Source organism: Elaeis guineensis, chromosome 1 (genome assembly GCF_000442705.2).
Source record: "Elaeis guineensis isolate ETL-2024a chromosome 1, EG11, whole genome shotgun sequence".
In the NCBI taxonomy this organism is placed as follows: Eukaryota; Viridiplantae; Streptophyta; class Magnoliopsida; order Arecales; family Arecaceae; genus Elaeis; species Elaeis guineensis.
In genome coordinates, this window is record NC_025993.2 from 104,949,411 (window position 1) to 105,085,251 (window position 135,841).

At 37.9% G+C, this 135,841-nt stretch overlaps 7 protein-coding genes, 1 non-coding gene and 1 pseudogene across 20 annotated transcripts in view; 5 read left to right on the forward strand and 4 right to left on the reverse strand.

The window, feature by feature from the left end:
- LOC105038241 (ACT domain-containing protein ACR12) overlaps nt 1-10,502 on the reverse strand; it is a 13,726-nt gene extending 3,224 nt beyond the window's left edge. The window contains exons 1-6 of the mRNA XM_010913975.2: nt 10,252-10,502; nt 3,620-3,674; nt 2,796-2,918; nt 1,971-2,065; nt 1,148-1,226; nt 997-1,056 (exon numbers count right to left, since the gene is read on the reverse strand). Coding sequence (XP_010912277.1) covers nt 997-1,056; nt 1,148-1,226; nt 1,971-2,065; nt 2,796-2,918; nt 3,620-3,674; nt 10,252-10,442 — 603 coding nt within the window. The 5' untranslated portion in view covers nt 10,443-10,502. The remainder of the gene's footprint in view (nt 1-996; nt 1,057-1,147; nt 1,227-1,970; nt 2,066-2,795; nt 2,919-3,619; nt 3,675-10,251) is intronic.
- A 7,469-nt stretch (nt 10,503-17,971) lies between these two features.
- On the forward strand, nt 17,972-32,824 carry LOC105038242 (uncharacterized). 6 transcript variants are annotated; one of them, XM_010913977.4, is made up of 16 exons: nt 17,972-18,274; nt 18,842-19,528; nt 19,840-20,077; nt 20,371-20,627; nt 23,683-23,862; nt 24,326-25,102; nt 25,206-25,300; nt 25,437-25,499; nt 25,606-25,694; nt 25,790-25,855; nt 26,177-26,854; nt 28,602-28,676; nt 29,207-29,277; nt 29,365-29,422; nt 31,380-31,653; nt 31,840-32,824. In XM_010913977.4, the coding sequence occupies exons 2-16, from the start codon at nt 19,122-19,124 to the stop codon at nt 32,580-32,582; spliced, it is 4,071 nt and encodes a 1,356-aa protein (XP_010912279.1). In that variant the 5' UTR covers nt 17,972-18,274; nt 18,842-19,121; the 3' UTR covers nt 32,583-32,824. The 6 variants fall into 6 exon arrangements, with proteins under 6 accessions (XP_010912279.1, XP_010912278.1, XP_010912280.1 ...); XM_010913976.4 differs by having other exon boundaries at nt 17,972-19,528; XM_010913978.4 differs by having other exon boundaries at nt 17,972-19,528; nt 25,209-25,300.
- A 6,474-nt stretch (nt 32,825-39,298) lies between these two features.
- LOC140854942 (small nucleolar RNA R71) lies at nt 39,299-39,404 on the forward strand. Its single transcript, XR_012138036.1, has one exon. It is a non-coding gene; the product is annotated as a small nucleolar RNA R71 (small nucleolar RNA).
- A 2,563-nt stretch (nt 39,405-41,967) lies between these two features.
- On the forward strand, nt 41,968-57,521 carry LOC105038441 (uncharacterized; annotated as a pseudogene).
- An 8,517-nt stretch (nt 57,522-66,038) lies between these two features.
- LOC105038245 (transcription factor TGAL5) lies at nt 66,039-73,471 on the reverse strand. Of its 3 annotated transcripts, XM_010913984.3 has the most exons (13): nt 73,204-73,471; nt 72,883-73,099; nt 72,380-72,468; nt 71,943-72,016; nt 71,614-71,817; nt 70,814-70,867; nt 70,254-70,313; nt 70,071-70,148; nt 69,923-69,968; nt 69,470-69,741; nt 69,064-69,306; nt 67,198-67,340; nt 66,039-66,500 (listed from the first exon to the last, which is right to left on the reverse strand). In XM_010913984.3, exons 2-13 carry the CDS (start codon nt 72,987-72,989, stop codon nt 66,398-66,400), a joined length of 1,473 nt encoding a protein of 490 aa, XP_010912286.1. In that variant the 5' UTR covers nt 72,990-73,099; nt 73,204-73,471; the 3' UTR covers nt 66,039-66,397. The 3 variants fall into 3 exon arrangements, with proteins under 3 accessions (XP_010912286.1, XP_029118361.1, XP_073114405.1); XM_029262528.2 differs by lacking the exon at nt 73,204-73,471 and having other exon boundaries at nt 66,039-66,488; XM_073258304.1 differs by lacking the exons at nt 72,883-73,099; nt 73,204-73,471 and adding an exon at nt 72,552-72,691.
- A 2,288-nt stretch (nt 73,472-75,759) lies between these two features.
- Nucleotides 75,760-100,244, reverse strand: LOC140850758 (protein FAR1-RELATED SEQUENCE 9-like). Of its 5 annotated transcripts, none has more exons than XM_073258296.1 (4): nt 96,198-100,091; nt 96,032-96,107; nt 76,507-76,651; nt 75,760-76,035 (listed from the first exon to the last, which is right to left on the reverse strand). In XM_073258296.1, exon 1 carries the CDS (start codon nt 98,766-98,768, stop codon nt 96,204-96,206), a length of 2,565 nt encoding a protein of 854 aa, XP_073114397.1. In that variant the 5' UTR covers nt 98,769-100,091; the 3' UTR covers nt 75,760-76,035; nt 76,507-76,651; nt 96,032-96,107; nt 96,198-96,203. The 5 variants fall into 5 exon arrangements, with proteins under 5 accessions (XP_073114397.1, XP_073114395.1, XP_073114391.1 ...); XM_073258294.1 differs by having other exon boundaries at nt 75,760-76,070; XM_073258290.1 differs by lacking the exon at nt 75,760-76,035 and adding an exon at nt 100,098-100,244 and having other exon boundaries at nt 76,301-76,651; nt 96,198-98,772.
- Nucleotides 100,245-101,437: 1,193 nt separating this feature from the next.
- LOC105038248 (cell division protein FtsZ homolog 2-2, chloroplastic) lies at nt 101,438-107,888 on the forward strand. 2 transcript variants are annotated; one of them, XM_010913989.4, is made up of 8 exons: nt 101,438-101,658; nt 102,079-102,847; nt 103,908-104,207; nt 105,091-105,181; nt 105,990-106,114; nt 106,713-106,805; nt 107,347-107,412; nt 107,502-107,888. In XM_010913989.4, the coding sequence occupies exons 2-8, from the start codon at nt 102,194-102,196 to the stop codon at nt 107,631-107,633; spliced, it is 1,461 nt and encodes a 486-aa protein (XP_010912291.1). In that variant the 5' UTR covers nt 101,438-101,658; nt 102,079-102,193; the 3' UTR covers nt 107,634-107,888. The 2 variants fall into 2 exon arrangements, with proteins under 2 accessions (XP_010912291.1, XP_073114411.1); XM_073258310.1 differs by lacking the exon at nt 101,438-101,658 and adding an exon at nt 101,875-101,891.
- A 161-nt stretch (nt 107,889-108,049) lies between these two features.
- On the reverse strand, nt 108,050-110,534 carry LOC105038247 (putative pentatricopeptide repeat-containing protein At5g52630). The gene has a single exon (XM_010913988.3). It carries the CDS (start codon nt 110,279-110,281, stop codon nt 108,209-108,211), a length of 2,073 nt encoding a protein of 690 aa, XP_010912290.1. The 5' UTR covers nt 110,282-110,534; the 3' UTR covers nt 108,050-108,208.
- A 10,318-nt stretch (nt 110,535-120,852) lies between these two features.
- On the forward strand, nt 120,853-121,773 carry LOC105038249 (uncharacterized). The gene is made up of 2 exons (XM_010913993.3): nt 120,853-120,921; nt 121,022-121,773. Exons 1-2 carry the CDS (start codon nt 120,853-120,855, stop codon nt 121,562-121,564), a joined length of 612 nt encoding a protein of 203 aa, XP_010912295.2. The 3' UTR covers nt 121,565-121,773.
- Nucleotides 121,774-135,841: the final 14,068 nt, after the last annotated feature.

The window sequence follows — 135,841 nt, forward strand, 5'->3', positions numbered from 1 at the left end:
CAGGAGCAATAGCCCAATAGACTAAACAAGTTCCAAATTTAAAGCAAAAGTTTGAATAAATTGCAGTTTTCAGTTGGATAACAACTTCAAATATACTCCAACATATTCAATTAAAAACAACTAGCTTCAACAGTTCACAAAGTTTTCATGAGCAAAACTGGTTCATATGCTGTATTCTCTTTTTCTTTTATGTTTTATGTGTTGAAACGCAAGCAATCCCATTTGAACCAAGTCTAATAAATGGGTCCCGCCATGTTGTAGTACGGAGAACAGTGTTTATTATTGACAGCTGAAGATTAATTCCTCAGACACTTATATGTTGATAATTTGCAACAAAGAAATCTAAGGAATCTGATTGAGTTTCATGAAGAATTCTAATATTGCGTCAACCTTAAGGCATTTATTGGAGCATATAAAAAAGAATACAAGTAACCAAAAAATTGTGACAACAGCATCTAAACGACTCAACGAACCCCCCCACCCCCCAACCAAAAAAAAAAAAACTACTTCATTTAGAGTTAATTATGGATTAATGAATATTATGAAGGTTTCCTTAATGATGATAAGCATCTCAAGGAGCTGCACTATCACCTTTTGCTGCTTCTCTTTAATTAAGTAACAAATTCAATTCCCTTTCTCCAGGCAATATACGAAAGAAATAAAACTGAATTGAGTGAGAGGAATATTTTACTGCTCATATACGGTCAGACTTTCCAGGTCTGAACAATATCTCTATGTTTTTGTCCTGTCAGTGGCTGGTCTAGAACTTTAGACAGAACATTAACATATGTTGCCTTTGAATTGGTTAACCTAGAATTCAGCAGGAAAGCTAACATATTTAGCCATTGAAGGACAACTTAAAATATCTACAGTCTGACTAATACAAAATTCCAGATCGCTGAACCTAGAAATGACATGGAAAATAGTATCTTTTTTGCATCAACATAGCCTGGTCAACAAAATGAAGTACAAATTCAAGTACCAGAGCTACATTACCTTCTTCTCTGGAGGTTTTACTCCAAAAAACTCGCCCATTGCCAGCTTCTCACTAGATTCCTGCAGAAACAGAAAATAAATTATGCAGTTAAAGAACAAAAAATAGTAAAGTACATGTCAAATCCAGATAAGTATGAAACTAGGAACATACTGGGTGGTACATAAGAAGATTGTTGATAATTGTAAGCCGAATTTTTTCTAACATAGCAGGATCCTCAACCTTCCGTCCCCTGGCACATTCATGAGGCCAACTATTAGACTCCATTAACGGACATCGAATTCATGAAGATAACAATATTAATGGGAAGAAAAAGCTCCAACCATTCAACATCCATAAGATATGACAGGAAACAAACGTGCCCTCATTGGCAATCAGTTCCAGAGACGCATCCACGGATTATATTTGAACATGGAAATGTTGAACAACTCTTAGAAATGGGTCTTATTACAGCCAAAACAGACAAGCTACGGAACAGGCATGCTGTGTCTGGTATAGAAGCAAAGCAAATTATTTGGCACTTTGTGTATGCTAAGGCTACAAGATCTAGTTGCCTTGATTCATTTCAGTGTCCGAAATTTGTAAAATCAAGTTTGATATCTACTTTGTCAGAAAAAAAAAGAAAAAAAAAAAAAGGAAGAAGAAGACATGGACACTGGTAGAAGTTGAATACATCACATGGCCATTCAGATAGAAATACAGTGCATATTCCGGTTGCACTGACTAGGTGACCGAGATGATATGATAATGGTCCATAAATAACAACAAAAATGCCCTTCTTCAGCGGTTAAAACTGATGGTTACAGCTAAGAGGTTTGCAGATATGATAACGAAGTTTAACAACAAGGATACAGATTTATTCAATCAGAAAAATACAAATATGGAAAAGATCCAAGATTCCTTTAGAAAAATTATTACAAAACAGATTTACATGATAAATCACTACAGAATCTTTAATAACAAAAGTATCACTCACGATCGCATAATGAAAAATTTTGTCTGTATAACAGAAGCCTCAGTTGTTACAGTTCCCTTGGCCACATCCAGGCCCAGATCTCTGAGTGCCTTCATCTGTGATTAACAACAACCAATAAGGACTCTTCTACCCAGATTTACAAAGAAAATTGTAAATAATCAAATCATCCTGTAAGTCACAGTGATAAGTAATAAAAACATCAGAAGCACAGCAGTGCAAACCTAATCACTCTCTAAGGATATGCATAATGTTGCCACCAACTGCAACATAACCATAGCTTAACTTTCACCAATGTATTATTTGCTTCAAATGATTCATGTCTCACTCATGAAAACTAAAACCAAGATGAATGTTAATGAAAATAGACAATGGCTGAATGAGTATCTAACAACAGATATTGTCCAAGGTGCTATTACTTTGTAAATCAGTTGACTGACCTTAAAAAACAATGAAAATAATTTGGAAAAAATAATTTTTCACCATAATCTTATTATTGTTTTATGAGTAGAGTGCATCTCTACTGTACAGATCGCTTTTATGTTGTATTCCACAGGTAGCACATAGTTGATCATCTTACTTGTGATAGTGGATGCATCAACTGAAACAAAGGAAAAATTGGGAGGAAAAAATTACAAGATAAAATTTTTAAAGAATAGGCTACATCTGCATGACAGAGAGAATTCCAAAACACAAATTTAAAGATCACAATGTTCTTTACACTACAGAGTTAACAACTGTAACAGAGTCGAAAATTTATCCAGCATGGATATTCTAGGGTGAGGTGCAATTTTTCCTTTTACTGAGGAAAAAAATACTTGACATCACCGTGTCAAGAAGTGCTCCCAGACGGTCCCCAAAACTAAGCTGCACGATTGTCGCATCAGAGTCTGAATCTTGATCTATCAACACCATTGGCATTGGAACTACATCAGTATCTTGGTCAGACATCTGCCACAAAATAATTTTGTCATAGTAGACATCAAAACAATATCAACCAAAACTGTCGAAAGATTTCATAAAAGTTTCAAACAGAAACAAATTGAAAGTACACATACTGCAGATAACCAAGCAAGCTCACTTGCTTTGCCCAAATTTCATAAAATTAAACAGAAGAATATTGCATCTGCACTAGAAACGTAGCTTCGCTGACCAGATTTTCGTACTATACTAGTCTTAGGTTTCCAAATTACACAATTGTTTTTGTTTTAACAATTTTTCCACTATAATCTTTCACCAATTATTTGACTATAGTCTCTGATGGAACAATACATAGATTTTCAAAAGGCACTAGTGGAATGCTTACATTAGTTTTAATTAAACAAGTATATATTATACTAGAAGCTTTAAATTATTTATTATAGGCTCCCAGATCTTCTTTTGGCAATCATGAACCCACATGGTCCTTCAGGCTAACCCATCACACGTTTTGACAGATTCAAAATAAAGATTCTTGATTTCACAGCAATAAACTACATAATTATTTCAGAGCTCCCTGATAACATTAATGTGAAGAGAATCATTAAAAGAAGAGCTGTTCTTTTCCACCAAAGGCATAATTGTACACTAATACAACTGTTCAACTCTTCATAGAGAAGATTGTTGTCAGTAGACAGATAACTTGCATTACAATGAAGGATGTTATGACATACCGACGAGGAAGATCCCAATGCACCTGCTAAATCGATAGAAGATCGAGAACCATTCCTGCAGAGCAAAGATTTAAAATATACTTGATGACAATATCTAGAAAATGCATGGATACTATACATGTAAATCAGTGCAAATACAATTCTCTTCCCCACCAATGAAAATTAGAATTAAATATTATGAATATACAGCAACACCAATAAAGTTCTTCATTTTTTTTTTTTTTTTGCAATTTAAGATAGATGTATAAACAGGGGAACAATGAAGATGACAGCAATACAACATGTATCAGCATGTGGTGCAATGTCCTGTGCTCAACTTTTTGAGAATAAAACTACAATTAACAACACTAAAAGTATTAGAGATAGCAAGTTATGACCCAACCGGAACTGACCTGGTTTGAGCAATCTGGCATAAACAGATCCAGGTCATTAACAGGTTGTGGCCCGACATAACTTGCTTATTAAATGGGTGAGGTTTGGGTTGTCCTGACCCATTAAACCTGCTTTGACCCATTTAACGGTTGGGTTGGGTAATGTTCCTACCATTTTGTTCAACCAATTTAAAACATGTAACCCTTTTATGTTTCACAAATTAAAATCTATTTAACATGTTTAACCTGATTCGGACTATTTATTAAATGGGTTATGCAGGCTGGGTTGGGTAACCTGTTGTTGCGGCCAACTCCCCGTCGCCTGTCGCCGGTAACGAGCACCTGCAAAACAGCGTCCGCATAGACCGGATTTGTGTCCGGTGGAGACTCTCCGATGCTTAAGTCAGAGTGGGAATTGGTGAACAGTCAATTTGCATGTTTAGAACAGCAGAGTTTTGGCCAGAAGTGGCTTACCAGTGCTGCTCCCTTATCCCCTTTTTATAGATGAGATTGTTGTAACTGTCGGACGTGGTCCTATGTTTTACGACGCTAAATCATCAAGCCATAATCACGTAGTGGGTCATTAATTCTCACTGATTGCGCCGTGATATGCGGCTGGTAACCATTTGTGACGGTTATGGTATCGTGTTTATATATTTGGCAGTCGGCCGTTTGACAGTCGGCCATGATGACTCTGCTTTGGTCAGATGACTCTAGTTCAGCCATAATAACTCTGTTTCAGTCAGATGACTCTCGTGAAAGCTGAGCTCTGAAAGTTTTTTTCCTTCAGAGCTTCCCCTTTTGGGATCTCTTGGCTCTTCTTATATAGGTATGAAATAAAGGCCGACCTCGAATATGGGAGCTGACATAGAATTGGGGGGAGCAACTCTGATTATCCCAACAGTTTCCCCCCACTTCCAAGTCCAAGACAGCTTGATGCATTGGACGATGGGAGTCAGCATATCTTCTGCCATGACTTCGAATCCTGATTCTATGGTCATTTCAGTTGATAATGAAAGAAATTTTTCTTTTGTTATCGGACCATAATCTGATTTTGTAGCCTTCAGTTCATAATGAAAGAAATTTCTGTGTTATCTTTTTGAAAATGATCATCATTTGTCATAAATATTTATTGAATATTTTCTGATGGGTCCGAGTTGAGTTGGCATATTCTTCTGTCCGACTGTAGTCGAGTCAGCATACTGTTCCGTCCGACCATAGCCGAGTCGACATGTTGTTCCGACCGATCATAGTCGAGTCGACATATTATTCCACAGAGCTGTCGAAAAAGAAGTCGCACCGACTGCAGACAGCACCGATAGCACCAGAAGTTGTTCAAATCGCCGATGCTTCTTTTCTTTCCGATGAATGAAAGAAAATTTTATCTAAGTGTAGACTATATGTTTTCATTGTCATAGAATTGTAGTCGTATAACCGAATATCGATCGATGAACCGAACATTCGATAGTACTTGTAGAATCATCTGTTCGTCGTATACTCATTTGACGTACTTGTAAGAATTAGGATAAACGGAAATAAGCCGAATACCTCGTATCCGACTTTTAATTGAGTTAGTACGTCAGGTTATTTGATAATCGGTGGCAAGCCGAATATCCTTCGACCAATCGTAGTCGAGTCGGTATAATTTCAATCCGACTTTGGTCATATTGGCATAGCATCCCGCTTAGTTAAAACTAAGTCAGCATAATAGTCATTCAACTAGAGTCAGCTTTTATAGTGAAAAGCCTAATAGAGTCGATTCTCTGACTTTTACAGTGAAAGCTGAAATATATTCTGCACCGAGATGAAGTCGATTCTTTGGCTTTTACAGTGAAAGCCGAAATATATTCTGCACCGAGATGAAGTCGATTCTTTGGCTTTTACAATGAAAGCCAAAATATATTCTGCATCGAGATAGTCAATTTTTTGGTTTTTAAAATGAAAGCCAAAATATGTTCAGTGTCAAGATAGTCGATCTTCTGGCTTTTACAGTGAAAACCGAAATATAATCGGTGTCGAGATAGTCGATCTTCTGGCTTTTATAGTGAAAGTCGAAATATGATCTGTATGTTGATAGGAATTGATTGTCCATCGTTTAATAGTCGGCTGACCTTAATGGGCGATGCAATATATTGAATTCATCGAGTAGTTGCATTCGGGAGAAAGTCGAATAAAATAAAACATCCGTCGTGCTTTTATTAGCTAATTGTCGGAACAACAACAGCATCGTCGTGAGTTTGAATTCTCCGAACATCCTCTTCCGAGAAAATTATTACATTGAGTCGTTATCGTTTCGCCGACTCTTCTTCGGGAGTTATCCCTCAATTCAGTCGTCCGGAGATCATGTTGATCACCCCTGCAGTCGACTGATTATTTATAGCTTCCTCAATTTGCGGTTGAAGTTGTCGATCGGCAGGAGGTTGAGCTGACGAATCTCTCCGAAACTTTCCGAGGTATCCTCGTTGAATCAGGACCTCTATCTCGTCCCTGAGTTGAATGCACTATTCGGTATCATGATCATGATCACGATGGAATCAACAGTACTTCTTCCGATCGCAGCTCCTTGGTGGCGCTCTCATTGGTAGAGGGTGTCGTAGGTATTCTGTTCCTTCGATCTCCATGAAGATCTGCACACGAGGAACAGAGAGAGGAGTATAGGAGTCATACCTGTCGTAATTTGACCTTAGACTCTTTCGAGGCGAGGCTCACTTATTGGATGATAGCTGACTTGATTCGACCGGGGCTTCTTTCTTCTTCTTCTTCTGATCCTTACCTTCTGTTTGACGTCAGTCAAAAGCTCCTTCATCTGCGCGCATATACTTGTATGCACGCTCCAAAAGTTCAACATAAGTCCAGGAGAGAGTCTTGTCCAAAGAATATGTAAATCGAGATCCCTTCAGACCTCTCTTCATGGCCGATATAGCCATATCTTAATTGAGGTCTTTGACCTCAAGTGTGGCTATGTTAAAGCGGGCCACAAAATCTCTTAACGACTCAATCTCTCCCTGCTTGATCAAGAAGACACTGTCAGAAGTTTGTGGCGGCCTTTAACTGGTACTGAAGTGAACCATGAAAGAATGTTCGAGCTGTCCGAAGGAATAGATGCTTCCCGACTGAAGTCCGGAATATCAGGCTTGAGCAGCTTTCCGAAGAGTCGTCGGGAAGCCGATGCACAGGAGGACGTCGGTTGCCCCCTGAATCGTCATGAGAGCCTTGTAACTCTCAAGATGGTCGATTGGATCGGTGGAGCCGTCGTATGGCTCCACTTGTGGCATCTTAAACCGAAATGGAATCGGCTCGTCCAAGATGTGTTGGGAAAGAGGTTGTGCAGTGTAGAAGTCGTAGTCGTTGGAAGACTTCTGACCTTCCACCTGAAGCTGAGCAAGTCGGCGATTGATTTTCTAGAACTTACATTCGTAGCCATCGAATCGCCATTGTTGGGAAACCCCGAGAGTGGATCCTCCCGATGAACTTGAAGGTGAAGCAGAAGGCGTTCGCGGCCGCTTCTCCTTCCTAATACTGTTGTGATGAGAATGAGAGGGGGAACGTCGCAAGCGATGAGTGGCACGTCAAGAGTGCCGAGAATGCCGTTGCTCGTCTCAACGGGAGCCGAGACGATCGCTCCTAGGAGGGAGAAGGTGATCACCGCAGGTGGCAGCAGCTGTGCCTGGACGGCACCAACTGTGCCACCAACTGCTCCACCGGTGGTTGTTGCTGTTGCTGGGTTTGTTGCTGCTGGAGGCTCTTGACTGCCTCCATCAAGACGTTCATCTACTGTATAAGTGCAGCGATCTGTACGTCCGTGATGACCACAGGACGTGAGGAACTAGGCTCTGCTACTGAAGGAGGGGGAGGAACCTCTTCCCGACAAAAAAAATGCCTTGCCGATCCGATTGCAGTCGAATGCTAGACTCTGATTTTTGCCATTGTGTATGATCCTGCCCCCCTTCCTGGCGTGCCAATCTGTTGTGGCCAACTCTCCGTCGCCAGTAACGAGCACTTGCAAAACAGCGTCCACATAGATCAGATTTGTGTCCGACGGAAACCCTCCGATGCTTGAGTCAAAATGAGAATTGGTGAACAGTCAATTTGAATGTTTAGAGCAGCAGAGTTTTAGCTAGAAGTGGCTTACCAGTGCTGTTCCCTTATCTCCTTTTTATAGATGAGATTATTGTAATTGTCGGACATGATCCTGTATTTTATGATGCTAAATCATTGGACCATAATCACGTAGTGAGTCATTAATTTTCACTGATTGTGCCGTGATATGTAGCTGGTAACCGTTCGTGACGGTTATGGTATCGTGTTTATATATTTGGCAGTCGGTCGTTTGACAATCGATCATGAAGATGGTAAGTCGGCCATGGTGACGATAAGTCGACCATGGTGAGTCGGCCGTGAAGACGGTCGGTCGGCCATGAAGATGGTGAGTCGGCCATGATGACTATGCTTTGATCAGATGACTCTAGTTCAACCATAATAACTGCTTCAGTCAGATGACTCTCGTGAGAGCTGAGTTCTGAAAGTTTCTTTCCTTCAGAGCTTCCCCTTTTGGGATCTCTTGGCTCTTCTTATATAAATATGGAATAAAGGCCGACCTCGAATATGGGAGCTGACATAGAATCGGGGGGAGCAACTCTGATTATCCCAACACCTGTTTAATAAGGTAAGGTTTTGAATTGGATTTTTGGCCGATTTAATAAATTGGTCAGGTTTAGGTTGACAGATATTTAACTCGAGTCTTAGTTGATCCAACCTGCATTCAAACTGACACATATCCAACTTGATTGCCACCCTTAATTGCTATTACTTTTCCGCACTACTTTAATCATTATTATGGACCATCGGCCATTGCATTATTCCAAATCTCTTATGCAATGCACCTAATCAATCTTGAGAGTTATGCATCAAACAATTCGGACAATTATTGATTTTCTACGAGTATTATGAATTTAAACAAATTTTGCAAACAGCAATAAGCCTATTATTCAGATCCTTCCGTGGGACACAGAGGAACCAAATGACTGATATCATATTACATGAGGATAAATAATTCTAATCAAATCAAGAAAGAAAGAAAACAAAAAGGAATAATATCACAATGTAGTTACTGCAGATTCTTTATCAAGAACTCAAAGCTCAGTTGAATGGAGGTGCAAAAAATTGTGTGTGTTGTTTGGGGGGGGGGGATATCCCCCGAAGCATTTGACTCATGACTAGAATCGAAATTGAAATCAAAATCAGAATGAAGATTTGAATTCTTAGGAGAGAGTCGGGATTGGATTTTTGGGGTATTGGGCCATTCCCATTCTGAATATTTCCATTCTGCCCCAGAATCAGAATCGGAATGAGACTCTCCCCAACCAAATGGTTGGAATGGGAGCCACCCATTCCCATCCCAGACCCCAACTCCCTTCAACCAAAAACCCCCTAGTAGAGAACGTTCTATCATCATAACAAACTCCCTTCAACCAAAAACCCCTAGTAGAGAAGGCGTATCATCATAACAAACCATACCAGTTATATGCATATCTTCACATATAATCAACTGCTGGCTAAGAGCATCCTATCCTTAAGAATAAGTAGACAAAGAAAAGGTGGGAAACAGCTCTAGATAAGAGGAAATGACAATTTGATCACGGCTTGGATCATCAAGAATCCAAAGACCAACTAAATCAAACCAAACCAGTTGCAATGAATAAAATCCACAAACCAAAGGCCAAACCCTATTTTAGTCCCAAAATAAATAAATCGATAGAAAGAGAGAGACCATCGATTCTTTCAAGAACCTGAGGATCAATTGAACCAAAGCAGATGTAAGAAGGAAAATCAAACCTCGCTGTTAACATGGATCTTTTCACATCAAAACAACTGCTAGAAAAGGCATTTTATCCTTCAACCACAAAATTTAGTCCTACACAATTCTTCATCAAGAAACCAATATTACCCAAAACAAACCAGCAGCAGCAAAAAAAAACTCAAAAGCCACAGGTCCCAGTCTGCTCCCAACATAAATAAATAAAGAAAAGTCCACATAAAACCACAATAAACGAACTCATACCACATACAAACACTCGCAATTACAGAGAAAACCGCAAGAAACGGAAACAATCACAACCACAACCGATCACAAAATCACCGCATTCCAATCGCAAACCCTAATACAGAATCACAAAAAATCACAACAGAAACGAAGAAAAACGCCAAGAAATTACGATCTAAGGAGAGAGGAGAGGCTAAGAGCTGTGGATCCGAGCTCACCCACGGATCTTTCCAATAAGCTCGCTGCTGCTTGACGCGATCGATCCATGGAGGAAGGGGAAGGGCTTGGCGATCCCCACCCGGAGGGAGTGGGAGAGGGCCAGCCCTGGGCCGGAAAACTTGGAGAGGCGGAGAGCAAGAGACGAAGAGGAGAGAGAGTGAGAGTAGAGGAAAGCGGCAGCGATAGCCATCGCCCCGAAGTCAGCTGTTACAAGGAGCGGAAATGGTAGGAAACAACGGACGTGCGGAGGGTGCGTTTTATAGGCACTGCCGCGTTGGTCTTAAAAAAAAAAAAAAATACATACATATATATATATATATATATATATATATATATATATATATATATATATATATATATATATATATATATATGTATATATAGTCACTCGTCCTCCGGAGGAGCTGGGAGGGCCGTCCCTCAAAGAGTAATGTGTCGTGTTGTCCACCGTAGGATTTGGAATGGTCCATTGGACCTGGTCCAAGTAACAACTTGACCTGGGCCACGTCAGATGATATTGGTACACATAATGTAGAAGAAGAATATACCTGTAACATTTATTTTGGATATTCCTGCGGGAATCAAACAGGTTGACCCACTCAACCTACATCTTCTAACAACTTACAAAGCTTCGATCTAAGTCCCAACCTATGAATCTATTGCTCTAAAAAAAGAAAAAAATATTATGGTTGATATTATATGCATGTAGGAAGGTGAAAAAAGATCCACAACCCTTGTCATCGTTCTCTTGCATCAACATGTTGGGCGTGGTTGGTATCATGGCCTGTTTGATAAGATACGAGATGATGCTCTAGACAAGATAATTGCAATCTAATCTTTCTAACAATTATAATCTTATTTATGAGAAAATTATAATAAAATATACATATTAATATGTTAAAATCTATATAGGAATGTTTAGGGGTAAATGACGGATAGGATCACAAGGGCATTACATGAAGAAGATAGCTTCTTCTTTGCATGACCAAATTATCTAAGATTATGTAAGATTTGATATTTAAATCATTTGTGCATAGCCATTGTTCTTATGACATTTTAGTACATTGTTTCGTTGATTTTGGGATAAAATTTTATACCAAAAAACAAACTAACATGCCTCCCAAAAATATGCGTAGATACACAAGCATCGGAAAAATATATATCTATATTACATAAACCATATACAAATGCCATGCCCACAAAACATGTGACCCATGTATGAACATATGGGTGGAAATATGTTAACTAATTCACCTAAAAATGTATTCATTGATCTATCTCTCTTTAATTTTCTTGAATGACAAATATTTGCACCATTTTAGATATACAATATCCTATGAAAAATATTGCACTAGCTTTAGGATCTCTAAGAATATATTGAGCAAGAAAAGCAAAATCATTCCAAATCACCAACAATAAAATCAAAAAATTGATAAGAGATGAGAGAGAGAAAAAAGAACAGAGGAAAAGAGATGGGGGAGATAGGAAAGGAGGGAGAGAGTAGCAGTAAGCAGCAGCTGCCATAATAGAGCTAGAGAGGGAGGAGAGAGGATTTTTGAAGCCTTCTCTCCTTTGTACATTGGAACAGGAGTAGAGCCCCTATTTCAAAAAGAAAGATATTTATCAACTTTATTTAAAAATAATAAATGAAATTGGCATAATCTACTAACTTTGCTTAAAAAATCAAAAAAAAATATATAAAAAGGGGCTGATTCCCTATTTCCTTTGAAATAAGGGCTCCACCCCTATTTCCATGTATGGAGAAGAGAGGACTTTAAAAACCCTCTCTATCCCTCTCTCCCCCTCCCTCAATCCTATTTCAGTGGCTGCTGCTCACCATTAGCCTCTCCATTCCTCCTTGCCACTTTCTCTCTCTTTTTTTCTCTTTTCTTCTCCCTCTCTCCATCTCTTCACCATGCTCTCCCGCTCTCTCCCTCCCTTCTTCCCTCTCTCTTTTCCTATTTCTCTCTCTTTTCCTCTCTCTCTCTCCTTCTTCCTCTCCTTTCCTTCACTGGTTTTTCTATCAATTTATTCCAAAATAGCACAATATGAGAGCATACCATACCATATCACTTGCCTACCGACAGGTGTCGGTTACAGTACTATGGATCATGATATTGAGGTTAGTAAATATATTTGGTCGTATTATATATTATATAGCATAATCTAGCATGTATTTTTATGAGATTCATGTTGGATGAAAAGCTTGCTAGATTTGGTCTAGCGGATATGATTCTAATTATTTTTTGTGGATAAAATTTAATTAGTTATACACATAAAAGGTACATGCATGTGGACAATGTTCAAGCTCTATTTTCTATATTCACTGTATGATGTTATTCATGTGAAGACTATATTTGTCCTTCCTCCTATGTGAGTTTGACTTGGAAGCTTGCAGATAACCTATGAAAATGAAGTAAAAGAAAGATGGAGGATACTCATAAAGCTAATAGAGGAAGGGTTTAGAAAACTTGTAAGCTCCAACAATCATTTTTTCTTTATGTTTTCAAGCATCTGTATGATTTCTATGGGGCCTTCTTTATCAATATTATTGGTCTTGTTTCTTGCTACTTCATGAATAAATATAAAATTTATATTTGGCAGATATTTTCTTATGGTTTATTTGTTGATTTCATGGGATCTCTTATGATTTTTATTGAATAGGTTAATTATATAACTTTACAAAATCTCTCTTTTTTTTTGTTTGCTAGGAAAAATATATGCAATTATTCAATCTCAAATGAAGATATTTATCTATTACAATAGGAGAAAAGAAGTTTGTTTATCTTGTGCTTGCTCTTGAATATTGCAAATATATATATGATGGTCATGAAATTTTCCATTATAATCATCAATCTGGGTAAGGGTAATAAAGTAACATGGATCCATCAACTTTGATATTTGGTGGTTGATAATGCAAGAAGGGAGAGCATGGTAGTAGCAACAATAATGATGGCAATTTTTCAAGATGGTTAAGAAAGAAAGGGACACTGAGGCATTCTCAACTTAAAATGAGAGGAGGGACAAATAGCTGACAGCCATAGTAAAGAGTATATAGTTATGGTGATGATTATAATTAAAGAAAAAGTTGATCAAGCATGAAGAAAAAAGAGAGAGTAGAGAGAGAGACAAAGCAAACAATAAATATGAGGAGGATCATGATGATCATAGGGACAGTTGGAGTAGTGAACAAATGAAAGTGGTGATAGTAAAGAAGGGACATGGATCGACTATTTTTATGGATGAAGAATAGTAGAGAAAGATAAAAGCAACAATAATGTATCAAACTTTTGCCCCTTATCTTGGTTGCAATCATGAAAATGATAGTATTACATGTTAATATCAATAACTATTTTCAAGCTATTAAGGTGCATGGATTTGAATCATCTATTAATAAGAATGGGCACTTTCTTCGATGATGTGACAAGAATTTTTTCTTGTAATAGGATATCATTCAATGATATAAAATACAAAGTACATTCTATTTGCATCTTTTATCATTGCTATATGATAGATGATAGAAAATTCAAGAAAATTTAGTTAAAACTCTTTTTCCATTCAAAACCAACCACCTTGTTACATCAGATGTGAGCTTGAATTGCATAATTAATAGAAATTTATCACATATCCTAAAAACATGGGTTTTCTATAGCTAGGGTTTAAGAAGATTTACATTCTTTCAAGCTTTTTTTTTTGCTTATTTTATCAAATCTGGAAAAGAATGGAAGTTGGTAATCATATCCAAATAATGCAAGATTTAAAATTTTATTAAGCAAGTGAAAAAGGCAGTTTTGTATCCCCTTTTCACCTTCTTTTTCATTTGCATAAAATTATTACTTTTAATATCACATGGATCTCACAAGCTTACTTGGCTTCTTATTAGCTTTGATACCTATAATATTATTAAGAGCGAACATTGATTGAAAGCATAATAGTATCACTTTTTCACCCAAGAAGCATGTGAATCTACAAAAATGCTAATTATATTAAGGATGTATGTGACGCTAAAATAGCAAATGCTTTATCCTAGCATGGGACCCATTAAAGTTGTACGTTGGCATGGATTTTATTGTGAGTAATTAAAACTTAAATGATACTCCTTGTAATTATTTATGTTTTTATTATATTTCAAAATGATTCAATTAGACATCAATATATGCAAAGATATGTCAAACAACAAGGAAAGAGTGTTTGAGGAAGAGCTTCTTTAAGGAGTGTCTATTTTGGAACGTTATGATGAGGAGCCTATGAATACTAAATGATCATATGGTAGATAAGGACGTTCAAGTTGGAAGTGTGGTAAGAACAAGTGAAAGATTGATACATTCATATCAAGACAAAACTTTGGAACTTAATTTGTGAAACAATAAAAGGGCAAACCATGTATAATGATTTAAATATAATGCATATTGTTGCCACTCAAAATCTAATCTGATGAATGGATGAGTTGTCGAGCAAGACTACCTTACTTGGTTGGGTTGAAGAAATGTTGTATAGTGCTAAAATTGATTTATAATTATAGAAAATGTTGCGGTTGATTTTCATCTTGAGACCAGACTTACTAGAGTTAGACAGCATCGGACCTGCAAAATAAGTTCCTAACCGAAAATATCTCCAACGAAGACCTTCCAATGCTCAAATCAGAAATCTGACAATAGAAATAAAGAGCGTTTGAGTGTATATTTTTTTGTACCTTAAAGATCCCTTTTTCTTCACCTTTTATGGACGGTGCCCGTAATTGTCTGGGAGCGATAATCGAGGTCAATCCCGATCAGTTTGGGTGCATCATGATGAAATTTTGGATCATAATTATCAGGATGTGGCAGTTATTCTTTTCTTATCTGATTCTTGGCTAGCTGGATTGTATCTTACTCAAAAAAGTGCAAGATTTCAAAGATTGATTCGCTTCGAGAGCTTTTAACACATTCAGTCGAAGTTGGAAGAGGCGAGGGTGATCCGAATTGGAGCCGAAATCGAGTTCGGATGGAATGGAGGTCAAAAACTAAAGTCGAGGTTGGAAGCTGAGACTTGATCTTTGCGCCTGAAGTCAAGTTCGGATGCTCTCGCTTGGTATGAAGATCGAAGTAGGGTTTGATGAGCTTTTTTGTTCATGAGCCCGCCTAGGTGACCTCGATGGGACTTAAGGTTATGATGATATATTCCATGGTGAGAGGGGACCTTGAAAAAAATCCCTGAAGCCTTTACCTCCTCGCAATATATGCGGTCCTTAGCCGAACTTGTTCTCAATCTGTTGCAAGCGATGAGGTCGGATGATCTTTAGCTGAGGTCGTCACACGATCTGGGTCAACTTGTTGTTGAGGTTGCCACGTGCCCTTCAATTAATGATTACTATTTTTTTCCCCAACAAAAAATAATCAGGAGGTCATTGGAATATTTCTGCTTAAGGACCCTCCGATATTTAATTTAGATAGAGTTTAAAGAGAAAATAGAAGAGATAAAAGAGAGACTAAAGTATGAGAGTGTAGATTCATATTTTCTCTTACATGGGGGATCCTTGTGCTTAGATATATACAGGAGTAGGTGCAAATCCATGCAATTAAGATTGTGCAATTCACGGATAAACAATTAAGCTCTTTTCTTATGTGTTGATCAGGATGGTTAAGATATTCCTTCTTAGGCATGCCGAGATCAAGTACTTTTCTCATTTGTTGATTTGGTCAATTATGATGTTCCTTTGCATTGAATTATAATTGATTACACTATTTATTTGGAGATTTCATTGGCCATTGATTTGGTAGAACATGTGCCATCGTCTGCTTGGCAACCCAAGCTATCAGATGAGATTTTATGGATGGAGAATCTAAGTCGTATTACTTGTCTTCTACTTCTAAGCCTGAGTTGTGCTTGCTCAGCTCAGGCGAAGGAAATAGCCAATTACTCATCGGATGAGCCAGCCGAATTAAATTCGAGCTGTTAGATTAGCTTCGGACACTTATAGAAACTATATCCAGTGATTAGCACTTCCACAAAGTTGGTTCCATTTTCAAAGTGTCATATGTAAAGATGGAATTTTCATTGCTATAGTTATTCCTTCTTATGGTTCCAATAAATATTGATATATAGAAGCTACAAATTGCCAAATGCCGAGATTACATATGGTAGCCAATGGATGGGTGATCAGATAGCCGCTGAGATCACCCTTGTTCAGAGCTTTATATATAGGGCAAAAGTTTGAGTCGATTCTCCTATTTGATGAACGCTTTTTCGTCTTTTACGGTTCTCCATTTGGTGGAAACTTTTAATTCTCTTCTCCTTCCTTTCTCCAACATCCTTTCATCAGCCATTATTGTTCGCAAACATCCATAAATTAGCTTCTTCTCTTTTCTTTCTTCTCCGTCTCTATTCGCTATTATGGACATTTCATTCGAGAGTGAACTCTCTACTAATTAGTTGACTTGAGCAACTTTGTCCCAACCTTTTGATGGCTCTGATAGTGTTGAACTAGAAACTTTTGGTCTCAGTGTTAAAGAGTATGTTTTAGACCAGAATGACTTAAATCGATTTCAAATAGGCTAATACGTCGCGTAGACTTCTTCTTTAGACTACTTGGGGCAAAAGAGAGGACAAATGCCTGCTATTATGCGTGCATTGGTCTTTATAAGTAGATTCCTAATTCAGGGTTGAGGCTTCCTCTTTCTTCCTCTACAATTCTTCTTCTTGATGGTTTCTGATTAGTACCTACCTAGTTCGTTTCCAACATGTAGGGGGTTAGTACTGGCTTTTTATCTCTTTTGGCTCTGCACAATCTTTAGCCTAAAATCAGGCTATTTCGTGCATATTACATGCTTAAGAAGCATTCTACCGAGTGTTCAAAGAGGGTTGGTGGTATATCTCCTCGAAAAAGGTTCCAATTTATCCAAGACGGTCCTTCTTCGATGCATGTTTGGAAGGTTGCTTCTTTTTTGTGTTCTTTGAGCAGATCAAGGGTCTAATACCTTCCCCAATAAAATTTTGAAACGAGTCTCTATCCTCTCTGATGCGGAGTAGCAGATCTTGGATTTTTTGTGCGGCATCAAGGCCTTCTATTCGTAAGTTGGTTGAGCAGACATTGATCAATGGCGGGCCCAGCTCTGCTCGGCCTTAGGATAAGAATTTCTTGATTTTTCAAGTTTTTGAGTTGCTACTAATTTTTTCTAACTTCAATCTTGTCTCTGTAGACATGACAGACAAATCCATGATCAGAAAGGCAGCCATCGTCAAGCACGAGATGACAATGGAGAGCAGCTTGTCAGCATTCCTCGAGAGGCCATGCGATGCGTCCCTCCCGTGTTTGGGTGGGGGGGGGTAGCTGCAATTTGCCCAGGCTCCTCAGGCTGGTCGGGCTCTTTCTCGAGCGCCCCCAGCTGACTTCTTCGATCTATTCCTCTCGAGGCTTCGATGCCTCTCCAATTTCACTGCATTTTGTCTTCTACGTATGAGTCAACCCTAAGTCACTTCCATGAATCTCCTAAGCTTTGACTTATAATGGTCAAAAGACAGCTTTTGTTAGTCGTAGCTAAAGGGTGGTACATCTTTCGTACATTCCATCCATTATACTATTTCAGCGATGATTTGCCTACCGAAATGGGCTCTCATGATTCAAGATTCAAACGAACCCATTTGGTCCATGCTACGCTGCTTTGTCTGCTCGGAACCCTGCCAAAAGGAAATGGGAAATAAGGCGGCTCCAACCCCCGTCCCAATCCCAAGATTATTTCTTCTTTACCCCCAAAAAATAGCGACCCCCTTCTCTCTCTATCCCCCCGCGTGTGTTCTATTGGGTCTTTATTAAAGACATTCGCCGACCCCTGATATCGGAAGTTTCTCTCCGACGACGGCTCCGGGTACAAAATCCGTCCTCTCCGTCATCGAATCCGGCCCTTCTGTCCCCGAATTCCGATCCGACCCGGTCCGATCGCGGAATGCCTGCAGGTGATCCAATCGTCCGAGGAGCCCTAGAATTCAGGTTGAACTAGGGTTTGACCCCGCCCGCGGAATCGCCGGATTCGACACGCGATTAGGGTTCTCTCGCCCCTCTTTTTACTTCTCTCTCTTCTGTCGCTTGATTTTGGTTGCTTAAGCTTCAGATTTCGCTTCGTCGCGGTCGCCGGATGGTTTTCTTGTCTGTTCGGCCCGCGTTGGGGAGCTAAAGTTGCCGTATTCATGTAATTTGGTCGACGACTTGGGGTTCTGCTTCGGATTTCTTGCTCAAATCCCCTGAAATTCTTGTCCTCGTTAGGGTTTTGGTTCGATTGTTCCGGAATTTTCTAGTAACGTGCTGGAGGTTTGGACTTCAAGTTGTTTTTTTTTCCTTTTTTTTTTTTTGGTCTTTTTCCGGGGGGGCCCTCTTGCTGTTGCTGCTTGTAGTATTCTTTTCTGATCTCGTGGGACTCTGCCTTTGGTCGAATTCTTGAGCTTTCAGGTCGTTACGATAGCTCGAGCATTGTAACTACTGTTTTCGCTCTTGTTGTCGCTAGACTTTGTGGTCTCTTTGGCCCTTCAATGGAAGGTTGAAGTTTCTTAGTTCTGTTTCCACTAACATCCTCCCACTTCTTAAGTTCCTTTCTATTTTCTGCTTTGTTTTAGCAGGGTATTGGAGTCGCATCTCCTGTGGAAAACGGGAAAAAACAATCTTTAATCTGTGTGATGCAGATTAAGTATCGAATTTAGCTTCTGGGGTTGTAGAGAAAGTTCATAATCTTATTGTATGTCTGTCTTGTGTTTCCCATGCTTAATGCTGCCCTCTTATGCGTGGGTTATTTATATCGAGTTATGCCATATTTGATGCCAATAAGTGCAAAGGAAATGGTGATGTGCATGAGTGGGAGCAAAATGTGGATTTAATTTGTAATGAGTAGCTAAAAGTGAAATGGCGGGGAGCACAAGAACAGAGTTGGCTTCAAGTGGTCTGGATGCATCGACATTTGCGACCACATATCCAAGCGGGCAGCGGGGAACGTACTCTGCCTCCAATTTGGAAAGGTCTGGAAGCTTTCGTGAGAGCCTAGAGAACCGCATTATGGTTTCAGGGACGGGCACATCCAGAAACGCAGCTCCATCAATGGAAATCCCGCCAGTGTCCCAGTATCTAACGTTGGAGCCCATTTCCATGAGTGAGCAGAAGTATAGTCGCTCGGGAGAGTTAAGAAGGGTTCTTGGTCTTACTGTTGAGGAGCATTCATTTGGTTCTGTACAGTCTAAGCCCCTCCCTCCTATAGCATCCGAGGAACTAAAACGTTTCAAAGCAAGCGTGCTAGAGTCATCAACCAGGGCCAGGTACCCTATTTGTTTTCCTTCCTCCTCTATTCTCAGAATGGCCCATTATGCATACTGTATCCATGACGTGCCACCCAATAATTTACAGTGCATTATAATTGTAGATTGTTTTTGATATATCTCATTGTAGCACAAACCAGAATCCTTTCAACCTACTTGGTTGAAGGATTTACATGTCTCAGTTCTAGGGCACACAGAACAAGTGCTGAAATTCCTACAAACCAGAATATAAGTTACATATAATCTCATTAGAAAACCAGTACATATCCAATAGTGGTTGTTTGCTGAGGATATAGCATCACTTTGACCAGGGATAGAGCAAGGTTCTTGCATGACTCACTACTGAAATTGGAAAAGTATCGCAACATTCTCTCAAGGAAACGACAAAGAAGTGAACCATCAAGTGAGAAGTCAGGTGGTGCGAATTTGTTAAAGATGGGTGGTCAGGCTCATCAAAACCCTGCAGAAGTTGCAAGTTCGAGATTGGAGGACAGGACAAAGAATGTTGTTCCAAATAAGCGTGTTCGCTCATCGATGGCGGAAGTACGGGTTTGTATTTCTTATCAAGATGTTATTTGCTTAAGGCTTTTGAACTTTTGTGGATGGATTTTTAATTGTACTGATAGTGCTAGTTTTACAGTCAGGATATAAGCACTTTTGTTATCATTTTCATTCATTTTCCTCATGGGATATTTTTAATACCATGCATGTTTGGTCTCTTGTAAGAAGAAGCATATGAGCTATTTATTCTGATCAGTGGGCAGCTGTTTGATGAAAATAATTTCAAATATTGCTGATATGTTTTTAGTGTACGCTAAATAATTTTCCTCTTTCTGCTTCAGCTGGAAGGGCGTGGTGCTGTTCCTGTGAGGCAAGGTACAACAACAGACAAGGATAAAAATATTCTCAGGGCCTGCAATGGTGGACCAATGCCCTCTGAAGATAAGATTCGTGGGCTCCCTCCTGGAATGAAAAGAAAACGCTCTGTTGGCACAATGGTTAACAGAGTCATAGAAGGCGATCGAGACATCAAACAGGCAATTCAACAGAGGCCCACTAATGAACCCCGTCCACGGTCATGTGATAACCTTGGATTCCGGTAATCTTCAACATGATTTTTTTTTTTTTTAACAATCTTAAATTCATATGTTGGTGTAAATTGCTACTTGCCATAGAAAAGTGGCTTCTCATTATCTAGTTGTTTGCTTGCTTTATTGGTTGTCAAAATCTGATGCTTGTCAGTGAGTCTGCTTTTTACATTCTGGCAAAATTGGAAGACGATTTTGACTATTCTTTTATGATGGTGTCAGGAACATGTTGATTATTTGTCACTTTAAGATATGTTTTCTTCAAGAGTTTGGGGGAAACTTTTACAATGAGCAAAACTTCAAGTTAGAGAAGTAGGTTAGAAATTGGGTTAAATATGTAGAGACTGGTGTTAATAATTAACTAAGGGTGTCATCTCTCTTTATCTTGGACAGAGAACTGAAATTCTGTCTGTTGCATTTTAGTAATAAGAGGGAGTCAAGGGACACTAGGTAAGTATACTACATGTATGGGAAGCTAGTAGTAGCTGGATTTAAGAAGTTTCTTGGTATGAGAAGGCAAGTGTATCCATCATAGCTGTTGCATAATTATCAATTTCTGCAACTTGATTGGATATTGAGGTGTTTTGTTGTTTAATCTATTGTTTATTTAGGATGCACTAAAAGTGATTGTGAGAGGCTTCTTGTAAGGGGTGGTGAGGATCTGAAAAGATGGAAAATTGTATCCAGATAATGTTAAGAGATGTAGTTGCCATGATGCGCACATTGAGATGAAAAATTAGGGCAGTCTATAGCTATTAGGGCCAATGTTTAAGACAACTGTACTGAGCCTCTTACCATTTTTGTCCCAAGTTGGGATGGTAACAGAATGCTACCAGCCTGACTCCTGAGATGGTTTGTTAGCCACGTACCATAGGGGAAGATCAATTTTTCTTTTGTTTGTTCAATTTCTTTACCTTAGATGAATATTTGAGTGAATATTTGTTATGTTTGTGCAATTTTTAACTGATCCTCTCCCTTCTATTGTTCTCTGATTCTCTCCCTCCTCTTTCTCCGTCTCTGGCCGTACTTACCCCATGACTAAGCTAAAAAGAAAGGGAGCATGACCCTCCATTGCTGTCTTTCTCTTTTATCCAACTCAAATGACACGGTTGGGTCATGCCTGATAGCAGCCAAACCAGCTTGGTACTGACCCAGCTTCGCACCGACTGGCCTTGATTGGTTTCAGCTGGGATAGGCAGGACATCCCTAAATCCTTAGAGCAACTAAAGTACAGGTTGCTTTGGTGATGAAAAAAAGAATCTTCATACTTAATAGGTGCTGATTAGAATATGGAGATTTTTTTTTTTTTAATTGGGCTCGGTTGGTATTAAATCATTTCAGTGAGATTTTGAAGACCAGAAGACTGTTAGATGAACAGAATTATAACAAGTAATAAGAAGGAAGTGTAAGATGATTCCAAGGGATGGAGATGGAGTGGTTGAAATAATTTGGTCATTTCAAGAAGGCTATCTTAGTAATTACTCATTTGATTAATTGAAGAACTTAGTGTGAAGAGGAGGAAGCTATACATAGCTTTTACTGTTATTCAGTAATATATGTTGTAACATCATGTGAGGTTCCTAGTAGATCTTTTGGCTATTGGTTTAAATTGTGTATGAGGTATCAATTATCAGGTATGAACTACTTATAAAGTGACTTGTTCGATTATTAGTGGGTTGATAACGACAAGCCTCTTCAAGCCTTACCTTTGTATGTCTGGACACTTGAGTTTCAATATAGAAAAAGTAGTTCCTTTATATACGTTATTGTCTAGGATATAATGTGGACTTATGTAACTATAGAAGGGTGAACAGAGTAACAGAAAATGGAAGGATAGAAAAATAAATGGAAATGTCTCAGATGGGAGTTAATTGGCTGGGTGGATGGATAGGAGTTTTACGTGGAGAGTTATGTGATCATCCACCATGTGACTATGAGCTATCACTGAGACTTAAACAAAGATTTATACGGTTATTAAAAATGAAGAATGTAGCAATCTTATGTATTATAATGTTGGATGATGAACTGGGGGACTTAGCAATATTATTAGTAAGATAAACTGAGGGAGAATTTATTAAGATGATGTGGAAACTCGATTGTAGGCTGTAGTGCAGAACTGCAGATAACCCATTGCCTGTCGGATGATTGTCACTAGGAACAAGTAGTGAAATCATATGCAAGCACTTGCCCCAGATTGATGTTATATGACTTGTTGCATATCTCCATACTTATTTATATATTATAATCCTCAAACATTTTCTAAGAGGGATATGTCTATATCACATTATGTTTTTGATTCTGTATATATATGATACTCCATCTCCTTGGTTTTCTGATAGCTTTAAGCACTTCTGGGCTTGTTCAAATATTTTTGTAGATTTTGGTGGATGAAAATCAACTAGTTATATTAAACCAAATGTTTGACTCTGAGTACTTCAAACATTCTGTCTCTTAATTGTGGTGACCAACACAATGGAGTGACAGCTTTTATCAAGGAAATTTGTTATTTATGGAAGAGATGAAGAAGAGAAACTTAAACCTCATCTGGCCATTTAGAAGGAAAGCTTTGAGATAGTTTTCATGGACCAAGATTAAATGGGGTTTATTTGCTATTAACATTCCCTCTGGGATGAGCTTTGTACCTGTTTGTTTTTGGGTTTGTGTCTACTATTGTTAGTTTTTAGACACCACAGCTCTCTCTTCTTGTATTTTGCTTGTTCTGTTTATTTTTTATTCATGGATAAGCTGCCTCCTTTCTCTTGGATAGTTTGCTGTGGGAGTGCAACCTCTGCCCTCTTTTTATTTCAGAAAAGAAGGAAAAGTTCTATTCATGGTTTTGCTGTTGCTGCTTCCAAGATTATCCTTTTATCATTTCTTTAACCTCGTGTAAGAAAAAAGAAAGAAATTAATTTTTGACTTTTTTGCATTTTAGCCTTGCTATAAATGCTTTAGATACTTGACATGCATGCTGTTCAGTCACTATTGTGTTAATTATTTGGTTAGGTTTTTATGGTTATAGAATTTAGTGAATTTCTTCTATTTCTTCTTGAACTTCCCATCTTGCAGTCCTGGACCATCCAGTGGAATTGTAGGAAGCAACAAGATTGATGGCAGTTCCCAATTAAGTGGTGGTAGTACCCGTGTCATACCCAGGAATGACTTGGATAATTGCTCTCTTTCAAATGAGCGACGAGAGCGCTCTGCTGCACTAGATAAGGAGCGGATTATAGCTAAAGGAAGCAATAAGTATGTATACTTTTTGTGAGGTCTTCCAAATTTGACAGTTTCATTTATACTGCTTTGATAGCTCGGAGCTATTCTATTATATGACAGAAAATTCCGATTCATTGATTTTACAAATCCCTTATACTGACATTCTGTTTTTCTTTCCTAATGTTTTTCCTCAATACCTGCACAATTGACTCTTTTGGCTCCGTTCTCATACATGATCTTCACCCATTGATCTCCACTGCCTCCTAACTTGATTGCAACTGTTTAATGGCTATGCTGTGTATCATGCGCATTGCATGTCCAATGCTAGTTTATATAATCACAACCTTATTGAACAGCACAATGCTTGTTGCTTATGATTAGGTTTTTATGGTCTCACAGGGACCTTTTTGTTTCTTTATAGAATTTTCTCCATTATTTTCTGTCATGTATCATACTACCATTTATTAAAGTGATTTTAAGTCATCCTGATATCCAGGCTAAATGTCCGTGAGGATGGTCAACCAGGTAGTCAAAGTCCTTTGACCAAAGGAAAAGCATCTAGGGCACCGAGGACAGGTTCAGCTGCTGTCATGAATGCTTCTTCTAATTTTTCTCGCACAACTGGAGGTATGGATGGATGGGAGCAAGCCCCTTCCCTAGGCAAAGTCCAGCCTGTAACTGGGGTGACCAATCGTAAGCGTCCCATGCCTGCAGGATCATCATCACCTCCTGTAACTCAATGGGGGGGTCAGCGTCCCCAAAAAATCTCCCGGACAAGAAGGGCAAACGTGGTTTCTCCAGTCTCGAATTTTGATGAAGCCCAGATTTTGCCTGAAGGATTTGCAGCTTCTGATGTTGGGGCAAGATTAACAACTGTGGAGTCTGGTGGGCCTGTACCTTCCAGGGGCATATCTAATAACACTCTGCAGTCAAATTTGAAGCCTGATAATCAGCCATCTCCAGCTGGATTATCAGAAAGTGAGGAATCAGGAGCTATTGGAAACAAGCTTAAAGAAAAGGGAATTGATAATATTGAGTTAGAGGATGGGCCCCTGAATACAGTCCATAAAACAATGGCTTTTGTTTTGCCTTCGAAGAAGAATAAGGTTCCTTCAAAAGAAGAAATTGGAGATGGAGTTCGGAGGCAAGGAAGGAGTGGAAGAGGTTCAATGCAGTCAAAAGCATGCTTAACCTTAACGAAAGAAAAATCAGAACATATTGACACAGCAAAGCCGCTGAAAAGTGGGAGATCTGGTTCTGATAAGAGTGAAAGGTGCTGCATTTGATTTTTCAAGAGACCAAAAATCTGTTATTTTTTTACTTGCTGGTTACTAATTTGATTCATGCTTAATTTAATCAATGTTTCTTTGGTGCAGTAGGGTAGGTCGCCCTCCTTCCAAAAAGGTGTCTGATCGCAAGGCTTATTCTCGTCCTGCACAAATTATAAACAACGGTTCCTCAGACTTGACAGGTTGTATATTTAGTAGGTCTTTTTTCTTCAAAAAAGAAAATATAAATTATATTTTTAGATTTTGCAATAGATTTTTGGTATTCTCTTTTTACCTATATTTAAATATACAGGCATCTTATATATTTATAATTTGTAGGTGAATCAGATGATGACCATGAAGAGATGTTATCAGCTGCAAATGCCGCTCGCAATGCTAGCTGTGTGCATCCACCCTGCTAGCTATTTTGATTTTAAACAGCAAAGACATTCCTTTTTCGATTGTCATTTTTTTTTTAAAAAAAATTTCAGCTTTCTTTCTTTTGCAGATACGGCATGTTCTAGTCCTTTCTGGAAGAAAATGGAACCAAATTTTGCTTTTGCTACTTTGGAAGATATAACCTATGTGAAGAATCAGGCTAGTTTCTATGCTGCTGCAATTTGTATTTTAGTTGAATTTATATTTTTAATATTGTTTTTATTTTTTTTGTGTTGAATCAACCTTTGTATCAGATAAATTTTGTGGAGGAGCTTGATGAAAGTTTGTCTAAGATGATTGATGTTGATCATGACAGAAAGGTATCAACTTTTTCCAATTCTCTTCTTACAACATCTGCCTCTTTTTATTCTGAATAAAAACAAAGCCTCACTTTTTGCTCTAGCTCTTTGTTCCTTTTTTTTTCCTTATTGACCCTTTGAAAACATTGGGGCTTGCTCCATTGTTATCTCAATTTCTTTCAGTTCTTATTAATCTTTTCATTTCCATGGCCCACAGGCTGGTATTGCAATACCAGTTTATCTAAGACAACTTTGGACCAGTGCCATATCTTTTCTGTTTCAGTGGTCTTCTTTATGGATGTATATATATGGATGTACGTATGTATATATTTTTTCTTTCAGGGTGAGCTTGTGTGCCAAACAGTACTATCACCTCACTGTTCTTTTTCTATTGAACAAAGTCAAACAAATGTTGTTGGACAGAATAAATCTGTTGGGAATCTGTCTTCAGTTGATGAGCCAAAACATGCCGACACAGCATGTGGAAAAGTAGAAACAGAGAAGTGGCTTGAGAAAATGGTTCCACTATCACAGAGGCTTCTCTCAGCCTTCATTTCAGAAGAAGGAACTGAGCAGTTTGACTGCGACATTGAACAAGGAGATACAGTTTTGCAGTTTTCAAGTGATTATCTTCCTTATGGCACTTATAGCAATGTTCAAAATGAACATGAGACAGATTTAATGAAATCTGGGTTTGAAATGGACCTTGGTTTCAAGAATCAGAAAAACCGCTCAGGAGATAATATTCCTTGCAATGGATTTATGATGTCTGGCAACCTCAGGAGTTCAAATATTCAGAATTTCATGTCTGGTGACGAGGTATTGGCAGAAAACAGTATCATGAAACATGCAGATAATGGGTCTCTTTCGGAGTTTGGGCAAACTAATTTGAATCATCTACAGACCATGGGTACAAGTTTTTCTGGTACTTCCACATATGAGTGTCAATTTGAGCATATGTCTTTGGGTGATAGGGTTTTGATGGAGCTGCACAGTATAGGCCTGTATCCTGATTCAGTGGTATGCACTCTTTTCTACATTAGTATCTTTCATTTCATTTATTTCCTCGTTGTTGGGCAAGCACTGAATTACTTGTATTTCGCTACATCTGTCTTGTTATTGGCTGTTGAAGGTACATTTTATAAAAATATATAAAAACAGCAAGCACAATTAAGAATAACAGGAAATGAAGGAGAATCTCTAATAGAAAGCATCAAAGCAACTAAGTCATCTTGGTGGTTGGATTTCTAGACCTCCCATCTTCCTGTGGCTGTTTCTTGCGATGTCTGCTTCATTTGCACTTGTTTCTGTCTTTTTTTATATATGTATGTGTATTCTCTTTCTCTCTTTTCGATAAGGAATGGAGTGTGTGTACCAGGCCTAAGTTAATCGATCATGATAGTTTCCCATAAATAATATCTTTCTTGTAAGGATTATCATATCTAGAGGTTGAACTATGATGCCTTTCACCTTTTGTATATGCTTCAACTTAGACTACACTACCACTTCCATAATCTCCAATTGCTCAAGTACATCCAAACCTTGTAATGATGGAAATTTTAGTCCTTTTAATCATTGTATCTAAGAGAGTTAAATGTTCACCCTCTGACACATTTGGCATCTAGACTTTCTACTGAGCCCCCAGTAAAGTTGACCTTAACAATCTTTTAGTGGGGCCTCTGGTTTATAATTGATTTTCTCTCAACTATTCCCCCACAGGCACACCCAAGAGAGGGAAAATTCATGTGGTTATATCGTATCCATTTAGCTAATCACACAGTCACCCTTTGTCCGTCCGATCCTCATTGCTCAGTTCCCTTTCCTATTGATATCATTGAATTGCAGCACCTACCTATTTTGACACAATGTCTGGCTTACATTATTTTTCTGACATATAGAGGACCAGATTAGCTGATTCTTCTTATGGAGAAGGGCCTCATGCTTTTCTTGCATGGTCCAGTACCTTGCCCTTCTGGTTAATGACAACGTGGTAATTTATATGAAATGGGAAAGGGAAAAAGGAATACTCAAGCTCTATTTCACACAATCTCTCCTTCTACCTCTTTATCTTTGTGCTTTAGCACTCAGCCTGACAACTTGATTTCCCCTTTTTTAATCAAATACTGGAGCTTAGTTGAAAATAGTTGCAGGTGTGTTATCTTGTAAGCTAGAGATCAAACAGAGGACAATGCCCATGATATTATTTTTTTCCTCTCTAATGCAGCATCTCTAGTATACCTTTGGATTTTCTGATTTGCTTGCACCAACCCACCAGTTGGCTATGTATATGTCTTAAGCAACTTTTATTTTGATTCTTATGTAAGTGGTCTAATATGTTCCTTTGTGCTGTATCATCTATTGTTGGTCATTGTTTTTTCTTGTTATTATATACTTTCATAATGTAATATGCGCTTGATAATATAACTTCAGCAGAATTATTTCACTAAAATTATGCTTATGTATAACATTAGCTGAAAGTACTATCCATGTTTCACTTGCTTCAAGTAGCATAAGTGTTGCAAATTACAATTGCCTCAACCTAAATTTTTTAAACAATCTAAGGATATGTCCCAGCTTGCTTTCTGAGGAGAAAGGTACAGACCTACAGGCCTGTCATCTCTGTTTTGAGCCTTGTATCTATGTTCTTATTTCATATGCTTTATATTTTTAACAGCTTGTCACCTGCTGCAAACATTTGAACATGTTAATCTTCTCTTTATGCTGGACGATGAATTGTCCATTTTTTTACTGAATTTCTTTATTACAGCCTGATCTAGCTGAGGGTGAAGACTGTGAGATCGACAAAGCTATTTCAGAGCTTAAGATGGGGCTGTACCAGCAGGTTGTATTTTCAAAAGATATCCTTTTCTTATATGTCAATCTTTTCTGCTTATTTATAAGTTAATCTGCCTTATTCAATGGTTTCTGTTTTCCTATAAGTTAATCTGCCCTTTGCAATAATTAAATCGTTCTAAAACAACTCATTTTATTATTTAAGCTTGTGCAATGCCATCCTCTCATGTATTCTTTTAGCCCTCATGGAGCCAACAGTATTTTATCTTGCCCCAAACACTGGCTGTTATCTTTTGATTTTTTCGGATATGCAAGGAAATAAAAGAACAAGCATTCCATTTTTCCATGTACTTTTTGTCTTGAAATGTAGTACACAACTTACAGTTCGTAACTGCTATCGGAAAAGTGCATGCTATATGGTCAGAGGTTGCAAATAATGCTTGATACAGTTTTGCAACATCTCTCCCACCATAACCTGTTTTGTTGTTGCAATTATTTTATTGTAAAAGAAACATGAAAGCATCTTAGTTCTTTGGATCTTCTTCGGTTGCTAATATAATGCATTTACTGATTTAATAGGTGATGAAAAGGAAAAATCAGTTGCATAAATTGGAAAAAACTATTCAAGATGGGAAAGAACTTGAGGAGAGGTATGTATTTACATACTCTGGACTGCCTTGCAAGTTACTATCTCTACTCATCCGTGTGACCAAACATCTTCAATTGCTAACTTGCAGGAACCTGGAGCAGCTTGCTATGAACAAACTTGTTGAGATTGCATATAAAAGGCTAACGGTAATTGTTCTTAATTTCCCCTTCTGGAAGGTGAAGACATTATGTTGTAAATCTTCATCTATCAAACTTTCATGTGTGATGTAGTAAGAAACTTTGTCATGAATGGACTAAAGAGATGCATTATCCATTAAACTCATGCATCAAGCTGCCCGTTGGAACTGGTTGCATTTAACTAATCAAATTTGTCCCTTATATTACTAACCATACTCGTCATGTACCTTCTCTGGATGCAGAATGCTTGGGATGTGTTCATTTGTTAAGTCAAAATACTCTGTTAATTTTTGTCCTTCTCCCATAGCCATCTTTCTCTGTGGAGCTGTTTTTTTTCCTCAAGGTGTAGATCATTCATGTTGCAATTATTGTACAGGTTATATCATTACTGCTGTCCAGGCTAGAATTCTGCCTCATCTCTTGATGCCTCTGTTTTTAGTCTGGCAATAGAAGCCATATTTGTTATGGACAATAGGCATCAGAGAAGCCTGCCTTGTCTTAAAAGCAGCCCAAGCCTGTGCTTGTGCCTGCTATTACTAAGTAATTATCCTTGGTCATTCTGGGCTTTGACCTATTAACCTTTTTCTTCCTAGTATGGAACCTGTCTTGGCTTTTTCCCCACCAGTTATCAATCAAGCACATAAATGTTTTGCGGCTAACATATATCTGCAGCTTTTGGTTTCTTATATCTTATAACCAGGAAAAAAGAGAAGAAATACCTCCAACCATTTCATCTCCATTCAGATAGACCTTTTAGGTTGTAAGATTTGTTTACTCTCATCAATTTTGTAAATCTTGTATTTGCTTTTTTCTTCTTTTTTTTTTTTGGGTTTTGGGGGGGGGGGGGGTGGGGAAGGTATGGGGGGAGGGGTAGGGGGTCAACTAATTACAATTGCCATATTTAATCTTGTTCTTGGATGGTTATATCTTGTACCTGCAATTGTGCTCACTGTTCGGTATGTTTTTTGTATTTTTATTTTTTGTTGCCATTATGTATGTGTGATATTTGTTGGTATCTATTTATATATGTTTGTGTATGTCTGTCTACCAGAAACTAGCAAAAATGTATGATGAAGAAAATTGATTTGTTAGATGGTGATGTGTAACAAAAGAGCCCATTTTGAATGTGCTGATAGCTTTTGGTACTTTTTGCTTGATGGTCATTTTGGGGTTATAAAGGTTCGGAGTTCATATCATATCTTGTTTTGTTCTTCTTCTTCTTGTTCTTTTTTTATTTTCTATTTTGGATTCTTTCATTTTTTACTTTCACCTCCTTAATCCACAGCCTTTTTGAGTGTTGGCAAGCTTTGTAGTCATTAAAATCTAGATGGTTTTCCTTTGGTATCCAGTACAAAGGTAAATTATTGTTGTTTTCTTGCTTCTCTCTACATTATTTCATTCACATGTGGGCCACAGTCTTTGTTAACGTGGTTGATGTGGTATCTGCTATTTTGAGTAAACCAGCAGGCAAATTATTATTAGCTTTTATTTAAATAAGTAAACCAGTCTTTGTCCTAATATTTCCATTTTTTGTGATGGCCTGTCCTGGTAAATCTTTCCACAGTGTACAGCACCAGATTTCTTTTCTTTCAGTCTTATGCAAATTATCTATTCTAAAACCTTTGAATTTTTACATGCTCTTTCGATGCCAGAATTAGGTCATCTTTTGCATGTTTGTAAATAAACACTGGAAAGCTCCTCAAGTAAACTATTATATCATATCATTTGCATGTTTGTTTTCTTTGTTAAGATTCATGAATTAAGTGCCTCCTCCCTCAAGGGATACTTGTCAGACAGAGACTAGCCACTGATCCGTGTACTTACCTGACTGCAAGGTCAAACCAATTTGTAGAATATCCACTTGTATTAACCATTGTATTGGATAAGAATCTTTGATTTTGTGAGAAATGTGAAATGTTGCATGCAATTAATTGGGAAATGCCTATAAGACCTGCTATTTTGATAGGGTGGTCGTGGAGGTCATGGTTCAAGTCATAAGAGTGGTGTCAGCAAAATTTCAAAACAACTCGCCTTGGCCTTTGCCAAGCGAACTCTTGCCAGATGTCAAAAATTTGAGGAAACAGGTCGAAGCTGCTTTAGTGAACCTGCTTTTCGGGATATAATTCTCTCTGCACCTCTTCACAGCAGTGATGGAAAATATGCTGATGGTATTACATCTGGAACTGCTACAAATATTAATGGGGAATCACGTAGTTGTCAGCTTGGACCTCGAGTTTCAGGTATGATATTTAGATGGTCTAAATAATACATGTTTGCATATAATGTACGTATCTATGTGGTACTGCTTCATTAATTTGCTAAAAGCTTTTTCATGACAATTTCTGTGCTCCAGCTATATATTATGGGTTATGTCCTCTTTGTAACCAGTCTAACTATAATAAGGTATTTCCGGTGTGAATTTGCAGCTTCTGGTACTTTGGCTTCGGGTGTAACATCAAGTTTGATTGAGAGACATGGGCTTAGTCATAAGATTGATAGAGGTCCATTGGATTCATATCAAGGTCTTTCTCATATGTCCGACCAAGCTTTTGTTAGAAATGACCAGGCTTCGAACAGGGGGAAGAAGCGGGAGGTGCTACTTGATGATGTTGTCACAAGTGCTGCTTCAAGAGCCACATCAACTCCCAGCAACACTCTTCCAGGTGGTCCAAAATGGAAAAGGACTGATAGGGAGAGGGATCCGAACAAAGATGCATTGATGAGGAACCCTACTGCTAAAGCTGGCCGGCCATCATTAAGCAGCAGCAGGGGTGAGCGTAAAACAAAAACAAAGCCAAAACAAAAGATCGCACAGTTATCAACTTCAGGAAATGGTCTTGGCAGAGTTACAGAGACAACCAGCTTTATGGTGGCTCCGGGTGAAACCATGAGCGTTGCTGGCACTGAAGTTGACCAAGAAATTGAATTGCAGAGTTCAGGTAATGTGGCTCAGAATTCATCCAGGGAGGTGGATGATAATATTTTCCCGAACTTGCCGCTACATGGAATAGACTCTATTGATGAATTGGATGTAGCTGAAGGTCTGGGTGGACAAGGCCAGGATATTGGTTCGTGGTTGAATGTCGATGAAGATGCATTACAAGACCATGATTTGGTGGGCCTAGAAATTCCAATGGATGACCTCTCAGAGCTGAAATTAAACTTCTAAAGAGTGCCAATTGTACCTCCTGTGCATATTCAAGAGTCTAGATCAGAATGCTAGTGCTTCTGTTATGATACAACTAACTAATCAAAATGTCAGCCTCAAGCAGGTTAGAGTTTGTAACTAGGCCGGTCCATTCTTTTGTATACCTTTTTAAACTTCTTGGCAGATCCCTATTGTCCCGTCATCTGAGATCTGTCCCTGTAACAAATTACAATCTCAATCGAGCATTGATCCAATTTGTATTATTTCAAGCTAGTATTTCTTATAACTTTTCCAGCGGTCACATTCTCATCCATCTTCCTGGACCCACCAAACATCAAAACTGTACATTCACCATTTCCTGGATTCTTCAGCTCATATGGTCAAGCAAATAGTTGTTTCAAGCACGCCCTCTTAAGCCCCTCTCTCTGATGCATCTGATTAACAATTTGTTTATATTGTGACCACGTGAGGCTCCTACTGTTCTATCAAACCTGTTGTTGGGCAAACCACGGGATCTCAAGGTGACCTGTTGTTTGACAGCATGAATAATGAAATTGCTTTTGAGTTCTGATGGGCTAAACCAGTCCTTTCCTTCTGATGGTCTGGCCTCCATGCATGTTAAGGCGCAGGTTTTTATTTTATCTGATTGTTGAAACTTGTAGTGCAAGTTTTAATTTCGGAGTTATGTTTGTTTTTCTTTAGGAACTTGGTTTTATTGCACCCTAATGATGCTTTCAAGCTGGGTGATAGTCATTTTTTGCCGTCAACAGCTTTATCTTGTTAAAGGGTCTGTATATGACGGTTTTTGGGCCAGAGGAGGATTGGCAAAAAGGAAATGGACAAGCTAACTTTTTTATATCTTAATAATGCAAATTTCTTTGTGCAACATGGATGGTATAGAAAATCTAACATGAAATATACTGTCTCATTCGATTGATTTATACGGTCATCATTTTTTTAACGATATATTTTTTTATTTAAAAATTTTATATAATAAAAATATTTTATATTTTAAAAAAATTATAATATTTTATGTTCATATTACGATATTTTGCATATATAATGTACGTGATATAATAATTTTTTTAAAAAATAGAAGTATTTTCGTCATTCAAAATTTTTAAATGAAAAAATCGATTTGCAAGCATTAAATATACGTTGAAAAATGATTGGATAAAAATGTTCCTTTCATATTAAGATATCTGAGTCTGATAAAAATATTCTTTTCATCTTAAGATATCTGAGTTCGTATTATAATATTATAGATTATATTATTATAATTCTTTTAAAAAATAAAAATATTTTTATCATAAAAAAATTTTAAATAAAAAAATTAATTTATAAATATTAAATATGTACTGAAAAATGATCATTATGTAAAACAATCGAATTTGATGGTGCGTTCAGCTCACAAAGAATTTTTTTTTAATAATTTAAAAGCTGAGATGAGAGTTGAAAGGTATCATATCACTCGAAGAGTCGCTCAGATAATATTTCTGATCGAGATGGTCTCTTGTCACCATTTTGAAAGTTGTCACGTTAGAAATGAGATTTTATACATGGTCTTTGATGACGTGGCAGGCTCTATTCTTTAAGATTTCGCTTTTGGGATGTGGGAATGGTGTCTACTTTGAATACTTAAACCATTGTTTCAGGAACCTGATCCTAATATTTTAAACCTTAAGGCCTGATCTGCTCCCTAATGCCCGACTTCCAGTGGAATATACCAAATTTGTAAAGGGTTGGTGCAAAGTCTTACCGCATGCTATCTTCATCGACGGGATGTGGAGGGCGCTTCACAAGGAGAAAGTGCTCCAGGATTAATGTTCGAGTGTTCAACATGCCGCCTTCGAGGCCAGCGTACAGAATGTAGGGAGCAAGTCCAAGAAGAGAGGATAGATGGCTCGTCTGGGGTGTTTATGGGGTTTTGCGACATCAGGAGAACGCCGAGTTTGTGTAGAATATATAGATCTCTTATGTAGAATTCAGGTCAGGATTGTACTTATTTTGGCAGAGGGAAGGAAAAATATCCAGAGGAGTTGAGAATTTTTCCCCCTTTGTTCAGGGTAATTAGGTTAGCACGGAGTGGAGTACAGAGAGACGCAGAGAGTAAACGGGGAAGGAACAGGGGAAGAAGCAAAGAAGGATTCATCTGTTGATTATTCTCAAATGGCGATCGCCTGAAGCTAGAAGGTAAAATCTTTGCCGAACATTTTTTCCGATTGGATGATCTTTATATTCCACCGATTTAAATGCAGAGGCCAATTCGAATTTGTGACAGTTTGATTGTCTTTTATGTGTGACCGTTGTTTCGATCACAGTATTTACAAAACTGGAGAGTATTCATATGGGTTCAAAAGATTTTTAGGTACCAGGCATTCGAGGAATATTTTCTTCGGAAATCCTATTCCAGCCATCAGCTTATATATAATTGTTGAAAAACCAAATCTTGGACAAGAAAACATGGAATGCAGAATCTGGGAGGTGATGCGTAGTCGTTGATATCACCAAAAATAACTCTACTCATTACGTAAGTAGGATGAGTCGAGATCGTATCCTCAGAGACCTTGGACTAAGTTGAGATTGCAAAAGAAACAAGTATTATTTTTGATTTAGAAAATAAATTATCTTAAAATTGATGTAATTAAAAATAAAGAGCTCGGAAGTTTTGAATTAATTTTGCACTAGTAGAGTTATATTTCTTTTTTTTTTTATTAAATAGATGTGATTAATCTTAAGAAAAATACCTGTCTTTCCTCGGCACGCTCCGTACCCGTAGATCACGGCGCGTCTCCGGAAAGTACTAGGTAAACAACTCTTCTTTCCTCGGCACGCCCCGTATCCGTAGATCACGGCGCATCTCCGGAAAATAAAAGTTGTTCCTAATATTAATTTAACAAGAAAGCAAAAATAAAAGCATATGAAAGAGAGCAAATAAAGAACTCACGACAATTTAAATAAAAAGCATAATCTTTATTGCATATAAAGAAATACAAGAAAGTTTAGAACAATAAACCATCTCTGTGTCGTTACAAAATTTCTTCTCCACTCCCGAGACTGCTAGCCTAGCTACTCATGAAGTAGTCCCTTTCTATTCATCTATGCAAGGCTCTAGAAGAATTTCTGGGCTCTCCCTCCAATGGGAGTACAAAAGCCTTTTCATAGGTGTTAGGAGGTAGGAGTTTTATATGATTTTCCGATGTGGGACTAAAAAAATACTAAAGATTAAAAGATAGATGGATGAGATGGAAAGATCACAAAAGAAAATACAAATTTCCAAATATTCTTTTTTTTTTTCTTTTAATGAGCATCTGTTCGAACGCGTCTGCCAGCAAAAACTCCCCACGCCTGCCTGCTTGCCGTGCCGCGCTCGCCTCGCGCCCGTACTCACATCCGCCCGCACCCGCGCTCGCGTCCGCCCCGCGTCGCGCCCGCGTGCGCGCTCACGCACGCGTTAATGATTCAAAAAGAAATTTTTTATTCCAAAAAAAAACTTTTGTTTCTTTACAATTACATCTATATCCTTTTGGATTCCTTGCATAGTATCTTCATTTTCTATAATACCGTATGCATCCTTCTTTTATTTTAATTTTATTTTAAGTCCAATTTTCTTCAAATTTGAGTCTTTTTGATTTATGAATCGGACTCTTTGTATCGACGATCATCTTTCCTGTAAAACATAAAAAGAAGCATCAAATTCTTAATAAATATAATAAATTAAATATGATTTTTTATTTTAAATGACTTAAATTAAGTATTTATCACACCCCCAACTTGAATTTTGCTTGTCCTCGAGTAAAATAGATATATCAGCATTGTGTACCGACTCGGTCTTGAATCAAAAATTATGTTAGACATCCCAAAAAGTAGATGATATCTGATCAGACCATTAAAGAGATATTTCATTGGATTATCAATTTGACCCAACTAGTGGCTGAGTATTAACTAAAAAAATTTCAAGAGCTTTTCTTTCACCAACTCTCCACTTTACTCTTTAAATCCTCCAACTTAATGTGAGAAGGGTTTATTATCTTTTTGCAATTTAGTCCCCTTATTATCCATTTTTTTTTTTTTAACATTGCCCACCTTTTTACGTGAACCACAATGCTTACTTAGGCGAAAGGGCCCGGTTTCTCAGTAGGAAATCAATATATATTTTTTTTAAAGCATATTTTAAGGAGAATTTTTGCATACCTCGCCCTTTCCATCCAATCTCTCGTGAAGCAGATTCTTTATTGAGATCAGTAAGAAGAGGATTGTAGAATCACTCCTAAAATTTGGTATAGTCTAAACCCTACCATTCATTGGGTTTTCTTAATAATTCATTCTTCAGTATCTCTAAAATTATCTTGACCGTTAATCATTCATTTATTAGGATGCCTAATTGACTCTTAATCAAAATAAAATTCGGATACACAAAACTAATTATTTCTGACCATACTCGAGGATTTGATTAATTTTCATTTTCTTCCTCCCCCCAACTTAATCTACATTGTCCTCAATGGAGTAGGAAAGCAAAGAAAATAAAAGGAGAGAGTGCACCTGGGATAATTTTGCTTCGGAAGTTGAAGATAGCTTCATTGATTAATAGGCTATTGTTCTAAATTCCTGTAGCTGCAGTAAAGTAAAAAAAAAAAATGAAATCGTTGGGTTGCCTCCCAACAAGCGCTAAGTTTTACGTCTTCAGCCAGACGTTAAATTTATTGACAGACTCTTCCATACAGAGCGGTCCTTTATTAAAAAATGAAGATCAGTTAAAATAAAATAAAAAAAATTTAGGTTGCCTCTCAAAAAGCGCTAAGTTTAACGTCTTCAGCCAGACGTCATATGCAATAAAACCAACAAAAGGTGGGTAATGGCTCATACTTGATTGTCCATGGAGGAGTGGTTTTATCGTGTGGTGTATCCAATAAGGTGTTAACTTCTTTCATATATCCCTCAAAGTCATACGCTCCAAAGTGAGCCAAGCAAGTATCTAAGGGGTCTGGTGCTAGAATTGTGGGTGTTGCATCTTCTATAATGTCTTCTAGTGTATCTATTTCGAAGCAACTATCCATTGATGGTCCTTGGGAAGCACCAAACACATTCAGTCTCAGTTTCTTATTCCCAAATGATACGTCCATAACTCCTGTCCTACAATTAATGCATGCATTTGCTGTAGCTAGAAAGGGTCGTCCTAAGATAATGAGAATTTATCTTGGGTTGCCACTTAGTTCCATGTCAAGAATCAGAAAATCAACTAGAAAGTAAAACTCATCTACCTTGACCAAGACATCCTCAAGCATTCCACGTGGTTCCTTAATTGATCTGTCGGCTAACTGCAGTGTGACTGATGTGGGTTTCAGTTCTCCGAATCCAAAAAGTTCATACACCGAACTAGGTAAAAGATTCACACTTGCCCCTAAGTCTAGAAGAGCTTTTTCAATGTGATAATCTCCTATAATACAGAAAATGATGGGGGCTCCTGGGTCCTTAAGCTTTGGAGGAGTGGCATGCTGGACGATAGAACTAGCCTGTTCAGTGAGACGTACTTTCTTTGGGATTTGTGATCTAGATTTATGTTTTTGAGTGCAGAAATCTTTCAAAAATTTGGCATAAGCAGGGACCTGTTTGATTGCGTCTAGAAGGGGAAGATTAATTTGGACTTGCTTAAACAATTCCAACATCTCATCGAGTTTTCCTCCCTTCTTATCTGCAGGAATAGGAGCTTTCAGGGTATCCGAAAATGGGGCTTTAGGCAAGTAAGATGATTCCGGTGCAGTTGGTTCCTTCTCTATTTTCAGATCCTCCTTGTTCTTGGGTGATTTGGCTTCGGATAGAGGTTTAGGGTCGGTCTCATTGGTTTTATCAGTGTGTTCAATGACCTTCCCACTTCTCAGAGTCATGATTGATTTGGCATGTTCAGAAAAAACTTCTGGGGTATTAGAGCTCTCAATCACAAATTGCCCTCTTGAGTTGCTCTCGGGTTGGCTAGGTAATTTTCCTCCTTCCCTCCTACTGAATGCAGTCGCTAGTTGACCTATTTGGGTCTCTAGCTTAGCAATGGATTGTGTGTGGGAGTTAAGGATCTGAGTGTTGACTTCTAATCGTTCTCGTGTTTTCAGAATTTTTTCCTCAAAAGCTGAGCTGTGACCAGTAGTAGACGGTTGAGGAACATTTTGAAATTGATGGTATGGTCCATGCCTATATGTTGGGTCCTGATATTGAGGTCGAGGTGCGGCAGGGCCAACCACTGGTTGTGGTCTCCAGGAAAAATTTGGATGATTTCTCCAGCCGGAGTTATAAGTGTTCGAATAAGGATCGTTTCCTGATCTGCGAGCTTGTTGGACTTGAGCTTGCTGAACCTGCTCGTGCACAAACTCAAGAAATTGAGGTGCGGCTGGGCATTCACTAATAAAATGGTTCGGACTTGCACACAATGCACAAACTTCTTGGATTGGGTTAGGTGGAATTGGAGATTGTCCAGTATTTAGAAGACGATCTAATTTTTGGGACAGTTCATCTACCTTATGATGGATATCTATGGCATTTCCTACTTCATATATTCCACCTCTCTTTGGGTTTAACATGGGTTTATCTCTAATAAAGGCAGACATATGATGTAATAAATTTTCACTTAAAATTTCAAACAGTTGTCATGCCTCATCCTCACTTTTCAGCATGAATGTCCCACCGCATGATGCATCGACCATTTGTCGATGTCTTTCCGATAGCCCATCATAAAAACATTGGATTAACTGCCATTTGGGGACATTTTCTAATAAGGTCCTTTAATCTCTCCCATGTTTCATGAAACATTTCTCCATCTAATTGGGAAAAACTAGTTATGGCTTTCCTTATTTGATTAGTTTTTCCTATGGAAAAATATTTCTTGAGAAACTCTCCTTGCAGCTGGTCCCAGGTTGATATAGTCATGGAATCCAAAGTATGTAGCCAGTATTTGGCTTTGTCCTTAAGTGAGAAAGGGAATAATTTTAACCTAAGAGCATCATCGGAGAAGTTGTAAATTTTGACAGTTGAGCATATCTCAAGAAATTCTTCAAGATGTTTATAAGGGTCCTCATTACTAAGTCCATAAAATGAAGGTAACATTTGGATTATACTGGACTTAATTTCATATTGAGTGGCCTCTACAGGGGGCACTTGAATACAAGGAGAGTAGGTATATGTGGAAGGAGTAAAGTACTCCTTCAATTGCTTGGGTGGATCATTCTCTTGATTTCGGTCTATATTTTTACGTCTGTTGGCTCTAAAGGTTCTTTCTATTTCTGGATCAAAAGGTTGGATTTCTGGTCGTAACGATCTACGGTCAAGCATACACCTTACAATTATACTGTAGAGCAAACACAAAAATTTTTTCTTTTTATAATATATATATTTTTATAATAAAGTGAGAAAAGAATGAAGAAAATCTAAAGAGAAGAACCTAAGAATCTTAAATCTATGAAAAGAGAGAAATTAGTTAATGTTTAGATGTTAATTGCAATCAACTTAAACAAGCATAGACTCTCTATCCTAAGGTTAACTTAGATCTAGACAGCTCCTAACTTCCAAGACCGCCTTTGAGTACTCCAAGCTCAAGACTGACTAACTGACTCGGCCAGGTAAGCGTAAGATGTGGGAGGTTTCCTGCTCGTTGCTTTTCTTAGACACCAACTGAGTTGGCCAGGTCAGTCAACGGAACCAATTGAAAACCACTTTCTTTAACCACTTGCCTTAGACACCGAGCAATTAACCAATCCGCACTCGGTTCAACTCTAGAGCTTTCTTATCCTATTGAGCTCGAAATCCTTAGGGGTCAATGTCTCATTAATTTTAGATTAAGGTCTAGGTTATGCAAATGCAATGTAGTGATTTGTGGGCCAAGGAAGGGTGATCAAATCCCCACCTTATCTTAGTTAATGGGTTGCGCCCTTAAAGTTAATTATGGAGATGAGATGCAAAGAAACAAGGTGTCCAATCAAGTTAGAAATTTTTATATTCGAGGTTACGCTATTTTAGTTAAGTGTTATGAAATGTCAGTGGCTTTTTTTTTAATTCAACCGTGCCAAGATCCCCGGCAACGGCGTCAAAATTTGATGCGTAGTCGTTGATATCATCAAAAATAACTCTACTCACTACGTAGGTAGGATGAGTCGAGATCGTATCCTCAGGGACCTTGGGCTAAGTTGAGATTGCAAAAGAAAGAAACATTGTTTTTGATTTAGAAAATAAATTATCTTAAAATTGATGTAATTAGAAAATAAAGAGCTCAGGAGTTTTGAATTAATTTTGCACTAGTAGAGTTGTATTTCTTTTTTTTTTATTAAATAGATGTGATTAATCTTAGAAAAAATACCTGTCTTTCCTCGGCATGCTCCGTACCCGTAGATCACGGCGCGTCTCCAGAAAGTACTAGGTAAACAACTCTTCTTTCCTCGGCACGTCCCGTATTCGTAGATCACGGCGCGTCTCCGGAAAGTAAAAGTTGTTCCTAATATTAATCTAACAAGAAAGCATAAATAAAAGCATATGAAAGAGAGCAAATAAAGAACTCATGACAATTTAAATAAAAAGCATAATCTTTATTGCATATAAAGAAATACAAGAAAGTTTAGAACAATTAACCATCTCTGTGTCGTTACAAAATTTCTTCTCCACTCCCGAGACTGCTAGCCTAGCTGCTCATGAAGTAGTCCCTTTCTATTCCTCTATGCAAGGCTCTAGAAGAATTTCTGGGCTCTCCCTCCAATAGGAGTACAAAAGTCTTTTTATAGGTGTTAGGAGAGAGGAGTTTTACATGGTTTTCCGATGTGGGACTAAAAAAATACTAAAGATTAAAAGATAGATGGATGAGATGGAAAGATCACAAAAGAAAATACAAATTTCCAAATATTCTTTTTTTTCCTTTTAATGAGCATCTGTTCGAATGCGTCTGCCAGCAAAAACTCCCCGCGCCCACCTGCTTGCCGTGCTGCACTCGCCTCGCGCCCGCACTCGCATCTGCCCGCACCCGTGCTCTTGTCCGCCTGCACCGCGCTCGCGTCCGCCCCGCGTCGCGCCCGCGTGAGCCTTCTGCGCGCTCACGCACGCGTTAATGATTCAAAAAGAAATTTTTTATTCCAAAAAGAAACTTTTGTTTCTTTACAATTACATCTATATCCTTTTGGATTCCTTGCATAGTATCTTCATTTTCTATAATACTGTATGCATTCTTCTTTTATTTTAATTTTATTTGAAGTCTAATTTTCTTCAAACTTGAGTCTTTTTGATCTATGAATCGGACTCTTTGTATCGGCGATCATCTTTCCTGTAAAACATAAAAAGAAGTATCAAATTCTTAATAAATAAAATAAATTAAATATGATTTTCTGCTTTAAATGACTTAAATTAAGTGTTTATCAGGAGGCAACATCGAATCGAAAATAATAATCTCTGTCAATCATCGTCTGTCCTTTAGATTTCTTTTCTTTTCTTTGGGATTTTCTGAAGCACAACATTTGATTCTTGATATGGACCCTTGGAGACCATGCTTCCCTTCTTTTTTGGGACCGTTTAACCGTTTTTACCTTCCAATCTCTTGTATTCTGGTAAAATGTAGAGACAAATGTCATGGGAATATCTGAAGTGTTGTTCATGGCCACTTTTTGTGTAAAGAAATCTGACACGACAGTGATTATGATGCCTTTTCTAGTTGGCTCTTTTGCTTGCATATTTGGTCTATATGGTTTCTCATCCAGCTGTCAATTTTCCCGATCTTGGGGAAGGGCTTCAATAGAGGTGGCAATGCTTAACTGTTTAGCCTATTTAATTTGCTTCAACCTGGTGTAAGTCAGATTGGGTTATCTGTTTAATAAAATAGGGGAGTGGATTTTTGACATATTTAATTAATAGGTCGTATTGGAGTTGACAAGTTTTTGATCTATCATGTACCCAACTTGAGCTCAATTGCCACCCCTAGCTCAGGTGGGAGCTTTCCACTTTAGTTGAAACTTCCCATTTCTGATGTCCATGTGGGTATATATTCTCTTTAGAAAATTGAAGAGCATTGGACCAATGTTCAATGGGATATCGGATGGTTTATATGTTGGCAGCTGGCCGTCTTCCTCAAATCATTTGCCTTCCGGTGAACCTGCAATATTTGATTGCAAAAGTGGACTACCTAGGAGCTCGTTTGTTTCAAAGGATGCAATAATGCATATCTTAATGTTGCCACTTGGGATCCAAGGTCCCCTCTACCTAGGGGTGCAAATGCATCGAGTCGGATCGGGTCATGAGTGACCCCGATCTGATCCAGTTCTTTGATCGGGTCTTGATATTGAACCCAGATCCAGCCCAATAAAAGATCGGATCTGGTCGAGTCGGATCCTTGATCAAATTTTTGATCCAATGGGTCATTCAGGTTGGGTCAAGTCCATGTATAATCCGGCCCTAATCTATGAAATATGGGTCTGGTTTGAGTCCCGATCGGATCATGGGTCAAATTAACCAACAGGCAATAGCTATAGCTATTCAATCGATTCTCATTAGTCGAGTTGAAGTTGATCTCACAAGTTTATCATTCAATGACACTTGCGACGCATAATGATTTTTGGAGTGGTCATCAACATGTGACAATTACATCTAAGAAAAATTGTCAAGATGTACCTTATGTATATATGGAAGCCAAATGGATGTGAGCTTCCAAGGATAGTCGTGGGATACAACTGGAAGTAAAATGTCTATTTTTTTGCTAATCCTTTAATTTCTTGAGTTGGAAATATTGTGTAGATTTGATGTGAAGAATTTCTTATCGAGATGGAAAGGGAAGAAGATAATATTTGTTGGGGACTCCATGAGCTTGAATCAATGGGTGTTGCTCAATTATGGGGGTGGAAAGGGAAGAAGATAATGTTGTATAGGTGGACAGCCTACTGTAATTTGTGCCCAGTCCATACTAATATATAATGATTTTGGGTCATATAATGGGTTCGGATTGGATCAGGTCATTGAGCAAAAGATCCATATAAACCTAAAAATTTAAGTGGGTCGGGTCGGGTCGGGTCTAGAATGAGTCCAGTTTTAGAACTGGATCTGAATCCATGGGTTCTTTTAAATGGTTCGGGTCGGGTCTCCATGGGTCAGATAGGATCAGGTCACGGATCAACCCGACCCATTTGCAACCTTACCTCTACCTTTGCAAATTGAATCTGTGGTTGGTTGCCAGGTTGGGCATTGTAATAGCCCAGTTAATTTGGGCCTTTAGACCCGACCTAAAGGAAGTGAGCCCAAAGACTCACGATGGAAGGAGGGAGAAGACTCCTAACTGGAGTCTTCTTTCCTCCCGATTTCGTCGAGATCGGCTCGAAGAGAAGTCCCAAATAGTTTAGGAAAATTGCCCTATAAAAAGCCCTCCCCTCCGTTAGATCTTCATTAAAGATTTTGAGAGCTCACTAGAACCTCTCCAAGGATTTTTCGTGGGTTTTTACGAAAAAAGAGAGTTGCCAGAGCTCTTCCTTGGCTGCCGGAGCGAGGTAAGCTTTTTCCCCTTGTTCTCTTCTTTCTTTGATTGTCATCCTCCTCGTCAATATGCCACGGAGAGCCATCGAAAAAGACTTAATAAATAAATAAATAAATAACACGGAAGTCCCTATTGTTTCCCCGCTTGCTGCCGGCAATAGTCGCTATTAAGGGACTGTCGTCGGGGGTTATGGGTTTCGCCATCGTCGGGAACCACCATCGGTGGCCGGCGTCGGCCTTCCTTGGCTGCGTGAGGGGGGAAAGGAGAAGAAGGGGATCGGGTTTCCTGTTTTGGACGAGGAGAAGAGAAGAAGCTTCTTCTCTAATAATTAACAAATTAAATTAAATAATTAATTAATCAATTTATATTTTATATATTTTTTTAGATGGTTTAGGAAAATTTAGGAAGGAACAATGTTGGGGACAAGGGTGAGGACCCCGATAAATTCCAATAGAGGATTCTAAGAATTTAAGTTGATTTATTTAAAAATAATAATAATAAATAATTGGAATATGTAGGAGGGCAAACCATTGAGGAGGATATCGAGTAAGAGTGTGACATCCAGATCATAATCTAGTGAGTTCAATCTATTGTTGATCGAGGTAAGAACCACTATACATGATCACCATTATATATGCTATTTTTTTTATCATTAGATTTGTATCGTTGAATTTATACTGTTGGATTTGGAGGATGGATTTGTCATGTTTGAAATACAACTATTTTTTGTATAATTTTTAGCATGAGTATATTATGTGTTGATTAGATATATATGTACCAGTAATTGACAGTATGATTACATGGATTCGATATACTTATCTTAATCACATCTCAAACTGAAATTGATATGACAAAATCCACATGAAGTAAAAAGATATGGTTTGGACTAGCCTCGTCATGTGGATAACTGGCAGGAGTTTATGCCTAGGACAGTCCGTCAGGAGCTTATGTCTGGGACAGTCCGCTAGAAGCTTATGCCTGGGATAGCCCCCACGGGCTTACGTGTGAGATTTTAAGTCAGACCAAGAATTGAGGCACGATCTTGATTTGTCCAAAGCTGGAAAGAAAATGATTAATAAGTTTGTGAATATGATAAAAGAAACGACAACAAGACATGAAACTAATGAAGAGTAAAAGATTTATCTGTTGGCTTGTGATGACGCACCTCTTTTGATTTGACAAATACTTGATATATAATTATGTGGTTAATTGAGTTATTTTGGATATTTGGTATGAGATATTATGTTTTATTGTTTATTACTATTTTCAACTTGTATTATGATTTTGGTGTAGATGTACAGTGATTCTTACTGAGCTAAAAAAAGCTAATATCCCTATTTTATTTTTTTCAAAGACACAGGATGCTTAGTTCAGATGGGTTGGGCAAGAGGCTTGAGAAGTGAAACTTTTAGTATTTTAGCTAGTTCTGTTTCTGATACCATTGAACATTTGAATAATTATAATTGAATAAGTTTATTATTTTGATTTGGAGGAGTGACTCTATTGGACATGCTTGGTATTTATTCGATTATTTGAAAATATTTAAATTTATATTTTTTAGGCCTTACATGATCTTTAGGGCATCGCTCTAGGATTCGTGCGGCCGTGTTACGTGGCTGATCCAAGTATTGGATTTGGGAGTGTGACAGAGTGGTATCAGAGCCTAGATTTTAAAAATCCTAGGATTCACTTTAGAGAAGGGTGTATATAGGTAGACCTTTAGATTGGAGTAAACTGATATAAGGTACATTCTTGACATACGTATAAACAAATTTTGACTAAAGTGAATTGTGATACTAATAAGAACTTATGTAGGTTGATATGGCACAAGGGACTGACCATGGACGTAATCGGAGATCTACTCATTTTGTTGATGGTTCTAATGCTTAGGAGCCTTCTATGCAGCAAGAAGACGCCCCACCCTCATTGGTTAGTGATGCACCACAACAAGAGCATCCTAACGAGCCCGCTGAAGTTACTCCCGGGATAGAAACCCTAGGTGAACCTGAAATTCAATCCGGAGAATAAATTTCTGCATTCCAATTAATGGAAGTACTGGTTCAACAACGAGCTGCTGCAAGGAAGGATATGAGAAAGATATTGGAGGCGCAGCAAGGACAACAACAGTAGATCATGCAACAATTAATATAGGAGCGGCAACTTCAGCAACAATAAGGACAGGAGCGTCAAATCAACTTGATAGACTTCAAGAAGTATGCACCACCAGCATTCACAGGAACCTCAGACCCTATAGAAGCCGAAGGCTAGTTAAAAGCAATAGAGAAAGTATTCCATGCCTTGAGATGTCCTGCTGAGGAGAAAGTCACTTTCGCCACTTTCATGTTACAAGGAAAGGCAGCCAATTGGTGGGAGATGGAGATCGGAAAGTTAGGACTGGATGACGCACCTTTGACTTGGGAAGAATTCAAAAAGGTCTTTTATGAGAGAGATTTTCCTCAGAGTATTCGACTCCAAAAGTTTCGAGAGTTCAATCAGCTAGAACAGGACAGCATGATGGTTGCTTAATATGCGGTCAAATTTGAAGAACTGTCTAGATATGCTCCAGCATTGGTAGCTGAGGAGAGTGTTCGAGCAAAAAAATTTAAAAATGGGCTCAGAGGATGAATCCAGTAGTTGGTGATTGTGTTTGAATTACCTATTTATAAAGAAATTGTTAACAAATGTCTAATAATAGAAAAAGGACTTGATGATGCTCAAGCTGTGAAAGAGAAAAGTTTGAAGAAAAGAGGCCGATTGAATGATTTCCAAGGTCAAAGTAGTAGAACCTTCAAACCAAAGATTCCGAAACCAAACCAGGCTGCCACTGAAGGTAAAGCACAATCTCAAGGGAGCATTCAACGTTATAGGTGTGGAGAACCCCATCTTAAATGGGATTGCATATGGTCTGCAGGACAGTGTTACAAATATGGACGGGATGGCCATAAGCAAGATTTTTCATACCGTGCCGAACTGATCGGTACATCCCGTATCGTACCGGACCGGTGGAGAACCGGCACGATTCGGCCGGTAAATTCGGTACACGGACAGTACGGAAGAAAAAAAGAGAAAAAGTGAGAAAGAGAGAGAGAGGAGGAGAGGGAGGGAGGTGGGAGCTGTCGGAGGCCGACGGTGGCTGGCTGCGGTCGTCGGAGGGCTTTCGAGTCCTGTATCGCCCGATAGGACTTTCAAGAGAGCGAGAAAGAGAGAGAGAGCACTCGGAGGGGGGGCGAGGGACCTACCAGACGGACGGCGCCTCTGTCACGAGGGCTCCAATGGCCGGCGAGTCGACGCCGACGGCTTGAGGGCAGTCGAGCGGGCGGAGCCCCTCCGCGGCTCCGCCCCCTTCTTTTTCGAAACAGACAACTGTCTGTTTCGATTTTTTATTTTTTATTGGTTTTAAACTTATGAAATCGGCAACCTAGTTGCCGACTCAAAGAATAAAAAAAAAAATCATGAAGCCCGCAAATAGTTTGCCAGCTTCACTTAAAACTAGGTTTTTTAAAAAAATTTATAAAACAGGGGCGACGCCCCTGTTTCACGCCCGTGGCGCCGCGCGCATGGACTGCGCCCTCCGGCGACCACGACGGCCAGCCGGAGGCTGTCCGGTGGCCCCGCTAGCTCCTTCCCCTCTCTCTTTTTCTTTCTTCCTCTTTCTCTCTCTCTATTTCTCTCTCTTTCTCTCTTTTTTTCTTCCGGTTCGGGTCCACTTGCCTTTGTCGGTTCGGTACGGTACGAAATCGTACCAAACCATACCGCCGGTCGGCGGTACCGGTTCAGCATACCTTGGCCATAAGGCAATTGTATATTGCAGTGGAGGAGAATCTCAGAGGCAGCAGGTACCTCAGTATTTTGAGAATATCCCTACAAATCGAGCATCTCAAGATGGACAGCAGCAGGATGGGGGACAACAAAAGCCTAAAACATAAGGATGAGTCTACGCACTCATGCAACAGGATGCCAATGCTTCAAACTCAGTGGTGATAGGTATTGAATCGACCACTTATTTCTTTTCAGTATACATGCCATGAAATATTGTGAATTGTGTGCTTTCAATATAGACATATATAGCCAAGGATGATGAATGTGTCGCATGTAATCATATGATAGGTATAATTAAAATATCATCTAGTAATGTCATGCTCTGTATGATCCTGATGCTATCCACTCCTTTATATCAGCCAGTTTTATTAAAAGGAATAATGAGTTGTCTCTTGTACCCTTAGAAAATGACCTCTCTGTCTCCACGCCAAGTGGGGATGTGATCTTGGTTAATTCAGTTTGCAAAGATTGCATTCCGAGTATTGAGGATAGAGAGATGAAAGCAGACTTATTAGTCCTAGAGATGAAAGACTTTGATTTGATCTTGGAGATGGATTGGTTAGCGGTATATCATGCTACGGTTGATTGCTTTGAGAAGACTGTAAGGTTTCAAATTCTGGATCAGTCAGAGTTTAGTTTTGTGAGTAATAAACTCTTCTTCCATCATAAATTAATCTCAGCTATTCATGCCAAGCGACTCCTTAGAAAGGAATGTGAAGGATTTCTAGCCACTGTATTAGACACTCAGAATAAGGAGCTCAAGTTAGAGGATATTTCTATTATGAGAGAATTTTTTGATGTTTTTTTAGATGATCTGCTAGGATTACCTTCTGATCGAGAGATTAAGTTTTCTACTGATTTGATTCCTGGCATTAGTCCAATTTCTAAAGCTTCTTATCAGATGGCTCCAGCAGAATTGAAGAAATTGAAAAAGCAATTACAAGAGCTGTTGGATAAGGGATTTATTAGACCTAGTATATCACCATGGGGTGCTCCGATACTATTTGTGAAAAAGGATGGTAGTCTTCAGTTTTGTATAGATTATCGAGAATTAAATAAGATAACAGTACGAAATAGATATTCTTTATCGAGAATCGATGATTTATTTGATCAATTGCAAGGGGCACAGGTCTTCTCAAAGATTGATCTTCGTTCTGGCTACCACCAACTGAAAATAAAGTCTGAGAATGTGTCAAAAATAGCCTTTCGAACTAGATATGGGCATTATGAGTTCTTAGTTATGCCCTTTGGTTTGACTAATGCATCTGCAGCCTTCATGGATCTCATGAATCAAGTGTTCACACCGTACTTAAATTGATTTGTGGTTGTATTCATTGATGATATTTTGATCTACTCAAAGGGCCCACAAGAGCATGAAGAACATCTGAGGATAGTATTGCAAACTCTCAGAAAAAAGAAATTGTATGCAAAACTACAAAAGTGTGAGTTTTGATTGGATAGTGTTGCTTTTCTCGGACATGTCATCTCTAAGGATGGTGTATCAGTTGACCCAAAGAAAGTGGAGGCAGTAGTTGAGTGGAGCCGACCTTCTAATGTATCAGAGGTGCATAGCTTCTTGGAGATGGTTGGCTACTACCGAAGGTTTGTGAAAGATTTCTCTTGTACTGCTATGTCCCTATCTCGTTTAACCCAGAAACGACTAAAGTTTGAATAGACAGATGAGTGTGAGCAAAGTTTTCAAGAGTTAAAAAGATGGCTAGTGACAGCTCCGGTATTAACTATTCCATCTAGAACAGAAGATTTTACCATCTACAGTGATGCATCTTGTAAGGGTCTTGGTTGTATTCTAATGCAGGATGGAAATGTGATAGCTTATGCCTTTAGACAATTGAAGTCTTATGAGCTGAATTACCCTACACATGACTTAGAGTTAGCAACTGTGGTTTTTGCTTTAAAAATATGAAGGCATTATTTATATAGAGAGCATTATGAGATTTTCATAGATCACAAAAGTTTAAAGTATATCTTTACTCAAAAGGAGCTAAACTTGAGGCAAAAAAGATTGTTGGAGCTACTAAAGGACTATGACTTGACAATAAGTTATCATCCAGGGAAGGCGAATGTTGTAGCTGATGCTCTAAATAAAAAATTTTCCAGTGAATTGGCAGCTTTGATTACCTCACAAAAGCCTATTTTGTTAGATCTGGAGAAATTAGGAATTGAAATACGACTACATGATCCTCGAGTTCAGTTTGCAAATCTTACAGTACAGCCTACCCTGATTGAAAGAATTAAGTCATCTTAGAAAGGAGATTCGGAGATACAAAAGATTAGAAGAACAGTGGAATGTGGTACACAATCTAAATTTTGGATGCATACGGATGGTTCCTTGAGGTTTGATAATAGGCTATGTGTTCTCAAGATTTCAGAATTAAGGAACGAGATCCTAGAAGAGGCTCACAGTTCCGCTTACACTATGCACCCAGGAGGCACTAAAATGTATCGAGATTTAAAAGAAAACTTTTGGTGGTCTGGCATGAAGAAGGATATTGCGCAATTTATGGCTCAATGTCGATATGTCAACAAATAAAAGCCGAACATCAAAGGAGACCAGCAGGACCACTACAGTCTCTTCTTATTCCTCAGTGAAAATGGAAGCATATTACTATGAATTTTGTGACTGGTTTGCCTAAAATACTTCGAAATAATAATGCTGTATGGGTAATTGTGGATCGGTTGATGAAATCAGCTCATTTTTTATCCTTCCGAGTTGGACTCTCTTTAGAAAGATTAACAGTTTTATATATAGAGCAGATAGTGAGATTACATGGGATACCAATTACTATTGTGTTTGATCGGGATAGCAGACTTGTCTCGCAGTTTTGGAAGAGTCTTCATAAAGCTCTTGGCAGCAAGCTAAACTTCAGTACCGTATTTCATCCCCAAACTGACGGACAATCGGAACGAACCATCCAAATTTTAGAAGATATGTTGAGGGCTTGTGTCATGGACCTGGGCGGTGCATGGGATAGTCACTTATCATTGGTCGAGTTCGCTTATAACAATATTTACGAAGCAAGCATCTGAATGGCTCCTTTTGAAGCATTATATGGCAGGAAGTATAGATTTTCTATTTGTTGGGATGATGTAGGAGAGAAAAAATTATTGGGATCGAAAATAGTGCAACAGACCGTGGATAAAGTATACATGATCCGAAAATGGCTTCATACAGCACAGAGTAGGCAAAAAAATTATGCTGATAATAGAAGAGGAGAGTTGAAGTTTCAAGTAGGTGATCATATTTTTTTGAGAGTTTTTTCTACTAAGGGTGCGATGAGATTTGAAGTTCGTGGCAAATTGAGTCCAAGATATGTTGGCCCTTTTGAAATTTTAGACAGAGTCGGAGAGATTGTATATCGGTTAGCATTACCACTAGCTTTGTCAGGTGTACGTAATGTGTTTTATATGTCAATGTTAAGAAAGTCCATTCCAAACCCAAGTCATGGGGTGAAATATGAGCCTTTTGCATCTTCAAGAGGATTTGACCTATGAGGAGTATCCAATACGGATTGTTGATAGGAAAGATCAAGTGTTGCGATATTGAACTATACCTTATGTGAAGATACAATGGAGCAACCATAGTGAAAGAGAGGCTACATGGAAACTCAAAGCAAAAATGAAAGCCAAGTATCTACAACTTTTTGGAAACTCAGGTATGCTAATTTCGAGGACGAAATTATTTTAAGAGAGAAAGAATATAATAGCCCAGTTCATTTGGGCCCTTAGACCCGGCCTAAAGGAAGTGAGCCTAAAGACTCATGATGGAAGGAGGGAGAATACTCCTAACAAGAGTCTTCTTTCCTTCCGATTTCGTCGAGATCGGCTCGAAGAGAAGTCCCAAATAGTTTAGGAAAGTTTCCCTATAAAAAGCCCTCCCCTCCCTTAGATCTTCATCAAAGATTTTGAGAGCTCATCGGAAACTCTCCAAGGGCTTTTCGTGGGTTTTTGCAAGAAAAAAGAGTTGCCAGAGCTCTTTCTTGGTCGTCGGAGCGAGGTAAGCTTTTTCCCCTTGTTCTCTTCTTTCTTTGGTTGTCATCCTCGTTGTCGATATGCCACGGAGAGCCATCGGAAAGGACTCAATAAATAAATAAATAAATAAAAGATGGAAGTCCCTGTTGTTTTCCCGCTTGCCGTCGGCAACAGTCGCCGTTAGGGGACTGTCGTCGGGGGCTGTGGGTTTCCCCATCATCGGGAACCACCATGGGGGGCCGGCGTCGGCCTTCCTTGGCTGCGTGAGGGGGGAAAGGAGAAAAAGAGGATTGGGTTCTTTATTTTGGACGAGGAGAAGAGAAAAAGAAGCTTCTTCTCTTTCTTCTTTAATAATTAACAAATTAAATTAAATAATTAATTAATCATTTTATATTTTATATTTTTTTTAGATGGTTTAGGAAAATTTGGGAAGGAAAAATATTGGGGATAAGGGTGAGGACCTCGGTAAACCCCAATGGAGGGTTCTAGGTATTTAAGTTGATTTATTTAAAGATAATAATAATAAATAATTGGAATATGTAGGAGGGCAAACCATCGAGGAGGATATCGAGTAAGAGTGTGACATCCAGATCATAATCTAGTGAGTTAAGTCTATCGCTAATCGAGGTAAGAACCACTATACATAATCACCATTATATATGCTATTTCTTTTCATCATTGGATTTGTATCGTTGAATTTATACTGTTGGATTTGGATGGATGGATTTGTCATGTTTGAAATACAACTATTTTTTATATAATTTTTAGCATAAGTATATTATGTGTTGATTAGATATTTATGTACCAGTAATTGATAGTATGATTACATGGATTTGATATACTTGTCTTAATCACATCTTAAACTAAAATTGATATGACAAAATCAACATGAAGTAAAAAGATATGGTTTGGACTAGCTTCGTCATATGGATAGCCGGCCAGAAGCTTATGCTTGGGACAGCCTCTAGGAGCTTATACCTAGGATAGCCTGCTAGGAGCTTATGCCTGGGACAGTCCATTAGGAGGTTATGCTTGGGACAGCCCCCATGGATTTACGTATGGGATTTTGGGTCCGACCAAGAATTGAGGCACGATCTTGATTTATCCAAAGTCGAAAAGAAAATGATTAATAAGTTTGTGAATGTGATAAGAGAAACGACAACGAGACATGAAACTAATGAAGAGTAAAAGATTTATCTGTTGGCTTGTGATGACACACCTCTTTTGATTTGAAAAATACTTGACACATAATTATGTGGTTAATTGAATTATTTTGGATATTTGGTATGAGATATTATGTTTTATTGTTTATTGCTATTTTCAACTTGTATTATGATTTTGGTGTAGATGTACAGTGGTTCTTACTGAGCTAGAAAAGCTCATATCCCTATTTTTATTTTTTTCCGAGACATAGGATACTTAGTTTAGATGGGTTGGGCGAGAGGCTCGAGAATTGAAATTTTTAGTATTTTGGCTAGTTCTATTTCTGATACTATTGAACATCTGAATAATTGTAATTGAATAAGTTTACTATTTTGATTTGGAGGATTGACTCTATTGGACATGCTTGGTATTTGTTCGGTTATTTAAAAATATTTAAATTTATATTTATTTAGGCCTTACACGATCTCTAGGGCATCGCTTTAGGGTTTGTGCGGCCGTGTCACGTGGGCGACCCAAGTGTTGGGTTCGGGGGCGTGACATGCGTCCAAAAAGAAGGCTCAGAAGAAGCCTATATACATCCATGGTGCATTTTGTGGGTACCCTATCCCTTCATGTGTCGATTTCTTTAGTTAAACTTGGTTTGTTGTTAATATTTAACTATTTCCTAGGTCATGTGCTTTTTCTGAGTTGCTTTTGTGTTAATGATGTAGTAGCATGCAACTGCATGTTCAGATTTTGCATTCCTAACCCTCCTGATGCATGACTTTTATTCTTTGACTTGACACTTCCATCGAGGATGAAAAAGAGCATTTAGCTGCTCAATAACAAGGGATATATGAGATGATGATGTATTAAGACGGGTGTGTTTTCAATTATAGACAACAGGTGTCAAGACTGTTGTTCCAATACTGCTTTCCTTATTAATCACATATATAAGGCATACCTTCAGATATGTTTTTTGTTTGCTTGTTTAGAAATACAAATGTATGTATTCACTAGTCTGATGCTGTTCCAGTGGCACATTTGAGCTTCACAATCAACTGTGCAATTTCGTGTTCTGTAGGCTAAAGTCAGTTAAATTATTCATAAGAGACACCACAAACTCCTTGCTTGAGATGCAACAAAAGAATGGAACTTTTGATTGGACAGAGTGGAACACAGTATTTGGTATTAGAATGTAAATCATCACATGTCTCTTTATATGCATGTCTTGTTTTGTGTCCAAGTGCATGTCTGCTTATATATTGTTTGTGCTAAATACAGGTTTAGCAATCTATTCAAACTTTACAACTAGCTTGGCTTGTACCATTACTTAGGCTTTTAGAACAACTTTAATTGAAAAATTTCAGCAAATTTTTAAGTTATTTGCTTTGGACATCGTGACATGAGTTGAGGATAAAACAAAAAAGGGAAAGCTAAACTTTTGCTTCAGTTCTGAGAAAAGAGAAGTAAATAATTTATGTAGCAATTTTTTTTTTCCTATTATTGTAAAGTAGCTTAAAAGATTGTGCCCAGATCTCAGCTTTCAATGTTAAGAAAAAGGTAAATGACTTGTATAGCAGGCTTTTTTCCATAACTGCAAGAAGCTAATAAGATTGTACGCAGATCTCAGCATCTTGCAACAGATAAAATTAATATTTTTCTTTTTCTTGAAAAAGTTGAACTTTTTATTAAGATATTCTGCTGGAAAAGAACATTTAATTAAATCTTGGAATCAGTCATCTGCAATGTCCGAGTTTACCTGGTCCGATGATATAAATTTGTGTACTTATTTCTGTCACATGGATGAGAATGGCATATCCATGATGCTATTAGCGCCTATATCCTTATTTCTGAGTTTGTCTTTCTGAGGGAAACCGATGGTAAACATCCAGTGTGAGCATCAGATTATACATTAACATGCACACACATATTTGACTTCAAAGCACTAAAATCTATCATATCGACTATCACTGCTTTCACACGGGATAGTTCTAAATTGTGTAATTGGCTGTACTAATTCCTTCACCCATGTATTATATTGATATTAATATTAATACATTGCAAATTGTAGTTGGTTAAAGTTCCTAGATAATCTTCTTTGTTGAGTAATAATTATTTCTTTACCAGGATTATTGTTAGACGGACTATATTCTAAGGTTTAACCTCCCATATATATCTGTACTTGATTACTAAGTGGTACTCTTTTTATGCTTCAATAATATCATCACGATACATTTAGCTAATATGACAAATTAACAACCAAAGTATTTAAATGATAGTAGTCATCACCTTGCTACTTTTTGTCTTCTCTTGACATGTTACTGATTTTAACATTTGACAACTACGGAGAGCTTATATCTCAAGAAGCTGTCCTGACCCTAATTATCTTTGTCAGAGAGGATGTGACACAAAATATGGATCAGTAACTGCAATGATTTTAAAAACAAATTATATGATTGATACTGTAAATTGTTATGTTATTATAATATTTTCATGGAGTGCAATCTGGCAGAAGCTTAATTTAGGAAATGTCTTGTCCCCTCACATTGTATTTTGTACCATAATATTGGTGCATATAAATGCACTGTGAGAGGCTTAAGTCCTTCATACAGGTGATTGGAGTCTTTCAAAATGGAGGCGAGAATGGGAGGCATAATTAGTAGTAACACTAGAAAGAGGGGCTTGCAAATGCTCTAGGTGACAAAGTTCAAGGACATGTTCCAATCGTTTGGCTTGATTGTGGGATTTGCATAAAATAACAGGAAGGTGATATGACCATTAGAGCGGAAGCATGATTTGGTGTAACGAAGTCACAAAATATTGGTTTGTGCTACCATGAAAACAGAAAATTAATTTCCTTCAAGGAAAAGAAGAAAAGCCAACTAGTTTTTGTGGTTCTGAAATGGTGAAGATATGGGGTAGAAAATAATAATAAGAGAACTTTAAAGTGTAGCCTTCTGATGTCAGAAGAGCACTATATCCAGGAACATAGTGAAGTATCAAAAAGGATGTAAAAGACCTGGCGTCAATAATACCACTAACAGATGCTGCAGAAGCCATGAGGAAATTGTTGCATATGAAGTTGTAATGCAATTCATAAGGGCATTTGGTTGGCATTTTATTGGCGAATGGGTTAAAGTTTCATAAAAGACATTCTGTCCTTGAATGTACTGTTTATTCTATGCTAACCAAACCACCTTATCCTTTACTGCATATATCAGATGAACCAACATTAAAGTCCAGAACTTCTAGCCCAAAAAGAAAGAAAGAGTCTAGATTTCCTCCTCAAATAATGACCACATTACTCTCTGCATTCTGCAAAAGGTCGAAACAGCAAACTGTGTCTGCACCTACATTTTTTTTTAAAAAAAAAGAAAAATGGACAAAGCCTTTCATTCCAAAAAACCCAAAGTCTCAAACGAGGGAAACCACCAAACAGACTCAGCCAAAGGCTGAGCAACTGGTGCATGTGGACTAGAGGACAGGAACAGAGGACAGAAACAAAGAGGCAACAGAAAGGCAAAAGCTAGTGCAGGTGTCTGCACCTTGATAAAAAGAAAAAATAATTTCCCTTCACCACCACAGACAAAAGTAAACGTATTTTGAACTAGGTTTTGACAAGGGAGAATGGATTAGAGACATACATTGTGCTGATATCTCATTGTCTGTTTGATATGCTTGTTTTTAATATGAAGTATTAAACCAAAGTCACAGTTTGGTGATTATGTCTTCCCCATATTTAATAGTTTAAAATGCCTTAAATCTCTTTCATACTATGACATGCTCAGTTGCCTAAGATCATTAGCGTTAATCCAGCCAGATCATCTAATGATTTTGTGCATCATTCTTTATGGAAAACCTTTGCCAACATATTCAATGTTTTGGCCTATTGGTTTTCTTATAAGTTCATTATATATATTTGGAATTTGTACTTCAGCAATGCCAGAGGAAATAGTTACTGTCTCCTTTTCTTTTGCCTGATGAACTTATTGTCATGTAATCACTCATCATCAAATTTGTTGTTCCATTATCACCTCATTTATTTGTTGAGAGAAGCATGGAAAATATTTTTCCCACTTATAGTCACGTTTAATGGATGGTCAATCATGCAACAGGTCATGGCTGAAGCGTTTGTGTAACATGCGTGCTTCTAGTTGCACTAGGTATGGCTGAAGACTGCAAAGATGGTTAGAAGTGGTCAGAACAAAGAGGCCTCGAATTAGAATGAATGCTCAACATGGGAAAAACTTGGAGGAATGGACCAAATACCACCGCTGGTCAAAAGGAGGATAAGTAGCTGCAGTTTAAATGTTTAATTGATGCTCTGATACTTATTGTCTTAGCATTATAGATTTATGTTCAAATCCACAAACAGCATGGAGTCAGGAATGTAATTCTTCAGCCCCTTTTCCTGTGTTGATATTGGATGCTCTTGCCGGCCTGGCATCATGTGCATTATTCTGTCTTCTTCTGGCCTATTTTGAACCTTCAGCAGTGATATTAATCAAAAGAACAGTTGACAATCAGGTGTAGTTGCTATCATTATCTTTCATATTTGAATCTTGGAGTTTCAGAAATGCAGTTATCTGCAGAATGCAGGCGTGCGCACGTTATTCCCGTGGAAACTTTTGTTGACCAGCTTGATGCGAACTTTTCTTTTTGGTGGATTTTCATGTGTTGGGCACCTGATTTTGTTAACAAGTGTTGCAGAAACACCTATCCTTCTAAGGAGTATAAGAATACAATTTGGAAACATCCCAACATATACTTTGAGCTTTCTTGTCAAAGGATCTTTTTCTTCAGGTGTGCTGTTCTATCTCGACCTATTTCTGACAGGCACCTAGTAATTGACAGGATGTTCATCTTTTGTCAACAATTAGCTTTTCTTTAGAATTCATATTTTTCACTTTTGACAATTGCAAATATATTCACAAGTTTTTCTTTCTTTAATCACGATTAGGTAGACTTGAGCTTTCAGATGCCAGTCAAACCTTCTAAAGCATGTATAATATTTAATCATCCACAGCTGGACAAGTTCTCCAAGGTTTTCCACTGTTTGATAATGTCTATTCTAGTTCCTTGTTTTATTAACCAACATATAAAATGACATCACTAATATTTTCTTTATTGGTGATAGGGTTGGACCAAATATGAGATTTGTATAGGAAACAACAACCATATCGGTGACCCCAAACTATGATCGGGATATATATATTTTGTGTTTCTGAACTTCTATGATGTGTCAATCAGTTGTCTGAGCAATTGTCTAATATATTCCATAAGTGACAGCTTCACGAAAACGCCAAGTTCGCTCATTGAGAGAACTACATGTAGTACTCCTCTATTTCTAATCTTCAAAGTCTTCTTTGGCGGTGGAAACTGACTACTTTTCAGATCAAAAATTTGAGCTAAATGTTACATAGAAAATTGATCACCATCTTGTGTTTGAGACTTTACGTATGGAATTTGTGCCCATGGGTTTGCTAACGAGGATATCTACAGATGAGGGTATTTAGGACCAGACCTAGTTTGCCTATGGAAAGAAGAAACCACTGATGGTTGATATTACGGCACTTGATGGCATCTATTGATTGTGGGACTAAGATGAATGTTTTAAAGGCAACTTTGCAAGATCATTATGGAATTTTAGTGCAGCTTTTCTTGGTTGTGGTAAATGTTGTTTTTTCATAGCTTCTGCTATTATTCTTTGTTGCTGGAACCGGTTGGTGCTCCACTTCTGATTCAAGCACTGTTATCCACAACTGTGCTGAAATAGTACCATGTTATTATCATTAAAGCTATAAAATAAACTTATCTTATTTCTCAACTCTGTCATTCAGCTCTTGGTTTCTGATAATTGTCCAACTGTGTTGCATCAAAGATATGTCAAGACCTCCCTGCTGACCCATTTCCAACCAGCTAGCTTTTGGGTCCAGTGCATCATTAGTTTGGCATTAGAGCTGGAAGTCATCGGTTTAAATTCCTTCCATGTTAGTGTTTTCTTTGATTCATCTGTTAGTTATCGTACTTATCTCTTTGTTTAACTTTGGTTGTTATCTTGATTCATTCTTGAATTCATCTTCTAGAAAAGAACATGATCTCAGTTACTACTTCTAAATCATTTCCCATGATGAAAGACCCAATTTTATTCCCAACTAAGTTTCAAGATCTCACTCCACTGTCTTGTTTAATTCTCACTTCCCAACTAATTTTCAAGTCACATACTTACATATCTGCTTTTTTTTATTACATCAACCAGATAAATTCTTAATTTTGTCAAGTTTAAATTCCCAATATGCAAATTAATCAAAACTCGTAACAATAACCAATTTATTTTTTCTGGGCAGTTATGGATTAACCTACTGTGATGTTCCCCATCACCCGTTCTTATATAAAGGGCTTCGTCCTTGTATAGATTTCAACAATTCTGCATCTTACCATGTCCGTTGCTCCTCCTTTGCACTTATTAGTCACCCTCATGGACCTGTTTTTAATTCCCTATTCTGTAGGAAGGCCGATACATCTCCAATTCATTAAATAAAAGAGTAAAAAATGACCAGAAAGGCAGAAACTAGTTGAAAACCAAAGATGGGAGAAGGTAGAAGAAGAAAGAGAGGAAGATGGGATTTCAAAGGAAAGAGAAAATTTTATTTTTTCTTTCTTTTCTTCCGTATTACAGTCTTAGAGGTCCTCCCCATTTTATACAAAAGTTTCATTCTTTACAAAGGAAGGTGATAACCTATTCTTGGTTATCCCTTAAATAAAGAAAAATCATTCATAGCTATTACCTAAACAGAAAAAGGTCATAGATGGAAAAATAGGATAGGCAAGGCTGTCAACACTTCCCCTCAAGATGAGGCAAAGATATCACAAAATCTCATCTTGCTACAAATCGAAGAAAACATATAACCATTGAGATCCTCCGTTAGAATGTTTGTCAATTGTTCTGAAGGCTTAATAAATGATAAATAGATAACTTTCTGATCCAGCTTTTCTTTAATGACATGATGATCAATTTTTATATACTTAGTTCTGTCATGTTGAATAGGGTGATTGACAATGTTAATAACTGCTTTATTATCACAGAACAGAAATAAGGAAGAAGACTGAAAAAAACATAACTCAATAAGCAGTTGTTTTAACTATAAGACCTCACAAATGTCTTGAGCCATAGCTCGGTACTCAAGCCTCCGTACTAGATCGAGCGATAACATTTTGTTTCTTATTGCGCTAGGTCACAAAATTACCACCAACAAAAATACAATAGTTTGAGGTGGATCGACGAACATTTATGGAGCCTGTCCAATCAGCATTAGAATAGGCTTCAACTTTGAGATGTTTATGATGAGAGAAAAGAAGATCACGCCCTGAGTAACTCTTAAGATATCGAAAAATTCTATATACAGCTTCCTGATGGCGTTCACGAGGATCATGCATGTACTGACTCACAACACTGACTGTAAAGGCTATGTCAGATCTTGTGTGAGATAGATAGATTAGTCTGCCAACAAGATGTTGATATCGCTGATGGTCAACTGGCTCACCACTATCAGCAGTAAGACGATGATTCTGCTCGATAGGTGTAATAGCAGATCGACATCCCAACATTCCTGTCTCAGTTAATAAATTTAGGATGTATTTTCGTTGAGAAAAAAAGATGCCATGAGACGATCTAGCTACTTCAATCCCAAGAAAATACCGTAAGTTATCTAGATCTTTGACTTCAAAAGATTGTGCCAATTGAGTCTTCAAACGGACCAACTCTGGGAGATCATCATCAGTAAGAATAATGTTATTAACATAAATAATTAGAATAGCAACCTTACCTTTATTATGACAGAAGAACATGATATGATCTGTATTACTTTGGTGATAACCAATTTCGAGCATAGCACGACGGAAGTGATCAAACCATGCTCTGGGTGACTGCTTTAGTCCATAGAGTGATCAGCACAAATGGTAGACCTTGCCAGCAGTCTCTGTACTAGTGAATCCAAGAGGAATCTCCATATATACCTCCTCTTGAAGATCACCATATAAAAAAATATTCTTCACATCTAGTTGGAATAAACTCCAGCTGAGATTTGCCGCACAAGAAATGAGGGTCCGAATTGTGTTGATCTTGGCTACAGGGGTGAAAGTCTCCTCATAATCAATGTCATATGTTTGTGTATAACTTTTGGCAACTAGACGGGCTTTGTAGCGATCAATGTTACCCTCAGGGTTTGTTTCACATTATAGACCCATTTGCAACCCACCAGTTATTTTCTAGCAGGTAAGGGAACCAATTTCCAAATCTGATTTTTTTTCAAGGCTTGCATTTCTTCAAGCATTGCTTCCCTCTACTTAGGATCTATCATAGCATCCTTCCAGTGTGTTGGTATAGAGATAGCTTTTAACGATGCAATAAATGACCTATACGTAGGTGATATAGATTCATAGGAAACAAAATTAGCAATTTCATACCGATATCGAGAAGGAATAATATGAGAACGAGAAGCTTTTCTATGAGCAATAGGTAGATTCAAGGTAGGGTCAGGAGGAGGAATATCACCATTGTCAAATGAGGATGCTGGAGTTGGATCAAAGGAAGACTGTTGGGTAGCGATAGAATGCATAATGGGCTTAGTCGAAGACTCCCCCTGTCGATTAGAGTCACTGACCAGCTGTTTATCAGTTTGCTCTTGCTCCTACTCAGTCTCCTCAGTCACTATAATCTCCTCCTCTCGACCAGTAGCTCTAGAAGGGATACTAGGAGAGTAAATAAACTGTTGGGCTAAATGTAGTTGAGTAGCTGGCTGAATTATTGAAATACTACCAAAGAAGGCTTCAGTCTCTCAAAAGTGACGTCTATGTTGACAAATATCCATCTTTCAGGAGGATAATAGCATTTATAACCCTTTTGAGTAGCAGGATAGTCCACAAAGACACACTTTAAAGCTTTTGGATCAAGCTTGCCGACTGTAGGATAATGATCTTCGATAAAACATATACACCCGAATACTCGAGGAGGTACAATAAAAGAAGACTCCCCTTATAGGTATTCAAATGGTGCTTTATACTCCAAAATTCGAAGAAGCATCCGGTTAATCAGATAAGTTGCAGTGAGAACTGCCTCACCCCATAAGATTTTTAGAACCTGCATAGCAAATAACAAGGATCTAGAAATTTCTAAAAGATGTCGATTCTTTCGTTCAGCAACATCATTCTGGACTGGGGTGTCAACACAAGTAGTTTGATGGATAATTCCATGAGTAGTTAGATACTCGTGAAACTCCTTATGCATATATTCTGTGCCATTATCAGATCTCAATACTTTAATTTTGGCACTAATATCAACTAATTTATGAAATTCTTTAAATAACGTATAACTTCATCTTTAGCCTTTAGAAAATATACCCAAGTTACTCTGCTGTAACAGTTAATAAAAATCCCAAAATAACGATGTCCAGAAGTAGAGACAGTACTATAGGATCCCCACACATCAGAGTAAATAACCTTAAATGATTTATTACTACGAGTTTCTGAAGTCGGATAATTATTTTGCGTGTGCTTAGCATATTCACACGCATCACAAACTAACTGTTCTTTAGCACAAGAATTATATAAACTGAGAAATAGTCTTGATAAGACAGAAAAAGAAATATGTCTGAGTCTGTGGTGCTGTAACCGAAGTTCTTTCATGGCATCAATATATGATGAAATAACTATACCAGCTTTTTGATAGTAGTTTTGTAGCTTTCCGTCATCCAGGTAGTAGAGCCCATTGTGCATTTTACCATGTCTAACGTCTCCCCCGTTGTCAACTTCTGAAAAATATAATAAGTGGAAAAGAATGTAACTTTACAATTTAGATCATTTGTAATAGAATGGATAGACAATAGATTAGTGAAAAAACTAGGGATATGCAAAGTAGGAGATAGTTTTATGGTCGGTGTATAGGTGATGGATCCCTTTCCGAACATATATAGGTCAAAAGGAGCCATCAACTACATGAACTTTGTGAGAACATAATGAGTAAGACATAAATTTATCAGAATTACCAGTTATATGCATAGTGGCACCAAAGTCTATGACCCACATTTTAGCAGTATTAATGGAAGAGGTAAAGGTGGTTAATGTACTAGACTTAATACGAGAGAAATTGGAATGTACAAAATGAGAGTAAAAACTTGAAGGAGAACTGGAAGATTTGCTAGGCAAATCGTTAGTAGAAGGAGCACTGTCAGAAGGAACATTAAGCCGGTTCATAATTCGGCGGACCATCTCATCAGTAGATAATGAACTCCCAGCATCAACAGGTGAAGGAGGAGTTGATGCCTTTGTAGACGAAACACCTTTCTCTTTGTGCTTAGAAAGATTGGCCTGATGATGATCAATAGCTATACCAAAACGTCCTCTTCCTTGATGACCATCTCTACCATAACCAGAGGGACGACCATGTAGCTGCCAACAGGTATCACAAATATGCCCCATTTTATTGCAATAGGAGCGTATCTGCATATCTTGACTACCACATCCATGAGATTGTTGAGATTGTGACTGGGGCTGGACAACCATTGCAGAGCAGTTAGTATCTGGAGCAACCATCATATGACGGTGAGTCTCTTCACTCAGAATCAGAGAGAAGACTTGCTCAAGGAGAGGCAGATCTGTACTCCGACCCAGAATCTGAATCCTGATCGGATCAAATTTGTTATTGAGTCCAGCAAGAAAGTCAAAGATTCACTCTTTGTCAGTGAATTTCTTGAACATAATAGCATTTTCAGAACAACAGACTTTGAAAGGGCGATAAAAATCCAGCTCGGACCATATACGCTGGAGTTCTGCTATATAACCAGTGATAGAGAGATCCCCCTATCGAAGAACACGCACCTTACGTTTGAGCTCAAAAGCTTGAGTAGTATTACTCTGTTGTGAATAAGTCTGGGTAACAACCTCCCATATTTCTCAGAAGGTTTCAAAAAATGATATACCTTGAGCAACAGAAGGTGCCATAGAGTTGAGAAGCCAAGCCATTACAAAAAAAATTTTCGATTCTTATTTCAAAATTTTTGTATCTCCGAATTGCGGCTTAACAGCAGCTCCAGTGAGAAAACTTTCAAATCCGTAAGCTTTGATATATAGCCGCACATTCCAAGACCATATAAGATAGGTGAGAGGTCCGTCAAATCGGACAAAGCTAATCAAGAGAGAAGGATTGTCCATCATAGACCAAGAGTCAGAGGTGCAGACCACCTCACCAATTATCTGCTCAAACTCTTTTTCAATAAAATCATCCGACACTTCCAAGTATGCTCAAAAAATTATTAGATGATTTTCATCCTCTTTTTTTTTTTTTTTTTCTACCCACAGAAAATCAAAAGATTTCACTGTTCATCTCTTGTTGGCTGCTTCCTTGACAACCGGATCATAGACAACAGAGGAGGCCATGGTGACGACAGGCGACGATGACTAACGTCATAATGGCGTACGGCGAGGAGGTCGGCGACTGAGGTGGACGACGAGATGGATGTCGATGGCGAAGATGTCAGTGACGGCAGGCAATGGCCATGGCCATGGTAGGACAACAGGAGGCCACAGCCACCACAGATGACAGCGACTGACGTCATGGTGGCAGACGGCGAGGAGGTCGGCGACCAAGGCGGGTGGCGACGTGGATGTCGATGGCGGCGAGGGCTCAGAATATGGGTTACGAAGCTCGGATCGATGGGTAGAAGGAGAAGGAGCCAAGGAAGGTGGGTCGGCGAGGGGAGGTATGCGACGGTGGAGGCTCGAATCGATGGGTGAAGCTTGATGGAATATGGGTTACGGAGATATTGACTCTGATACTAAGTTGAAAATCAGAGATGGGAGAAGGTAGAAGAAGAAAGAGAGGAAGATGAGATTTTAGAGGAAGGAGAAAAATTTTTTTTTTCTTTCTTTTCTTCCGTATTATAGCCTTAGGGGTCCTCCCTCTTTTATACAAGAGTTTCATTCTTTACAAAGGAAGGTGATAATCTATTCTTGGTTATCCCCTAAACAAGAAAAAATCATTCATGGCTATTACCTAAATAGGGAAAGACCATGGATGGAAAAACAGGGTAGGCAAGGTTGTCAACAAAACTCTATAAGCATCAATACTCGGTAGATTTTAGAAACTTGGTACTTGTTTGGTTGGTGAAAAAGAATATTGATCCTCAAGGTGGTTTGGTCTGGTTTAGTCATTAGGCACAACTTAGTGTGGCGTTCTAGTGGTCCAGATGGAGTGCATTAGTATCGACCTGCATGGTTCAACACAGGATATACCATACCATAGCGTATCATATCATTACTGGTTCAGTATCAGTATACGGTACTAGGGGTAAATTGAAACTCGATACATTGAATCAATTTCCATACTAGATGTACCGACATAGGATGGCACTGGTTTGGTATCTGGTATTGAGACGATGTACCTTAATTCAATATGATTCCAAAATTCACCATTTCTTATGCAACTGGCTTGCAGTTTAGCCTGACTTTAAAGCCACCAGACAGAGACTAGCTTTTAAAGGTTTTTGTAGTAGGTTCATTGCAAATGGTTCTCGTAACAAGTTCACTGCATCTGAAACCTAAGAGGGGAGAGAAGAAAAAAGAACATCCATCGCAAAGTCTCATGAGGTCATTTCCACCCCCACCATACTTGTTCAAACAGCAGGGGGAAATTTGGATTTACCGACAGAGAATCCCAACCAAATGTATGGAGGAAACCATCAAAACATCTGCGGAACTTTGAACTTTTTAAATGGATCGCCTGTCCATTTGCTCCTGGTCCAGTTGATCGATGGTGGTTCCCATGTCTGTAGGTGGCTCCAACACCCACAGTAATATATCCAGACCTTGGCTCAAAGACAGCCATGGCAGAGCCCCCATGTATCCAATAAAAATAATCTCCATAGTAGGAAAGTTGGTTGTGGCAAATCTTAGAAATAAACAGTTACCAAATATTGACCTCCTATTTCGTCTTGTTCCCAACAAGTTGTCACTGACATATCCAGGATTGCTATATTCTATACAGATGGTAGGTAGACATGCAGATATAAATATATGAATATAAGACTACAATGGTAAAAAAAAAATGCGCATTCTTATCTACATTGTGATAGAATACTTAGCCTTTCAAATACTCATCATTGAAGAACGAAACCCACATTCCTGTCCTTGCCTACCTCATCTTCTTTTGTTCCCAGCCTCTCCATCTTATTCAAGAGCTCCTCTCTTTGTTATAATTTGGCTAAGTTAAAACTCCTGTAACACAAGATTAATCATACAACATACTACCTCTCTCTATCCCTCCCTTTCCTTCCTACTGCTGCTCAACATTGCCACAAGTGCAGAAACCAGATGTGGATGGTGCCGGTTATCTTCTAAATTGGTTCAGTTAGAAGGCAGAAAAATGACTGTGAACTGGCTGGTGAATAATTTGTAGGTCGGTAGTTGTAGGGTAGGCGCTTCCATCGGTGATCAAGTTCCTGATACAAGCACTACACTATGTCATCATTAATTTTATCTTCATTCATGACAGGGAGATGAACAAATTGGATGTACTTTGCAAGAAATATAACATCTAGAACTTACAATCTAAATATATGATGCTAACAAGGACACTTCCAAACCATAAGACAATAGCAGTTCAGTTGAATTAGATTAGATTGGAGACCACAGCAAGGTTAATCATGATCAATTTATGAATTCTGACCTTCCAATTAAGATTACAATAGAACAAATAAGAAATCATTTCATGTTTTTTAATGGAACAAGTGACAAAGTTCATCTCAATTAATTTATTTTTGGCTAGAAAATCACAAGAGAGTAGGTCGACACATCATGGGAAAAGACCAAGCCTAACACATCTAGATGGAGGTGGTCAAGTCTTGGATCATGTGGACCCAAGGATGAGTAGTTCTTTGTTGCTAAGGTAGCCTTCATCCTTGTTTATAAGTGGGAAGGTGGTCCTCCAATATTCTAGGCCTTCAAGTGGGTGACTTATATCATAAACCATTAAAGGAAGCCAGCCAGGTTACGGAACTCAAATTGCACCAATAATTTGCCTGTGCTTTATAAAATCTTATATTACCGGAAGAAAGTACAATCCAATTTCTGTAACTGTGCTTTATAAAATCTTATATGACCAGAAGAAAGTACAATCCAATTTCTTTAAGAGATGCATGGAAAGCTTACTCTCGAGGACGGGAAGCCCACAGGGAACTAAGAGCACGCAGGCGGCCATGATATTCTCCAATTGCCAAGAAACTTCGTGCTGCTTGCCGGACCGTCAGAATCCTATGCAGCTGGTGAAGAGTCTGCTGTCTCAAATTATCAGCCTACATAAATCACAAACTTGTTAATTAAGGTCATAAAAAAGGAAATACATGATGCTGAAAAAATCATGAAAGTATTTTTTTTACAAGAATATGAAGGAGAGGCACCACTGTGTACGATTAATTCTTTTTATATGCTTGACAATAAAATGAAGGTGATCATCTAAAAGTTGATAAGAATCTAAAAAGAGAAACTATAATTTTTTTTATTAATCTCTACAATATGTAATACAGTGTGTAATGAATGAATCATAGGCAGAGTGAGAAAAAACATGATGGCATGAGTTGAACTCAAGAAGTCCTTCTCATAAGTTTTGGACTCTTGCAATCATACATATGAAAAAGAATCCTCATGATTAATTCTTTTGATATTTTCTGGAGTTATTTCTTTATGTTCAATGATCAATATCTCGTACTCTTTTCAGGGTCGAAGAGCCTTGCCAATCTTTAATTCTAAAATCAATACGTCCATCATAACAAGTTTAGACTAATAGTAAATAGAGATTAGAGAAAAGCAAACAGCTGTATATCCCTTTACGTGTATCCAAATATTATAGTGTACAAGCGAGACACGAAGCGTGAGTTGGGCGTATCCAAGGACAGAGGAGGTTAGGTTGTTTGATCCTTTCTTATTTCTATACATGGATAGCAACTTCTAAACTTTTTTCAAGGCACCGGCATTTAAAAAGAATCATGTACCTTTTGATTTTGATGTGTCTCTTGGAATTACCAATGAAAAAAAAAAAAAAAAAAAGTAAGCTGGAGAGAGAAGGAGGGAGTTAAGTACAAACAGAAGAAAGGACAAGGAATAATATATACCAGGGACCTACTAAAGATAAATTCTCTGTCTTTGATGGTCCTTGGAACTTTATTGAAAACTTGACAGGTGTACGTAAACGTATACTCAAATCAACTTTTAAGGATATAATTTTGCCGTCGGTTTGTACGGTGCCACGCGGGAACAGGTTTCAGCCTGTAGTTGGTGGGATGAAAGATTGCCAGACTAACATCTTCTATTCCTGTTCAACAAACTGTTGTCTTGGATTTGGAAGAAGAATTCGGATTTCCCAAAGAAAAATATGAGAGCCAAAGGCTGTGAAATTTTTTCATCCTTAAAGACTTGTCAGGATGCACAGTCCCGAAGCCAAAAGGGCAAGAAGGTGGTATTTTGACAAAATTTTCCAAAAAACTTGGTCGAACAGACGCATAGATTCAAGAAAATTCAGCATCATGAGGAAAAGAAAAGAAAAAATAATCGAATTAAAAGACATAAAAAGTCACTTGTCCTGTACAATATTCTTTCAAGATCTTTCTTTTCATTATAAAAATTAGCGATAAGATTTGCTTAATATCTAATATATGTTGATCTGTACGTAGTTCTTTACCAGTATCTTCTTTTGCTTAAAACAAAAACAAGCAGACAGATAGAAAACATTTATGCTGTCATAGGAGTTGCTTAGTATCCAAGTTGATGGGAATGCAAGCAAAGCAGCGACAAGTGACACATTTATCGTGCGACATGATTGGATTGTAACATGGTACAGTCCAATTCCGAGCACCATTCCACACTGATCTTTGTTGGGCGATCGGAACCCGTTCACTCTTTCCATCATTTATGTGAAAGATTGAAACCCATCTTCACCAGCATTAGTGCTCTTAATAATTTCCCAGTGACAAGGACTGCCTATAAAGATCAACAAAAGCAGGTGGGGCATAAGAGAAGGACCTGTCGGACGAATCCCTCGAGGTTGGCAAGCTTCCCGAGTGCAACCCCCATTTGATCCATGTAGTTCCCGACGTTGGTGCCTTCACATAGGGATCCACTAGACACTGTATCCCTAAGGGACTGATGGAGTTTCTCCAGGCCCTGCGACAGGGCCTCTTCTGCCTGTTGTGATGACTGCTGAAGGCTACAGATCCCCACCAGCTGTTGCTCCGTTAATGGGTCCAGTTGAGGTATTAGAATCTCCTACAAGGAATTTGAAGAACTCAACAAGAACCTTATCAAGACAAAATTCCAGTGAACAGTGGGTGCAATTTATTTGGTTGCAGATACTTCAATTTGTTTGGTGGAAAGAGAGAGAACAGATATATAGTAGAGGAAACTTATGATAAGTAAGGTGTTTTCAGACCTTGAGTAGCTCAGAAGGTTTGAATCCACCCATCCAAAGGAAACATCGCTCGGCTGGAGTAGTCCACATCCCAGTTATGAGGTGGAAGACGTCGGCTCTGGCAGCGACTCCTTTCAGCCGGAACATCTCATCATAGTGAGTGAGGCATTCATCCACTATGACTCTGAGATCGCCCTCTGGGAGGTGGGCTTGCAATCCTCCACGTAGGTTTGTCATGTGCTTGTAGTTTTCATCCAACCATCTATCATATTCCATGTCAAAGATCGCAGCAGCTGTGTATATAAAATACATATCAGATAGATCTTGACGTGTACTTCAGCTACTTAAACGATGCCCGGATGAGTAGGGAGATCATGGTGTTACAGTGATGATGACATCTAAATATTAACATCTATCCAAGTTAGAGATTTTCTGGAACTAAAAACTACTGAGTACGAAGTGGGATGTTGTTACCAGAACTGATATTTTCACCAGCACTTGCTCCTCCAAAGAATAGACCCTAAAGATCATCCAGATTTAATGAAATAAATATCTTGAACAACATGTAAGATGCATAGAAAATGAATAAAAGAAGATTATATTTATATCTTCTCAATGTTACCTGCGATCGTGCTCTCTGGAGATCTTGTTCTAACTGAGTTAGTTTGATTCTGCTGGACTCCAACTGTTGTACATAAGCCTGCCAAAATGGAAAAGATTGGTGTGAGATAACCATATTCTAAGGATCCAGCTGCTCTATTTGAACAATTTCTGCATGAGAACTGCTGATTAGAAATTAAACCACCTTCTTTCTCAGTCGGCTTTTGCGCGCTGCCTCTCTATTCTGAGCTAAGCGTCGCAAGGTCTGCCATTAAAAAAAAAAAAGAGGCAGTTAAGCTTAATAATCTTTTACTCTTGTGATTAGGTTCTGTCATCATATAGCTAGCACATACTTTTTGTTTATTTTCTGATATAAATCTTTTTGAGGGGTACTTTTTGTGCTATAAATCAATAAAATGTTTTATAAAGTCGGATGTCCGACAAATGTTCCACCCAACTGCTGAGGGTTACAGACCAGACACTGCTTTCTATTGAACTTCAATCTACACATTAGGACACGGATGTCAGATATCCTATGTGATAATAAAAGTGCTTTGTTTTGTTGTAGGACTTAATCATCCTTGGGTACATGCATGAATGCATGCATGTACATGAATGTTAAAAGCACATGAATGTACATAAATGTATGCATGATAGGACTCCATGCATGCATGTCAATTTGTACAGGCCGTACCTACCAGACGCGGAGAGAGAGAGAGACAGAGAGATGGATACATAGAGAGACAGAGAGAGAGATTTCACGACCTTCGCATCTAGTATTTTTCCATCTTTCTCTGCGGTTGCACCAGCCATCCTCCTCTGCCACATGAAATGCATGACAATGGTTTCAAATAAAAATATCATGTGACCCGATCAAAGAAGAATAAAAGAAAAAAAAAAAGGTATTTTTGAAAACGGAGGTCAGTGACAAACGATGCATGTGATTGGAATGTTCCAAGTTTTCCATGGTAGCTGAAACTTTGGTTAGGTGACAACAAAAGGAATAATCATCTATTCTACATAAATAGAGATATTAGATTACCAATTTAACTTAGTCTAGTTCAACAATTATCACCATCCGAAAACTCACTGGACCAAAATGCCCTTAATTTTGGTAATTTGTAAATTTATGAGTAGTTGATACGATAAATTTAATGTGAAAAAAATTGGTTGTTATGGTGAGAGGCAAGTGCACCGACTAGCAACAATAGCAACTCATATTGAAACAAGTTGCAAACTTATAAACCCAAAAAAGAAAAAAAGAAAGAAAAACTACAACAGCACTCATAGATATCCCAACCTAAACAAGCAGTTATGTCTCTCCTTGGGATCTATGTTGACAATCTACCGTTCCCGACTCGGTTACTCTTCTGGTCAAACATCCACATATATATTGTTACCGAAAAAAAAAAAAAAAAATCCACATATATATATATAGCAGTATACTGAAATATCTTCAGATCTGGGATAAGAGATGAGATTTAAATGCTGGCGTAGTTTCTTTATGATTTTTTTGGGGATTTGGGCTTGTAATAATGGAGAGTCGGCAAACATTCAAGCTGTACCTTTTCTTGGGTCCTGGGTTGATGATTTGGTGCTGCTGCTCCTGTTGCGGGGACATCACAGGCTATCATCCCTTGCTGCTGCTGGTTCTGCTCTGAACACTGCTCTGAGGAAGCCTTTATGCTCACTGGGGAGTCTGAGTCCAGCTGGGAAATTGTGTTTTGGGCTGAGCCTGAATCAGTGCTCTCCACTGGCTGTGAGTTTCCCTGTTGGCATTAAAGAAAGGGTGGGGCACCATGAGACCTAAATGGGGCAATAGCCCAGTCCTTGCTCTCTTTATTTCTATTCCCCTTTCTGCATTACAAGCCCAAGTCAAAAGGCGAGGCCATACCTTGGGAGTTTGTTGGAATCTCATTGGCCATGATGGGAAGATTTCAAGAGTAGGAGGTCTGGTTGTGAAAAAGGCTGCAAGAGAGAGGGAGAGAGAGGAGATGCAGGAGATCAAATCAAATAAAGCTGTCTAAGAATCAGAAAGAAATAGACTCAAGTGTCAGCGTTCCAAAAGGGAAATCATTCCTTTCCCTTTGCTGCAAGGGTGGCAGAGAGCTAGTAATGGAACACTGGAATCAACTGACGGGGAGAGTAGGTTTCCGTGAGTAGTGGGGATCACACAATCCAAACTCTCCTGCCTCATGTGATCACTGAGGTAGGAAAAGGCAAAGGAGCCTTTGTGAAGACCATCATACCCCTCTTCATATCCGTGCTGAAGGATGAGAGGAGTGCAATTTTAGAGGTGGTTATGCTGAGAGAGGAAGAGAGAGGACCTACGTTTCCTGTCTTCGTCACTTCTAATGCCAGCAACTCCATGCATGAGAGCCGCTTCCAACTCCCCAAAATAAGCAGCTCCTTCCTGATCACTAATATTAAAAAAACAAGTTCATGAAATTAGTGGAGAGGGATGATTTTTTTTTTTTCCTAAAAAAAAGAAAGAAAAGAAAACCTGAGAATGGATCAGGCTGAAAGTTTATGAAATCGGTGGCACAAGGTGCAATCCCAAAGAAAGGTGACACATAAGAGTGGAGAAAAGGAGAAGGAGAAAAGTGACACATAGGTGGAGGGAGGAGATGACCATCGAAGAACTCGCCATGCAAGTTGATGGTTTTTATAGAGGAAAAGTTTAGTTCAAAAAAAAAAAAAAAAAAAGACCTCGTTGGTGCTTTTAAATAATATCACGGTGGAAGAGGAGGAGGAGGAGGAGGGGGGAAGGGGAGGAGGAGGACAAGAAGAAAAATAGAAAAGAAGAAGTGCTCATGAAGAAATTTGAACAGTACAAGAAATTGGTGGCAGCAGGTGGGATGCCATGAACTCCATAAGCCAGAGGCTGACTTGAAGGTCCAGATTCTGAAAGTCCAGTTTCACCAACTCTATGATTTGCCATCGAAGAAAACTTCTCCTCCTTATACTATTCTTATCTCTCGTCAATGATGCTCCACATGCGGATCCTTCAACTTCCGCTTCAATTCCAAGCCTCAATCAAACCTTGCCCTCCTGCAGTTAAGAAGCAAAAGAGAAAGATAAACCCTCTAGAGAAAGAGAGCTTTAAGAACTTCAAAAATATCATCTATACAAGAGATGGAAATAGTAAGTAATACCCTGGGATGCTCAGCCGCAGTTTTTCTGAGATCGAGAGAGAGAGAGAGAGAGAGAGAGAGGATCACAGCTGGTTGCTTTGCCTCAAGTATGGCCAAGGGATGGAAGTACTTCTATTATAAAACTGAATAATCTGAAATTGGACCTTGACTTTATTGGTTTCTTTCACATACTGCTGTTCTGGAAAATGTGTTCGTGTCACCCCACCCAGTAATAATTCACCTTTGGAACTAATCCATGGTACACAGAAGATCTTGCCCTTGTGGTCTTGTTTCAAAAGCGTGTGTGGAGAGAGAGAGGAGAAAAAAAAACAAAAAAAACAAAGGGAACCCGCTAGAAATGACCGACTCCTACTCCACTCCTTGTAGCCGACTTTGCCCCCTAATTGGCCCTCGCTTGGGCTTTGAAGACATTTTAGAAGTACTAAACAAAACCAGCAGTCAATAAAGACAAGCAACCTCAACTCTCCTTCGTGATTAAAAAAATATCGAGGTCGGTCTTGTCATGCTCCTTTCCATCCCTGTGGGGTCGAGTTTTACTGGGCTTTCCTAATGACACCTTTGCTTATTGTTGCCCCTGCCCAACTCAACTAAAACACTGAAATAATCAGCCAACAAGCTAAACCCACTTCGTATTAAATTCCTCCCCTTGAGATGGATTTGTTTGGCGCCATCCCCTTTGTTGATGGGTCAACATCCATGCCTTGTCAAACACACCCAAAACTCATCCCACACCATGATTCCTTTCCACAAACAGAAGCTTTAAACAAGGGGTTGAAGGGCCATGGAACAGTCATGTAGTCTCCCATAGATCATTAGTGTGGCACCCACTTCCCCACCTTATATAGGGATACTGTGTCCATACCCTTCATTAATTCATCATGTCCACCAATGTAGCCGGTCTTTTGATGGACCCACTATTCAACTTTTAATCCCCAGTTGAGTTTTATATATGATCCCTCTCCCCAAGTGAGAGAGGTCCCTCTCAGTGCAGAGATGGAAGCTAAATATTTTATGTTGCACCTATCTGCTGCCTTTAAAGGTGATAGGCCTCCTCCAATTATTCTTTTTGATAGCAATCATTGGCCTGACAAAGTTAGAAAATACATACGGAATTGCCACGGATTAGGTGACCTACAATTTTGGTTGGTTAATTATTTACGCTGCAAAGAACATCATGCTTCTGGCATGGAAGACTGGTGGGGATGCAAGGCTTCCAAATACTCTTCAGAAATAGCAATTAGGGATCGTTCTGGACATTATGAAAGACAAAATATATTAATCAACATCACATTTTTGTAGGGTTGCACCCACGAATTAATGTTGGTACCAAGTCAACCTGAAAGGCATCAGCCCTTGCATTCAATCTTTATCAGAATTTCCAACACTGCAAGGCATACTTTTCTCTTTAACAAAATGCTCTCTCAGACAAACTAAAAATTAGGTGTACTATATCATATTTTGATGCCCCTCTCTCTCTCTCTCTCTTTTTTTCCCGAATTAAGAACTAGTGCAGGATAAAAAAATCCCAGTGAGGCGATGTCCATTCACTATATCAAAGATAGTTTATGCAGCAAATAAAATTCACCAGTGTGAATGCATAGAAGTAAGATATAGAGCTTCTTACCATGTGGTACATCTAGAAGACTCTTGAGCGTGAGGCGACAGGGAAGCTTGCAAAATTCTCAGGCATATCCTCAAAAAGGAATAAATTACTTCAAGAATTCTTGATATGAAAGTCCCAACATTTAGACGGAGTAGAAAGCACTGTTCTGCTAGATGAGAGAGCATTTCGCCCCTGATATGGCAATGGAACAAGTTTCTGAGACCTTTGACCTCCCATATATATACGAGGGACAACTCATGTACCAAGTCTTTTCATGTCTCCCCCGGGAACATGTTCGAGAGAAAATAATAAAGAAATCTACAGCAGCACGCAAGCATGTTATGCAAAGAATCTGGTAGGTTTCTTAACAAGCTTGTGAAGCCTCTTAACAATCTTATTCAGATACCAATCCAATCATTTGCAAGGAACACTCGGGCCCATCATAATACTAACCCATAGGCAATAATGTCATTCCATCTTGCAGGATAAAGGAATTAAAAAGCATATCGAAGATATGTTGTTGAAACAACCTGGTGGTTGGAATAAGAAAGAGGAGTTATATCCAAGTATGGTATCATGTGGTGCACAATTAGAAAAAGGAAAGATGGATGCTATACAAGAGCTTTGGTTATCCTCTGCTGAAAGTGCTGCAGCATGACCCATAAACATGAATCTTTGGCATTTAGCGAAAATTAAGAATGTCATACTCGACCCTAAATGGTATTTTAAGCACTAATTTGAACTGAGCAATTTTAACAGACTGCTGTTTTCATGATATTTATTCCTTTTTTTGGTAGGAGATATTCTGTTCTTCCAAACGAATGAGAAGATGGTAACACATGCCACACTCGTGGCTTCAGTTTGTGAAGCAGAGTAGAGAAGCAATTGGGTTCATCTCCAGATTTTGCAGTTTAGTTAATTGCAAAAACTTACTAAAAACAGAAGGAACCAACTAAACAATCCAATTGTGCAGTGGATCCCTTCAAATAGCAATTTAGATAGGCAATGCAAATGGGTTTATATCAAATCATGCTGCTTTTCATACAACAGGTCCAAATTATTACACTTGCGACGGGCAGGCAATCAATGCTAATCAGGCTTGACATACCGCACATTTGATTGCCCAACATTAAAATCCCCTTTCAAGCTGCCACCGGTTGGTTCTCCATTCCTGCCCAGATTTATCCCACTTGAAAGCTTGCAGCAGTCTATCCTTCACGTTCTGAGTTCTGCCAGATATTGCTCAACAATCCAGGTTATGGGTCTAGGCGGGCAAGGATTACAAAAACCTTATAAGATCACTACTAATTTGTAATAAATGAAAGGCATGATGGCATGAGATGTTTAACAAAATTGCCGGAAACTCAGCAATAAACCATCTAGCAAAAGATAAATGGCATCATATGGGCAACCTGATACAGAACAGGTCCATCTGTATTTTGATGTCTGGGTTCATGATCTCAATGATTTTTGATTGGGTCACCATACTTCATCTTACTAAAAAGAAAAAGGTGCATCGCATATATCCAGGGAAAGTTGTAAAATGAATTACATCTTTGGAAGTCATAGTCCCTATCAACAACATACGAAGGATTTCCTAAACAACACCATGTATTCCAAGTCACTAATGGAGCACAGCTATATAAGCAAATTTACATGGCATATATCTTGCAGATATGAAAGGATAGTCAAAAGCCAACCTTGGCAGGAATACTGCTGTACTTCTGGCTTTGTGAAGTTGAAAACTGTTCATTGAGGCTCTAACTATTGAAGCCAAGATGTTGAATGCCTCACTGAAGCATCAAGGTCTTGCTGAATTTGAAGATCTGTAACGGGAAGTTGTCTCTGTCCGCACAAGGAGAGCAGCCACGTGAGAATTATCTTCCAGAAACCAATAAAAGGTTTATGCATTATGCTAACAGAAGACATGTTTCAAAGATCATATAAGCTCGGATTGCAAATTAAATGTGGTAGTCTATAATAGTAATGCTGCAACATTTAGAAGAGACATCCATAAATGTCACGAACATAGATAGCTTTGGAAGTTAAATAAGAAAATTACAAGCATAGGAGCAAGAAAATTCCGCACTCATCTATCAATAAGAGGGATTCAAATAGAATATATCCTTCACTCGCACATCTGCACATGATATTAAGTTATTAACCTTTTAACACTATGCATTCTGATAATTCTTCTTTGAGACTTGAAAAAGACCCTTCTCCAACCATAAATTAAGAAATATATGGTATTTTTGGACCCATCTCGATATACCATATTTGACCTTAACGCTCAGACAATGAGGAAAAAAGGACTCTGAATAAGCAATGATATGCATCGACACAATGAATAATTTTTCTGGAAAAATATTGGTGGATTAATTTTCCAGTTGTTCAAGGTCCAAAGCCCAAATAAGTAGGAGGTGATAAATAAAACACTTGATTACAATACATGAGAGCCCAAACAAGTTATATGGACTCCACTTCTCATGGTTCAAGAATGTAACTTGAGGTATTTTAAGATAAGGTTGCCACTTAACAGCTATTGAATTCGCAGTTTATACATCGTTTTCTACCTCTTGATCATGCACGAATCTCCAAGTGTGAGTTTCTGATTTCTGATACATTCTGTTCTCAATATGGACTGCTTAATAAGTTTGTATATCAGCTGCCTAGATGCATTTCTGGAATCCATGTGTGGTAGCAGTTGCCTAATTATGTATGCCTTTAACCATACTCTTCCATCTGTTAACATGTAATCCTGCAAGATAAGTGTGTATTTCTATATAATTCCTTGTTGGTCTATATTCTCGTCTTCCAAATGTGCACTTTCAGTCTCATTGGGTAAACGTATATTCAGCATGCTTTTAATGTATTTTTTATTATTCTACTCAACCTGAAACATAGATTTTTGTTTTCTTAGTGTGCAGTCTACTTCCTAAAATTGCATTTGGATTACAAAGGATAATGATAAACAATGCATAGATTTTAAAAATGGAATTTCTGATTCTATGTAGAGACATTTTGATGTCTTTATTATATTCAGAAAAAAACCCTAAGACATGAACAGCAAAATTTGACTCCGAGTGAAATTTTCTAACATCCTAATTTCCTCTTTTTTGTGAAGCACCAAAGTGCAATTAAGAATGCTATAATGGGGCTGCCAGTTAAGCTCAGGACTTGGGTTGAAAATTATGGGCACAAATTCTAGGTTGCTGGCCAGATTTCTAGCTGAAGTTGCTGACACCCAAAATACTTCAGACATGCTTGAACCTAGGCCAAGGGGAAAAAGAAGAAGAAATTGTAGTCTGGCCAAAGTCTGAACCTTACCTAGCCCACCAAAAACCATTCATTTATGTAAACTAACATCCGCTATGCAACAGTGTGTTCTGGGCTGGCAGTGGCTGTTCAGGCTCCATGTGCATGCATGAGGCCAGCCAGGCTACTCCAGCCTAAAAGATTCTGGCTTGTTCTTCTTCAGGCTCAGGATCAAGCATACCTCAACCTGCAGCTGCCCATTTGCTGATACTCGTAGGGTTCCGGTGGTGCAGCGGAAGGCTCAGATGTTTAAATTTTCATTCAAAACATCAAGCGCACTAAAGCCCTAAAGCCCAAGATTCTTTGACTATAGCAATTAAAGCATAAATTAAATGAGCAGGATTAGAAGAATACCTGTAAACGCTAATTATTTCCACCAAAAACACTAATTATTTCCACCAAAAACCATTCATTTATGTGAACTAACATCCACTATGCAACACTGTGTTATGGGCAGGCAGTGGCTGTTCAGGCTCCATGTGTATGCATCAGGCCAGCCAGGCTACTCCGGCCTAATAGATTCTGGCTTGTTCTTCATCAGGGTCAGTATCAAGCATACCTCAACCTGCAGCTGCCCATTTGCTGATACCTATAGGGTTCCGGTGGCGCAGCGGTAGGCTCAGATGTTTAAAATTTTCATTCAAAACACCAAGCGCACCGAAGCCCTAAAGCCCAAGATCCTTTGACTATAGCAATCAAAGCATAAGTTAAATGAGCAGGATTAGAAAAATACATGTAAACGTTAATTATTTCCACAGGCATACAAATGTCTGTCCTCCAACGGTAATCCACATAGGAATTGATCAAAGGACAGCGCTCCTTCTTGAACCTTGCTTTAAGAGTTCTAGCTTCTAGAATTCAACTAGCCTTCAACTGATCAGACTCTTCTTTAGACCTAAGTCTGAATCTCTCAGAACCTTCTTCTGACGTTGACCTCCTTCTTTAGGACTTCTTAAACCCCTTGTCCTAATAGGAATAGGTTTGTCTCAAAAGAACAAATTTTGTCCTAAAGGAACTAGAGTTGTAAGAGAGGAAGAAAGAGTGGATAAGACAATACTTATCTGAATTGAATGCTTAAACCCATCGGCCGACCCCTTTATATAGGATATGAGGGAGCGCTAGATGAGAAGCCACGCCCATAATGAATCACCATATCAGATAACCAGAGAGCCTTCAAGTAGAAGGACTCATCAGGCATTGATATGTTGATTCACCCTTTTCCACGCGCGCGTGATAGAAAGAGATGCTTTTGGCATCTTTTCTAAATTCAGATTAATCCAGAATTCACCATGTGGAAAGAGGATTCGAATCTACATTCCGATAATTAGATAAGGAGATAAGAGGTGCCTCCTTCTGCCCAAAGCAGGACTCTTTAGCGACTCTTAGCATGATCTGCAGATCACCGCATGCGCCAAAGAAAAACTTGGGCGTCCCATGCTCATTCAAAGCCTTTGTCATGCTTTAAAACATGTGCTTAGGAGGATAAGGGACTGATCTATATGCCATATGGGTCAAACACCCAAAGCAGAAAGACTCTAGTCCTTTTGCATGCCAAAATCAAAGTGGGCGTGCACCCCTCTTCTTTATGGCACCAAGAGTCCCAATGGAGTCCCATGCCCTTGGGACTCTTACCAAAAAATGTGGATAAGGCATTAGGCACCCCATTTTGACTGCCTCTAGGTGGCTTGACCTAATCCAAATACTCACCAAATTAGATTAGGCAAAAAGCAAGGTATCTGATCAAATTTGATCACTTATGGAGTTAGGATTTGCCACACGTGCTAGCATGCTTACCGACAACCAAATTGGATCCAAAATTTCAATCAACCATATTTAATGGATCTTTGGTCAATTTTCTTATGTACATGATCCATTGGATTTCACATCTAGTCAGCAGTAGGTCCGAATGTAAGTTGACCTAATTTGATTAGAACCCTTCAAATCGATTAAGGTTCAAACCGTGCTGATATGAATTCAGCAATTAGAACTTTCTAATTGATGATCGAATTAAACACTTTAATTTAACCAAATCTACAAGTCAAAATTAACATCTAGCAATGCATCATGACTGTCCAGAAAATGTGAAATTTGGTAGAAATACCAAATATATCCTTCAGTGGCAAATTACCATGCAATACAATCCTTCGATCATCCCTACACTCTGAATATGTTCATAAGTATGGAATTATGTCAAACTCAAACACATTCATATCGATTCTCCATCAATTAGTGATGACTCAAATGATGAAGCATTAGAAATTCTTTCTAATCTTTAACTTGCTTTGGTCAAAGACTTTCTAAGTCATCTAAAGATGAGAATGATAGGATGTCATCTCCTTTTATTAGGAGTGATCGATTTCTTATTGACCGACTCATAATCTCCATACACACTCCACCATATCCAAAACATCCCGTATATATCTTCATGTCATGCTTAGATATGAACCAAAATATAGATTCATGTGCATAAAATTATATGGTGGTCTCAGGTCTAAGGATCACTTGGACAGCTCCCACTTAGAGAACTATCTTTTGACATGCAAGTAAAGCTGCATAAGATGTTCTCTGTCGGCGAATCAATTCAGCGAATTCATTCCTTAATGAGCACCCACATCCTTGATTAGTGTCCCATACAAGTGGTTTGTAAAATCAGCCACCCTCTCTATCAAGCATACATAGAATATGCCAGTCTTATTGAAACATTGATCTCCGACTCAATGTTCCTATGATCAGAAATGTTTTAGATTAGGATTTTCGAATTTTAGGTTTCACAGACATGAACTTTTCATGATCCTAAAAATATTATCCTAATTTATGGGGTTCATTATAATATTAAACACAATAAGATGCAGCTATAATGATAAATCAATGCCTCATTTATTTCATAAAATATTATTACATGAGTTGAAATATTACAAAAAAAATTCCATTGCATCATTCATATGATTAGCTTATAGAGCATTATTCTTTTAATCTCTCACTTGCACTAAAGCCAATCATCTTTGTATCTCAATCCCATACAATTGAGATGGCGATCAAATAGCTGCTATGATATGACCTTAATGAATGAGTCTGCTATATTGTTCTTAGTATCGATTTGTTCTATTACGACATCTTGTCTTTCGATAATTTTTTGAACGAGATAGAAGCATCTGAGGATGTGCTTGGACTCATGATGAGACCTAGATTCTTTGGCTTGAGCAACAGCCCTAGTGTTATTACAATAAACTAGAACTGACCGTTCTATCTCAGGAACCATATCCAATTCTGTAATGAACTTCTTCATCCAGACAGCTTCCTTTGGCAGTTTCACTAACAGCAATGTATTCTAACTCTGTGGTTGAATCATCTACAGTTTGCTGTTTAAAACTCTTCCAACTCACTACTCCACTATTCAAGATAAATACATATTCTGAAATTGACTTGCTATCATTTGAATCAGATTGAAAACTAGAATCTATATATCCTTTTAGTTTCAACTCTGATCTTCCAAATATAAGAAAAACATCTTTAATTCTTTCTAGGAACTTAAGAATATTTTTCACAGCTTTCCAATGATGCTCTCCTGGATTAGCTTGAATTTGCTAGCTATGCCTAAAGTATAAGCTACATCAAGCCTGATACATAGCATGACGTACTTGACTGATCCCATAACCGAAGCATAAGAGATTTCACTCATTCTCTTCTTTTCTTCAGATGTCTTAGGACACATTTTCTCGAAGAGATATGTCATGACTTACAGACAGATAATCTCTTATACTTGCCTCTATGTTGAACCTCTTCAACACAAGATCTATTTACCGAGACTGGAATAAGCCTAGCATCCTCTTAAATCTTGTTAGATGTATGTCCTAGAAGCCAATCTTGAATGACACATTTTATATCTCTAGGACATGATTTTGTACTTATTGGGCAGTTATATTACCATTCATGTCTGTGTCCATGAATCATCCAAGGGAGTAACAAGATGATGACATATTTTCTTAAAGAGTTGAAAATTTGAGACATATGTCATTGATGGTTGATTCCTAAATTGCTCCTGATCATAGGATCATCATGGAGATGGTGATTGATCCGGATAGACCAGTGCACGGATCGCTTCCTTCAGACAGATGAGTCTCGAGTCTGCAGTGTAGAGACACTGGAGCGAGAGTGCAGGTGATTGTTAGAGAACAACTAGCACTGAGCGTGACCAACACGAGAAGTCACATGGATGTCTGCTCACTCGTTAGTGACTTTCTCGATGCTGCAGTTGTATGATTGGTCCTTTGATCTGAGATGACACTACTGCTCGCAATGAGGCTGCTGGAGTTTGACTAACACATCAACATGGATCTTAAGGAGCCCTTATAGCGGATGTTGGCAACAGTTGGTCTACTGTAGGAGTGGAGTGTGCATCAAGATGTGATCTATCGACCCTAGCAGAAGAGAGTAATCTTATGGGATTTAAGAGATTGAGTCCTTAAGTCTATGACCATAGCAGTGTGATTGATGGAAATTTTTTTTTATAGAATCACATATGGACTTAAGCTGATTGAATCTATCATATGACTGATGTTGAGGTTTGACGATTTATCTATGACCTACCATCTAGTCGGGACTCACGATAAAGGAACTGAATCATATGTTAACTACACCTAGAGGTTCATTTCAGTTCTACTGGATTGCCACTACATACTGCTAGGTGTCACTAGTAGATTGTGAGAGTTCACTAGGATTGTTCTGGATCGACAATCCTTGTTGAGTTAGAATGAAATTATTCCGATCCATTGAAAAAAGTTTTAATAATACGATGATAGAGATCATTGTATGTCTTACTACCAGATAGAATTGAACCTATGAGGTCACACAACAAAGAAATTAGGTCTGAAATAAGTAATTAAGCTTATGAAGTGTCAATTGGATTTAGAGAAACTCATTGGGTTCATGATAACCTTGCTGGCACATGGTTGGATCCAATTCCTCTTTCTGTTGGAATTACTTATTTGATAAGTTAATTCTAACTTAATTACCTGCTTGTAACCTACATGAATAAGATTCATGAAACTACAATTATTAGGTATCTAAGGTTATGGATCATATAAATTAAGGATGCAAGTCCCTTATGAATCTCCTTGATAGTTATTATGGGACGCCACCTTGATTTGATCAATTTGGACGTGTCCATTGATTAGAGGGCCTTTTATTTTCATTTGGGGCATCTCTTGTGTGTGTTTTGGGGTGTCTAATTATGGGTGCAACGGCTCCAATAGTTGGCACCTAATGGACTTCCTAATGTAAGTTGGATAACTTAAGTTAATAGGAATCCTAATGCAAGTAGGACTTATAATATGACATTGAATAGGATTTAATTCTTATGCCTATTTAAAGAGACCTCCCCTAAAGTCCCTAGATCATCAAAACCAGCAGCCCCTCATACCTAAAGGCTCTCCCTATACCCTTTCTTTCTCTACCTTTCTCTCCTCTTGGGTGTTCTATACACCCCTTCCTTGGGACGCGCATCCCAAGGAGTTCCATGCCCAAAGAAGTTTGGGTGCCTCTTTCTTGTTGGTTTCTAACATCTGGTAGCAGCACATAGCAAGAAGAAACTCTAGAGAAGAGGAGAAGAAGAAGATCAAGGAGAAAGATCAAGTGTTGATCGCCATCCAGGCTTCGTTCAGATTTAGTAGGATGAATTTTGGAGAACCAAAATTCAAATTAAAGCGAACTGTTTCAGGCTGATCCCGAATAAATATTCGTAGAGGTCGAACACTTGTGCGGCTAAGAGAGAGCCTCTTTTCTTTCAGATCCAGTTTTGAAGAAAGAAATTGCGAAACAGGTATGTGATTTGATCACAATCTGAATTTCAGCATATATCAATTTCAGCATATGAAATAGATCACGTGATTTTATGTTTTTATGCATGCAAAATTAAGATTAAAATTATTTTAATCTTTTTCTCCACTGTGGTATTTAGAAAATAAAGTTTTTGAAATACATATGCATGCATCAAATCCCAAAATCCAATAGTGGTATAGAGCCACGGATTTTCATATGCTGAATTTTAATATACATGTTTTTGAAAAGGTTTCAAAATCAATTTTTTTCTTGGTACATGAGATGTATGGATGAATCTTCAACTATAGAATTTGATTTTAGATTTAATTCTACAATATATAGTTGATATGTTGATGCATGCATAGATCTGAAAATTGATCTAGAAAGAGTTCTAGTTCATGTGAAATAGATACATGCATGAAACCTGAAGTTTTTTGTGATCTGAATTTTGATTCATATGTATGATATATGATTGCATATTTAGATCATAAATTTGACTTTAATCTGATCTATGATTAGTATACGAGATATACGATATCATGTTTAGACCTGAAATTTTGTTTAAGATCTGATTTTACATGCATATATGTGATATATGTTTGTATGTTGGAATTTGAAAATTATTTTCATATTTTAATACATACTTTCATGCAAAGTATTTAGATCTAAAATATAATTTTAGAATCTGAAATTTGCATTTGTATATGAGGATTTTGGTCATGAAAAAATAAAAAATTAGGTCATGTAATAAGATTACATCTAAGATTTTTGATTTGAGACATATGGGTCTAATTCGATTAAGTAATTGGTTAAACCGAGTCAAGTATTGAATTGAGTTGGATCAATTAAGCTAATGATCATACAATTGTTGTTGATCAAATCGATTGAGTCTCATATATAAAATCGATTAACCTAAGGACCTAATTTGACTTGTTGATTTGAGCCCAATTTACTTGAGTTAACCAATTCTGATCAATTATCCAATTGATATCTAAGACAAGTAATTGAAAGGTGATTATTTAATTGATTCCGTTTACTTACCTGACCAATTTATTGGTGTCTAAAGAAAGCAACAAAGGGGCCCCCACTAATCTCCACTTACCTGACCAATTTGAAAGATGGAGTCACAAATATGGTTGCTTGGTGGTTTGATTTAGTCCATGTCAATTACATCAGTCATGTGATGACTGATTAGATGAGATCTAAACCTAAATCTCTCCACAAAATATTAAGTCCAAGATCTTCCATCATTGTAGATGTACGGGTGTGCTACCGGCGTTGATTGTTCTCGGCTGGTCACAGTGGTTCAGTTGCATCGGGAACACGCAATCACTCTATTAGCAAAGAGTTGCTGCGGGGTAAAGATGGAGTTGGGCTCAATAACTGTTAGGTGAGGGACTCAATGACGGCTTTACACCTACTTGTGAACGGTGGATCTGACTTAACTAAGAAGTACGGACAATAACTGTTAGGTAAACCCACATGACTTAGAGACCAAGTGGCCGCAATATGTTTAGAGAAGTATCTGGGCAAAGAGTTGTCCACGCGTCGATGTTTATTCGTGTTACCAATAACTGTTAGGTGAGATACACGGCATCGATGGGACCGCAGCACCCACTAGAAATCCAATTGTCGCGTTAGGGTTTTCGTTTCTCCCTCGAAGAGTGTGGGAGTTCTAATAAAATAGTGGGAGTCTCTTTTTGCATCTAAAAATTCCTAGAGTAAACTTATAAAATAAATACAAGCATCCAATTAAAATCTTTGCTCTCTGCTGTTCATTGTGTCAGCTTCTAACCCTCTAGCTTGAATCCTAGATATCAACCGATTAACCAAAATCGAGTATATAGACTGACTTACAAACTTAAGAATTATTTTTAATTTTAAAAAATTAAGTAATATTCTCTATCAGGTTATTCTAATGTTAATAACCCATTCAACCCATAGTCAACGAGCTATATTTGACGAGTGGATGAACAATGACAATAAAGATAGGTGCTATGCATGAGTACATGTACACTGCCAACGACATATTGATTCATCCACAAGTATTGTGAGGTGATCAGAGTCGCACAGTGTATGTGATGCATGATGGACAGTCAGTCTATGATCGTTATTTGATAATGATCGAAGACATTACAGAGCTTAAAAGACTCGATATGACCATGCATAAGGAATTGTTTATGAATTTGATTCTACGATCCCTGATTAGTTTATATGGATAGTTTATGATAAACTACCATATGAAAGACCATCATGGCACTTTATCTGAATTGATCCAAGTGTTGATAACAAAAAAACCTTGAAAGAGTTCAGAGGTAAATATCTGGAGAGCTTAAAGAAACAAAGACACCTAGAGTAGGTATGTCGAAATTGCTCAATACTGTTCTTACGATTTTCTCTTCTCCTAGTTGAGCTACAAACTCTAGTGTAGAGTCGATGAAAAGGTAAAGGACTGAGGAAGTAACCCTTGAATTGGCTATAGGGCAACAGTTGCTGCTGTGGCCATGGATATCTGTCCTTTGCGATCATCGTTTGGATTTAGTTCTTAGATATGGTCTCTATCATTTGCATGTTGATGCATATGTGAATTTAATTGAGCAATCAGTGAATGTCATTGGATCTGAGAGATCCAAAATTGAGATAAAATTTAAAGTATATGTGGAACCTATAGCTAAGTCATATTGAAAAAAAAATGATTAACAAACTAAAAAAATATGGGTTTGGGCTCATTGACTGTTGAGTTAAATTTAGTTTGTGCATCATCTCTTTGAGAAAATATGACCAAGCTACTCTTGTGGGACAAGAGAAAAAAAATCACTGAGATACTTATCCTTGTACACATTTGATGTGTGTAGCCCATGTGATGTGCTAACCAAGGAGTTGTTTCTACTTTGTATATGAGATACAAATTTAAAATTTTTGAAAGATTCAAAGAATTTAGATGTAAGTAGAGAAACAAATCGAAAAATTTTTGAAGGTACTTCGATCGGATCAAGAATGCAATACCATTGAAAGAAATTTTTCGATTATCTCATAAAATGGCATTATTTTATATTGGACCCCTCTTAGTAAATCTCAGCTTAATAAGATAAGAAGAGTCATGGGACTATATGAGATATGATTTGATCCATAATGAAATCCACTGATTTATTTATATTTTTTTAGAGACAAGTTTTATTTCTATGAAATTGGGTTCTCTCTAAACATGTTTCTACCACACCATATAAGATATAACATGGGGAGAACTAAATCTTGATTATTTTGAGATTCAAGGATGTCCAGCCTGTGTCTAGGACAGCAGGTGGATATGTTAGAGGATAGGTCTATAAAGCTCTTCCTAAAAGAGTTTGGGATATTACCTTTTGATGGGATTATAACGTGATTGTGACTCAATACTATCTTCTTGAAAAACTATTTAACCAAGATGAAACAATGGGAGAAAAGTTAAGCTATAAGAGAGTGTCTCTAAAGAGCAGGAAGCCTTAGGACCTTAAGAACATATTAATCATGAGCCAGTAGACGTGTATTCCTCCTCTACCTCATACACATAGTAGAATCTCCAATCCTCTCGAAAAGTATTTGAGTATGCTTAACAGAGGATGTAAAGAAAATCGTTTCTTATGGGAGATAGGGAACATAGAGATGATCTCCGAACCTACAACGAGGCGATGTGAGACATCGACTCCAAGAAAGGATGTGAAATAGCTTTCCTGAGTAGAGATCTTTTCAAGATTTTTATATACAATAGCCTATGGATTTCATTTCTTGTGTAGGTGATTACAAAGACCACAATACCCTTGGAGTTGGAACATTCATTTCAATGATATAATCAAATTGTTTGATCAGATACGAGCAATTATGGATTTCAAAAGGATCAGTGGAAGTGTCCAATACTGACATCGGTTAAAATATGGTTGAATATAGATTTCTCCATGAGAGACATAAAGTGAGCATCCTAAAGATTTATAGAGATAGATGCAATTGGATGCTTGTATTTTACAGATGAAGTACAGAGATCGGATGCTGAAAGTGTTCAGCATAGAAATCTTAGAGAGGGATCTGCTACCCTCTCGGACATAGTCGTATGCCATAAAGTACTTGAACTGATTATACCGTGATTGTCATAAGTAGATATCAGTTGTATCCAGACTGTGAGCGCTAGATTGCTGTGAAAATATCCTTAAGCTCTTAAGAAGAACTGAGGACATGTTCGGAGAAGGATTAAAGCTAGGAGTGGAAGGATATACCAATTCAGATTTTGATGTTGATGAAAGAATGTCTACATCATGGATGTGTTCCTATGTCGATATTTTGGAAGGATTTCAAATAATCGATCAATGAAAGCTGAATACCCTGTAGATGTGTAGGATGCATTCTGATTGTAATATTAGTTACAGAATTAGTTATCATACCATCAGATACCATGATACTATACTGCAAAGACAATGACACCATAGCCCTTGCTAAGGAACCTAGATTTCACCAGATATCCAAGCACATAGAACAGCAGAACACGTGACTACCTCGAGTAGAAATATATAGAGGTGCAGAGAGCAAACTCCACATGTGATGTGAATGACCCACTGGTAAGTCACTTGGCTAGCCTAAGACTATAGCCTGTCTTGTGAAGATAGGGCTTGGTACATGGCAGATTGGCTTTAGTGCAAGTGGGAGATTCTTGGATGTATGTCCTAAAAGCCAATCTTGACTGACATATTTCATATCTCTAGAACATGATTTTGTACTTATTAGGCAGTTATATTACCATTCATGTCTGTGTCCATGAATCATTCAAGGAAGTAACAAGATGATGATACATTTTCTCAAAAAGTTGAGAATTTGAGGCATATGTTATTAATGATTGATTCCTAAATTACTCCTGATCATAGGATCATCATGGGGATGGTGATTGATCCGGATAGATCAGTGCACGGATTGCTTCCTTCGGACAGATGGATCTCGAATCTGCAGTGTAGAGATACTGAAGCGAGAGTGCAGGTGGTTGTTAGAGAACAACTAGCACTGAGTGTGACCAACACAAGAAATCACATGGATGTCTGCTCACTCGTTAGTGACTTTCTTGATACTGCAGTTGTATGATTGATTTTTTGATCTAAAATGACACTACTGCTCGCAGTGAGGCTGCTGGAGTTTGACTGACCATCAATATGAATCTCAAGGAGCCCTTGTAGTGGATGTTGGCGACAATTGATCCACTGTAGGAGTGGGGTGTGCATCAAGATGGGATTTATCGATCCTAGCAGAAGAGAGTAGTCCTATGGGATTTAAGAGGCTGAATCCTTAAGTCTATGGCCATAGCAGTGTAATTGATGAAAAAGAATTTTCATAAAATCACATATGGACTTAAGCTGATTGAAGTTATCATATGACCGATGTTGAGGTTTGACGATTTATTCATGACCTGTCATCTAGTCGGAACTCACGATAGAGGGACTGAATCACACGTTAACTACATCTAGAGCTTCATTTCTATTCTACTGGATTGCCACTACATACTGCTAGGTGTCACTAGTAGATTGTGAGAGCTCACTAGGGTTGTTCTGAATCGACAATCTTTGTTGAGTTAGAGTAAAATTATTCTGACCCATTGAAAAGAGTTTCAATGATACGATGATAGAGATCATTGTATATCTCACTACTAGATAAAATTGAATCTATGAGGTCGTACAACAAAAGAATTAGACCTGAAATAAGTAATTGAGCTTATAAAGTGTCAATTGGGTTTAGAAAAACCCATTGGGTTTATGGTAACCTTGCTGACACATGGTTGGACCCAATTTCTCTTTCCGTTGATATTACTTATTTGATAAATTAATTCTAACTTAATTATCTTCTAATAACCTACATGAATAAGATTCATGAGACTTCAATTATTGGATGTCTAAGATTATGGATCATATAAATTAAGAGTGTAAGTCCCTTATGAATCTCTTTGATAGTTATTATGGGACGCCATCTTGATTTGATCAATTTGGGCATGTCCATTGATTAGAAGGTCTTTCGTTTTCATATGAGGCATCTCTTGAGTGTGTTTTGGAATGTCTAATTATGGGTGCAAGGACTCCAATAGTTGGCGCCTAATGGGCTTCCTAATGTAAGTTGGATAACTTAAGTTAATAAAAATCCTAATGTAAGTAGGACTTGTAATATGAGATTGAATAGGATTCAATTCTTATGCCTATTTAAAGGGACCACTCCTAAGGTCCCTAAATCATCAAAACCAGCAGCCCCTCACATCCAAAGACTCTCCCTACGCCTTTTCTTCCTCTCTCTTTCTCTCCTTTTGGATGTTCTATACACCCTTTGGGATGCGAGTCCTAAGGAGTTCCATGCCCAAAAGAGTTTGGGTGCTTCTTTTTTACTGGTTTCTAATATCTGGTAGCAGCACATAGCAAGGAGAAACTCTAGAGAAGAAGAGAGAAAAAGATCAAGGAGAAAGATAAAGTATTGATCGTGATCCAGGCTTCGTTCTGATTCAGTAGACTGAATTTTGGAGAACCAAAATTCAGATTAAAGAAGACTGTTCTAGACTGATCCCAAATGGATACTCGTAGAGGCCGGACACTTGTGTGGCTAAGAGAGAGCTTCTTCTCTTCCAGATCCAGTTTTGAAGAAAGAGATTGTGAAACAGATATGTGATTTGATCACAATCTGAATTTCAGCATATATCAATTTCAGCATATGAAATAAATCACGTGGTTTTATGTTTTTATGCATGTAAAATTAAGATTAAAATTATTTTAATCTTATTCTTTGTTGCGGTATATAGAAAATAAAATTTTTGAAACACATATGCATGCATCAAATTTCAAAATCCAACAGATCTATCTCTATAGATCTTTATGCTCAGTATATAGAATGCTTCATCCAAATTTTTCATGAAAAACTTATTTGATAGTCAAGTCTTGACCGATAATAACATTGGGATATCATTCCTAATTAAGACTGCAAATAAATCAGGTTGACCCATGATCCGATCCAACCCACGTAGATCTGATCCAAATCATTTTAAAGGACCTGTGGATCCAGATCAGGTTCTAAAATTGGACCCTATTCATTTTTCAAATCGGATCTGGATTTACTGAATTTTGATCCGATCCGATCCGATCTGCGAAGATTTTGGATTGATTTGCATCCTGAGATAAATGACCCGATCCAATCCGACCCGATCTGATCCAAACCCATCCCTTATCTCTTTTTGTTCCTATATTACATGAATATTAATTTTGCTCGAGTCTGCTTTAATATCTGTTGCTCTTGAAAAGACATTCTATTAATTTTTAGGTTCTTATCTTTTAAAATTTTGTTAAAATATTTTGAATTTAGATTAACTAAGTCAAGGACAATGGTGAGAAAAATATGATTAGACTTTTTGGATTCTTTAGGTGAAGAGTGTGGGACATGGAGCTCTAATACTCTTATATATCAAGATCAAAATTTATAGTGCAAATAAGATTTGTTTATAGATCTTCTACTTATTAATCTTGTTATTTATAACTTAGATCCGAATCAATCCAGATCTGGATCCAAATCAGATCCGTATTTCATAGATCGGGACTAGATTATATATGGACCCGATCTGATCCGAATGACCCATTGGATCAAAAAATTTGATCATGGATTTGACCCAATCTTCTGTTAGGCTGGATTTGGATCTAATATTTAGACCCGATCAAGAAACCGAATTGAATCAGAGTCACTCATGATTCGATCCGACCCGACCCATTTGCATCCCTATTCCCAATTAGTATATCATCGACATACAGAACTAGAAAAACAATAGCACTCCCACTTGTCCTCTTATACACATATGGTTTATCCTCATTTTTTATGAAGTCAAACTCTTTGAATGTTATATCAAAATGGATGTTCCAACTCCTCGAAGCTTCCTTCAATCCATAGATTAATTTCTTCAGCCTACTACTTGATTTGCCCTTCCACTTGAGATAAATCCCTCTGGCTAAGTCATATAGACCTCTTCCTCAAGATTATCATTGAGGAAAGCAGTCTTGACATCCATCTAGCAGATCTCGTAACCATAGTATGCAGTTATAGCAAGTAGAATCCAAATGAACTTGAGCATAGCCACTAGTGAGAAGATTTCATCATAGTCAATTTCTTGCCTTTGCTTGAAATCCTTCACTACTAACTTAGCCTTGCAGGTCTCTACTTAGCCATCTGCTCCGATCTTCTTCTTGAAGATCCACTTACACCCTATTGGGATTACACTCTCAGGTGCATCAATCAAAGTCCACATTTGGTTGATATACATAGAATCCATATTGGATTTCATGACTTCTAGCCACCTGCCAGAATTTTTACTCATGACAGCTTTGGAATAGGTCAGCGGATCATTATCCTGAATGATGCTGATCTCATTGTCATTCCCAATGAGAAAATCATATCTTAGAGATGCATGTCGCACTCTATCCGACCTTCGAAAAGGAGATGTGTATTGTGGATGTACCTTATCCTTAGATACTTCTGATTGAGGATTACCTTGTGGTCCAACCATAGGTATTTCTGGAATGGTATGTAGATCTTGAACTTCTCCAAATTCAATATTTCTCCCACTAGCTCTTTCTTGGATAATTTTTTTTTCCAGAAAGTGGCATATCTACTAACAAACATCTTTTGTTCAGTAGAATGATAGAAGTAATATCCTTTAATTTTCTTGAGATACCCTACAAACCTACATTTATCTGATCTAGCACTTAGTTTATGCTCAAAAATATTCTTGAGATAAGCAAGACAGCTCCAAACCTTAAGATGTTTAAGATTAGACTTCCTTTTCATATCTCATATGAAGTGCTAGCAACAGACTTGGAAGACACCATGTTCAAAATATATGCGGTAGTTTCTAGGGCATATCCCCAAAAAAATATTGAAAAATTCGTGAAGCACATCATGAACCACACCATGTCCAATAGAGTGCGATTCCTCCTTTCCGCTACACCATTTAACTGTGTATAAGGAGATATCCATTTAGATAGAATGCCTTTATCCTTAAGATGATCGAACAATTCACTAACTAAATATTCTCCTCCTCGATCAGATCGAAGAATGTTGATATTTTTTTCAGTTTGTTTCTCAACTATATTTTGATACTCTTTGAACTTATCAAAGGCTTCGGATTTATGCTTCATCAAGAATACATATCCAAACCTTAATACATCATCCCTAAAGGTGATAAAGTAGGAATATTTTTCTCTGACTTGAGTTGTTATCGACCGACATACATCTGAATGTACAAGGACTAACAGCTTCCTTGCTCTCTCTCCATGCCAATGAATGGAGTCTTAGTCATCTTACCCATGAGACAAGATTCACAAATTCTCAATGGTTCATAATCATAGAGGTCGAAGAACTCTTCTTTGTATAATTTGTTCATCCTTGACTCACTAATATGACCAAAGCAGCAATACCAGAGAAAAGTGATATAGTGCATTTTTCTGGTAGGTGTGAGAAATTCAGTTTTCCATGCATGTATTTATGCATCCTATATGTGCATTTCTGATATCCAAGCATGTAATTTGTATGCGATATATATCTATAGGTTAGCAATCGAAAACACAATGATTTTCCTAAACCAATCTATAACTAAAATAAAGTTTGCCAGCAGATTTCCTGGTCAGTAAAGAACTCTTTAGCATTATTAAAAGTTCAAAACTATCTTCAGACACTTCCTCTTGCATCTGGTCACTATGCACTCTTGTTAGGTATTCTAGCAGAAAAGAAACTAGGACTCTAATCATGGAACAAGACCTACCATTATTTATAGACAACCGCTTGCTTCATTTCAACTTAATAATTATAAAATTGCCACTTATGGCTAGCCAACCAAAAAAAAAAAAATTAAAGGGGCAAAGAGGCTAATTGAAACAATACATCTAAGATCTTATAAAGAACTGTAGAAACAAAGACTTGTTATCATAAATTTGCTTGACCAAGCATTAATTCAGATTCTACGGAAGGGCTCAAATCATAATGCACAATCTCATTTTTGTATTATGCTTGGGACTGAATTAGTAGGTTAGCTACCCAGTGTTTTAAACTGTGGTACAGAAGGCCATATATGCAACTGCATATATATGCATATGCACTCCCTTGACCAAACCGCATTGCCAAAATGCGATTATTATATACAATCATACTGCATATGGGCTGAGAAGGCAATTGACTTAGCACCATGTAGCTATATGCGTGGCTCAATTAGCATTGTTTGGCTACATATATGGTCTGCTTAGCATTATGGAACAAATATGTGTCCCACTCTTATGTGGGCCTGTAGATGGAGCATGTTCAAACCATGGATCAAGTCAAACTTGGGATTCAATTATGTTATAACAGTCACTATTAGTATTAAGTACTAAATAATAAGCACTAATTGTTAGCTGTTATTGTTATCAATATCGATATGAATTATCCAGAAATGTGTTACTATCATAATTATTGTTTTTATTGTACTTAATATATTTTCTTTATTTTTTATAGTTAAAAATACTGATTGTATATGTGCCCATGTAGCACATATGGGTTATGCTGCTCAAATATCGCAGCTGCCTTTTAAAACACTGTAGCTACATGAACCAAATTTACAAACCTAAATCCTCTCTCTTCAAGCATTCAGACAATTCATGCACTTTCCATTGAATTAAAATTAATGAAACTTTACATGACTAAATATTCATGTAATTGCTGCATCACAATATGGAATTTAGGCTCCCCTAAAATCTGATAACTTAGCCATACACATACAGATGCTGAGAGCTCCACTGGAGAACTAGAAAGAACTCGTAACAAAGGAAAGGAACATCTGAGGTTATATTTCTAAGATCAAGCTTACAATATCAAGCTGTTTAAATTACAAATGAACTCCCTCTATTTCTGTGCTCCGGCATGCCTCCTTTATCAGTCATGAGACACTAACATTCTTCCAACCTTGACAACATTAAACCAAACTGGAAAGATCCAAATATACCTCAGGAACGAAGAAAAAAACCCTACATATTGGAAAGGCACCAATTACCATTTCAAGTGTTCATATGAAAGAGAAAGATTTCCTGTGGGCACTAAAGTTTGGATTATATATATATATATATATATAGAGAGAGAGAGAGAGAGAGAGAGAGAGAAAGAGAGAAGTCAATTGTTGTCTGTAAATATATGATTAAAGATAATGTTTCACATTACGAATACTTGGAAATTTATTCAGATTCTATATACTAAGATAATGATTACATGCATCATACAAAAAAGAAACAAGTAAATAAATACATCACCAATAGGCAGCACTAGCACTATGCACGTGCGAAGCATATGTAGTGCTTTGAATTGTGCACGGGCAAGGGCTTCTACTCTCTGCCTAACAAGATGCAAAGATGTGCTGTTTTGCTACATTAGAGGAAGGGAATGTCATAAAAGATGACTTAAGAGTCTAACAAGAAAGAGACCTACCTCTTCTGCACCTTGTGCAACTTTGAAGTCCCTGCAGGGGACTGAGTCAAAAATTGAACATAAAAGGCACAAGACTACCTAAGGGGTATTGGAGGCTTGGGAAGTCATGCAAGAGTTCCACCTGTATGGTAGTTAAATACATACTTATTTTATCTTGCACCATTTTTGCATATCTCATTAGTTTCATATATTTACGAGTTACTTAAACAACTATTCACAACTGCAATTCTACAAATTTTTGCTGTTCACCAAATTGATAGATATATGTTCTTCTAAATATATGTTTAGGAACAAACTTAACCTATATCAGATAGACCCTGTTATCTGAAATACAAGCAAAAGGTATGTCCGAACAGCCGCAAACTAAAAGAAGAAAAAATGGAAAGGTAAAATGTTCAGGACTTAAGTGGGTGAATATATAAACATGATATACTCAAGCATGTTATAATGCTACAATCTCATCATTTATAAAAATAGCAATGAATTCTTTAATAATGTCACAAGCCATAGGAATGTCTATATATACTTCATTGAAAGAAATTAATTTTAATAGAAAGAGTGATTGGGCCTAAATTTTTTCTGTAAGAAAGGAAAGGAGCTGATTGTACTTCCTACCTCCATACGTAACATATCCGAGGTTTTTGGATTGCATCCTTTATCTATCTCCATTGGAAACAAAACAACTCACAATCTGCAAGGTGAGAGATGAGGAGGCACTGTAAACAAGTAACCAATATAAAGTCAATAAATAACAAAAGCACAATAAAGCAGTCTATCTTACATCTAATCATCTAATGTCATGCTCCATCAATGGTTTTTTTGATGCCAGCTTCTTCACATTCTTAGTGGATGCATCTTTTCTAGGTGTGACCTTTCCAAGCTTTTTGGTTTGCCTTTTTTGTGATGTTATAAAACTCTGCAAAGTTTGTTGTCCCATCTTTTGCTTTGCAGAGACAACTTCATCTACAGCCTTCTGAAGTGCATCCTTTGCAACCTTATAGAACTCTGCAGTTGTAGCCCCCTCCCTGGCACATTTAATGGCATCGCGACAGAGATCATTGTACCTTGCGGTTGAAGGATCTTCACAACTACCTCTGAGCTCAACACCATAATCATCCAAAACAGCACCACTTTTAGCATGTTTTGTCCATCGTTTCAAGATGTAATCTTTTGGAAGCATGCGGACACCATTGATGATGAAGACTCTCAGAGCATGTCTGCACAAGACACCAGATGACTCAAACATGCAGCAGCTACAATGTGCTTTGTTTTCAGATGCATTAAAGGTGACCCTGCATGTCTCTTCAGCATCTTCATTTCTCAACACTTGATACTTGCTAATTACTCCATCTTCAATTTTATCTACATGGTAACCCAAGGATTCAACAAATTCCTTCTGAAACCTGTTGAATATTGTCCTTGTGTAGATTCCAGCTGCTTGTTTTTCCATTGGTGAGGCAGTCTTCAGAAATGGCTTTTCAAACAATGTAATGAAATCTGCTTGAGATTCTTTTTCATACCAACTTGCAGTGGCCTGTCCAAGTTGCCTAACAGCCCCTCGCAAAGGGGCCTTTACCGTGAAATACTTTTCAATAACCTTGTCGAGGTTTTCGCATCTTTGAGATACAGATTCTGCTGCAAAGAATGTTTCCTTCAAGTACACTGGAAGCCACTGCTGGCGAATACTGTATAAGGACTGCAGGTATGCATTCTCCTTGAGGCCATACTTATCAATTATTGCATCCCAGCATGACTCGAATGATTCCCTTGTTTCAGACCCATCAACACATTTCTTCAGTTCTCCTTCAAATGGGGAATGTACTGAATACAAATCAGGCAGTTCTTCCTGGATGGTATTTAAGACATGTTTCTTGCAAAAACAATGATGGGCATTTGGTAGTACTTTTGCAACTGCTGTTGCCATAGCCCTATTTAATTCAGTAATTAACGACACTGGATGGGATGCGGGCATTGCTGCAAGCCAATTTTCAAAGAGCCAAACAAATGATGCCTCTGACTCATCAACAAGCAGTGCACATCCAAAAACTACAGGTTGTAGGTGATGGTTTACACCTGTAAATATAACAATAGGCATCAATTCCTTGTCATTTTTGTATGTCGTGTCAAGTCTAACAGCATCACCAAAGTAGTAATAGGCCATTCGGGCTTTAGCATCAGCCCAAAAGATATTGGTCATGCAATTATTGTTTTCAACCTGTACCGCATAGTAAAATGCAGGATTCTCTGCTTGTGTTTTCTTGAAATATTCAAGAAGATTTTGAGCATCTTCTGGACCCAAGTCATTGTATCGGATCTCTCTAGGATACCGTGAGTCCTGACCATTCAGCAGTAGATTGCGAGTATCATCAAAGTTCTTTGAAATAACAAGTATCTCTCCTTGTGAGCGAATGCATCGCACCTTGCTGGGTGGTGAAGGTGTCAATTCATGAGTATGCTCCAGCACAAGTTTAGAAACCACCCACATATCACCATCTTTCCGTATTATCTCAAATAATGCCTCACAACCTTCCTTGTTGGGATCTTGAATTTGCAACCTCTTGCTATCATCACTGTTGTTGTCCCTTCCCGAATGGTAACGATGCTTTGAACACACAAGTTTCAACATTTTGAGGGATTCATCATGCAGCGAACGACGAGACTGACGAACACGAGCTTCAAAACCCATGCGGCTAGCATATGCATAGTAGTACGTCTTCGCAATCTCGAGAGATTCAAACTCCATACCAAGATATGGATCTATCACAGCATCTCCTTCTTCTGTAGCAATATAATGCACCCTGCTTGGCATCCCAACTTCATGATTATGCTCCTTCACGAGCTTTGTCACAACCCATTTCTCATCACCTCTTCGAATCACCTCAAGCATTGCTTTGCACCCTTCCCTTATGGATGCTGCCCTTTTTCTTGTCTTCTTTCCCGCAATTATGCGCTTCTCCCTACTGAACCCTTCTCTTGAACACACAAACCTCAGCATGATAACGGACTCATTGCATTTCGATCGCCTGGACCGTGCAATGCGGACAGAGAAACCAATACGGCCAGCATATGCGATATAGAAGGTCTTTGCAGCCTCCCCTGATTCAAACTCCATACCCACAAAAGGATCTAGCCTTGGATCCCCTTCCATGGCAAACAGCTCCCTTCGGACGGACTGCTCAACCATCTCAAGAGGTGGTTGTCGTTCCATGTGGTGGTGGGGTGGCATTGGGTTCTGCTCCGGCTCCATGACATGGGGGCTGACACCCAGTGTCGCCCAAAAATTGATGCTATCATCTTCAAGGTCCACATGGTGATCTATCAGTCCACTGTCACCGTGGGGGTTGCCATCCATCGTTCTGAAAAAAATTCAAAAATCATGAGATCTCGGAAGCAATCACAAAATCATTTTTTCAATGTTTTTATATTAAGAAAAGCGGGATGAGACCAGATTGGTGGAAAAATTGCAAATAAAAATAAAGTAAAAAAAATGCGAAAAAAAAAGGGCAGCTCTATCAGCCCATTGCAACTGTAGGGGTTGTCGTCTATCACTCCAAAGAAGAAACAGAAACCCACAACAGCTCAAAAGTAATTAAAGAACTGCTCTTTCATGTCTCCAGAGTCAAGTCAAATGATATCGGACTGATGAAGAAAATGACTATAAAAAAGATCACCAAATAATAGATGGCAGTTCTGAAAAAGAATCAAAAACCTAAAGAACCCAGAAGTAATCAGAGAAACCCTTTGTCTTCTTCATAACTGGACAACCAGAGGAGCTGAGTGTTATTAGATTAATGGAAAGTTTGCAATAGAAAAATCGTGAGATAATGAATGACAGTTCTGAGGAGGACGCAGAATCCTAGAGAGCTCAGAGTCAAACAAAACAACTTTTATTTCCATTTCTCAACAATCAGAGAATCCAAGGGCATCAAATGGAAGGAATACTTGTCATAAAAAGGACGATATCATAACGCCTAGAATTGATCAAGAAAGCATTTTTCTATGCCTCAACAATCAGCGGAACCTAATGGCATCTGGTTGCTACAAAAGTTGCAAGAGCAAAAACAAATATTAAACTGCTCTTCTGAAGCAGGATAAAAATCTTAGAGAGATCGCAAGTAAAAAAAAAGGAAGAAAAAGCACTTTCCGAATGGCATCAGAATGATGGAAAATTTTTAACAAAAAGATCGCGGAGATTAAAAAAACACAGCAGCTATGGAGAAGAATCGAAACGCCAGTCAGCTCCGAAGCAATTAAAAAAAAACATTTTTTTCATGCCTGTGCGCTCAGAGAACCTGAAAGGAATCAATTTGAAGAGGCAAAAAGTTGAAACAAAAAGTATAGCAATAGCAAGAGCTATCGGCAAATCCAAACAGAACAACTCCGGAAATCTTTGGCATGCGCAAAAGTCAAAGTCGATCGAAAGCAATTATTTATCCATAAAAGAGTAAAACCAAGATCAAAACCCTAATCAAGAAGGCAGGAAATTAAAAAAAAAATAAAAATAAAAAGCAAACTGAGAAGAGAATAGAAGAGATGGGCATAAATTAAGAAACCCTAGAAGGAAACAAATCAACGGAGACCAAAGGGAGTAACCAAAAAAGAATAATTTTTTTTTAAAAAAAAACAGAAATGGACAGAATTAATTGGAGGAGCTTGAGGAAGCCTTCTCTTCTCTTCTTACTTGCTTCGCTCGCTCGCTGCTGGGTCGCCTCTTACGCTTCTCCGCTTGGCGGCTGGGGCCTCTCCCTCTCCCACCCGATGATGTGAGGATAACCCTAAACTCACCGCATCGCAGCGCAAACATGAGACCTCGATACCATTCAATTCATGGCTGGAAACTAATGGGCCGCCTTCTGCCAGGGCCGACGTCCTTCGCTGTGCAAGCCCGGAACATGTTGGGCTGCCCAATATCTTTGGCACAAGTGCTTAAGCGACCACTTAACCAATTTATGGAACATAAACCATGTAATTAATGGCCCGACAACGCTTTCCTTTGTCCTTTTAGACTTTAAGTACTACTTCTTTACATTCTTGCTGACATCATAATGATGATGAAGGTAGTGCCATGTAACCTTAAGTTGGTCTAGCTAGCAGCTGTTCTAAGTCATGTATTGCAGGATTTTATAAGGTTGGATGGGAGACATCACGTGGAATGGCAAATTGATTGTATAAAATTAATTGTGTCACGGCAATAACTTTAGGAGAATTTCAGCCCTGAATTTTGTTGTCAAATTACTGCCTCAAGTTATTATAGGTCAACCGCCCAAAATGTACAAAAATGCATACTTGCTTGCTAATGATATTAATGGAGGGCAATGCTTTATCCTCTCTCTCTCTCTATATCTTAGTGTAGATGCTCGATGGTGTGACAGAGAGGAGAGAGGAGAGAGGAGGAGTAGGCCACTATTGAGGTCACAAGTGAGATCGAGAAAGAAAAGAAGGATGACAGCGCCGAAGTCATTAACGAGATTTGAATAAGATATGGAAGATAGCAATTGGAGTTGCACATGAGATTTTTGAAGGAGAAAAAAGAGGATAGCATCAAGTTATTGATGAGATATGAGGAGAATAAGAAAGATGGTATCAAATCATAGATGAAATTCAAAGAAGAGGAAGATGGCGAGGGTGTAGGCAGTGGGTGGCTAAAGTGCTCGTGCTTTGGTCGCCATCATTCATTATTCACCGTGGAGAAAAGAAAAGAAAAGAAAAGAAATAATAGTTTCTTAATTTGTTAAAAAAATATATTTTTTTTATTAAATATAATAAAAAACTGTAGCACCATCCAATTTTTGTGACTCTCTCGAATGTCGGTAAGCTTTCCACCTAAGTCTCAAAGTTGTATCCTTATAATACGGACCACATATGTTTTATTTTTCATAGAATCTTTTATTAAATATAACAGGGATATTCTTGTTGGTGGGATGCTTAGCATCTCGGGCCTTCTATTCCAAATCCATGTGAGGGAATACAGATCCAGCGGCTATTGTAACTCGCCCACGCTATCAACCTCTGATCTACTGCTACCGCCGAGCCGAAGCGTTCGCAGGCAGGTAAGCCGCGACAGCGACCGCGGCCGTGACCGCGACAGAAGCGAGTGGGGTTTATGGGGCCGAACAACCAATCGCTTAAAACCCTCGCTGATCTCCGGCTCTACTCTCCTTCCCCACTGCATTCCTCTACCCTTTCGATCCCACGCCAAAAGAAGCCTCGTCCTCTCGTTCTCTCTCTGCGATCCAGCTGAGGTCTCCTGCTTTCCCCTTTAACTGCGTCCTATTTTTCTTTTATTTCCGGAATTATTTCTGTATTTCGCGTTGTTTTCCGTAGTTTCTCTCTCATTCTTTAGTTTCCCTCCTCAAAATATATTTGTGATGGATTTTTGGAATAATTTCTCAACTTTTTTCCCCTAATAATTGCCTGGATAAAGCTCGGTTTTTTTTGCCATCTGCTGCGAGGGCTTTCCTTTGCCAAATTGAAGGTGCTATTTTCAAGGTCTTTTTAATTCTTAATTTTTATTTTTCAAGCGATCTGATTATATGATTTATATGCTTCATCTGTTAGTATAGTTTCTTTGGTTTTGACTTTATTTCTAGTTAATTTCATGTCTTGCTTCAAAAACTAAATTTGTGGTTACTGTCTTTGATTCTTTTGCTCCAAAACGCTAGGTCTTAGAGGTGCAGTCTCGGATGGAATTGCAAATATCTGGAAATTTTAGGTTTTTGAAGCTCCCGACAGCAAATTAATTCATAGCAAACACTGGGAATTCAATTTTTTGTGAAAATGGCAACACCAATGCCGTGCTTTACACCATTTAGCCGGCAATGTTCGGTTGGAGTTCTACGGAGTCCTGGAGGAAGAGTTTTAGCTGAGAAGTGGACTAGTAGAAATAGCTCATTCGAAATGCTCAGCAAAGGAAATGGCCTTCTGGGCACGGCACAGAGTGTTGCTTCTTGCTCTTCTCGTGTTCAGTGTTCTGCTAACTCTCACAGCATGAGCTCTTTTCCCAATAAAGATCGTTTCTCGAATCTCCACCCTGAGGTTTCCTTGCTACGAGGGGAGAAGAATGACAGAGTTATTGATTCAAGGAGAGAGTACGTGGGTGATGATGTTGCTGAGACCTTAGGATGCTTGTCAGTTCAGAATGATCATAATGGGGCCAAGATCAAGGTCATTGGTGTTGGTGGTGGGGGTTCCAATGCTGTCAATAGGATGATCAAAAGTGACATGAGGGGTGTGGAGTTTTGGATTGTTAATACAGATGTTCAAGCAATGAGGATGTCGCCTGTTTTTCCTGAGCATTGCTTGCAAATTGGTCAGGAGCTGACTAAAGGGCTTGGTGCTGGTGGGAACCCAGATATTGGTATGAATGCTGCAAAGGAAAGCGAAGGATCAATACAGGAGGCGGTTAACGGTGCTGATATGGTCTTTGTGACGGTAATTAGATTTGTTGTTTTAGATATTTTTTTTATTCACAAGCCACAGTAGCTGTCTATTTGAGTATAGTTATGTTACCTTTCTAATTGTCATTATGATTGATTTTGTAGTATACCATGCATTATACGCTGGGCAAATTTTGTCGAGGTCAAGATGAATGACGATGATGCTTCAAATGAAGCATCCGATGTATATTTTCTTTAAAGAACTGTTTTTCATGTTTGAAAACAATTTTCACTGCTTGTAATTTTCTCAACATCATGCAGAACCCATTGTTGCTTGTGCTTAAAAAAAGAAAAGAAAAAGAAGAAAAAGGCACAAATGTTGTAGGTTTACTAATTACTACTATTACAGTATTGAATAACCAATAATCCGACATGAATAAAATAACTTATATGCATGTTCACTAGCACTTCTGCTATGTCCAACTTTTATCTAAAGAATTCTTCAGGTTAAATATAAGATGGAACTGCAGGAGTCTCCAAGAATTGTAGATTACAGCTTGGATCACCCCAAAAAGAATGTTCACAAGAAATTTGAAGTTTTCTTTGGAAACATATAAGCTTATGAGTTATGAATATGCCATAACTTCGACGGACTGATTTGTGAGATTTCCTTTAATAGTGTTATAGCCTTATTGATCTGTGGTGACATTCATCACTAAAACATTCCTTCCAGAGATGGGAACCGAGGAATTGTTCTTTGGTGGTGACAATTGTCATGCACATTTGGTCTTGAATTTATGTTATTAGTCACTGACTTAAACAGTATCTACTGTCATACTGAATTTAATCTTTCTATACCAGTTTTGTTTTAAAGCATAGTATTTTATATTTCTGTTCCTCTTTCTTCTTTTCTGTTGTCCTTCTCTAGTTCCAACTTATCACATCATTTTCCTTTTTTCAGTTTGATTTTTCTTGTACGACGGAGTTACATCACTAGTTGTGTGAATAAAAAACAGTGTGCTTATCTCCATTCTGTTGGTTAGTGAAGTCATCTTCATGGTTGTATCAGTACTTACCAATTTTCCTGAGATTTTAAGATGAAACTCTGTTTCCAGGCTGGAATGGGTGGGGGAACTGGAACTGGGGGTGCCCCTGTAATTGCTGGGATTGCCAAGTCAGTGGGCATCTTGACTGTGGGCATTGTCACAACCCCCTTCACTTTTGAAGGTCGGAGACGTGCAGTTCATGCACAGGAGGGAATTGCAGCTTTAAGAGAAAATGTTGATACACTTATTGTCATCCCAAATGACAAGCTTTTGACAGCTGTTTCTCCAAATACTCCTGTGACAGAAGCATTTGACTTGGCTGATGATATACTTCGACAAGGTGTTCGCGGCATCTCTGATATAATCACGGTATGGGATTTGTATCAATCGTTTTATATGGTTAATTGACTTATCTATTCCTTGTTGTGTGTGTGTATAAGCAACACTGGATCTACTGGCAGTTTTAGTTATTGGAAAGTTAGGATTTATTGGCTTCTCTCAAGAATCTGCAACTGGAAATATCTGAGAGAAAGGGTCATGATGAACGTATAGTATCTAACAAACTTTTGCGTTGCTAGGGTGGTGAATAAGATAAGTTAGAGTTCTAGGTTGAAAGAGACTTGGTTGAAGGATGTTTTACAATTTAGCTTTAACAACCCCCATATAAGGCACGGTAATGGCCATCTATTAAGCAGTGGACTCCAATTTTTTGGCTGCATCAGTTTGCCAGCAAGAGCAAAAGAATAATGCCCTATGCCACCTTAGCAGGATGAATGCAAAAGTATCAATAGATCATTTCATGTGCTGGCCTTCAAGAAGGAGTGTATGCCAATCTATCCTTTGATGTAACTCATCAATTTTTATTGGTCACTATTGACCAATTCCAGCCAAATAGCAATTCTACCATCTACCTCGATCCAAACTGTAAGTTTTATTAGCAATGGAGTTTCTTCAGTATGGGCACTACTTTCAGTCTTACTTCACTCATCAATTTTTATTGGTCATTATTGACCAATTCCAGCCAAAAAGCAATCCTCCTATCTACCTTGATCCAAACTGTAAGTTTTATTAGCAATGGAGTTTCTTCAGTATGGGCACTACTTTCAGTCTTACTTCAATTGGCTATCTGCTTCTCTAGACATCTATTTCTTACAAGAAATCTAATGTGCTGATCGAAACTCCATGTATGTATTGGAAAGACCTTTGAGCTAACATACTCTGGCATCTGATCAGAGCATTATGTTGATTGCAGGTTCCAGGTTTGGTTAATGTTGACTTTGCTGATGTGCGAGCCATTATGGAAAATGCAGGTTCATCTTTAATGGGCATAGGAACTGCAACAGGTATCTCATAGAAACAAAATTTTGTATAAAACACAAACTTTTGGTGATCATGTCTGAAGCTTGAATCACATTCTATTGTAATGCTTTGATTGAAGTCTTAAGGGATGAAAAACACCCTCTCAGCTTCTGCTATGCTGATTCAGTTCATATTGCATATTTGCATTTATTGAAGTTAGTGTTCCTTTATTTTTCTTTTTTGCACTTAAATGCTATATGGGAACTTGGTGATATATTTATGGTAGCCATTAGTTCATTTGAATAGTTAAATGGGTTGAGTGACACCTTGAAGGGTATTGCAATTACTATTGTAAGATGACTTGCTTTGCTGAAATGGAGCACGAAAGTCTTGTCATACAGCTTTGTTTTTGGTTATCATGATGACAGTGGGGAGTGGGAAATGGGGTTTCACCCATGACTTCACCTCTTGCCTTGGGAATTCTGTGCCACCCAGACTCTAGGAGCATGGATAGACTGGTTTTACTTAGAAGGACCTAAATATGCTTTACGTTCAGAATGTCTTTTTAATGGGAAACAGACTCATATTCAGCTCCCTGTTAGATCTTCTGCTAGCTGGTTTTAGCATCAGAGATAAAAGGCTCAACTTTGGTAAATTACAGCTATACACTCTAACAAGTTGCATGTAATGCTGTGTGCAAGACTCTTGTATGATCTTCTGGTCTATTATTGTGCTTCTTCAGAAGAGTAGATCTATAATGGATGAGTATTTTGATCTTAGCTGAGCAAACCATATTGTAAATATTTACATTCTATTAAATCATATTATGCATACTTTAATGTTACTTTCCAGGCAAGTCGAGGGCACGAGATGCTGCTTTAAATGCCGTTCAGTCCCCTTTACTGGATATTGGTATTGAAAGAGCTACTGGAATTGTTTGGAATATCACTGGTGGAAATGATTTAACATTATATGAGGTAGGCTACATCTGCTGCCTCTTTCCCCATTGACCTCATCCCCTATTTATTTGTAGATATATGGTATAGCAGAGATGCAATGATAAGTTTTGCATGTTTAGTAAGGAACTCTTTTTACCACTCCGTAATGTATAAAATAGGACATTTAGTCCTAACACTGAGGATGAATGTACTGGTCTCAATTGACACCAAGCATGCACCTTGGGAATCTGAAAAACCATCTAAAGATGTATTGGAAAAACCCTGCCTGGTTTGTGAATTTGCAGTGGTATCTTTAAGAGAGAACATAACTGTAGTAAGATAGTGTGCTCTGGTTCCATCACCATCCCCAATATGTTTCTCCATCCTTCTCTCATGAAGTGTATCTCGTCATTGCTTCCCTATTATTACCTCAAGAAAGGCATTTCTGTGGTTTATGGAAAAATGTATATTCTTTCATTTCTGGTATACTTCACAAATGGTCAATTGATCATCATATTGATTATAAGTTTAAAGTATGTATATCTAAGTTTATTGCTTCTGATGACTTGGGATGTTTTGATTTGTTCAGCCCTCAGTTGTTCCTTTCCTTTGAGATTCACCTTGTTATTATCTGCAGGTAAATGCAGCAGCAGAAGTAATTTATGACCTTGTTGATCCTAGTGCAAATCTAATATTTGGAGCAGTGATAGATCAGTCACTCAGTGGTCAAGTAAGCTGGAATTTTACAAGTATATGTTGCATAATTTTGTACTGCATTTTTTTTTTCTTTTTATGACAATCACAATACTGGGCTATGTTTTTTTAATATTCATCCATGATCAGATTAACTGAAGGATTTTGAGGTGTTAAATTAGTGCTACTCTTAAATTCCTACCTGGCTAGTGCAAATGCTCTTTTTTTTTTTTTGTGGTGGTGTGGTGGGTGGGGTGGGGGGGGGGTGGATTATGTGCTAAAAAATAATTTTGGATAAAATATTGAGTAAATTATAATATCTCTTAAGTGTCTTTACTTGAAATGAGTTGAAAAATGTGATCCCAGACATGTCTGATATCTATAGGTATGCATACATCACTACCAAGTGATTAAACTTCATGGAGAAATCAAATGGGATGAACCATTATGGTTTACCTTTATGTTTTCATCAACAGCCTCATCAAGGACATAATAAGCCACCCAAAAGATTAGCAAGTAAATATTCTCGATCTTTCAATAGTGTTATGATGATAATTTGTTGACTGATTTGCATTCAGGTGAGCATAACTCTAATTGCCACTGGATTCAAGCGCCAGGATGAACCAGCAGGGCGAACTTTGCAAGTATATTGCGCTAACCTTATCATCATACATTGTCATTATGTTGATCCTGTTATTTATCTGATACATCTTCCTCATATATGTACCCAAAGGATTCCCAACTTGGTCGTGGAGATAGCCTGGGGATAAACCGACGTCCAACCTCTTCTCTTAGTGAAGGCAATGTGGTAGAGATCCCAGAGTTTCTAAGGAAGAAAGGACGCTCTCGTTATCCAAGAGCTTGACGGGTCCCATTTTATAATATACTATTCCACTGTATCTTTGTCTTCGTTTCCTGAAATTGCCTGTTAGCAGTACAACTAGTATCCAAGAGCTTGACGGGTCCCATTTTATAATATACTATTCCACTGTATCTTTGTCTCCGTTTCCTGAAATTGCCCGTTAGCAGTATAACAAGTCCTCCACCTTCAACCTAAGTGGCAAGTCATGTAAAAGAGCTTTTTTTTTTTCTTTAATTTAATAAAATTTTCTTTCTCCTATCTGATCTAAATAAAAAGCACAGTTGGTTGAGGTTATTAAAGATTCTTTGTCCCTTATGGTACACCAACTGTCTGCTTTACATTCTTATAGATTATACTTTTTGAGCAATCACCTGGATGTCTGATATCGAGCATGCAGCATACAAAGTTAACTTCGAACATCGAAAAGAGAAGCCAAAATATATTACTTCAGCTGATACAAGAGGAACCAATCAGTCTTTGTAATTGCTGCATCCTTTCTCAATAATGTTATCATCTATAAGAGGAAAAGAATCGTTAGAACTGTTGCTATGCACTCAGGGCATATGAGTACCATAAAATCACCAATAATCTCCACAGGAACACATTCCATCTGCAAAATGGTGGAATCTTGCATTATCCCTAACAATGATCTCCCTCCCTTCTACCTTAGAAATGAGCTTGATTGCAGAATGGCAGTCCACGCAAACTCGTAAATTCTTCTTCACAATTATAGGCTTTGTTGCTGGCATGCTGATGAGAGCAAATGCAACTGCAATCCTTTCACTATGATGATGCAGCAGCCTCTCCTTTAAACTCTCTTCCAGGTTGCATGGCATAGAGCCTGTGAAGGGAACATACCCTGCTTTCCTTATCTTAACCATAAGCTCCTCAAGCTTCTCATAAATCTCCTCCTTCTGTGGGTGTGACCAGTCCTCAGCTCCGAACATATGGGTCTTATTATTGACATCAACCCAGCTGAATCCTGGCAATTTCTTCACCCTGCTATCCCTCATCAGCTTCCTCACAGCCTTCACATCCTCCCACTGACCCATCGAGGCGTATATACTCGAGAGCAGGATGTGGATCCCACTGTTCTCTGGCTCAAGTTTCATCAGTTTCTCTGCAGCCAACTCACCCAGCTCCTTCTCCCCATGAGTCCTGCAAGCTCCGAGCAAAGAACACCACCCATAAGCATTAGGCTCGAACGGCATTCCGGCGATAAATTCTCGTGCTTCTTCCAGTCTTCCTGCTCTACCAAGCATGTCTATGACACAAGCGTAATGCTCTTCTCTGGGCTCAATATCACAAGTCTTGTTCATAGAATAGAAGTACTCCAGTCCCTCCTCAACCAGTCCGGCATGGCTGCACGCCATCAAGAGGCTCACAAATGTAATATGATTTGGTTTGTTCCCTCTGGAAATCATTCTGTTCAAAGCTCTGACTGCTTCCTTGCCACGGCCATGTTGCGCAAACACACCCACTATCGAATTCCAGGAAATATCACTGGGGTGTTGGATCTCATCAAACACTTGGATCGAAGAATTAAGAAGCCCACACTTGCCATACATGTCAATGAGGGTGGAAGAAACAAAAAGGTCCCTGACGAAGCTGGTTTTCATCACTTGTGCATGGAGTTGTATCCCTTGCTCGAGTGCTGCTTGGCTGGCGCAAGCCTTTATCATGCTCGAGAAAGTGAATTCATTGGGCTCGATTCCTTGTCTTCGAGAAGAGATATACGCTCTTGAAGCTTCCTCGATTTGATCCATCTCGACGTAGCCATCGATCAAAGAGCTACAAGACACCACGTTCCAGCCATGGGAGTTCATTCCAACCACACTCGAAGCGCTCTCCATGTCTCCCGCCTTTGCGTACATATTGACGAGCGCATTGCCGATGAAAGTGTCTGACTCCAAGCCCAATTTCACCACACATGAATGAAGACAGCGGCCTAATTTGCCGGCCTTCAGGCCTCCGCATGCGCTCAGAACGCTGCAAAGGAGATGCTGATCGATGACAACCGTCCCCCCGCGGAGCATATCGCGGAAAGCTACAATGGCCTCCTCGAAGCTCCCATTCTTTGTGTACCCATCGATCATGGCAGTCCAAGCCACCTCATCCTTGTCGGGCATCTCATCGAAAACCCGGCAGGCATCAACCAGAGAACCACATTTCGAGTACATGTCGGCGAGATTGCTTCCGACAAACAGTTCCACATCGTAACCCAACTTCACGCTCAAACAGTGCATCTGTTTTCCAAACTCCAACGAGGCAAAAAAGGCCGATGCTTGGATCGCACTGGAGAGTGCAAACTGAGTCGGTTTAATGCCGGCGGCGCACATTGAGGAAAAGGTCCGGAGGGCATCGCCGAACTTGTTATTCTGGGAGAAGCTGGATATCATGGCCGTCCACGTCACGAGGTTTCGTTGAGGCATTCTGTCGAACAGTGCGATGGCGTGATAGAGATCGCCGCATTTGGCGTACATGCTGATGAGGTGGTTGGCGACGAAGGTGGAGGGGGTGGCGCCGGAGGCGACCAAATGGGCGTGGAGCTGTTTGCCCCGGTCCAGGTTTCGGGTTCGGGCGCAAGATTGGATGAGTTGGGCCAGGACTGTGTCAGGGTTGCGCCATGGTTGGGACTTGACAAGTTTCATGGTCCGGGTCTACGGAGGCTATGGCAGGTATGGGTCATATTGGACATGTGAGGGTTGTATGTGTTTCATGATTTGTGGATCACTCATATCAACATGCATCAGTCTGTTTTGTACCGGATTATGTGCTTGGATGGTGATTAGATTGCTTAGTCATTTTGCCGTCTGACATGTACATTTGGGGCTCTAATAGTATTGGGCCTGAGTTATTCCCAAAATTAAGACTCATAGATTGGACATGGATTCTAAATTAAGACCTAATCTCTAATCGATCCGGACATACGTTATAAAAATTGCATATGTTTTGATCAAATTGCAACCAATTTTATTCCACGAGACAACAATTAGTTAATGATCTTGGTTCGAGTCCATTAAACCTAGCGCATCTACTTTGAATTTGACTTGAAAAGGGACATGATTTAACCTAAGTAGACGATGAGCGAAATTTTGGTCTAAATCTTTGTTAGAGATCGTACAAGTTCAGTTTGGTCCCAACTAGTGGAATCCTCACCAGTCATGCGATGAAATCCTTGCCTTTTGCTTCCATGTTCTTTATGCAAGTTCCAAAGTGTTGCAAGCGGGAGGAGGGAACCACTAGAGGGAGTGGAGTATGAGCAAGGAGAGAGCAGTTGATCCATCTATATCATAGTAAAGGAAATAAATTGATTAATTTGGACTGATCGTGAGATTTTGAGAAGAATTCCTCAATCTCTTGATATATCTAAAATCTAGTTTGTTTTAGAGTTATCTTTTTCTTGTCTTTTTTGGTTTAAAGAGATCCTTTTGTTTATCTTTCATAATGACTCACAGAGAAAGAAATAAATGGCATAGAAAATTTGCAAATATGACTAGTCATTGCTAGGAAGAAAATATTACAATCACTAAAATACTTTTAAATTATTTTTAGATAGTTAGATTAGGCTTCGAGCTTTTTTGCTCAAAAGGTTTAAAATCACTTTTCATTCAATGATAACTAATCTTATAAGTTGCTAATTCAATTAGCAATTGAACTTCACAGATAATGTGCAAAAATATACAAAAGGAATAAATTATAATATAGAAACATAATATAAATTTATATGTTGTTTTTTCTCTTGGTGGGTATATCATTTCAAGTATGCAATGGATAGTTGGTTACGTATTTTTTTATAGACCATATCAAATTATAGGGCACGATTTTAATGCAACCACAAATAAATAAATACGTCAATGTGAGGTAGATTGAGTACAGTTTTCGATGGAATAGATGTTCATCATTAAAATAAATTATTGTGCTATAGCCATTAGACATATAATGTATTATCATAATAGGATCTACGGTAATCTTTAGGGACTATGTTAACAAAATTGACAAAAAAGTGAGAATTCTATATGGATTTTTCATTTAGGCTTATTAATTTTAAGATGAGTGATAGGAATACTTGATAGACGAGGACTTATAAAATCAGTTTGTAATAATTGGAAAAAAACTAGATGGCTATTAATTGTTGTGGATCCGAGTAAATCACTACAGTAAAAGGAGAGATTAACCATTATTTTTTGTCGGTACTTTTTGGAAGCGTCGGCAGGTTGCGCTGACCTGCCGACGCTTTTAAAAAGTGTCGTATTTTCAACGACGCTTAAAAGCATCGTAAAATTTCAGCATTGTCAATACCGACGCTTTAAGCAAAAGCGTCGTTAAATAAAGAAAATACCGACGTATTTTTGCATCATTAGTTAACGACGCTAAAAAGCGTCGTTAGGTTCGCTTAATCCGACCCCCATTCTCCCGTGCTCTAATCTATCTGCCACCGTCTCCTCCCACCCATTCCTCCTGTTCCCGGCCCCCATCTCCGTCGATTCTCCACCGCCGGCGCCGCACCCACCGTCCACGCCGCACCGTCGTTCGTCGCTCCCCTCTGCTGCCACATCCGTCCACGCCGCATACTCTCTCATCAAAAAAATCAAACAAAATATATCCTTTTTTTTTTTTCTGTGAAGCTGCTGCTCTTCTTTCCTTGACCTCTGGCATTATAAGCCCTAGCTATCGAAATTTCAACTTCTCACGTTGCCTTCGATCAAATCTTCGCCGTTCAACTCATCATCGGTGACCGCTGTTCAGTTGGTAAGTCATCTTTTTTATTTTTTTTCTCACTGTAGCCTATCATTTTTTGGGTGGGTTGTCTTCGTGAGCCAATGGGTGGTAGAGCTAGATGAGGCAACACTAACATTAGGGTGCGAGCTCGAGGAGGCGCATTCGTGCTCTCACGAGTGGCGGACGAGAGTGTCACTCCAGCGAACTCCTATGATGAGCAGATCCATTCTCTCCAACGGGAATCATTGGTGACAAGGGGTCGCCTAGGATTTGAGTCGCTGAGAGTTAGGTTTCTTTGCTCAGTTTCTTGGGGGGGAGAGAGAGAGAGAGTATGCCGTCGCTGAGATTCTTGTCATCCAAGTCGGAGAAGAAGGGGAATGCTATCACGAAGTCACAGTAAAGGAGGGACCTGTACGAGGTTCTTGGTATGGGTCGCAATGCCACGGATCAAAAAATCAAGAGCGCATACTGCAAATTGGCTGTAAAGCAGGATTCCCTGATTATTCTCTCCCACTTGCATTTTATCTCATTTTTTGTTTGTTCGAATCCAGTAAATGGAAACGTTAAAACATCATATATGCAGGGTTTATGCCCTTGAAAACTCCATCTTAACATTTACTTTTCTTTGTTTCCTTGCATCATGGTGGTGCTAAAGTTTAACCAACATTTTTTTGATGGTATATAATTTGAATTTTTTTAAAATATATTTTAGATAATTTAAAATAGATAAAATATATATTAATTATTGACTGTCATATTTTTTATTGAATGCATGTATTTGACGAAAACAATATCGTCCAGTATTTTCTCGTATTATTGTCCACTGTAAGTAATTCATTTCTCTAATAATATTTTATTTTTTAGATTGGAAGATTATTCTCGTGTATGGCATTATTTGGAAGTGTACGTAGTAGTTAGAGAATTTAGATAATATTTTAATTATTTTTGTTAATTATTTCTAGCTTTAATTATGATGCCTTAGCTTTTGATGGCTAGACTGACTTTGGGAAAGAGATTGTTTGTTTTATTGTATATGAGAATTTTGAATGACTTGGTTAGGATGCATGCTAATCCTAAGAGTTTATTTTGTTGATTCTTTTGTTATTTGGTTGCCATCGAATAATTATCTAATTTAGTTGTTAAAAGTTTATGACACAATGCACAATATTTAATTAACATGCACGAGACTTGGGTCTCGGCCTTGCGCACTCGGGTCTTTGGTCCCAGTTGGCGCTGAAGGCATCCAGCCCTACGCGCTCAAGCTGATGAAAGATATCAGACAATGTTAATTATGAATTAATTTTAAAAAAAATTATATTGCATAGAATCATAGATCTATTTTTTGATTAATATACATATTCTATTGTATCCGTATATTTATTTATTTTTATACGGATAAAAGAATTATGTACATTGGTCAATTGATTGTCCAGTATGGACAGTTTGAAAAATATGAGTAATTCTATAGGTCATTACAATAATCAAATGGTATGCTGAGGGTTTGAAAAAAATTTCGGATGGTATTTCTTTTTGTTCTCCCTATATGGGAGAACTAAAAGAAAATACTGTCGAAATTTTTTTCGGCTCTTGTTGCATATCATTTGATTACTATAATTGACTTATAGAATTAATGTATTTTCTGAATGGGATAGGACCTTCTTTACCTATTAGTTGATGATAGCAAGCATTTACTATGTAAACCATATCATATCTAGATGTATTTTTGAGTCTTCAAGTTATATAATGAACTACAATAGCTGTTATTTTTTTGAATTTTATGAAATGACTGATATTTTTTACTCATTGCATTAATATAGATTGTATAATTTTTTTTTTTTTTAGATAAGTTGCAAGTTCGATTATTTTTATCCTATAATAGACAAAAGTTAGATAAATAAACCTAGAAATAGTAAAGAATATTTAGATGGAGTTCATGACTTCATTAAATTTGGTATGGAGAAAAGTAGTTTGAATGAAAAGATTTTATGTCCATGTCGAAAATATGTAAATAGTTCTTCTTTAGATCCACAAATTGTTGAAGAACATTTGGTATGGAATGATTTTTTAAGAGGTTATACCGACTGGATTTTTTATGGAGAATCTATGTTGCCATCATCATGTAACCAACCCCTGACTCATTTTGGATCCACTAGCCTATAAAACAATTCTGCAAGAGATGATGATATAAGAGATTTGATCATAGATGCTTTTGGACTTGGTGTTCAAAATTTAGGAGAATCTAGTAGTATACAAGAAACAGTTGGGATGTTTGATGGATGTACGCATACGGAACGTATGCATGTTGAGGAGCCTATACATATATCTAATGATGAGACAGCTCGTTATCACACCTTAATGAAAGATGTAGATGAAGAATTATATCCGAGTTGTACGAAATTTTTTAAGATTTTTTTTTTATACATTTATTTCATTTAAAATATTTGAATGGATGGTTTGGGAAGAGTTTTACCATGCTGCTCAAGTTATTAAAGGATGCATTTTTAGAAAGCACTCATTTACTACCATCGTATTATGAAGCCAAGAAAGTAGTAAAGGAATTAGATCTTGGATACGAAAAGATTCATAGTTGTCCGAAAGATTGTATGTTATATCGGAGAGAAAATGCTCATCAAGAGTCATGCAATGTATGTGGATCTTCAAGATGGATAACACAAAAAGAAGATCGAGACGATGTACTGAATGAATTGGATGCAACGCAGAGTAAAAAAAAATCGATGAAGGTATTGCGTTACTTTTCTCTTATACCTAGATTGAAAAAGATTTATGCATCATCAAAAATAGCTTCATCAATGAGATGGCATGATGAAGGACGTACAAAGGATGAAATATTGAGACATCCAGCAGATAGTCTTCAATAAAAAGTATTTAATGATAGGCATCCTGATTTTGTCTCTGATGTTCGCAGTGTTAGGTTTGGCTTAGCTTCTGATGGCTTTAATCCATTTTGGATCCTGAGTTCTACCTACAGCACTTGGTCAGTCGTTTTGATACCTTACAATTTGCCATCGTGGATGTGCATGAAACAATCATCACTTATCTTGTCAATGGTTATTCCAGAAGATAAGGGTCCACACAATGATATTGATATTTTTCTACAGCCTTTAATAGAGGAATTGAAACAGTTGTGGGAGGGTATTGATGCATTTGATGCTTCCAACGGCCAAATATTTAAACTACGGACAGCTTTGTCATGGACTATTAATGATTTTCCAGCATATGCCAATTTATCTGGCTGGAGTACAAAGGGATGGGTCGCATATCCTTGTTGTGGAGATTCAACACATTCAATTTGGTTAAAACATGGAGGTAAATTTTGTTACATGGGACATCGTCGATGGTTGGAAGCAAATCATCCGTTTCGATTTCAGAAAGATTTGTTTGATGGTACTATAGAATTGGGATGTGCCCCTATTCCACCTTCTGAAACTGATGTTCATAGACAAATGGATGGCATCAATTACAGCTATGGTAAGCACTCAAAGTTCTCTAAAAAAAGAGGAAGGGATGATGTTGAAAGCTCAATGCACGAAGGGTTATCAGAGAAAGTCAGTATCAGTACTATAGATACAGAGGTGTTTTAAGATCCAGATAATTATTTCGAGGATGAAAATGTGAAAGACACACAGATAGCATCTACACAACAGCCCAGTAAATATTTATGGAAAAAATGAAGTATCTTTTTTGACTTACCTTATTGGAAACATAATCTTATTCGACACAATCTTGATGTCATGCATATAGAGAAGAATGTTTGTGATAATTTACTTGGAACATTTTTAAACCTTGATGGAAAGAGTAAAGATAACATGAAGGCACGTCTTGATTTAAAAGAAATGGGTATCCGACAGGAGCTTCATCCTAAAATGCTTGCTAATGATAGAATTTATGTACCTCCTGTATGTTACACAATGTCTGCTCGAGAAAATGATAATTTTTTGGAAGTTTTGAAAAGTATCAAGGTACCTGATGGATATGCATCAAATATTTCATGATGTGTGCATCTAAAGGATCGAAAACTTTCAAATCTTAAAAGTCATGATAGTCACATATTGATGCAAGATATCTTTCCAATAGCTTTAAGATCGTCATTGTCGAAACAAGTTGTTGTAATTGTACTTCGATTATCGTCATTCTTTAAGGCATTATGTTCCAAAGTTATTGATCTTCGGGAACTTGATCAGTTAGAGTCTGATATTGCAATTACACTTTGCCAGATGGAAAAAATTTTTTCTTCTGAATTTTTCACTATTATGGTACATCTGCTCATTCACCTAGCTTCAGAAGTTAAAGTTGATGGACCGATACATTATAGATGGATGTATCCTATTAAGAGGTATTATTACAAACCTTAAATATTTTGATAATTTTATTAGAAATAACAGCATACTGATATTTTAATAAATATTTAATTCTTGAAGGTTTCTTGTGCGTCTTAAAGATTATGTGCGAAATAGAGCCTATCCCAAGGGCTCGATTACTGAAGGATATATTGCTGATGAATGTTTGACATTTTATTCAAGATATCTTCAAGGTGTGGAGACTATTTTTAGTCGACCTCAATGGCATAATGATTTTATGGAGAATGTAGAACTGTATAAGTTTTCAACTGCTGAAAAATTCTTGGGAAGAGCTGAAAGTATTGTACTTGATCAAAAATTCTTAGCACAAGCACATCGTTATGTGTTACTTTATAGTGACATAATATCTGACCATCATAGGTTAGTATATTTAAGGCATGACATCAAGATTTAAATTTATATTAGATATAATATTCTAAATAATATATTTATATTTTATGCAGTGAATTTTTAATTTATCAGAGATGAGCTAATCATAACATTCGTCCTAATGCAAGGATTGAACAGCGATGGTTGATCGAGTTATTACCTATGTGGCTTTCGAATCAGGTGTGATTTATATTTAATTGTGGGATACATTAATTTTTGATACATATTTAATATCAGATAACTCAACAGCACTTCATATTATTTTTTTTAGGTATCAAAGATGATAGAGAGAAATAATTTAGATCAACTAATAGCTCTTGCTCGAGGACCTAACAAGATTATGAATAGATATAACGGTTTCATAATTAATGACTTTAAATTTTATACTAGAGAACGGAACAAATTTAGAAAAATACAGAATAACGGTGTTATGGTGGAAGCGGATGGAAAATCCTATTATGGTGTACTTAAAGATATCTATGAGTTGGATTATTATGAAAAATTTAAAGTAGTATTGTTTAGATGTGATTGGATAGACATAAACTTACCAAGGGGTTTGAAATAAAGATGCAAATGGATTTACACTTGTAAATTTTTCAAGGTTGATACACACTGGTGTGTTATTGAAGGATGATCCATTTATTTTTTCATCTCAAGCTCGTCAAATATTTTATGTACAAGACGCAAAAGATAAAGATTGGTTTACTGTCATCAAAACAAAATCTAGAGACTTATATAATATAAAAAATCAAGTGGAGGATGATGACGATGACACTTATACACAATATAGCCCTACAATTTTGGGTCAGCTGATGATTTAAATGCTACAACGACGTTGATTAGGACAGAATTTGAAGGAAACACTATGGCTTGATTGTTACTGGTAATAATTATTTATAATATATATAATTTGTATTAATTATTATGTTATTTTACTCCATATATTAACTGATTCTATCATTTATTTATATAAATGCTAGGTGACATCATGCGTCGCAGGGGACGATATGCTGGTGTGCAGTTTCAGTTTTCACAGACAGAGGTCGGTACGTCTTCTTCAGCACAGCAGCTTGAGGCCAGTTCAGCTGCATAGCATTCCGAGCCCTGTCCTTCTTCATCATCAGCACAGCACGATCCTCCTGTTCATCAGCCAGATGATGAGATACACGTGCAGGGTATATATTATCTTTCATATAATTTTATTTTTATTTTATTTTATATATATTTATGATATCATTACTTTTATGTATTTTTTGCAGACGGATCCGAGAGAGTATGCCCCAGATGCGGATCCACAGTAGTACGAGATGTGTGGCAGATGCGTGAGGCCGAGAGAATTATTGTGGAGTGCAATCAGCTAGGTCAGCCAATTAAGAAAGCTGCCTGCTTATTGACTTCATTTTTGGAGACTGTTGCTCGAAGGCCTCAGCTATGTCCATTGGGCTATGCAAAATGGAATGACATGCTTCCAACGTACAAAGTTGAGCTCCTCCGAGTTATAGAGGTAATGAATTGATGTTCATGCTGTATATTAATTGTTAATCACTTATATAATTTATTTCATTTAACTTTTTTTTATAGAGCAAGTTTGTTCTCCCTCCATCCACTCATGATTTTGTAATAAAGTCTCTCAACCGCAAATAGAAAGAATATAGAGCATAATTGAAGAGGGACTATATGAGATAGGATATGACAGAGGAGGAGGTTGCTAGAAATTGTCCTCCTGATGTACCCCCTCATCAGTGGATTGAGTTGATTTATATTGTATATTATATATTATATATATAACAAGTTCTTTACTTTATTTTACAGACTTATTCTGCTATTGGTAAAGCTGCACGAGTAGCTCAGTCTGTTCTTCATACATCGGGGTCGAAGAGTTATGCACGACTTTGACAGAAATTTGTATGTTCCTTAAACTTTCATAATTAACTTCTAGTTTTTATGTCGAAATATTTATATAACTAATATCATTATGTATCGTGGACCATGTCTGTATCATGATACTCATATATTTTTTTAAATTGTTATAACTGTTTGCTTAAAATTGAAATTATTTGTGTAGGTGGATGAGCATGGGAGGGAACCCGATAAAGTGGAGTTTTACCGGATGACTTATACTCATCAGGATGGTATTTTTGTTTGAGATGAGTCGAGAGATTTATATGTACGGCATTATTAATATTCTATTTTTTGCAATGATTTTAATTTAATTTTGTTAGCTATTAATGTATAACTCTTGTTTTCAAAATAAATATAGGAGAGGGCTACATCTCTCATTGCGGAGCGTGACGATGAGTCCGCAGCATCTACGCAGCAGAGCCGTATCGAGGTCGAGGTGTTCATAGAGTTGATGGGATCAGAGCGCTACGGCCGAGTGAGGGATTATGGAGTAGGAGTCACCCCCACTCAGTTATCTGAGGTTAGTAGATATACGCAGCATGCTGCAGTAGATGCTCCAGATTCACGCATTCGCAGACTCGAGGCGGAGATACAGGAGATTAGACAGAGTCGTGCCATTGAGATGGAGGAGATGTGACAGAGCCATGCCGAGATGCAGGCCATGAGGGGACAGATTGATCGGCTTACATCTTTATTAGAGATGTATGGCCAATCTCAGGTAAACACATATTATTAAATATATATTTTTATATTAATTTAATGATCTATATATTTTTATTTATAGATATGAAAATCAAGTTTTTCATATGTTTCTTGTAGGCTCCTGGCACATCAGGTACCCGTCGAGACGGCGGCACGTCACGTGGAGATAGCGACGACCATCCACCTGCAGATTGACATCATTTTATTTTTATTGTAGTCTTATATTTTTTGTATGCTTTTAGTTAGGTTGAACTCTTGATTGTAATGGATGATTAGTACTTTATTTTTATTTATATAAAACAATGTCTTTTGGTTTGGTTAAATTTGCTATTGAAGTTTGCTTTTGGTATGAATGATGGTGATTGTACAGGTTTATGTTTGAATAATTGATATAATTTTGTACAGGAATGTATGTATTCTTTTTTTTTGTATATAAAATATGTATATTTTTTTTCTATTAAAAAAATTAACGATGCTTATAAGCGTCGTTAATAGAGTGATTAACGACGCTTATAAGCGTCGCTAGTGACTTAACTGCCGACGCTTCGAAAAGCATCTTGGTAGAGTGGAGGACGCGTTGTCATTAACGATGCTAAAAAGCGTCGGTAAAATTAAATTTTACCGATGATTTAAAGCATCGTTAAAAAATATTACGATGCTTTTAAAAAGCGTCGGCGCTTTTCGTGTCCACTCTTACATAGGCGACGCTTTCGCGACGCTTTTTGAAGCATCGTAAAGCTTATTTCCGATGCTTATTAGCATCGTAAAATATCTTTTATAGTGTTGCCTTTTACCATTTTCATTGTGGTGAATAGAAGACGTGAAAGGGATAATTAGCAAGGATTCGAGCAAAAGATTTAACCTAATACGAACCTATGTATTAGCCATTAAGGGCTTATCAGAGAGGGAGAGAAAATACAATATACTTATTGCCATACATTCTTGTAACGACAATTCTAACTAAATTTAATGGCCAACGTCCCGCCAAGCCATCCGAATTCATTGGTCAACAGCTCACCTAAGAATCCTTGCGAACCTTTGAGTGTGATACAAGGCGGCCACCCAAAATATCCAATCAAATTCTCCCATTGCATTGGCCCAAAAGAGCACCAACCTCACACCCTGAATCCCATTCCCTTCTTATGTGGATGCGGCCTTGCAACGTCCCAACATGGACACGTATCCCTTCCTCCCACCATACGAACAATAGTTCCAACGTGCCCCTCCCGACCCCCACTCACTCTCCCTTTGTTCCCCTTCGTTACTTTTCTCTTGTGATCTTTTTAGCTTCCAACAACTCCCTCTTTAATAGCCTAGCCATTAGAGCAAGAAGTTGAGAAGGAGAGAACAAGGAGAGAGGAGGAGAAGGAGAGAAGGAACCCTCTCATTTGCCGAAGGAGAGATAACATGCTTCGCAAGAGTTGCACCCAACCTTCCAAGGAGAGAACTCGAGTATTGGATTATCATGAACACAAGGTTCCATCCTCAGAGAATCTTCAAACTGAGAACTCCAAGGTATTCATTGGCCCGGACTTGCACTCCGACATTGGTGGTGGAAGAAGGATAGATTGCGCGAATCCTGAGGGCTCCCGGAGGAAGATCTCGAAGGAAGTTAGCTCTGAGGGACTGTCGGCCGAGGAGTACGGGAGAGAGAGACTGAAGAGGCACAGGATGGAGATGGCAGGCCGGGTTTGGATACCGGAGATCTGGGGGCAGGAGAGCTTGCTGAAGGATTGGATAGATTGTGAAGCCTTTGATAGATTTCTTGTCCCCAAGGGATTGATGTTGGCTCGAGAGGCTTTGATGGAGGACTGCCGACGAGCGAACTCCGGCCCGCTGGGGATAGAGAACCGATGTTGAAGTTTCAGTCCTTAAGGTTATTCTATGAGACTGTCTTTGTTATATTTATATAAAATAAAAACAAGACTATAAGGATAGATTACTTGCATGGCTCCCCTCTTGTTCTGATAAAATAGCATGTGGTTGTTCTACCCATCAGGGTTCATGCATGGGTGAACTGCAAATTCTCTACGTTCTGTCTATAAGCAGATGCCTGCATTTTGGTCTGAGTTTAACTTGTTCTTTCAGTAACAATATCTGTTTTTTCATGAGTGAAAATTGGTGATAAAAAATTTAAACTATCTTTTTGTTTATTATCATCACAAGATAAATATTGTTTTATTCATACTTACACCTTGCTTGGATTTAGAGAAATGGAGAGAAAAGAAGAGAGAGAGTTTTTCATGTTTGCTTGGGAAAATAAGGGAAAAAATGGGATGAAAAGAAGACAGACAGAAATTGTTTCTCCAAAAATCCATTTTTTTTTTCTTCCGTGTTTAAAAGTTGAGAAATTCGGAGAAAAGAAACGGGAATTTAAAGTAGGTGTTTATTCCTCTTGCCCTAAGCCAGATGGTTCGAATAATTTATTTTTTTTTCTTTTCTTTCTTGTGGATCCAAACAAGAGAAAGAGAGTCACTTTCTTTCCTTTTCTCTGATCTTTTCTTCTCTCCTCCCTTTTCTCTTCAATTCTCTTTCTCTATATTCTATCCAAATCTAGCGTTACGTGCATCAACAATGTTTTAAGTTGAGATTGTTTAACCATGCTCAATTTACTTTTTCGGTTGTCAAAATTATTGATTATTAGCATTTTACCGTAAAATGGTGAAATTTTGGCCATTGAAAAGATATTCTCTTGCAACAGCCCAAGCAATAGCATAGGCTTTGGCTGACAAGCACAGTGCTGCAAGTTAAAATTTTGGGCCTATCACTTTTGGCATAAAAATACCAAAGATTAAGTTTGTCCCTCCCAAAATCTTTGCTTGCTGGGACCATAATTGGATAATGGCATTTAGCAATCCACTTGATTGGGAGATTATTTCTTTTTCATGTATAAAATTATAAAATTCAAAATGCCTTGCTTTAGCCTCCCCTAAAGTGTCAAAGTAACCTAATTTGGATTTCAATCAGAATTAAAATGAAGATTTGTCTATTCGCTAATCTTGGCTAAACTTTAATTAACCTCCACTTAGAATTGATTAAATTTAGATTCCTACGTCGATGATTCGAGCTGTGTTGAACATGATGTTACTATCTTTATATTATTTACATACCAAAAAAAAAACAAAATACACACACACACACATCAAGTGGTCAAAAAATTGAATAAATAGCATGCAACAATATATATTTTCTTTTAACTATTAGAAGCATAAGCTGAGGATTTTTAAATTATATAATTTTTAATATGTCAGTAAATTATAGATAGAAGATTATATCCAAGATCACAAATCATTATTATGGAACCATTATGGCTCTATGTATATCTGACCGATTTTGAATGGAGATTCATTTGAATATATACAAGTCATGCTATATATATATATATATATATATATATATATATATGAGCCTTCTCTCTTACAATCACACATGCTCCCTCACTGACTCACGGTTAAAGATCCAAGGAACATTGATGGTTCCAAAAGTCCTTCACTGTTCAAAATCAAGAAAGAAATTTGAAAAAACATAGCATGAGTCCAAAAAAGTTGCAAGTTGATGGGTCAAGGTCCCTTTAAAATCTTGTATTTTTCCTTGTGGTACCTTGGGTTACATTCATTGGGCAACCATCATTCCTTCTTCGAGTAACGTAATGGCTTTGAATGCCTGTTCATTTGTAAGAACTCACTTAGCAGTCATGTGCCATGGAGAGATTACATGTAATAGAACACCATCAGAGGTTTATGGTGAAATGATGCAGCAACCAACCCAAAATTTCCTCCCTTTAAGAATACCAAACATATTTTCTACTTAGATTGCAATAATGTTCTTCACATGTTACTAACGTTATATTCCTTATATTTTCCTAATCTATGAAACAAAAGTATAAGTTTCTAAAACACCTTGCTTAAAATGCAAGAACTAAAAGTTTAATGGCAATTGTATATACAGATTCCGTTGGAAGGGATGCAATTTCTAGTGAAGGACGGATCCTATTAAGGCTAAATAACAAGTTATTTAGATTTTTATAAATTAATTTATTTAAAACCAAAGTTCAAAGTGCCATGCAAGAGCCTCTAACACCATTTCTCTGCATGTTTTGCGCCACTATAAATGAAAGCCATGCGAAGCAAATATATGTTTCACCTGCTTAAATTCTGCTTTTAAAGAAAAATATGCTACACAAAATCAAATATATAATTATCATATATTACATACAAATAAGTAAAAATTCAATTCGTACAGTTTACAATGCTTGGCTGCCGATGCAATTGTATCATAATTGAGATCAATGCCATCCATATTACTTTCTAATTTCTTTTTTTTGGGTATAGATCAAATTACTTCCTAATTACTGATATGTGTCAAGCTCGAGTATAGGGTTGAAACAGGCCGGGCTACATCTCTACTCGATCTGGATACCAAATATTTTTTTTGGGACTCAGGTCAGGCTTTAGTTGGAAAATATTTTAAAATCTAAGTCCCAAGCCCGATCTGAGTCCAAATTTCTTATTTGGTTATTAGGTTGGCTTGAATCTATAAAAATAAAAAGATAATATTATTAATATATAATTCTGCAAATAATAAGAACTGAACAATATTTTTGTTTTGGCTTCTTTATTTTTCGTATATCATTGATGCCATCTCATTTGACTAGGATCGGATTAATTCAGATCAAAAATTTGGGCTAAATCATTTGAGTAGGGAACTAGGCTTAGGCCAAAGGTACGTCTGAGTCTGGCCCAAAAGGTAAACAGTCCTATATCTAGGCCCAAAGGGGTTTAATATTTAATATAAACATTCAGGTGCAGTGTTAAATATAAATAGTGAGAGTAGAAAGGGTTCATTATAAAAACTAGCTCAGAATTTTTTTTTTTTTCGAAGCCTAGTCCAAAAGAGCCTCAAAGAAGAAGAAGAAAGACAAGCGGAGGAGAATATCATAGGAGAATCTATGGCGGCGATGGCGGCGATGGCGGCGGCCGCCATGAGAGGAGAGTTCTCTAGGAGAGGCTCTACCGGGTCCTCATGCTCTAGAACTCCGTCTATGATATGAATCTCTTTGATTCATTTTTCTTTTAAGTTTTTTTTCTTAATTATTTTGCTTGGATCTTAAGAAAAAGCTAGTTTAGGTCTCTTGATCAATTTCTTTATCTTCTTGTTCCATTTCTTTATTTAATTTGCTTGTACTGCAAGAAAAAGGCTATCATAGGCGTATAAATATGTAACCCCTAGTTCTTTTTGAATCAATCAAGAATTATTCTTCTTCCACTTATCTTCTATTCTCTCCCTTCCCTAGAGGTTTGATCCCCTCGAAGTGATTAACAGAGGCCTCCGATCTCCTCAAAGTGATCGGTATCTCTCTGATCCTTGGATATGATCCGGATTCATAGCATCATCCGAATTGGGTTCGTACCATTTGGTATCAGAGCCAGGTTACCCTCTTGCCCCGTGGCAGCCATCTCAAGTTATCCTCTGCACCTATCACCACCATTAAGTGTATGTAAATAAGATTAAAGATCAAACAGATGAATGAAGACTTCAAAAATACTACCGAGACGCATCTAACCAAGCTTGACAGCCATTTTGACCGACTTGAAGGAGAGATGCGGGATTCAAAGATTCGATCTTCGACCTCGATGCGCAAATCAAATCCCGATCCACCATCGAAGAACAAAGGTCAACTCTAAGCTCTGATAAGAGTTCTTTGCTTCCCACTCCGATCTCCCTCCACATTCATTTAATTCTCAAGATGAAGCCATATCAGTACAACCAAAGGTTATACGGCTAGACTTCCCTTGCTTTGATGGTGAAGATCTAACGGGATGGATCTATCGAGCTGAACAGTTCTTCAGATTTAATCAAATTGAAGACTCCCAAAAGATCCTTCTCACTTCATATCATACGGAGAAAGAAGCCTTACAATGGTTCCAATGGTATGAGATAAGCCAGGGGATAGAAAATTGAAGAAAATTTGTGGAGGCCCTCTGTACCCATTTCGGACCTTTCCTATATGAAGACTATATGGGGCAGTTAATCAAATTGCGCCAATATCCCACACAGTTCGTCAGAGACTATACAAGCTGTTTTAAGATGCTCGCCAATTAGACTATTAGGCTCACCTAAGAGTTCTATATAAGTTGCTATATAAGCAGGTTGTGAGATGACATCCGATATGAGATACAGATTTTTCAACCTAAAATCTTATCGGATGCGATTTGCTTAGCCCATCTTTAGGAGGAAAAGTTGTTGGTACAACGCTGCTTGGGAAGACCCACACTAGTTCAAACTTCTACAACAACACCAACAATACCAACTTTTAAAGAAGGAACCTCCATGCCACCTATCAAGCGCTTGTCTCCAGCTGAAGCTAAAGCAAGGAGAAAAAAAGGCCTATGCTATAATTATGATGAAAAGTATAGCCCCAATCATCGCTGCAAAACAAAGCGGCTATTTCGAATTAAAGGCGAGTCAGATGAAGAAGAGGAGTTTTCCTCTAAAGAAAAGAAGAAGCTCCAAAAATTTTTGAAGAGATATCACCGGAGATCTCGATGCATACCATCTTTGGATCTCTCTCTCCCCAGACAATGTGGATGAAAGGGATGATAAAGCGGCAGCCGATAACCATCCTCATTGATTCTAGCAGCACCCATAATTTTATTGATTTAATAGTTTTCAAGAAGATCCAATGTTGCATCAGCAAAGAGAAACCCTTCGAAGTAATGGTGGCTAATGGGGAGAAAATTGCAATAAATGGTAAATGCACTAATATATCAGTTTCTATCCAAGAATTTCAATTTCATTCTGATTTTTTATGTGCTTTTCCTTGAAGGATGTGAGGTAGTACTTGTGGCCCATTGGTTTCGTACTTTTGGGTCTATTCTTTAGGATTTCTCAAATCTTTCTATACAGTTCACATCACATGGATAGCAATATACTTTGAGAGGTTCCTGGATGTCGGCCTCACAAATTGTAAGCAGTCATACCATTGAGAAGATCCTATTTAAAACAGGCCATGCCATCTATATAACCCTCCACTCCATGGAAGGAAGAGAAGTGGATGAGGAATTGCCAGATGATCTGCAAACTCTGTTGAAGACCTTTAATGACTTATTGGCTACTCCTTCCTCACTTCCTCCTCAACAAGCGCATGATCATCGGATTCCACTCCTATCGAGTAGTACTCCTCTAAATATTCAGCTTTATCGCTACCCTCACTATCAAAAAGGGGAGATAGAGTGGCAATCTAAGGAGATGTTGGCTAGTGGAATTATTCGCCTTAGCCAGAGTCCATACTCATCGCCAGTATTGATGGTGTGAAAAAAAGATGGATCTTGGAGGATGTGCGTTGACTACAAGGCATTCAACAACATAACCATCAAGGACAAGTTTTCAATCCCAACCATAGATGAGTTATTGGATGAGTTACATGGAGCAACATTCTTTTCGAAATATGACTTAAGATTAGACTACCATCAAGTTTGAGTGCATGAAGAAGACATTCACAAGACTGCCCATAGGACACATGAAGGTTACTTTGAATTTTTAGTTATGCCATTTGGACTGACTAATGCCCCCTCTACTTTTTAGAGTCTTATGAATGATGTCTTCAAACCCTTCCTATAGTAGTTCGTCTTAGTATTCTTTGACGACATTCTTATTTATAGCCCATACTAGGGAAGATTATCTCTCTCACTTAGAGGTAATCCTTCACACCCTTCGATAGAATAAATTATTCATCAAACAATCAAAGTATTCTTTTGGCAAGAAATAGATGGAGTATTTGGGGCATATCATCTCTCAAGATGGAGTAGCAACTGATCTTCAAAAGATCATTGCATGTTGGAATGACCGATCTCCAAAAATCTTAAAGGATTGTGAGGCTTTCTTGGTCTTACCAGCTACTACCGCAAATTCATCAAGGATTATGGCAAGATTAGTGCCCCACTCATAGCTCTCTTAAAAAGAGATTCTTTCCAATAGAGTGAAGGGGCAGAGTCGGCCTTCAATGATCGAAAGCAAGCTATGATCTCGGCTCCACTCTTAGCCTTGTCAGATTTCTCGAAGAATTTATTATTGAGAGTGATGCCTTAGGCATAGAATCAGAGCTATCTTGATACAAGAAGAGCGATCGTTGCCTTCACTAATAAAGCCCTCTCCGAAAAGCACTTGGGGCTACCAACTTACGAGAAGGAAATGATGGCCATACTACATGCTGTCCAAAAATACCGATAATACTTGATGGAGAGACACTTCACTATTTACACTGACCATCGCAGTCTTCGATACTTGATGGATCAATGATTGTCTTCTGAGGTGCAGCAAAACTGGACAGCCAAGCTTTTAGGGCTGGAACTGGGTCGGGCCAGGCTAGGTCCTATCCCTGTCCGAGCCCGGCTCAATATAATTTTTCGAGCTTCGGGCCGGGTTTAGGTCCGACTTTTTTGAAAAAATACAGATCCGAGCCCAGCTCAAGCCCAATCAGACCGACCTGCATCCAAGCCCGAATCAGACCCATCGCTGCTTGAAGCCTTCTTCGAGCCCCTTGTGCTTTGCCTCCGTCTAAGACCCCTCCTTCCAATCCCCATTTTAGCCCTCTTCAGTCTTCCCCCATCCCCATGCCCGCATCCCACTTCCTTTTCCATCCCCAAATCCCCCGTATCAATCCCCCAACAACCCTTATTTTTTTTCCTCGTTGTCGCCACTGACGAAATTCTCCGAGTATGAGATGTCGTCGGTGACTTGGGGCGCGATCTAGGGCTGCAAGGAGCGGCTCGTCTCCTACATCATCATCTCTGACCACCTCAAGTCCATTGGCATCTTTTCCGATGAGCTCGAGCACCTTGAGCTCTCCTCCTCCATCGAGCTCATGCACGAGGGCGTCGACTTCCTCCACCACCTCAGCCTTTCCGTCGACGACTTCAACTTCTACCCCCTCATGCTTGCCTGCAGCGTCCGCAAGAACATGATGCCCATCCTTTCCTACCTCAAGAAGCTCGGCATCCCTTGCCCCCGCCTTGCCGACTTCCTCTGCCGCTACCCCTAGTTCCTCCACACCAGCATCATCATTGAGCTCGCTCTCATTGTCAAGTTCCACTGGGACCTCAGACTCATTGAGAGCATGGGCAATGTTGAGCCCCTGATCGACGTCGATGACCTCACAACAGATGGGGATCTAGGAGGGGGGATGAAGAACAAACAAGGATTAAATCTTGGGCTCGAGCCTGAATGTCAGGCTTGCAGTCGAGCTGAGCCCGAGCCGGGTCTGGGCTGGGCCAATGGTAGCTCGAGCCTAGCCCGAAATTGAAATGGGCTCTATTCCTGAGCCTAAACCCAGGTTGATTTTATTCGGGCTTAGCTCGAAGCCCGACCCACAACCAGGCCGGCCCGAAGCCCATTGGGCCGGCTCGAGCCTATTTCCAGCCTTACAAGCTGTTGGGTCTTAGCTATGAAATCAAGTATAAAAAAAGAGCTGAAAATTCAATAGCTGATGCATTATCTCGAAAAATGGAGGCTTAACTACTCGCCATCTCATGACCACTTCCTAGTTGGGTCCAACAAGTTCAGGAAGAAACCAAGTATGATGAATCCTTACAAGATGTCATCCGAAGGATTCAAAATGAACCAAATAAGGTACCTAATTACACCTTCAATGGAGGGCTTCTTCGCTACAAAGGCAGAGTGGTTTTAGGTCCTAACTCTAAATGGAAGAAAGAAGTGCTCAAATTACTCCATGATGCTCCTGAAGCAGGTCATTCTGACTTTTACAAGACATATAAGAGGGTTACCAAAACCTTCTATTGGAAGGGTATTAAGAAGGATGTTAAGAGGCACATCACTTTTTGCAATATTTGTCAACGGAATAAAAGTGAGGCGACATCACCAACAGGACTTCTACAACCGTTACTTATTCCGCAGTGCATTTGGTCAAATATCTCTATGGACTTTATTGATGGACTTCCAATATTTCATGAAAAAACAACTATAATGGTTGTCGTTGATCGACTCTTTAAATATGCACATTTCATCCCAGGATAAATGCTTTGTGCACCACAGGTGGTGCAGCACTGTGCGCACCGTCCATGGTGATTGGCCCACATGTGGGGCCGAAAAAATTTTTTTTTTTTCGAGTGCCACACCTTAGTTTGGCGCGTGGGCCAATCACCATGAATGGTACGTGCGATGTGCACCACCCACGGTGCACAAAGTATTTCTCTTCATCTCAGTTGCCCATCCTTACAAGGCCCCCCAAATTGCACAATTATTTGTGAAGCATGTGTTCAAACTATATGGGATGCCAACTTCAATTGTTAGTGATCGAGATCCATTATTCACCGATTCTTTTTGGAAGGAGCTATTCAAACTCTAAGGAATCAGACTAGCTATGAGCTCCTCATACCATCTTCAATCAGACGATCAGACAGAAGTCATTAATCATTGTTTGGAATCTTACCTTAGGTGTTTTGCAAGACAACAACCTAAAACATGGGTCAAGTGGCTTCTATGGGCCGAGTGGTGGTATAATACAAGCCATCATTCTTCCACCAAAACATCTCCATACGAAGTAGTTTATGGGTAGACACCACCGATAGTGCTTTTCTATATTTTAGGAATCACCAATGTAGATGCAGTTAAACGAAAGCGTGGAGGTTTTGTGCATGCATTTTTAAAAAATTTACAGTAGAATATATATAGATTAAATAATTTAATCTATAATGCATGCATAGATCAAATCTAAAACTACCATACAAAAACTATGACATAAACTAATATGCATGTATGTAAATTTGAAATCTAAAATTCAGCAAGTATAGATTATATTTATATATAATTAGATCACATCTAAATTATATTTAGATCATATCTAAATATAAATTGAGTTCAAAACTCTATACTTGAGTGTTGATAGTAGATCATCGTATTTAAAATCTGTAGTAGTTGGTTCTTCATGTTGTTCGACAGCCGCATATGTGTTCAACCTCTACAGATATCCATACGAAGCTCTTATGCTGATCGATCTCTCTAAGAGTGCTAGCTCGCAAAGATATCACGCTTTGACTGATCTAAGAGAAATCGAAGAAGATGAAGAATAAGGAGACCCTCTCCTTTTCTTCCTGCATCAATGCATCAGATCTCTACAATAGAGATCAAGAGAAGAATCATTTCTTCTCAAATTTTTCATGTACAAGAGAGAACCTTTCTCTCTTTTTTTCATATCTTTAAGAAGAACTTTTCTTTTTTAATTTTTTACGATAAAAATTAGATCTAATCTGATTTTTTATGTTGAAAATAAGATGAAATTCGAAGCTCTAGAAGAATCCAAAAGAGAGACCCAAGAGAAGAACCGTTCTTCTCTCTTCTTCTCCCTTTTTCTCCTTGATCTAAAACTCTGAGAAGCCCCAAACAGCTAATCAGATTTTTTTAGTATTTCTTCTCAGATTTTCATGTTAAAAATTAGATCCAATCTGATTTTTATCCTAAAAAATATAGAAAAAAAAGTTTGAAAGAAGAACTCCTCCAAGGCTCTTCTTCTTTTTTTTCTTTTCTCTCGTTGGGAAGAACTTTTCTTCTTCAAGTTTTTACAGTATAACTAATAGAGGAGCCTCTCTTTGATGTCGAAGAATCAATAATCAAACTCCCACAAAATCACTCCAAGATGGGAAGGAGAAGAGGGGGTTGGCATGTGGGTTTGGGGTGTCCAACTCTTGGATACCCCAACCCTTTTTTTCTTTTTGCGATCACAAGAGGGGATGCCTCTTATTTTCATGAAAGAGAGGAGAAAGGGGGTGCGGCACTTTATGATGGGGTGTGAGATCTCAACGTGAAGAGAAGTGGGGCATGAGGAATCAATAAATAGATGGAGTTTATGAATTGGTTCGGCCCTATTCCAAATAGGACTCATGAATCTCGTTCCAACTCTAACTAACCCTTAGATCCAATCCTAACCAATTTAGAAATTAGTTATAACAAACTAACTAATTAGATTTTAGCCCAATTATGAAACCAATTAGGTCTCAATCTAATTGAAGAATTAGTTAGATTAAAATTCCATTGATTTAGGGATTGATTCTTGATGGATATCAGAAAAAACTATTTGATAATAGGGCTTGATCCAATCAAGCCTATTATCTAATAAAATTTGATCCAATTAAAATCTATATAAAATTAATTAAATCTTATTCAACTTGAAAATTGATTTACATTTCTGAGATCAATTGGAACAAGTTTTGTTATCTAATAGGGATGCATCTAATCAATCCAAAGCCAATCTAATTGAATTCCAATTGGGATGCGTCCAATTAATCCAAAGCCAATCTAATTGAATCAAATTCAGTTAGATCTGATCTAATCCCTATTACTCAATCAAATTGAGTCAATTAATAATCATATTATTAATTAATTATTTTTTTAATTTATGAATCATTAGTAAATAATTTATTGTACCCTTTGCAAAGGATTAATCATCAATCAAATTGATAATTAAACCCTTCAACTATTTATAATCATCGATCAGTCATTTGATCAGACAGGTACTTCTATGTGTGTGATCCTATAGGTTCAAACCTAAGTCAGTAGCACAAGAATAATTTCTGTACTAATCAATGTTATTATCTAGCAATAATTTTCGACATACGAATAGACCGAATGTATGCCCAGTAATACTTTAGAACCTATGTGGATATAGTTACCGTATAATTTATCCCTTTGACACTTGATGCTCGAGGATGACTAAGAGTTAAACTGTTAATCCAGGAAGAGTGGTCCACATTATGTCTCAACCTCAAAAATTCTGTGACTCCTCACTAGGACTATTTTGATCAAAGTTTTGCTAAATTGAAACACAGTGATGCATCATCTCCAATGTTACTTGGAGTGGCCAATCCCATCTTGACTCACACTCAGACTTCACAAGTACTTGACTGTGCCCAGTAACCTTCCATCACTAAATTAAAAATTCAGATAGTTCAGTACCAAAGTACAATGAGTTGCTTACAAATCATCGAGACAGCTTCAGATCAGAGAGACAGTTATACCCATATCCCATCAGGATAACTCTTGACAGTAGAGTGCTCTAAAAGTGATCATGCTTAGTGAAATGTACTCCTACATATCACCCATATGCCATACTCGTGTCGCCACATGTCTTGATTAAGAGAACAACCAACTAATATGACACACAATAACCTACACTCGATATAATTATCATCCTTGTAACAATTGTATCATTTGATCGTGAGCAGGATTTAAGAATCACACGATAAATCCTCTTTTATCATTTTGAAAGTAGCTCTAAGGACTTCATCATAATATATAAGTTCTATTTAGGAAGATGTATTCTTTATGATGAATCTGCTAGATAATATTTATTATTTTATAATTCATATACATGTATGGAGCACAATCATCTACAACCTAAATGATTGAATTTAGGATACAATTCTCAACAACTCTTACTTGAACTAAAGCCAATCAAATTGGTATCAAATACCCATCTTTCATTTGAGATCATTGAACTCATTAGATTTGATTGCCCTCGTCAATGGGTCAGTCAAGTTCTCCTTTCAGTTGATCTTCCTAAGGTCGATTTTATTTCGATCTTATCGAATAAGGTAATTGCAATGCAGAAAGTATTTGATTCTCAGATGGAACATCAGTTCTTCAGCTTGAGCTATGGCTCTAGTACTGCTGTCAATACAGAAGGACTGGACCATCAACAGAGGATGCCATTCCAAGCTTGTTGATGAACTTTTATAACCAAATAACTTTTTTACCAGCATCAAATACCGCAAAGAATTCTGTATCGCAAATAAAACTGACTACTGAATACTATATGAAATCTTTTCAGTATGTCGCTCCTCTTTTTAGGATAAAAATACAACTTGACACAATTTTATCATTTCGATCTGACTAGAAATTAAGATCAATATTCTATAGGTTTTAAGTTAGACTCTCCATAAACGAGCCATTGGTCCTTAGTATTTCATAAATACATAGGGATGGTTCTCATAACCTTCCAAATTTTTATGAAAAACAAAGATGACAATTAAACTTTTATTTTCTGTAATGTACGGATGTCATTTTCGATTAAGAGAATTTCATCCAAATAACATAAAAAATATTTTTACAAAACTATCAGTCCATTTGTACATATAGGATATTGTTTCATTCTTAACGAAGCTATATGTTTAAAACATATATTCCAACTTCGAAAAGCTTGATTCAATCCGAATGGACTTGAGGATTGCCACAAGAAAAATATCTTGTCATAGTCAACCCTATAATTTTGATGAAATTCTTTAGTAATCGAACAAATTTAATAGGTCTCCATCTTTCCGTCTACAATTTTTATCTATCTAAAATTCACTTACACCCTATGGATCTCATCCATTTAGATGAATCAACGAATGTTTATATATCATCAATCTTCATGGATTTTATTTCAGATTTAATAGCTCCAAGCCACTTCTTAAAGTTAGATTTCTGTATTGCATTCGTATGGGAGATCAAATCCCCATCCTGAATCTAGAAACTAAAGTATTTGTTTGGCTGATACAATACTCTACCATATCTACTCAAGAAGGCCTTTACATCAGACTCTGGATTTGATCTAATCAACTCCGATTCTGTTGGTTTATGTCAAAGTCAGTTTCTCTACCTACCAAGCTTTATCATGCTTGGTCTTAGCAGCATCAGTTTCTTCATCAATTTTTTTTTTTTTAAAAGAATATCTTAAGATTCATGAACATCTCATGTCCATCAGGAAGGTAGAAGAAATATCTCTAAAATAATATTTATCAGATTAAGATCCAAAGTAGTCAATTTGTGAACATTTTACATAAGTTCGACATCCCAAATCTTAAGGTAAGAGAGCATCAAATTAACCTGATCCATATCTTATATGAAGTTTTGGTAATCAATTTGCTCGAAATATTCTTAAGCACATATCAAATAGTCTCTAAAACATAACCTCAGATAGACTAGCAAACTCCACAGTGGATCGAATCATGTCTAACAAAGTTCGATTTCTCTTTTCAAACATTCTTTTTAAACAGTGATATCCTAGGAGAGGTCCATTAAGAAAGAATTAAATTCTCTTCAAGATAGTCAAAAACTTACTGTAAAGGTATTCACTTCATCAGTCCAACCGATGAATTCTAATACTCTTTGTAGTTTATTTTTCTACCTCATTACGAAATCGTTTGAGCATTTTAATCGATTCGGATTTGTGCTTTATAAGCAAGACGCACCCATGCCAAGATAGGTTGTCAGAGATTTTAATGAAGTAGTAAAGTCCTCTTCTTACACTTATGTTTATGAGTGCAGATATATCAATATGTATCAAACTCAGAACATCACTGGCTCATTCACCCTTTACAATAAAAAGTGACTAAGTCAATTATGTCAAAGGCAGGCTTCTATGATATTATCTAATCTAGGATGCTAGTCAGACATGTATATTACACTAACAGGCTATGATACTGAGTTTATATCATTTTTAATTATCCACTCATTATTGTAGTATCATTCACAATGATATCACAATAATCATACTTATTGACACCATCAATAAGATTAGACAATAGTGATAATCATTTAAAATGACATCTTCAAAATTAAAAACAAGCTCGACGATTCCTAATGTTAAGACTGGAATAGACTTTCATTTCTTACATTTAGGACTTTTCTTACCGTTTTCAAAGCTTCTACTATCCTGAAGTCTTTTACAACTATTTACAAACATGACTTGTACTGTCGGTATCCTATACCCAGAAAGTAGTATTACCAATGGAGAAACTTTAAAGAGTTATCATATAACTATCTTGACCAACAACTATTTGTTGATTTCTCTTTTAAGTCTATTTGGGTTAGTCTGAGACTTCTTGATTAATTCGCTCAAAAACTATACTCAACTTCTGATACTGGCTATCAAAGTTAGGTCTGATAATATTTTCACTATCTAACAGTGAACAGAGCGATAATATTCTAGCTATTTTTGAAAAGAGAATAATTGACCTATTAGTATATGAACTATTTTAAGCCTAAAGACTTGGACTTTAGTCTAAAAGTGCTCTCACTATTTTATACGAATTGGTAGCCTCTACCTCCAATCCAAGAATTTACCTTAATTTCTTAGCAGGTACT

Coding starts and splice junctions, on each gene's coding strand:
- LOC105038242 (XM_010913976.4), top strand. CDS start 19,122: ATGGCGGGGAGCACAAGAACAGAGTTGGCTTCAAGTGGTCTGGATGCA. Junction 25,856..26,176: donor ATGTTGATCATGACAGAAAG/GTATCAACTTTT, acceptor TTTTTCTTTCAG/GGTGAGCTTGTGTGCCAAAC. Junction 29,278..29,364: donor GGGAAAGAACTTGAGGAGAG/GTATGTATTTAC, acceptor GCTAACTTGCAG/GAACCTGGAGCAGCTTGCTA.
- LOC105038245 (XM_010913984.3), bottom strand. CDS start 72,989: ATGGCAAATCATAGAGTTGGTGAAACTGGACTTTCAGAATCTGGACCT. Junction 72,469..72,882: donor CCTGCTGCCACCAATTTCTT/GTACTGTTCAAA, acceptor TTTTAATATTAG/TGATCAGGAAGGAGCTGCTT. Junction 69,742..69,922: donor TGGTGAAAATATCAGTTCTG/GTAACAACATCC, acceptor TTATATACACAG/CTGCTGCGATCTTTGACATG.
- LOC140850758 (XM_073258296.1), bottom strand. CDS start 98,768: ATGGATGGCAACCCCCACGGTGACAGTGGACTGATAGATCACCATGTG.
- LOC105038248 (XM_010913989.4), top strand. CDS start 102,194: ATGGCAACACCAATGCCGTGCTTTACACCATTTAGCCGGCAATGTTCG. Junction 102,848..103,907: donor CTGATATGGTCTTTGTGACG/GTAATTAGATTT, acceptor CTCTGTTTCCAG/GCTGGAATGGGTGGGGGAAC. Junction 107,413..107,501: donor CAGCAGGGCGAACTTTGCAA/GTATATTGCGCT, acceptor ATGTACCCAAAG/GATTCCCAACTTGGTCGTGG.
- LOC105038247 (XM_010913988.3), bottom strand. CDS start 110,281: ATGAAACTTGTCAAGTCCCAACCATGGCGCAACCCTGACACAGTCCTG.
- LOC105038249 (XM_010913993.3), top strand. CDS start 120,853: ATGCGGCCTTGCAACGTCCCAACATGGACACGTATCCCTTCCTCCCAC. Junction 120,922..121,021: donor ATACGAACAATAGTTCCAAC/GTGCCCCTCCCG, acceptor TTAATAGCCTAG/CCATTAGAGCAAGAAGTTGA.